We start from the raw sequence: 129,028 nt of genomic DNA on the forward strand, positions 1-129,028 counted from the left end.
GTCTTTATATTTATTTTATGCAACCAAATTAGTATAATCATTTGAATTCATTTACTTATGCCCAAAATCCCCCTTTTTTAGTAACCAAAAGCCTGCTGAATGGTGCCATTGAATTGCCTTTTGAATATTCATGAGGTCATCTAGGTTTGTGACCTTCTACTTAGGATTTCAACAAATGGCCCAGAGCAGAGTTCTGACAAGGTTTGAATGCGACATTGATTGGACTTTGTGGTGTTCATTGTTTATCTTGAGATGACATTGTCTCTTTATAGCCAGAAGGACATTGATATGTATATTTTTATGTAGAATTGATACCATCTGGCTCTTGGCATATAATTTCTTCAATGTCGATGTTGCCAACAAGTTTGCTTTAACTGTAAATGTTATACATGTATTGTGATATAACTTGCAAGGGGCTTTAAGACTATTCCAGTCATTGGGGTGCATCGTTTATGTGACATATTATCATTACTAGTACCGTTAATAAGCAACATTTCTCCTTTAATGTATTGAGTTATTGTATTGTGTTCAGTTGGTGATTGTTTATACACTTATGAAAATTACTTTGCAAAGAATAATTTAAGTACTGCCTCACATTTGTTTTTCTTCTTCACGCTTGAAAAGCAGTTGGGTTGAAGTCATTGATTTATTTATCTAATTTGACTCCTAATATGTAAATTGTCCTTTTCTGTTTCTGATGTTGTTAGTTGTGTAATATAATAAGAGTTGAGTTGTGGTTATTAATTTGATTGTTGTATACATGTACTATTTATTTGCTGACCTTTAACCCTGTGACTTCACCCTCCCTGTGAATCAACGCAAACATTCTTGGAGCTCTTAGTCTTAGTTTTAATCTCATCTAAGGAATGCAACCAAAATATTCTTGTAATTATTCATAAGCAATTTTGTGACCCTGATTTAACTTTAAAAGTGCATTAAAGTATACATATATATATATTTAGATATAATGTGAGGTCCTATTGACCTGTCTATACATAGTTGTATTATACAAAGCATTATTTATAGTCATAACCCTGTCCATATTGGAAACTTTTCCGACTTTGATTCTAACCAAGCCAGCTATAATTTATTGAAATTCTGACTTTGCGAAAGTGAGTACCGTTCTCTGTATCAATATTTAAGATCAGAACAAAAGGCATCTCCTGTGTAACAGTAGTGGACCATATTCTAATCAGGTTTAACCTTGTGTGAGGTTTAACCTGGCGCTGGGTTTAAACTTCATCTCAAGAAGATTTCAACAAAGAAATAGACAGAGGTCTTCGTTTTCCTGTTGATTATGACTTATTCCTCCCGTTTGGTTTAAATTGATAAGGAGAATATGTGGCAGTTTGTTTTGGAGGCATTGGGTGTATCTTGTGTCCATTAAATTATTTGTTAAAGATGTTTATGCCTGGGTATATAGTCGTTTGTGAAGTAGGCAACTTGGCGATCACCACATAACACTGAGCCAACAGGTATTACGCTCCTGTGTGTATGCCCGTGTGCTGCCCTCTATATACTCACGCTTGAGCAACTTTAAGAGCCAGGAGGGCATTAGCCCTATGTTAAAGTATATATGAGTTAATGTTGTTCTGGCTCCAACAGACAATAGACATCTTCCCTCTTGCTAGTGAGATCCTCATGCATTTAACCTACCCTGAAAAGTGAATTGAAGGAGGGATTACCATTCATTATTTTATTTTTTAAACACCCAAAAGGGCATTAAATTAATATACAAGTATGTAAAAGAACGCTCTTCTGTATAGCTTTCAGTAGACAAATTTTCGCTTGTGGCGATCAGGGTTTTTACAGAAAAAGCCAGTTGAATCAGATCTAGGTTACTTTCAAAGATGATATTTTGCTGTCCTTAAATTATGAATGAATGTAATAATCGTCTGTTGCACGCAAGAACACCGTATTGTCAATGGCAGTCGCATCCTTGCAGGCAGCCGATGACATGTATTAACATGGTATGGTTAGAATCTTTGAATAGTTTTACCTGTATGGACAGGGTGGTAGTTTTGTGTATGGTTTGGTAGACGAGTTAACCTTGCATTTCATGTGGTACTTGTCATGTTTGGTCTAAAGCAGTATCAACGCATTAACAAATATATAAATATACATTTTAAAAAATGAATAAGTTTGTTGAGCCTCTTTATTACGTCATGATTTTTCGTTTTCTAAAGTAGTCTTTTCTTTCAATTATTTCCTCCACAATTCCATCAATTCTTTCTTTTGCTTCTACTTTTCCCCACATGTTCCTCATCATTTTCAGACCACCCCTTCCTCCATATTCTCAATTTCTTCCTCCTCCTCATCCTCTTTTCATTCTTCTATGTCAAAAGCAGTAATAATTGCCTTTACAAATATACACAATATATTTGTTAAAATTGGAGCATTCTAATTCTTTACATTCTGAGCCCTTTTCATTCTTCTTTTTGCCTTTTTCATCTTCTTTTTCTTCATCTTCATCTTCACCCCCCCCCCCCCCCCCACAAAGGGAACAGCCACTCTGACCCCCCCCCCCCTCTTCATTAATGTTTCGCTTAAAAATAAAGAAAAGAATTCATGCCAAACTTTTAGTGGCAGTTGTTTGGAGAAGGGAGGAGAGAGAGAGAGAGAGAGGGGGGGGGGGCGAGGAGGGTGCAATCTTCGTACTGTACAACTCTACCGGACTTTCTTTTTTCTGAGCTGAGATGACTGTTAGTGATGACGTAGCTCATAGGGATGTTGTTAATCAGAAACGTTGATAATATTTTTGTTGGTGGTGTTTTTCTTTGTTGTCTAGCGCTTAGGCCGTACTATCTCGCCTGCTGTAAGTGTCCCAATCCCCATCTCTCTCTCTCTCTCTCTCTCTCTCTCTCTCTCTCTCTCTCTCTCTCTCTCTCTCTCTATCTTCATCTCTTGGTGCATCTCTCCATTAATAGCACTTTCAGTCGACTGAAATGAACAAATTCCCTTCTAAAATAATGTTTGGAGAAGAGTAAATTAATATACAATTGCGCCACCTCTTGCCTATAACAGTCATAATTTCATCAGGTTCATGCCTCTCTCCCTGTACCACCTCTCTCCCCACACCCCCCCCCCCTCTCTCTCCCTCTCTCTCTCTCTCTCTCTCTATCTCTCCGTCTTCTATTGTCATCATCTTAGATCTTATGTTAGCAGGGCATACAAATTATGTCTGCACAATAAATTGTCAAGATATAAATGTGTTCTACCTAATTATGTTCCCGAACACAAGAGAAAACGTGACGGTCCATTTTGTAAAAAAATATTTATTTCGTGCACAGCATTAGTATAACCAGCATTAAAACGCCTCGATTCACATGTATTACATTTAGTCGTAAAACATGCACCACACCCGTCAAAAAACATAAATCGTATCCTTAAAAAAGGAGATGGATGTAAAATATTTCTTTCAGGTTCTTGATGACAGTAAATGTGTTTTTCGTCGTGTAGAAGAAGAAGTTTACCAATCAATTTCCACTCCACTAGAACGTACGTGACGTTAAATAAAGCAACACTTTCATATACATAATTAAGAAAATGTGGATAGTCAAGAACGAACATGCAATGCCATTGGCCCGTATTCTGAAGTCAGGTTTAAAGTTAAACCAACATGACTTCAGAATACGGGCCGTTGGGTTTTATCCAATAACTACTATCCGATCGAGCAGTTTCAATGAACTCTAGTCGCTCTTTTGATTTGGAATAACACTGCGCATGGTTTTAAAATGAGCCATGATTTGGAAAATCATGAAAATATAATTCACTAATTTGTCTTAATTACAAAAAAGGAGCACTATCCCCCCCCCCCCCCAATTCGTGATAAAATATTTAGCGGCGAATCAGCCAGTCGGCGAATAAGCGGGGGTGGTGGGTGAACACTCCCCCCCCCCCACTCAACATCCACCTTTCCCCACCCTTGAGCAACAACAAAAAGAAAATGTTATTGGGGGGGGGGGCAGGGGTTGTCTTTAAAATTCATAAACACCCCCCTTTTGCCAAGGGAGGGAGGGGGGTGTTTGAACACCCAATACACCCCTTCTATACGCCAATGATACTGTTCTTTACAATGCTACAAACTAAGCATGCACGTACAATTTAAAAGAGCTACTGGAACACAATCACATAACCTATTTCAGTGTGTCACATTGCGGCGTACCAAATAATTTGAATTCAACATACAGTATAATTTGTTTAAAACTATTACTTGCGAGCTACAACATACTGAATACGTGCTTTTTAGACTTGTGGCATCATGATTTATCATACGCCCCTATTTGCGCATTGATTGATACACGAGTATTCTTGAATTCAACATGGAGTAAAAAGAAAAAAGAAAAACTGAAGATATTTACGAGCTACAATCGGATATGCAGATGTAGAACCGACTGGCTCAGAGACAAAATACTGAATACGTGCTCATAAAACGTATGTCATCATGATTTATCTTACGCAAGTCATATCGAAATGTTTGATTTTAAAGAGAATGTATTCCAGAAGCATCTCAATCAAATTGCTTTTATAGCAATGATTATTCATTTAGAAATAGTGGTTATTCTAAATTTCATAAGTGGGACCTCTCCACGTTTATTCATTTATAACAAAATAATAGTGGGTTCTTGTATAGCGCCCATGTCTGTCATACGTGACAATCCTCGCTCCCATTCATTACCCTGGCTCAAGCAAGGCAGCCATACGGCGCTCTAGCATTTCATTTCAAGGAATTAATTCCTGCCAGGTACCCTTTTACATCCCCTGGGATGAGTGTGGCAAATAAAGATCAATGTCTTGCCAAAGGACATTAGTGCCGCGGCAGGACTCGAACCGCGGACCTTGTGATCGACAGTCAGGTGACATATCCACTTGCACGACACCTCTATGTATGCATGTTCACAATTTCACATTCATTGGAGTTACTTAACATCACATGAAAAAGAATATAATTTAACGAATCATTTTCAATGTTACATTCCATTTGAATTGACTTCACGTGAAAAAGAATATAATAATGTTTTATCAAAGACAAGTTTTGCAACTAATAAACAGTTTGAAGAATGAACACTCAAACGGGGGATGAAACATGAGTAAATAGAGCTTGAATCATTACAACATAAGTTTTGAGCGGGTTTGGGGGGTGGGGGGGGGGGCATCCGGGACATTAGCTCTATTTAAAATGGAACCGATCGATTAGATATAGCCTGCTCCGTTCATCCAGTATTGGTCCATCACACCGTAATTTCGACTATCCCCATCGTTCTCTTCATGGCTCAGTATGGGCGTGGTGTTTCTATAGTAACCGTTCCGCCGTGTTCGCCCTCGTTTCAACCTCTCCTCCAGGCTTTCGACGCGGATCTCGATCTCGGTTGGAAAATGACATCGCGTCGTGCTCGGGCAGAAGTCCCACTTCCACGTGAGGTAGGCGACCATGAAGAGGAGGGTGAGGTAGGCCGCACACGATATTAAGATCACACCTGATGATGTCGGAGGCGACGACGAGGAGGAGGATGATGATGATTGAGAAGGAGAGAAAAGAAAACATGGAACTTATTAAGTACATGTGGTAAAATGCTGCGAAATGTGATTTGTTTATTGTCTTGTTAAGCGCAGCAATGTCCGGTGTGAAATACTCAGATGCTGTCACGAAATCAAGCCAGAGGAACTTCAAGTTAGTTATGAAATGAAAGTATTCATAAAATGTAATTCATTCAATGTTGAGAAACAGGATGATAACATCACAATTACAGAGATGTATTCCAAGGTGTGTCAGCAGTTGACAGCGGGGAAATGAAACTGGAATACGTTCAACCACCCTGGTTCAACATTTCCATATCGAGGAAGTACTGTATACGACACGCCCTTCCCTGGAAGATAACGACCAATACATTTCATTTTAAATCATAAAGTAGGTGTCGTCACCGATTCGTTCTTAACATGGATCCATTTTGCTAATTTATATTCCGCTTGTAACAAAATGGTGTATATTATTCTCTTTATTTCTATTTACGAGCTGTTTTATGCATGTATGCTGTTACTTTCCATCAGGAAACCATCATCAGGTCAGAACAGCAGGAAAACAATCTCATGACGATGGAAGCGAATATACATGTATACAATCATGAATGAATAGACATACATAAAACAGAATCGAGATTTCCTGCCATGCAGATTGCAATGACATTGAAAAAGCTCGGATAGGGTAAAGAACTTTTATTGGACGGCATTCAAGTAAATTGATAGGGTATGCCAGAAATGACGATCTAACACAATTGTCTAGCTAAATGACTCTTATCGAAAACAAGCATGCCAGAGGTTTAGCCCTGACTGTGAGTTTGGAATGACAGGAAAATGTAATTTAATTCTGTAAGTAAATCTTCCCTGTAATCATTGTGCTTTGTGGAACGACGGAATTTAAAGAGAAAAGTCTATTCTATACAGGACAGGTTGACTGGAAATGTACACCCCCTGTATCATTATGACATCACAATCGAGTGTAATTTTTTTTGTCCATTCCATACGAAAATTTGCTTGAAAACCTTATTTTAAAGCTATTAACTAGATCACAACGACTTTTAGAAGAAGGCTTGTGCGTTACCTATTGAATTGTACTGGCATTAAAGGGATCCAGTAACTTTAATTTAGATCCTTTAATAAAATCCTTGATTTAGCTCATGCTGCAATGATAATTATAAATCTTCAGGTCAATCAGGAACCCCATGAATTTTACAAGCCGATCGCCTGTCCAGTGTCCAATTATCAAGATATTTATGATTGAAAATCGAAATCAAATTTTTGCGTTTGCCAAGGTTTTTTCATAACACTGCAGTCTATTGGGAAAAACGAGTATGGTAAAACCGGTCACTCAAAGGTTTTTACTTTTTTGAGGCATCTCTTGATCATTTTTGAAGCGCATTTTTGGGGGCTTCAATAAAGCACCATATCACAGACACTGATAACACGTAGGGCTGTGCATCTCAGATTTAACATTGTTAAACGATCCCTTTAACAATGAGATATTACATAATCTGAACATGGCTTCGATAGGCAATACACAAGAGGGTACTGAAATTACCTTCAAGTTGATTTCTTGAAAATCTTTGTGATCGTGTTATAACATGCTCTTTTCGATGACGATGTTTTTCATTTCCACACTTCGTTATTCCGACGTCTGTATCATGTTCGACCCCCTCTTTGACCTTTGACCCTTTCTCTGCCACTTCATCCAGGTTTAAGAACAATTTTCATTTTATCTTTCAAGAGTCAAGGTTTTCATTTATTCGGGAAGGGGTGGGGTCCTCTGCTCAACGGGAACAACATGTAATTATTCATGATTTAGGAAGAGGATGAGAGCTTGCAACACTACCTAAATTTGTATTCATCACTTATATCTTATTATCAAGATTTTTCTTTTACCATTCCATATCTTACCATATGATACGGCCATACTGGCTGGTTTACTGAGTTGTAGTCTTAGATCCTCATCATCCAACACGAATACACAGATACAAAAGAGAGGTAGTGTGAGGGCTGCGATGGAGACTAGTAAAGCCCAACAGATCTTACGATTGGTCATTCGTACATTTGAAAGCTCCTTCATCAGATAGTGGTAGAAATGATAGAAAGAGAGGTGATTATAGTTTGCTAAATTATGAAAATTAGAACGACATTTACAGTATTAAAACACCAATACACATTTTATAAATGTAATGCTTCCTGGGAGAAATTTCAATAGTTTAAACATATATTTGTGGCTTACACCCTGGTTCAAAGATTTTTTCATCAATCGATCTTATTTACTGGGTGTAAGCCACAAATATGTTTCAACTACAATACGCAGTGTTCGAATTAAAAGTACTGTAATGGAAATTACGACGTGGAGGCCTATACAGCTGAGCTTTCATAGCATAATAACAATATTAATAATATTGGATTCTTATATAGCGCACGTATCGACCTTGCAAGGTCCTCGATGCGCTCCAACATTACCCGGCTATGCTACGCTGCCGAATTCGACGCTCACAGCATTTAAAGGAATTCCTTCGTACCGGTACCCATTTAACACCTGGGTGGAGAGTGGCAAATGTAGATCAATGTCTTGCCAAAGGACATCAGTGCCGCGGCGGGACTCGAATCGCGGACCTTGTGATCGACAGTCCGGCGACGTAGCCTATCCACCCATACCGTTCATAGGATTGAGGTTTTGTGTAATGTCAATCAATCTTCTTGGTTTGGGGGAAGGGTGGGATATAGGGGAAAGGAACTCTTCGAAACCACGTCTCTCTTAATTTTTCAAGAAAGTTCCAGAGGTTTTTTTTCAAGGACCTCAACACGGTCAAGTTCAAGGTGAAATGTATTTCATTTATTAATAAGTTTTTAAAAGACAACATAATTATCGACAAAAGAACAGATCACACAATAATAATACATGAATGAGGAGACAGCTTATGAAGGCAAGCGCCTTAAATCCCGTCTGCACTAGTTTGGCCAGGGGGAATTAAACCTCCCTGCACGGTCACTGACAGGTGGTTATATCATCAAATCAGCTCTCAATTAACAATAAGAAAAAGGGGACCATGGGGAACAACAGACACCGATCAGGCATTGTTTGCTACATAGAGGGCGCAATAGCTATAAGTAGTCACACTGGGGATTTAAGGTTGTCGTTGTCGTTGTTGCTGATATGTTGTTGTTGCTGTTAAGGGGGTGGATGGAGACGAACACAGACGGTTTTTCAGACGACGATGTCAAACATGAAACATTCCCACTTACCTTTAGGGCCTTCCACATCGATGTCGTCTTCCAACCGACATCCAACTCGTACAGACACAGCTCACAAACACTACTTCCTGACGTCATCAACCACTTCTTCAAACACGTGATGTGCACGTGACTAGCGCTACCTGTACATAGACATGGATTAAAAAGCTGTTCTCCAGGAATTTCTCCATCGAGACAAATTCGACAGGATACCGAGCTTATGCTATCGTTCAACGAAATCTTCCGATCCGTATCGACGGATACCGATGTTTTCCGAGATGTAGTGACGAAATGATTATTGCAGTCTCCAAGCGAAATCTTGCGATCAAGGCCGAGTGATAGCGAAGTTTTTCGGGAAGAAGAAGAAGCTTTAATAGGACCAGAGATGTCGTGGAGGGAAAATTTCCGATCACTTGCGAAGGGAACCGAAGTTTTTCGGGGTGGCGAGTCGAATAGTTTGCTCGAACAGTCATTGAGAGAGAGTTTCCGATTTGTTCCGGAAAATGCCGAAGTTTTGACGGCTGTTGAATCAAGGGGACTTAAAGGTAACGATGTAACAGAGTTTGCCTCTAAAATGTTCCGTGTGATATCAGCTGCACATGCCTGCAGGCCGATGCTTATGTAGTTTGAACTCCTTGCAATCTTGAACAAAAAGAAGAAATAGATAATTAATTAGTTTCTCCTTGAATTTCCATTCACGCCACGAACAATCGAAAAAAACATAAGGACAAAATATACAGTCAAACCTGCTTTAGTGACCACCTGTATAGAAAGGCCACCTGTCTACAAAGACCACATTTTTTGTTTCCCTTGAAAATGGTTTCTCACTGAAACATGTACTAAAGGAACCTGTACATAAAGACCATGCACCTGCCTTTAAAGACCACTTTTCTTGTCTCCCTTGGTTGGTCTTTATAGACATGTATTTTCTCAAGATACTAGTATATTATTGACCAGGGTCCTGTTTTACAAAGAGTTGTTATTAATCGAACTATGTACATAAGATATAGCAGACTGCAAACTTGCGATTGATCGGATGACTTGATTTGGATCAATCGCAACTCTTTGTAAGACGGGGCCCTGTGCTTTAAATCAATTATTAATAATGAAAAAATAAAGCTTCAAGCTAAAATGTCACGTTGTGGTAAAGTCAAATAGGTAGGCCTACTCTATAATTTTGGAAATAAGTCAGAATAAAAGAATATTTTTTGATATACATTGTATTTTATAAACTGATGTTAGTCAATGGATAGCAGGTGACGAACGATGATCATAAAAGAGTGTCACTTTGTGCTTATGTGAAGCTAATAGTGGAAAGAAATGGAGAGAGAGAGAGAGAGAGAGAGAGAGGGGGGGGGGGAGAGAGAGAGAGAGTCAGAGGGACAGGCATTATAACTAAAGTGATATCGGAGAGCATGGCATAAAATGAGAGAGTGAAAAAGAAAGACGGAGAGAAGAAACATTTTTCCAATGTTTTAAGCGAGAGGATGAGGAGGGTAAGAGAGTGAGGGAGAGAGGAGGAGAGATTGGGGAATGTTTTCCTTTGTTATTATGCTAGTGCGGAATAACATCAGAGAAAAAATGTTCCCTGAAAAACCTTGGCTCTTAAAATGCCTTCATATTCCAAATATGACATGTATAACAGCTTAAAAATGAGGCCCATATTTTGTTTGCCACATGTTTGTGTAGTCCCATATACATCTTAATGTGTACAGTGCTAATTATTACTTTAACCAAGGCTGGGTCAAATTTCTTATCATTTTGATGATTCCAGAACATTGCAGTACACACGAATACTTATAATTATGCTAGATGATCAACCTTTTCTGATCGACTCCACACCGTTTCTTTCACAATGCAATCGCATGTTCAGAACTCAACTTTATCTTTAAGAGAGATAGAAGAAAGAGAGAGAGGGGGAGGGAGATAGAGAAAGAGAGAGGGGGAGGGGAGGGAGAAAGAGAGAGAGAGAGAGAGAGAGAGAGAGAGAGAGAGAGAAAGAGAGAGAGAGAGAGAGAGAGAGAGAGAGAAAAGGGAAAAAAAGGGGGGGGGGGTCACGTGAGAAAGATTAATAAGTCTATTATAATTATCGACACATTCGCATGATATAGATAGGAGAATTTTAAAAATAAGTGTCAATGAAAATAAACTCTTTTCCGGACTAAGCAGTAAGCAATAACACACGATGTGAAATGTTTAAGACAATACGAGTGTTAGTTCAGGCGTTAATTAATGGCAATGAATACATGCACAATATATTATCCATATCCTTCTAGCTGCAGGGCCTATTCCAGGACGGTCTAATTGTGTTTCAAAAATGAGTCAACCGAGCTCAGACAAAACACAGCTTCGCCCATAACTATTCAGTTGCGTATAATATTGGGCCTATAATTTACTCTCTAACTAATATCAGGTTTAAGACTTACATTAAATGTGTTGAAATATTTATCATGCTCACCCTTGGTAGTTCCTTTTCATGAAAGGACCATAAAAACATCAACTTTTAAGAACATTTAAAATTCTAATGACACATGTCTTTTTTGTTGGGGAGGGGGGGGGGGGGGGGTCATCGGTATATCAAATAATTCTCAAAATTTCGCCTAGCAAATCCTTGGATTAAAGTCAAAGGAACTTTTAAAAGATAAGTCTGTAAATCCCCTGAAGCATAGCCCTGAGACACTCTTGAGTAGATTGTTGATCTTGTTGATAATAATATAGTGCTTTTCAATCTCAGGAAAAAGTGCTTTATGTATCCGAATATTCTTACATTGAACATCACAATTAATAATTGATTATTTTGATTTTTCTTGGTTTTATTACAACTAGTATTATATTGCTATTAGTATTATTGTTATTATTATTATTATTATTATTATTATTATTAATATTATTATTATTATTATTATTATTATTATTATCATTATTATCATCATCATAGTCATTATAATTATTATAATCATTATTATTATTATTATTGTTATTGTTATTAATATTTTTAGAATAAGTATTATCAGTAGGCCTATCCAGGCCAGTATCATCATACCCATGATCATTATTATTATCATTATATGTTGTTGTCGTTATCATCATCATTATCATCATCATCATCATCATCATTATCATCATCAGGATTATCATTTTTATTTTAATATTGAATCATTCTAACATTAACCATGTAATATGTGTACATGTTCGTTGCCATGGACAAATCGAAAGATTTAAGATTTAAGATAAAAAATAAATCATATCAGGGTTAAGGAGGCTTGGTTCCCTTCTGATGTGGATCAAGATTTTTCATATAAGGTGGGGGGGGGGGGGGCTGAAATGCTATAAATCAACAAAATAAACCGTGACAACCCCTACCCCTCCCCCCTCCATTCACACACCACCTCCCCCCCCCCCCCCAAAAAAAAAAAAAAAAAAAAAAAAATGATAAAAAAAAATAATAATAAAAATAAAACAATCACTAACTGATCTGTAGAAAATATAACCACTGATTCCTTTTGTTTAAAAAGAATATTTAGGGGGGCAAACTTTACCCCTGAGTGGAACCGCGTACCCTTCAATTACAATACAGGACATGCATGGCATGTTTAAAAACTCTGTAGTATATTAGCGTGCGAATGCTTGATATCGTGTTGACATGAGTTATCTGTTTTGCCTTCGTTTCGGTTGAATTCCGGCCAAGCCAAATGGAAATATCCAGACTTTGACAAAAGGAGGGCAGCTGTTGAAAATCCACAAGTGTTTCTCCGCAGAAACTTGGCAAAAACATGTAGTTAGCTACTTGGCTCCCTCAATAAAAACCAAAGTCAGCCAGGACGGGGAGGGGGGGGGGGGGTACGTAAAGATTACAATATATTTTACAAATTGAAACAGTCGACGTGGCATGACATTAGATCATTCAATAAAACTATCATTTTTATTTTAGGTTTTATTAGATATACCGTACTTGTTTAGGTTTATTTGTCGGCATCGGGGTAAGGGGGGAGGTGAAAGCTGAGGAAGACATTGACTCCCCTTACCATAATCTTATCTTTTATTTTTTATTTATTTGTTATTGACTATGTAATCTTATTTACTTCGATACTCATAAATGTTGATTTCTTACTATCTTAAGTAACCTTAAACCCTTATTATGTACACACCATGGACTGAATTTGACGGAGGTATACTGTATGGCAAAATGGAAGAATATATCGTTACCCCAGCCCCCGAAAGCAATCCACCATTGCTCCTAAAAGTCATGAAAGTATAAAGCCACTGATATGTTCTACATGCCAAATAACAAATAACATCCTCTACCAGCTGAAAAACTGCACTAAACAGATACCCCCCCCCTCCCCAATAAAACTCTTTTCATGCACTTCAATATTGAATAAACCCACAGGATTAATGTATAGTCCCATGAACCTGAATACAAAATGTGCGAATCAAGACTTTTAGATCATGATTGTTAGGTTCAAAAGATCATAGCCGTATTACCGAACGGATTATAATAGCACATAAGCTTAGTTCGACACATATACTCTAAGCCTGTTCTCATAAGTTTAAATCATCGAGCGCGTGGGACATAGGAATGAACGAAAGTTGAACTCTATTGAAAATGTATTATGAATTGACCGAATGCCCTTTTATATCCTTCCGTGTGTATGTGGATATAATCCTGACCATATAATTGCATCAAAGTAAAGAAAATTAAAATTGTATTTCGTGACAGTTGAATATTGTCTTATGCTTTCATAATTTGTATATGTTTATCCATAATAATTATCAATCTCAAAGATTATTCTTTAAAGATAATTAATTATTTATATATTTTGAAACTTCTGTTGCAGCCAACATTAAATTATGTAGAACTTTGCAGGAATTATGAATATGTCACGTAAGTGTCCTATCTGCGAAATGTAAACGTTAGCAGTGTCCTAATATTCAAATTATCCAAGGAAAACCTTTACTGTCAGACACTATTACGTGACTGACTTATTTTTTGTTGTCGGTAATAACATACAGAAGCTGAAAAGGGCACCTGAGCGTTTGTCTACATCAATAACCCACTTCTTGTAATGGCCAAAATTAAACTGATTGAATCTTTACGCAGTATAAAACGTAGGATCACTCAGTACAAGGGTATGCAAATCAAGACTATTACTTACTGAATTGCAATCACTTAATGGTCGACAACTAATGGTCGTTATTTTCCCACTTATAGACATTTTCAAGCCCCCCCCCCCCATTTTTTAGGGAAGTTCTAAATTAGTATTATCTTTCCAATCTGCCGTTGAAATTTAACCTTTGCATTGTTTTACTTACAGCCCTTTTCCCACTAGAGGAAATGAAACTAAAGGTGCGTCTAATGAGAATCAATGTTTAGCAAAGGGTTAATTTTGACCTGTTTGTTATAAATATTTCAAAGGGAAATCCAACCTTGAGGGCAAACTACGTTAAAAGAAAGCAGAAAAAATATCAAAATATCAGCAGATTGAGGAAAGTTTGAACGAAATCGGACAAAACAAATGAAAAAGTTATGATTTTTTAAAAGTTGTAATCACTCTACGTATGGGCACTTCAAAGTGGCTTGATTGGCAGCGTCACTGTGACAAAGTGCCCGACAATTAACTTTCCCATTTCTTCAAACACACAAAATGACTAAAGTTTTAATTTTTCAAAATATATCACTCAGGAGAGTATGTTCTTTTTAGAGAAACTTTTAACGGTATATCCTATATCCACAGTTTATTTTGAGACGTGCCCCGAGTGTGAATGCGCTTAAGGGGAAAAACATAAATTTGTGAAATTTTGGACACGACAAACGGGAGAGTTGTCCATAATACGTTAAAATCCAGTGACCAAATTGTAAATTTGCGATTCGCATAGATTTAATGATCTCATTATCATATCAAACACTCCTAACTTACTCTTTATTGTTCCGATTTCATTCAAACTTTTGCCATACATAAAAACGAACTTATTACGAAGGATGGAATGCCTAGCCTAGTGCAAAATAAACGAAAATGAAAAGCATTGACCATAGTACGGAGTGGATATAAAGGCCTGAAAATCACTATGGTACATCGGGTGAGAAGAGGAGGCACTTAAATAATGTCACGAGAGAGAGAGAGAGAGGTCCTTCACTATTCGAACACGACAGTTGCAAGTTTTTATCGTGAGATAGAATTTTCTAGTAGAAAGTAATACACCTTTCTAGATTTGAGAAACAGGGCGTAACCGCACCTTGCCTCCCCCTCCCTGCATGTCCCGCCCAAATTACCGACGCCCAGGAAAAAAAAGGTGTTGCTTTTCTCAGCACCATTATCAGATTATGTAGCTTCCATTATTCAAAACAAAAAAGACTACAGGTATCTAGGCCGAAAGAGGGGAATTCCATTAGAAGCAGAAGAGCAAAACAGGAAATTTCAAGAGATTAGTCAATTATTGGCAAGGAGGAAGTGTTCAGAGTTCTGAGATAATTGCGTTTTATGAGACGACTATACGTACTAAACATTGTTAACAATGAATGGTAGTTCTAATTGCACTCTCTAACGCCTTTCAAAAAGAAACAAAAAGTAATATAGTTAATATGCTTGCGTATAAGGAGGGGCATTCTTGATAAAATAATTATATTGACGAAGTCAGAATAAATCGAACTGAGCCATGCATTTCCAATGATCTTCTGCATCACCCTTTAAATGTTCGAACCTTCAGTAAATGTTCGTTGACAAGACACAGAGATGTATATTCCATGACCAATAATCGCCCTAATATATAAAACTGCCAGCTATTAGTAAATTATTAGAGAGAAATGTTCACAATCAACTCTAAGACTATCTAGTTCTTAATGGTGTATTACGAGAGGTATACAGTTCGGATCAAGACCCTGTTACTCGACAGCCCCGGCACTAATTGAGGAATTAACTGAGTTATGGCTACGCGCCATTGGTGAGGGTTTATAATCTGTGCTCTTTTTGTTGATCTATAAGACTTGTATTTGATACAGGGGAATCGTCTATAATATATTGCTAATAATAATTGGATCATTTTATATGGTGCAGCTGCTATAATAATCTCTACTGCGATGTGATGAAAAACAAAACGCCTGACAGTGCTTTACTTTACAAACACACGATAAAAAATAAAATAAAAAACTATTCAAAACTCCTTACAAAACGTGCGTCTCAACAAAACTTTGAAGGCAGCAACAGATGAGGTTTTTCTTATGTCTAGTGGTAGGCTATTCCAAAACTTTGGAGCGGCGCAACTGTATGTTACGTAAACTACAGGAAGGTCACCCCTGACGCTACTTCACTGGAGGGCTTCAAGGGAGCGCTTCCACCCAGCATCTAGACCAAGAACTAGATAGTTTATTCCTCAGCACTACATCCTGACTTATGGATCCTGCTGAGTATCGTCGTAGAAGTAGAAGAAGCGGAAGTACAGTACATTGTGTTGATTAAAAATCATACTTAGCGAACAGGATAAAACATGTGGTAGTCAGAGAAGCCCACTCGAATCCACGTCCAATGTGTATCACAAGGGTCAATACTAGGGCCCCTACTATTCATAATTTACGTTAACGACATCGTTAAGGTATTAACGGAAGGGCGTCTTATCATGTATGCAGGCTCCTCTTATTACAAAATGATTTAAAATGTCTCCACCAATGGATTGTTGATAATAAATTAAATCTAAATACAGACAAAACTAAATTTATTAGCATTGTTAGTAAACAGAAAATCAATTCACATTGCTAAATGGTGATATCTCTATAATCCACGATGGTGTATATTGAAAAATATGTATTGTGTAATGAACATGTTAACTTTCTACGCAAAAAAGGAATTTGCCTGCCTATAGCAATCTTGAAACGAATACGACCCTTCGTAGTAATGAAACACTGTAATCATTGTACAATATTTATTGCTTGATACAATCGCAAATGGACAATTGCTGTGAAATTCGGGACAATAGATTAAATACACAATCTGAACATATCACAATGTTACAAAAGAGGGCGGCAAGAATTATTCTTAATTGTATATACACTCTCGAAAGAAATGTTTTTTTTTACAGTTGAAATGAAGCCCTTTAATGAACGTGTCATATAGTTTCGATGTGTGTTTATCCATAAATGTATTCGTGGTTTATCCGCTGATTATTATTTCAATTTCTTTCCTGAATTAAGTTAAGTTTTTAAAACAAGTTTTTTAAACAAGTTCAAGTTAAACAAGTTCATTTTATTTCCATTTCTCGTAAAAAAAAAATACATTTAACAATACATTATACATAATTTATAAGCAAATATATAAATATAAATAATACAAAGAATATGGAGGAGCTAGCAGAGGCCATTGGCCTTTCAAAGGCTGGGCTCCAATGTCCTCAGATAATAATACAAAGTAAAGAGAAAAGATAACAATGGGTAGTAAATAAATAAACAAATGAGTACAGGCTATTTAAATTAAACATACGATAGGAATTCCTTCATTAAATAGTTCTTGTATTCTTTAAATGAGGCAACAGATGGGCACATTTTTATATCGGTAAGTTCTCATTAAGAATACACAAAAATATGTCAGACGTGATCTTGTAATCCCCAAATGCCGCACTGAGTATCGAAAGCATTCATTCTGCTACGACAGCCCTTTATTATGGAATAATAATTAGCCACCTGAAGTAAAAACAAAAAGCACTCTTGAATCATTCAAAACCTAATTGAAAAAAGTTCTATGTTCATAATGCACAGACAACTGTAACTTTACTTTTTATTTTAATTATGTGAATTGCAATGGAATATTTTTTGTTTTACTTGCTATTTTTATTGTGACCCTTCGAATCGAATGAATGACTGTTTTACTCACAGGGCCCCAAGCACGAGAGTCCAACTGGTTATTGAATGGACTACTACTACTAATAATAATTATAATAATGATAATAATAATAAATAGAAAAAAGAAGAAAACAAAGTTAAACTGTATGACAGTAACATACCGATTCAGTCGACATCGCTTTTCCTTTGTTTTCCACAATCTCGTTGTCCGTGTTGACTTCGCCTGACTCTCCGATCTCGCTGTCTTGTTCATTTGCTAAGGGAGAGTAGCGCAAGGCCACTTCCTTTAACGTCGCCATCGTAGACAAATTTCACAAACCTTTCCGTCAAGGCGTCAATAGTAAACAAATAAATTCCACTGGTCTGAACAATAGCAAAACAACGAATTCTCTAACTTGGAGCAGATTGTCCAAGTCAAGTGTAAACATCGATTCCTCAAATACAACGACAACTTTGTATAATTCACATACAGGATTGAGAATGGTACAGATAAGAGGGGCGCGAAACTGACTGATCTAACTTCAATGAAACAATGTCAACGCGCTGTCCAACTTTCTGTCGTAGCAGACGACGTCCTTGTGTATTATAATCAGTCCGCCGTGACACTCCCGCGATCTTTCCCTGGCAAAGATGGCGACTCCAATAGAATTCCTCGACTCGCGCTGATTTTGCGAAACACCTGTTTCAGTCCGAGATTGTTATGTCTGATAATTATTGTGGAAGCTGGTGGTACAAATGCGACACTTACCACTTCTTTCGCTTTTTAGTATTATATACACCAGCCAGAAAAATTGCGTTTTTTTTTTAACGGCCTTATGTGTTGTTTTAACTTCCATAAAACACGAATACAATCAGCACGCTCTTTTCAGTGTAACTAGGAAATGAAATTTCCCTAATCAGGAAGGTCTCATAATTAGACGACGCGGATGAGGGACATTCGGATGGCGTTGTTAACATATTTGAGACAAGACCTAGTTGTTACTGTTAATTCACAGCTAAATTATAGGCCACTAGAGCAATGGTAACACAACCGTAAACTCTTAAACAATTTTGTACCACAACACGATAAGTCGGCTAGTGAGTAACGTCCGCGTTAGGTTACTAGATTACTTTCAATTTCGTTCTCTCCACAACATTAATGAGGTCAAAAGACAATTTTTATTTTCTTGAAAGACAATATTAGACTGCTCGATTGAGTTGCGATAAGACACGGAGTGTAAGAAATGCGCCCCTACTGCTTGACGTATCAAATGGAAGCTCATTCCAACCATAACATTGGACTTACAAACTGAGGCTATGTATCGCTATGTAATGTATACCGCCGATCGAGCCCCCCCCCCCCCCCCCCCCCCCCACCAAAAAAAAAAAAAAAATCGAACAAGATGGGAGAAAAAAATATGATGTACGCGGAAAATACAGGGTATCCTATATGTAACATGTACCAATTTGATAGCACAATAGCCTTTAATTATTTGCTTGTACCAGCATCTTCAATAACGTACACATGTAAAGCTTAGTTTACTATTATAGTGCTGGTAGCTCTATGCTGTACACTGGATCATATTGGGGAAATATACATGCATAATATCATGTATAATATATGAGAGAGAGAGAGAGAGAGAGAGAGAGAGAGAGAGAGAGAGAGAGAGGGGGGAGGGGTCCGTATGAGATGATGACAGAGAGGGTACGTGCAAGGATCAAGACAGGGCCGTCGCTAGAACATTTGAGTGGGGGTGGGGGTATAATAATGTGACACCCAAATTTGCTGACAGATATGTTACACCCTTATCTGTACACCCCATGCACACAACCTTCCCCTCCTTCCACGGTTACACAATTACTATATGAGTTGAATTTGAATTTATTAACAACATAACACAATGTTACAAATGTATTCAAGTGGGTAACAAAATAACAACAATTAAACAGTTGCTGTCGTATACATAATACATGAGTTACAAAGAAAAAGAAAATATCCATAGTTGAACCATTATGTACAAAATTAATCATATATCGTGTCATATCAAACCACAGGTCCTGTGAGTTAGCCATAACTTCATAATAGATAGAGATTTGATTGGATTCCTTAAAGATACATAAAAGTGTGGCTGGAATTGAAATTCACAGAGTTCCAATTGTTATTCAAATAAAGGATATGTTAAAGATAAACTTTAGTACTGGTAATGCGATTGCATTGTGAAAGAAAAGGTGTAGAAAGGATCAGAAACAGTTGATCATGTAGCATGTAAGTATTGGTGTGCACTGCAAGGTTCTGGAGTCATCAAAATCATAATAAATTTGACCGAGTCTTGGTAAAGTAACAAGCACTCACATAGAAAGCTATATATGGGACAACACACATGGTGTCGGGGCTAGTACTACCTTGATTTCCTTGTCTTTCTATGCTCATTACTCAGCCAGTATACATTTTCTTCCAAAATTGTTTGGCACATGTCATTTATTTGTAATCTTGAACATTCAGTGTAAGTTTCGTTTGATTCTGTGAGAATTTTTTTTTTTTTTTTTTACCAGTACTGGAGTTTATCTTTAAACTTAAACAAAATAAAATGTTGTTAAAGGAGAACCAAAAGTTAGCACGAGTGCTAGTCGGGACCGGTTCTCCGAGTTTCTAAAACTGTATGCAAAGTCATAATATTCACACTCAACAATTAATATAAGCAGGAACATTTATTTACGACCAGGAAGCTGATACGACCACAAAAATAGAATTATTATGTTTCAAATGCGATCCGCCCTTGGTAGATATTGCAATACCAGGCGCGGATCCAGGATTTCTTAGGGGGGGGGGGGGGGGGGCCAAATTTGAAATTATGCGAGCCAAATATTGGTACGTAATGGTGACCAGCAGTGACGTAATGCAGGGGGATGTAGGGAGGGGCGAGTTTCCCCCTCCCTCCTCTGCAAAGCGCGGAAGCTATATGACGTTTCATTAAAGTATTAGAGAAAGAAGACAATTCGTTGTACCGTTCTCGACTCTTAATCCTTGTCTAAATTCAGCCCCCCCCCCTCCGCGCAGCGCGGAAGCTTTGACGTTTCATTAAACTATTAGTGAAAGAAGACGATTCGTTGTAGCGTTGTCGAAAATTATCCTCGTTTGAATGCAATTTTCCGTTCCCGGAAACTTTTACGTTCCATTAAATCATTGACGAAAGAAAACGATTCGTTGTACCGTTCTCGACTCTTAATCCATGTCTTAATTCAGCATTTAGGCATTTGATTACGGTCAGATGAACATATTTATATACCTTATTTGTGACACTGGCAGGACACTAATTGGCGTGAGGTCCAGCGGGCGAAGCCCCTAGAAAACAGGGGTTATAGGCATTATATTTCCGTCAGATTAGCATCCAGGGGAGTCTAGGGCCCTAGGCGGGGTGCAAGGGACGAAACCCCGGAAGCTCAGGGGTTTTTAGGCGTTTAATTTCGGTCAGATGAGCAGCTAGTTAACTATTCTTTCTTTCTTGCTCTCTTTATTTCTATTTCTCTTTACTATACCTTTAAAAAAAAAAGTGGAGGGGGGGGGGGGGGGGCTCGAGGCTTGCGATTCTAGCCGATCCCCGGGCCCTAACTTTTCTCAAAAATCATATTTCTTGCCTGGCTGTAAATTTAGGAATTTTCCAACATTTTCATTTTCCAACAAACGCATACAAAAGTAAAATTTACTAAAAACTGAGGAAAAATCTCGGAAAGAATTCAGCATTATTTGCAAGCCACTGTTATGAAATTAGAAATAAACCACGTTTGAATTTGAATTCCCCAAGCCCCCCCCCCCTATCAGTACGCCAGTGCCCCCTTTTCTTCTTTCCCTTTCTCTCCTCCTTAAGGTTTGCCGAGGGGGTGAGGGTGGGGGCAAGGGCCTTTTCGGCCCCCACCCCAATCCACACGTTGTTGGCGGGATTAACCGGAACTGATCTCCCGTTCTTTTCACCATTTCGTTTCCTCTTCCTCTTTTTTGTTCCCTTTTAGCTCTCCTCTTTCCCTTTTCCTTCTTTCTCTCTTTGTTATAGCGGGGGCGGGGGAGGTAAGGGCCTTTTGCCCCTCCTCGATCCACCGGCGCGAAAATTGCAAATGATATCCCCTTTCTTTTCTTTTCTTCTTCCTCTTTTTCCTTCCCTTTATCTCCTCTTACCCTGTCCCTTTCCTTCCTTCTCTCTTATTTTTTGATTTGGGGGGGGGGGGGGGGTGCAACAGCCTGGGAGGCAAGGCCCTTTCGCCCCCCCCCCCCCCGATCTCCTTCTTCACCCGTTTCTTTTCTTCTTCCTCTTCTTTCTTCTGGCGCTACACCTCTTACGAAAACAAAATGCAAAAATATCCAAAAAGAGAGGACTGCAATGGGGAACTTTGATTTAAGCTATACGCGACCATTATTCTCTCATTTCCTTTCACATTGTATCTCATAACCATGAGAATTGCCAAGCTATTGTATACGTTATTTCGTTACACGCACACACACGCGCACAACGCGCGCACACACACACACACACACGCACACCCACACGCACACACACACACGCACGCACACCCACAAGATCATAACCTGCACGAGTCTACAAGGTGTGAGAAAACTCTGATTCAGGAAAGAATGCAAGGGTGAAAGTAAAAGCGAAAAAAGTGGACACTCTCACATGGCTTCCATGGATGCCGTCTTTGTTCTCTTTTTGCCTTCTTCTTACTCCTTAACCGTTCGCGCATATTTTTTTTTTACAAAACTGTTTAGCCATATATAGTACATGTGCAAGCACGTATACCCAGAGAAGGGAAGGTAATAGAAAAGGGGGAAAAAAAATACATAAGGAGAGTGCAGAGGATATGGAGAAAGAAAGACAAAGAAATACATAAGAAATACATAACGGAAGGGCTTTTATGGAGCTCTCACACTCTGCCGTGTAGGCCTACCGTCCACCTGCCGGGCTATTAAAAAAACAACAGAGTCCAGAACGGTGGGTTTTGAGCGAACTTGTCCCCAGCCGCAAAAAAAAAATCATAAAATTAATCTTTTCACCGTTTCGTTGCCATCTTCTGACCGTTCTCACCGGGCGCATACCGGGTGTTAAACGTGCTTCTACCGTCTTCACCGCCCAGATTGACTTTTGTTGAAAATTTTGGCCGTTTCCATACCGGGCCCATACCGGGTCTCGAACGTGTGCACCGGGTTTGTAGCAGCCACCTACCAGTCACTTAGCGTCCCCTCACCGCTCGGAGCGTCCTGTGAGCAAGTCCCCGGACAGCTGACGTCATGACACGACTGCCATAAATAGGGACTTTTAGATTTGCACGTTGACAGCTTTGACTGCAACGTGTGACGTCATGTTAAGGCTCTGCGCATGCGTCACGTCGTCTCAGTCGGCGATCGAGAGGGCGTCAACCTTGATTTTCCTAAATCTAGTACGGTACTAGTATATGCCGCGTGCGCATAGAATATACAGTTCCTCAGGTAGACAAAGAAACATCCCTTCCCTGCTATTATGTAAAAATGTGTAGAACAGGTGTCATATGCATATTCACCTGTTCTACACATTTTTACATAATAGCAGTGAAGGGATGTTCTACCACAGCAATAGGCCATTTACGTAATGTAACCAAATTTATTTCATAGGTCTTTGTGAAGTGCCTCAATACAAACTATTTCATTCACCTGATAAGAATAATAGTATTTCAATAGACAGAATCCTAACTGCATACATTAAGTTGTTGCCAGGTTGGACAAACATTATGGCTTGACCTACCTAGCAATACTTAATTTTGCAGTTGCATTCTGACTATTGAAATACTATTATTCCTATCAGGTGAATGAAATAATTTGTATTGAGGCACTTCACAAAGACCTATGCATTAAATTTGGTTACATTACGAAAATGGCCTATTGTTGAGGGTAGAATGAGGAACTGTATATTTTGTCCTCTTTCTTTGTCTGTCATGTTCATAGTGTTACTTCCTGCATGCATGTATATCGTCGAGTGCAATCTAAAAGAATTCTAATTGTAGTCAACATGGGCAGTTGAGTACGTTGACACGCATGATCAGTCGGCGTTCGTCGTGTTCTCGTCCACTCAATCTAAAAGTCCCTAGTATCCCGATTTGAACGGCAACGGTCAGTCTGCTCTCCATTTTTCATCACCGTTCTGTAACGGGTTATGAGCGTGTTGTGAACGTGTTCATACAGTGTGACCGTTTTCATAACGTATTCATACCGTCCTCATACCGTTCAACACCGTCCTCTTGCCGCTTCCTTGCGGCCGGTGCCAGCCGGCCAAAGTTTTGAACATGCCCAAAACTTTCGCCGGGTCCCACCGGGTGTAAATCAGCGCCAACGCCCTATTAACGTGTTGCCCGCTTTGATAACGAACCACCGTGTGCCCTCGCCGTTCTCCACCGTCCGCAGACATTTTCGCGCACGGTGGCACACGGTAGGCCTACACGGCAGAGTGTGAGAGTCACTTAAGGCACCAAATTACGCATCTAGGCACCCGCCTTAGGCCCCTTGGTTGAGTCCAGAGGGCAGAGCCCCCGAAAGCTCAAGGACTTTAGGCATTTAATTACGGCCAGATGAGCAAACAGGGGCCCGCCTTAGGGCCCTTGGTGGGTTCCAGGGGGTAGAGCCCCCGGGAGCTCATGGAAAAATACTGCCATTTTAGCAATACTTGTAAATCACTGGTATCAAATTAGAAATAACCCATGTTTAACTTGTATTGGGGGGGGGGGGTTACTGCCCCCCCCCCCATTTAGTACGCCAGTGAAAGAGGCGGAGGTGACGGAAGGTACTAACCCCATAAAGCTGTATGATAAGTCTTATATGTAAACCCCTCACAGGTGTTTGAAGTTTTGTTGTGTTACAAAATTACATTCTTTAGCAAGACTACAGCTTAAAAACAAGCAATATACCTTTTCACGCTTCACTTTTACTTTGCCGATATCTAGTGTGCAGTCCGAAGGGTTGTAAATATTTACTAGGTAAATTTTAGTAAGTACTGAGCAGGAAGGGACTTCTTAAAAGAGCAAGCTGAATATTCATTTTTGGAACACTGATCTATTTCTATAACTTTTAATCTTGTTAACATACAGTGTAAACTGTACATACGTGATACCAACAGAATACATATTTTCTACAATATTTACTTGTATATTTTTAGGATATTATGCGAAGGAGCGTATCGACCGAGCGAGAAGATTTTAGCATTTCTATTAGTCTAAACGCTGTACTCTTGGGCCCACCAGAGCCTTAAAGCGTGTTGCAGTCTTTAGTCAGTATTTGCTATACATTTTGTTGGTGTGCACTTTTTCAAATTATCCATAGGGGACGATCCCCCTCAGAAAATTGAGGGAAGACGTGTACCCCGTCCTTCCCCGGGATCGCCGCCCCTGACTCGCACATTTCGCTTTCAATTGCAGAACGCTATAGCTGTGTCCAAGAGAATAAATTCTCGGAATGTGGGGCATCTCGCAAAAGACATGGGGAAAAAATGTGTCGTGTGAAAAGCCAGGGAAGGACACAGACACAAAGGCCCGAATTCACAAAGGAGATTTGTAGACAAACCTATGTTTATGTGCGTCATAATTATATAACGCGTTTCAGACAAAGGTTTGTCTAAGCCTTGGTCTGAAACGCATCGAAACGCGTCATATGAAGCACATAAACCTAGATTTGTCGACAAACCTCCTTTGTAAATTCGGGCCAAAACCTCCATGGGTGCGATGTGACCTGTGTGGACGTTGGCTCCACCTATTTTGTGTTTTGCTCAAAAAAACTATCCACAAAAAAAAGGACAATGTATGCCCCTTTTGTGAAGCGACCTATCAATATTAATGTTCACATATCAGTCCTTTTTTGGATTGCCCTCCTCCCGTCCCCCCCCCCCCAAGAAAAAATATTATCACATTGTTACATGTGTGCACAATATATATATTGATGTGTCAACTGTCAACCTTACGAAAGTGGTGTTTTCATAATGATCATTGACCTCCCTTAAATTTATATTTATATGGAAGACTTAAGAAGACAACTGTTTACAGTCCAACTAAGGGTGTAGAGCATGCCGTGTAGACTAAAATGTACAATGTTGTTCAATTTCTGAATTCTTTGTTTAAAAAACTTGCTTGCTGTCAATAGTGTATACATTTTTTTTTATACATTTCAAATGTCTAGTCCGGTTAAAAATAGCACGTAATGATTTCATTATTTGACACGTACTTCACATTGATTTATCTTATCGATAAGCGAAACGATTTGCTTTAGTATCATATAACAAATATAACAGTAATGACAAGTATGGTTTTCCTGAAAATTGCATTATACAATGTATATTCATCGTTATGGAAAATGTTGTATAATATACAACAATGGGCATTTACATTTTCCAGACCAATGATTTAATTACGTTTAATATTGAAGCTGTTGCCCTTGGTATATACATGAACTTGAAATAATAAGTAGCCTTGAAAGTGTCGCAATAAATCATGTGTGAGTGAGCTTGAAGTTTAATGGTGTAGGTTTGTTTGATACTGTATAGCCTTTACTCTGTTTTTAATGAGATAAATATATCTCCAATCAAATCAAATCAAACTGAGTGATGTTATCGTACAACTAAACAATATCAATCTTCTGTTCTCCTAAATAAGCCTGGGAAACTTGAAAATTGCATTACAATGTGAATTCATTGTCAGTGAAAATGTAATACAATACACAACAATGCGCAAATAATTGTTTCCAGACCAATGATTTAAGTACACTGTCGCTTATAAAGGTGGAATATTTTTTTTTAATCCCAATTGATGGAATTATTTAAAAAATAATTTAAAAATAATAGATCTAGATAATAGTATACATTCTCAGATTTTATTGAATAATAATTTGCCATTGTGTGTTTTGCGTGACTGCTAAAGTATGTGTATGCTACTATGCTTATCAACTAGGGGACCTATGCCCTTAAGTCATAAATGTTAGTAATGAGGATTAATGCCCCACAAAAGGGCACTAATATACTGCACATCGACACGGTTTTGATCCTGGGGCCTCACAGTTACGAGGCCATTGCTTTGTCATTGAACCATGACTGTACGCAGCGGGGGCTAGGGTAGGGGGCAGTTTCCATGAATAAAAAAACCCCAGAAAATGCAATAAATTTTCAATAATTGTTGGCATTTTACCCCGGTTCCCAACATAATGTTTTTTCCTTTTTTTTTCTGTGTGCCCATGCCTTGAGCCATAATGCATGGCCGTCCAGAGGATTTTGTTATGTTGGGGACCGGGGTAAAATGCAATAAATTATTGAAAATTTATTGCATTTTCTGTTTTTTTTTAAATTTATGAAAATTGCCCCCTACCCTAGCCCCCGCTGCGAACAGTCATGGTTCAGAGACAAAACAATGGCCTCGTTAACTGTGAGGCCCCAGGATCAAAACCGTGTCGATGTGCTATATTAGTGCCCTTTTGTGGGGCATTAATCCCCATTACTGTCATTTATGACTTGAGGGCGTAGGTCCCCTCGTTAATAAGCATAATAGCATACACATGCTTTAGCAGTCCCGCAAAACACACATTGGCTAATTATTATTCAATAAAATCTGAGAATGTATACTATTATCTAGATCTATTATTTAAAATAATTTTTAAAATAATTCCATAAATTGGGGTAAAACTAAAATATTCCACCTTTATGAGCGACAGTGTAATAAGAACTTAGATTTTATATTGAAACTGTTGCCGTTGTATATACATCAGGCGCGGATCCAGGATTTCTTAGGGGGGGGGGGGGGCAAATTTGAAATTATGCGAGCCAAATATTGGTTCGTAATGGTGACCAGCAGTGACGTAATTGAGGGTGGGTGGGTGGGTGCAGGGAGGGGCGAGTTTCCCCCTCCCTCCTCCGCGAAACGCGGAAGCTTTGACATTTCAATAAATTATTAGAGAAAGAAGACGATTTGTTGTACCGTTCCCAAAAAATAATCCTCGTCTGAATTTAATTTTTCCCCTCCCGCGCTAAGCGGAAGCTTACGTTTCATTAAATCATTAGAGAAAGAAGAAAGAAGATTTGTTGTGTCGTTATCCCCTTTTTTTCTTTTCTTCTTCCTCTTTTTCCTTCCCTGTATCTCCTCTTTTCCTTTTTTCTTTCCCTTTCCTTCCTTCTCTTTTTTTTTTGATTGGGGGGGGGGGGGGGCAACAGCCTGGGAGCCAAGTCTTTTTGCCCCCCGATCTACTTCTTCCCTCTTTTCTTTTCTTCTTCCTCTTCTTTTTTCCCTTTCTCTCCTCTTTCCCTTTCCCTTCTTTCCTTCTCTCTCTCTCCTTTTTTTTGCGGGGGGGGGGGGGCAAGGCCCGCTTGGCCCCCCCCTGGATCCGCGCCTGTGCAATACTTATCATAAGAAACGAAAATACTTTTTAATACACATAATTATTATGAATAGTAAAACGAAATTGTCGATTATTGCCTTTCAGAAGGGGAATCGGGAAAAAGCATAATTATTCATTTGTTCCCCCTTTTCACATTCTCACGATGACCTCGGTAATAAATTTGGATTATGAGTTGTTTCATAATTATATTGCGAGGTTGCAAAAACCAAGCTAAAAATAAGATATCGATTTGTAGTTTGGAACTGTGCATTTTAGAGCAGTTTTTATCACAGATCTGAGCTTAATAAACCATTTCTCCTCTTTACATTAAACATTACAGATCATTCAGACATATTTTTTGTGACTCTCCAATATCAGGGGACGACCCCCTTTTCTAGAATTACAGATTCCAGAATGTCTTATTAATAAAAGACCCTCATATTATCTCTTGTATGCACATGCACAATTTAATGTCTGTCTATAATATATGCTAACAAAAATATTGTGTTTGATTTTAAAGTCCACGCATATCATGCGAAGGAGCGTATAGCGACCGAGCTAGAATATCATTTTTTGATACTTATAGTGTACTGCAGAACCGAATAGATCTAGCCCACCCTTTTTGTATGTTTTCATAGCCGAGGTTTCCTTTAAAAAGAAGAAGGAAGAAAACACCTTCGCGTCACTCTAATATCTTATTCATTGTCACTCTGGTAAACTCGCGAAGTGCCACGTACAGTCATGCACGGACACAGTTGTTACTAAAACTAGCGGGCAAAATAAATTACATTTTTAGTATGAAAAAATATTATGTTGTGATTAAAAAACACTATAGATCAGATATGAAAATTCATAAATGCGGGCACTTGGTTTCCGAATACAATCATGAAGGTTAAAATCCTATATTCGATCCCCTCGATGCATGAATAATTGAATATGAAGATAAATTATGCGGGCATTTCCTTGCCTAGAACCATCCTGTTAGAAGATAGGTACCCCTATATAGGAAGTGTTAATTGGCATTTCCGGTTAATTAGTTAATCCTTCCGGTTAATTAGTTAATCCTTCCGGTGACTTCCGGTAAACAATAGGGGAGTGTTAATGAGTTAATTGGGGTGTCCTTCCGGCGGAAGTTACGTAATGAGGGTACATCCCCTGGAGGAAGTTCTTTTGTTTACATCATTCATTCATTCATGGAGAGGTGGAGGATGGACGTGTGTAGGGTACGAGGGACAAGGACCAAATGACCAAACAATGGGCCACCCGGCATGTATGTTGAATGTGTGTGTTACCGACCAATGAGAATGCGAGGATTTTTTTTAGAAAGGAAGTGACCCAAAGTTGGTACTTGTTTGTGATTGGACGAGAGAAAATGGTGAACCTATGGGCAAGTATCATATGACATCTAACTGTCGTTGAGTCAACATCGCTTTGTTTTTGTTGTAATACTGGCCAGATTCTATAATGTACCATGATTTCTACATGTGATTTAATGCACAAGCTTCGGGCATGTACATGCCTGGAAGAAGTATCGAGTTTTCGTGAGGAATATTATGAAGACCTTGAACCAGAACAACATGCTTTGGTATTTGCAAGGTCATCCTACTTTTTGAGTTTGCAGGACTTGGAAGATGGTAAGTGCTAATCATATTTATTTATTTATTTTCATATTCATAATTGAATAATTTTGTAGTGTTACCATATCGGGTTTGCATCTGGAATTCAAGAAGGAGATTAAGCATCGAAAATCCATAATAGGCAACGATGTGACATAATGAGTGTTTTTTTTTGTTCAATGCAAATTAAATAATGATTGATATCTCCATTTGAAACATAAACTCACGTGTAAGCAAAAAAAAAAAAAAGATTTATAAAGTATTATAAAGTATACGTTCAAATTATAAATTTAATTAAATTAGTCAATTATACTTGTAGGGATTACCGATGATGATTTAGTGGATGTGTTCGTTGAGAACCAACAGCCCCCTCTCCCCCTAGCAACGCAGCACCAGCAAGGTCTTCCACATGACGCAGCTACTCCATGGCAACCAAATTTTGATGACGGTTAGTGTATACTTCATTTATATATACATCAATGCAAAGGATCATTGGATGAATGTTCATTTTTTTTTTTTTTCATGTATGAAGACAACACAATACATTGTAGCGGTTGAATGAAACTTTTTATCCGTTCTTATATATCTTTTTTTTTTTTTTTTTTTTTTTTTTTTTTTTTTATCTCATAGGCATTTCCGATGACCATTTAATGGAGATGGACATCAATACAAATAAGCCATGTGACGCAACATCAGTACCTGGCCCCTCTAACCGCCAACCAGCAGCAACAGCAGTGGCTGGACCCTCCCGCCATCCAGCATCAGCAGTGGCCGGACCCTCCCGACAACCACCAGCAGTGGCTGGACCTTCCCGTCAACCAAGAGCAGTGGCCGGACCCTCCCGACAACCACCATCAGTAGCCGGACCCTCCCACAGTCAACCAAGAGCAGCAGCAGTAGCCGGACCCTCGTCTTTTCATGTTGGGGGATCTAAGAAACGTGTTGTAGATGCACCGCCTGCAAGAGAACCCAATCTCCCTACTCATCACGTGACCAAAGTGAGTCAAAAACATGTACGCAAATACAATGCTAATGTAACTGATTACACCGTTTCTTTCCAACCCATAGAAAATAACGGTCCCATGATAGAAATGATGCCACGCGTAAATGAGATGTTTGAAAATATCATTGAAGAGATGGTTGAGGGGGTAAATGATAGAGATTTTGTTAGGATTGTTTTCAATTCCCCACAATTAGATAGACCCGTTAGTATGCCATTTGTAAGGAGGGATCAAATGAATCACGAAGCATTTGCAACCAAACTTGAGAATACTATTCAATCGAATGATAAGGTAAGCTTGGACGAAACAGTCTCTTTCAACATATTACACATGGCTATGCCAAATGGTGGTGGTTCCAATGTGAAGTGCTTAACCATCGAAGAGACATTGTCCAGAAAAAGATGCATCATCAGGATGAAGAATAAAGATAACATGTGTTGTCCAAGGGCTATCGTAACTGGCATTGCCCGGATTGAAAAACACCCTAATTTTGAGTCGATCAAACGTGGTTACAAACAGCAAAGGGAATATGCCATTGAGCTGTATAAACAGGCCAAACTTCCAGAAAATACCAAATGTGGCATCGAAGAGATTAAACTCTTCGAAAAGACGGAATTCATGGCCGGTTTCAGGGTGGTGGTTGTTTCAAAAGAGCACTTAAACTTCATTACGTATGCTGGCCCCGAAGACAGGCAGCATACCATTTATCTGTATGTTCATGACAATCACTTTGATCTCATTACATCAATGGCCGCCTTCTACAACAAGTCATATTTTTGCCACGAGTGTTTGGTAGGATACGACAAGAAACTCAGACACGACTGCATTTTCCGCTGCAAACTTTGCAAGGGAGATGACTGCCCCGCCTCCAATGACCCCGATTCCTACAAATGCATTAGCACCTGACTTGATGTACAAAGAGCATTAGCGCCTTTACACCTTCTTATTTTGTTTTCTTTAAACAAAAAAACTTTTTTATCATTACGTTTTTTCTTTTTTTCTTTTAAAAGTTTCATAATATTATTATTTTTTTTTTTTTTTTTTTTTTTTTTTGGTAGATCATTTTGCACGAACCGATCATTTTTTTGTCCACTTTGAAGACTTGATTCTTTAAAGATGTCATTTCTTTTTCTTTAAAAAAGGTGTATAACATTTTCTTTATTAGATAATTTTGCACGAACCGATCTTTTTTGTTTCCACTTTGAAGACTTGATGCAAACAAAAAAGTGTTTACGCCTGTACGCTTTTTTTCTTAATTTATATTAACATTTTTTTTTGTGTGTGTGTGTGTGTTAACTTTCTGTCAAGATGATATTTCTTTATCTTTAAAAAAGTTTTATAACTTTTTCTTTACTGATAAGTTTGCACGAACCGATCTTTTTTTCCACTTTAAAGACTTGATGCAAAAAAGTCTTAACGCCTGTACGCTTTTTTAATTTGTTTTAACATTTGTTTTTTGTTTTTTGTTTAAATTTCTGTCAAGATGTTATTTCTTTATCTTTAAAAAAGTTTTAAAACTTTTTCTTTAAAAGATAATTTTGCACGAACCGATCTTTTTTTTTTTCACTTTGAAGACTTCATGCAAAAAGATGTTAACGCCTGTACGCTTTTTTAATTTGTTTTAACATTTCATTTTTTTTGTGGTTGGTCATTTTGCACGAACGGATCATTTTTTTTTCCACTTTGATTCTCTCAAGACGTTATTTCTTTTTCTTTTAAATAAGTTTTATACTTTTTTTTTTTTTTAAAGATCATTGTTGCACGAACCAATCTTTTTTTTTCCTTCCACTTTGAAGATTAGATAGAAAAAAAAAGTGTTAACGCCTGTACGCTTTTTTACAAATTTGTTTTAAATTGTTTTGATTTAACTTTCTGTCAAGACGTTATTTCTTTTTCTTTATAAGATTATTTTGCAAAACTCGATCATTCCCCCCCCCCCCACCCCTTTGAAGACTTGATGTACAAAAAAGCATCAACGTCTGTACACTTTCTTTATTCTTATTTTTATTTTTTTAAACTTTCTGTCATTACGTTATTCTTTTCTTTAACATTTTGTATAATTTGTTGGATCATTTTGTACGAATCGATATGTTTAACCCTATTTAAAGACTTGATGCAAAAAAGTATTAATACCTGTACATTTTCTTACTTTATTTAATTTTTTTTTACTTTACGTCAAGGGCGTTATTCCTTGTTTCTATACAGACTCGACATGAATTTTTCTCTCGTAATAATGTACAAGTTCCGACAAGATTGAGAACAACTTTTATATGGTTGCATGTTTAAGAAACGATTTGTATATATATATTTTTTTTTGTCAATTTTTTTTTAATGCACTGGACGGCCCTTTCAATATCGAATAATGATCTTCCAAGGGGGCCCTGTCTTTATAGTTCAAATGCATTTATAATGAAAAAAACATATTATATAAATTATAATACAATAGAAACAAGAATAAAGTACAAAAACATTCAAAACTAAGATTTAGAACAATGACACAGCATAACTCCCCAAAAAAGGTTTACAAAATATGACAATACTGTCATACAATATCAATATAAATATGAATCAAAAGACAGAAATCGTTTCTCAGAGGGCATTCACAATACTTATCTGTTCATATTACATCTTCAATGATAATAAAGATAATTTACTTGTACGTAAATCAGGCGATAGGGTACTCCACATGAGTGAACCTTAGTAGTGAAGGGATCTTGTAAAACAATCAGTTGTAGGTCTTGTGATTAAGAGTAGGGAATGTTCCGCATGTCTCGTATAAATGAACACTGGTACAAAATTCTCGGAATAATAATTGTTTTCAGCTCCAAAGGTATACATTTTGTTGTGTGTGGATTATATGCATATTATAGACAAAATGTGGTACTCCATTCTCCGACAAACCGATTGCCAAGAATTTTCAGATAACATAAAAAAAACATGAGGTGTAGAAATCTGCGTTAAATACAAGTCTTGCATAGTTGGGGTTTGAAATGTTTGAACTCTTGTTATGTTACATATTGCACCCGGCACCTCGCCACAGTATTTTCACAGTAGTTAATGTACGATTTACAAAAGAAAAGAGAAGAATATTATTATAGGTCATTAATAAAACACGTTTGGGACAAGAGATATCGATTGTGTCTGATAAAACCAATAGTTATTGGCAATGCAGTACATGATCTATAAATGCGACATTTCCAAAGTAGGGAAGACTTAATGATCAATACAAGTCCTGATTTATATTCGTGTTTCACTTGTTCGAGAAATGATGATATTACTGCTTCAAAGGCTGTAAAATCAGATCAATGCAGATTGTTACTAATATTCGATATTCTAGCAAGTAGTAACTGTTTGCTTCGGCAGTTTAGATGACAAGGGGGGTGGGGGTATCAATGATGATGATTATTACAAGTGGAATCTCGAAGGATAATAACATTTGAAGTAGATTGTAAAGGTTTTTTTTTCTCCTTTAAATTGGAGTTCTGCTTTAGAATAGAAGTCAGTTGAAGAACTAGGTGTTCGATAAACAATAGCAATTAAACGAAATTGTGGATATTTAAATCTTCCTTCAAACCTTAACATTTCAAGGTTCTCATGTTTTAAATCATGTTTGCAGTTGTAAATCAAATTCTAATTTCTAGTTAATATAACAAGCAACAACACTACCTGATATATTGTTATCTTTTCTTACAAGATTGTAACTACTTAAATCAAGCTCAGAATCAAGGCTTCTTGCAAGTCAAGTTTATCAAAAGGATTGTTAAACAAATGGTTTATGTGGTTAAATTCCCATCTAGTGCTATGTATATGTAAGTGAGCTATTGTAAAAAAAAACCTTTCTATCAAAATCCAGATTTCCCGGCGAAACATTTTATTTTAGTTTGTTTAGTTTATCATTATCATAAAACAACAAGAATATCTACAGCATCATGTGAGTTAAAAGGCATATATTCCTTCACCATTAACCATACACTACTATCATCACGATCCGCGACATGAAGGTAGCCATGATTCATTGATAGTGTTGCGTTGATGAAACAAATGATCTAATTGACTGTTGCTTGTGGAATACCGTATTGTGATAATGTCAAAAACGTTGTGATTGGATAAGTATCTCGAGTCAAGTGATACAAATGTATTTATGTTTTTCTCCGTTTTTTCAAATAATGCGCGAGTTTTGTGCTTGTACGACTTTCAGGGAACGTTATCAGATATATATTTTTTTAAAACAATATCATGTAAAAAACAACAACATGTAGTTCCTTGAGATGGGTCACGAAAGTAAACAAGTTTCGGCGAGTGGACACTTTTCGCGAATCGTAGACTCATCGAACCGCAGTCTACGTGCGAGATGTGACCCATCTCACCGCAGTCTAGATCGGCGCGATGAGTCTACGATTCGCGAAAAGTGTCCACTCGCCGAAACTTGTTTACTTTCGTGACCCATCTCAAGGAACTACATGTTGTTGTTTTTTACATGATATTGTTTAAAAAAAAATATATATCTGATAACGTTCCCTGAAAGTCGTACAAGCACAAAACTCGCGCATTATTTGAAAAAACGGAGAAAAACATAAATACATTTGTATCACTTGACTCGAGATACTTATCCAATCACAACGTTTTTGACATTATCACAATACGGTATTCCACAAGCAACAGTCAATTAGATCATTTGTTTCATCAACGCAACACTATCAATGAATCATGGCTACCTTCATGTCGCGGATCGTGATGATAGTAGTGTATGGTTAATGGTGAAGGAATATATGCCTTTTAACTCACATGATGCTGTAGATATTCTTGTTGTTTTATGATAATGATAAACTAAACAAACTAAAATAAAATGTTTCGCCGGGAAATCTGGATTTTGATAGAAAGGTTTTTTTTTTACAATAGCTCACTTACATATACATAGCACTAGATGGGAATTTAACCACATAAACCATTTGTTTAACAATCCTTTTGATAAACTTGACTTGCAAGAAGCCTTGATTCTGAGCTTGATTTAAGTAGTTACAATCTTGTAAGAAAAGATAACAATATATCAGGTAGTGTTGTTGCTTGTTATATTAACTAGAAATTAGAATTTGATTTACAACTGCAAACATGATTTAAAACATGAGAACCTTGAAATGTTAAGGTTTGAAGGAAGATTTAAATATCCACAATTTCGTTTAATTGCTATTGTTTATCGAACACCTAGTTCTTCAACTGACTTCTATTCTAAAGCAGAACTCCAATTTAAAGGAGAAAAAAAAACCTTTACAATCTACTTCAAATGTTATTATCCTTCGAGATTCCACTTGTAATAATCATCATCATTGATACCCCCACCCCCCTTGTCATCTAAACTGCCGAAGCAAACAGTTACTACTTGCTAGAATATCGAATATTAGTAACAATCTGCATTGATCTGATTTTACAGCCTTTGAAGCAGTAATATCATCATTTCTCGAACAAGTGAAACACGAATATAAATCAGGACTTGTATTGATCATTAAGTCTTCCCTACTTTGGAAATGTCGCATTTATAGATCATGTACTGCATTGCCAATAACTATTGGTTTTATCAGACACAATCGATATCTCTTGTCCCAAACGTGTTTTATTAATGACCTATAATAATATTCTTCTCTTTTCTTTTGTAAATCGTACATTAACTACTGTGAAAATACTGTGGCGAGGTGCCGGGTGCAATATGTAACATAACAAGAGTTCAAACATTTCAAACCCCAACTATGCAAGACTTGTATTTAACGCAGATTTCTACACCTCATGTTTTTTTTATGTTATCTGAAAATTCTTGGCAATCGGTTTGTCGGAGAATGGAGTACCACATTTTGTCTATAATATGCATATAATCCACACACAACAAAATGTATACCTTTGGAGCTGAAAACAATTATTATTCCGAGAATTTTGTACCAGTGTTCATTTATACGAGACATGCGGAACATTCCCTACTCTTAATCACAAGACCTACAACTGATTGTTTTACAAGATCCCTTCACTACTAAGGTTCACTCATGTGGAGTACCCTATCGCCTGATTTACGTACAAGTAAATTATCTTTATTATCATTGAAGATGTAATATGAACAGATAAGTATTGTGAATGCCCTCTGAGAAACGATTTCTGTCTTTTGATTCATATTTATATTGATATTGTATGACAGTATTGTCATATTTTGTAAACCTTTTTTGGGGAGTTATGCTGTGTCATTGTTCTAAATCTTAGTTTTGAATGTTTTTGTACTTTATTCTTGTTTCTATTGTATTATAATTTATATAATATGTTTTTTTCATTATAAATGCATTTGAACTATAAAGACAGGGCCCCCTTGGAAGATCATTATTCGATATTGAAAGGGCCGTCCAGTGCATTAAAAAAAAAATTGACAAAAAAAAATATATATATACAAATCGTTTCTTAAACATGCAACCATATAAAAGTTGTTCTCAATCTTGTCGGAACTTGTACATTATTACGAGAGAAAAATTCATGTCGAGTCTGTATAGAAACAAGGAATAACGCCCTTGACGTAAAGTAAAAAAAAATTAAATAAAGTAAGAAAATGTACAGGTATTAATACTTTTTTGCATCAAGTCTTTAAATAGGGTTAAACATATCGATTCGTACAAAATGATCCAACAAATTATACAAAATGTTAAAGAAAAGAATAACGTAATGACAGAAAGTTTAAAAAAAATAAAAATAAGAATAAAGAAAGTGTACAGACGTTGATGCTTTTTTGTACATCAAGTCTTCAAAGGGGTGGGGGGGGGGGGAATGATCGAGTTTTGCAAAATAATCTTATAAAGAAAAAGAAATAACGTCTTGACAGAAAGTTAAATCAAAACAATTTAAAACAAATTTGTAAAAAAGCGTACAGGCGTTAACACTTTTTTTTTCTATCTAATCTTCAAAGTGGAAGGAAAAAAAAAGATTGGTTCGTGCAACAATGATCTTTAAAAAAAAAAAAAAAGTATAAAACTTATTTAAAAGAAAAAGAAATAACGTCTTGAGAGAATCAAAGTGGAAAAAAAAATGATCCGTTCGTGCAAAATGACCAACCACAAAAAAAATGAAATGTTAAAACAAATTAAAAAAGCGTACAGGCGTTAACATCTTTTTGCATGAAGTCTTCAAAGTGGAAAAAAAAAAAAGATCGGTTCGTGCAAAATTATCTTTTAAAGAAAAAGTTTTAAAACTTTTTTAAAGATAAAGAAATAACATCTTGACAGAAATTTAAACAAAAAACAAAAAACAAATGTTAAAACAAATTAAAAAAGCGTACAGGCGTTAAGACTTTTTTGCATCAAGTCTTTAAAGTGGAAAAAAAGATCGGTTCGTGCAAACTTATCAGTAAAGAAAAAGTTATAAAACTTTTTTAAAGATAAAGAAATATCATCTTGACAGAAAGTTAACACACACACACACAAAAAAAAAAATGTTAATATAAATTAAGAAAAAAAGCGTACAGGCGTAAACACTTTTTTGTTTGCATCAAGTCTTCAAAGTGGAAACAAAAAAGATCGGTTCGTGCAAAATTATCTAATAAAGAAAATGTTATACACCTTTTTTAAAGAAAAAGAAATGACATCTTTAAAGAATCAAGTCTTCAAAGTGGACAAAAAAATGATCGGTTCGTGCAAAATGATCTACCAAAAAAAAAAAATAAAAAAAAAAAAAAAATAATATTATGAAACTTTTAAAAGAAAAAAAGAAAAACGTAATGATAAAAAAGTTTTTTTGTTTAAAGAAAACAAAATAAGAAGGTGTAAAGGCGCTAATGCTCTTTGTACATCAAGTCAGGTGCTAATGCATTTGTAGGAATCGGGGTCATTGGAGGCGGGGCAGTCATCTCCCTTGCAAAGTTTGCAGCGGAAAATGCAGTCGTGTCTGAGTTTCTTGTCGTATCCTACCAAACACTCGTGGCAAAAATATGACTTGTTGTAGAAGGCGGCCATTGATGTAATGAGATCAAAGTGATTGTCATGAACATACAGATAAATGGTATGCTGCCTGTCTTCGGGGCCAGCATACGTAATGAAGTTTAAGTGCTCTTTTGAAACAACCACCACCCTGAAACCGGCCATGAATTCCGTCTTTTCGAAGAGTTTAATCTCTTCGATGCCACATTTGGTATTTTCTGGAAGTTTGGCCTGTTTATACAGCTCAATGGCATATTCCCTTTGCTGTTTGTAACCACGTTTGATCGACTCAAAATTAGGGTGTTTTTCAATCCGGGCAATGCCAGTTACGATAGCCCTTGGACAACACATGTTATCTTTATTCTTCATCCTGATGATGCATCTTTTTCTGGACAATGTCTCTTCGATGGTTAAGCACTTCACATTGGAACCACCACCATTTGGCATAGCCATGTGTAATATGTTGAAAGAGACTGTTTCGTCCAAGCTTACCTTATCATTCGATTGAATAGTATTCTCAAGTTTGGTTGCAAATGCTTCGTGATTCATTTGATCCCTCCTTACAAATGGCATACTAACGGGTCTATCTAATTGTGGGGAATTGAAAACAATCCTAACAAAATCTCTATCATTTACCCCCTCAACCATCTCTTCAATGATATTTTCAAACATCTCATTTACGCGTGGCATCATTTCTATCATGGGACCGTTATTTTCTATGGGTTGGAAAGAAACGGTGTAATCAGTTACATTAGCATTGTATTTGCGTACATGTTTTTGACTCACTTTGGTCACGTGATGAGTAGGGAGATTGGGTTCTCTTGCAGGCGGTGCATCTACAACACGTTTCTTAGATCCCCCAACATGAAAAGACGAGGGTCCGGCTACTGCTGCTGCTCTTGGTTGACTGTGGGAGGGTCCGGCTACTGATGGTGGTTGTCGGGAGGGTCCGGCCACTGCTCTTGGTTGACGGGAAGGTCCAGCCACTGCTGGTGGTTGTCGGGAGGGTCCGGCCACTGCTGATGCTGGATGGCGGGAGGGTCCAGCCACTGCTGTTGCTGCTGGTTGGCGGTTAGAGGGGCCAGGTACTGATGTTGCGTCACATGGCTTATTTGTATTGATGTCCATCTCCATTAAATGGTCATCGGAAATGCCTATGAGATAAAAAAAAAAAAAAAAAAAGATATATAAGAACGGATACAAAGTTTCATTCAACCGCTACAATGTATTGTGTTGTCTTCATACATGAAAAAAAAAAAAAATGAACATTCATCCAATGATCCTTTGCATTGATGTATATATAAATGAAGTATACACTAACCGTCATCAAAATTTGGTTGCCATGGAGTAGCTGCGTCATGTGGAAGACCTTGCTGGTGCTGCGTTGCTAGGGGGAGAGGGGGCTGTTGGTTCTCAACGAACACATCCACTAAATCATCATCGGTAATCCCTACAAGTATAATTGACTAATTTAATTAAATTTATAATTTGAACGTATACTTTATAATACTTTATAAATCTTTTTTTTTTTTTTTGCTTACACGTGAGTTTATGTTTCAAATGGAGATATCAATCATTATTTAATTTGCATTGAACAAAAAAAAACACTCATTATGTCACATCGTTGCCTATTATGGATTTTCGATGCTTAATCTCCTTCTTGAATTCCAGATGCAAACCCGATATGGTAACACTACAAAATTATTCAATTATGAATATGAAAATAAATAAATAAATATGATTAGCACTTACCATCTTCCAAGTCCTGCAAACTCAAAAAGTAGGATGACCTTGCAAATACCAAAGCATGTTGTTCTGGTTCAAGGTCTTCATAATATTCCTCACGAAAACTCGATACTTCTTCCAGGCATGTACATGCCCGAAGCTTGTGCATTAAATCACATGTAGAAATCATGGTACATTATAGAATCTGGCCAGTATTACAACAAAAACAAAGCGATGTTGACTCAACGACAGTTAGATGTCATATGATACTTGCCCATAGGTTCACCATTTTCTCTCGTCCAATCACAAACAAGTACCAACTTTGGGTCACTTCCTTTCTAAAAAAAATCCTCGCATTCTCATTGGTCGGTAACACACACATTCAACATACATGCCGGGTGGCCCATTGTTTGGTCATTTGGTCCTTGTCCCTCGTACCCTACACACGTCCATCCTCCACCTCTCCATGAATGAATGAATGATGTAAACAAAAGAACTTCCTCCAGGGGATGTACCCTCATTACGTAACTTCCGCCGGAAGGACACCCCAATTAACTCATTAACACTCCCCTATTGTTTACCGGAAGTCACCGGAAGGATTAACTAATTAACCGGAAATGCCAATTAACACTTCCTATATAGGGGTACCTATCTTCTCCTGTTTCTAAATGTTCGGAGCGAGTGAGGCGAACAAGCGTTGTAAAAATGTAATTCCAATAGTTAAAAAAAATGTAGGATGCATTCGGGCATCTCGCTGCCCAAATAGATTATTAATGTATCTCGTTGCCCAATATTATTCAGGCACCAGGCACTTCACTGATTGAAGTCATGTTTATAAATGTTACGAGAGAGCGAAGCGAGCTAAAAGTAGGGACACTTATTTTTTATTTAAAATGTTATTTCCTTAGAAAAATACAAAGCGGTTTTTAATATTTTGTTTTCACGAAATTAGAGTTATTTCAAAATGGATAAAAATGGGTCTTTTATTAATTTCTCTCACGGCAGTCCTAAAAATGTTTTGCGGCACCCTGGTTGGAAAACGCTGCTCGTTCAACTTCCAATACCATGTGTAGAACTGTTAATTTCATAGTGTGTGTTTTTTTCTTCAGAATTCTCTGGGATTTCTGCTCCTGCTGGCAGCAAATACCGTATATTATATTTTGTTCATATTATTCATGCACAATCATGCATGCTCATTGAAGTGTTTACTATTTTTTAAGTCATGGCTTCCACAAGGTCAGTGGATATGTGCATATTTGCATGTCACCTGTAGTCGTATCACTACAACTTGTTTAAAGGGATAGTTGAGTTCTGTTGCAGAGGGCGCTACACAAAAATAATTGTTGTGTGAGATAATGAAAAACTGACAATTTAAATGACGAAATCATCTTTGTTTGATCAAAATCGGTTCAGAGACGGCTGAAATATAACGATTTCTAACATGTCTAATATTAGATCATTTGAAAAAGCCGTTGAAAAAAAGAAATAGCGCCTTTTACGTCGTATTTCAGCCAAGGCCGATGTTGGCATTTTCGTGTCGGTTGTATTACGCACAACCAGCCGGCCCATGTATTGTTATTTTTAATTAAATATTTTTCTGAAAGTGGAGCTGGCTAGATTTCACACATGTTGGGGTCTAAAATTAGCTTCATAGCAATTTTAGGTTCTAAAAGGGCACTAGAAATGTCATCGATAAGAATAAGACCAATAACCATGCACTTTGAAGGCATTTGCAATCTGAAAACAGAACTCAACTATCCCTTTAAATTGAGAAATCCCCCAAAATATATTTGTATTATGTCACAGCTTCCGGTACTCTATTCAACAGGTAGCATAAAACTTTGTCGAGAGATGGCGGTATTCACGTAAGAGCCAAATGCAAAATGAACGCAATAAAACTAGGAGCGATCGGATTTATTGACAACCTTCATGAAAAAGTCTTTTCAACAACAAAGCAATTAATTAGAATATACGAAATTTAAACAATTCAAACGTGGCTTTGAATCCAACGAGACAGACTTTAACAAATATTTTGAGAAACAAGATTTTATTTTCATTTTTTGTTATGCGCCCAGTTTTGTCATGTAAAGGGTTAAGGGTTAACATCGACATATTTTACAACTAGCTGGTATGTACTCTCTAAACAGAAAAGAGCTGACTGAAGGGGAACTTCTTACTGCAGCCAATATGTTCTAAACATTTTCACAAGCCAGAGAATCGTCTAATTTCAGACTTTTGGAAGTTTAGTCTCTTGAAATGGAATATTAATCGAACAATTAGTTGTGAGGAATATTTTTTTCTTCCTACGGCATCCTAGGGCCGGCCCGATTTTTAGTTTGCATTTGCCCCAGCTTTGGAGGCGCGATAGCTCAGTTAGTATAGAGCAGTGGTCTCGTAGTCCGGCGACCCGGGTTCGAAACCCAGGCGATCGATGCGCTAGTGCTCTTTGGTAAGGCATTAATCCTCATTACCAGGTCTCTCGGAGAGGACAAGCCGTCGGCCCCCTAACAAGCAATTATGCTTTCTTAGCAGTCAGGTGAAATAACCACCACTAGTTTTACGTCTTCTTCTACTACTTTAACAAGTGTGGATCTGTTAATGCTGAGGTGAATAGTTAGGTCCCGCATGTGCTGGTGTTACTATACCCTATCATTGTGTAAATAATAGCCAAACATTATTATTGATAAGCCTTTATAGAACGGATCGAGTTAGTGAGACTAAACTGAACAGCGCCACCATACCACCATCAGAAGAGATAAAAACATAGGTGTTCTTATGACATCGTATACGTGGCCGACTTCATACAAGTACAAACATGAATTCTCTCAGCTAGATATTACTCAACGTCCGATGATCGTAAGTCTGTTTATTTTGATGACTGATCTTTTCCTTCAAAAGTGCCTGACGAAACAGATCGAGGGCTGTAATATTATTGGAAAGAATAGGAAGAAAAACGAGAAGAAAAAGGAAAAGGAAAAAAAAGAAGAAAAAGAGGTCATTTTTCCCCTCTCCATTAACAACCGAGGACTTTTTAATTATAATAAAAAAAGGAAATAAAAAGAAGAAGACCCTTACTAGTAAGCCTAAATCCCACAAAAATAAGAAATGGCCTCAATGATTAATTCAGGTGCCAATAAACTATGGAAAGAACTGGGAACATGATAATGGCCACCATACCATCCACGGGGGTGCAGGGGCGGATCTAGGGGGGGGGGGGGTGGAGTTCGGCGGTTTAAACCACCCCCCTTGGACGGCCAAGTGAAACAAAAAAAAAAAGGGGGGGGGGGAGAAGAAGAAGAAAAAAGAAGAAAACAAAAGTAAAACAGTAAAATTACGGCGCGATTTTTGGAAAATCCTGGATCCACCACTGGGTCAACCCCCCCCCCCCCCTCCTTGGCAAAAAGCTAGATCCGCCCCTGGGGTGGGGTATCATATCAGAACAATTTTGTCAACAGTGGGGCTCCCAAAAAGAACTTCCTCTAAAAGATAATGACTTGCATTTTTCTCCTGAAGCTAAATCCACAGATGCTCATTTTTTTGTTGCAATTTACAATTAACAAATTCCTCCAACGAAGATGTAGAAAAGAAGAAGGACCCAGAAGAAAAAGATGGCCAAAAAAAAAAAAGAAGAAGAAGAAGAAGAAAAGGAGAAAGAGAAAGAAAAGAATAAGAAGAATAAGAAGGAGAAAAAAATGGGAAGAAGAAGAAGTAGAAGAAGAAGAAGAAGTGGAGGAAGAAGAATTAAAAAAGGAGGAGAAGAACAAAAAGGATCGGTAGAGCGAGAAGAAGAAAAAGGAAAATATTAAAAAAAACTTGAAGAAATATCCATTCGACCAGTAAAAAAAGAAACAGGCTATGTGATTATTTAACTGTTATTCTAAAATCAATAGGTCTTATTGTTATTTTTTAATTAATTTTTTAGGGGGGGGGGGGGTTATATCAGACGGAAGTTTCAGTAATATTTCCCAATTAATAGTAAACTTATAGGAGTAGCGTCCTTAAAATCAAACCATGCCCCCTTTGAACAAGGAGAGTTATTTTCGCATGTCGATCCCTGGTGCCCTGAAAACGGGGGGGGGGGGGGGGGGGGGGCGCAGGTTCAGGGCCTAAAGTCCGCCGAATGTTACGACTTTTTAGGCCTGCTTCCTCTCTGTATCCTGAATTAGGTCTATTTGAGGGTCCTCTCAAGACGAACTTTTAGTTCGTAAACCTGGCATGCCCATGCCATAGATCAGTAGCCTAAACCATGAACCTAATACATTCTCAAATCCGATTTGAAATTTTCGACAAATTGCTCCTGGCCGTTTTAGACTAGTTCACCTAGTTTCCCCCTGAAATTAGTCTAGAGTCGCAGACTATTTATAGAAAACATAGCATTTCAAATATGAAGTGGTCAAGTTGTATTACTTTTTAATAGTAATGAAAGGTACATAAACGATATTTTTCATATTTTCTCTTATTGAAGCCCGTAATGGTCAAAATTCTTTTTGCAAAAGGAATTTTGATACTCGTTTGTGGAGTGTGCGAATTAAACATAGTCTTCGGCGCAGACTAGCGTTTTGAGTTGTCTGCGCTGCATGCATCTAATGTGAATGCAATATATGCAATGGTAAAAATGCACGTTGCAGGTCAACCTTGTGTGGGGAAAGCGTGTTTGAACATGTCCAGCTCTGACTCGACAAGGGGGAAAAGTGCATCGGAAAAGGAGGATAAGGCAGAGGCAAGTGGCTGCATGCCTGTTTGCCTAGGATGCTGTTCAGCTGCAATTCAAGATAAGGTAAAGGTAAATGCTGCTCCATCAAATTTATTTCAATCAGCGAGTGAGAAGCGAATGGGTGCAGATATATTCACATTTTCTCGGGCACCAGCTGGAAAGGGTGTATTAAGAGAGGTCTGCATCGGGGAACTTCCGGGTGGATTGACGGTGGAGGACGGTGTGAAGTTGTTCGTCGGTTCGATCTTTTTGGAAAGAAATACGTGATTAAACATTAATGTCTGAGTTTATCAGTGAATTTTCGAATATCTGATGGGAAGGATGCTGGTCGAACAGATGGTGGTAAATAATGCTTATTTCTTTTTAAAATCATTTTCTCAAGACTGCCCCATCTTCAGAATTTCATTCAATCATTTCATCAATCATCTATTTTAGACTCTAGATCTACTCTAACTAGGCCTAGATCTAGAGCTAAATAAATTAATATTTGTGAGAATTAATTCTGTCATTGTTGTGCTGAAATCTAAATCTACAATGTAGTCTAGATCTAGACCTCTAGAGGTAAACCAGGGAAATCTCCCTGATTTAATAAAGACAAAGTTATTGAAAATGATTGATCTTTGATGTTTTCTTTGCTTTTTTGCCATTTTGACATCCTGATCATGATTAACAGTAGGGGCGCTGGTCCGAGAATGAGGATCGTTCGCTTAAACGAGGATCGTCTTCGTAAACGTGTACGGACGGCCCTAATTAATGAGGATCATCTGCGAAAAAATTTCACGTTGGCAATGCGAAAAATGGATTCCGCAATGATTTTCTTCAACATTTTACATTGACTTTGTACCGAGACTTTCACGTTATGACTCTGAGCGTTAATTCCTTTGGAAGATGGACAACCCATGAAACTAGTCAGTGAAATGGGGTTATTTTCTTACATGGAGCACCGATGAAAAAAACGTCTACAAAAAAAGACAATCCTAATTTTTGAGGATGCAATTTGTCAGCGTTTACGAGGATATCCTCGTTTATTATTACGATCCTCATTCTCGGACCAGCGCCCCTACTGATCAGATTTCTATTGGAGCTGTTGCGAAAGTGCATTAGCGCCATGTTTTGTAGTGTATAATTTCTTTGACTTCTAGAGACAATTAACTGTCTTAATGTTACATGTAATAGACACTGACACTCAGGCCAGGGCAGGGCCATTTTCATGATTTCCCTATTCTGACCGTCAGTCAGCTTTACCTTTAAAATATTTTTTCGTTCCGTACAATTTATGTTAGTAGACCTACTGGTACATGTAGCTCCAAGGCGTATTTCAAAATATTTGAAATAACTTTGAACATTAATTCTGTAAAGAAAATAATATTGCCAGTTTAAAATACACTCTTGTTCAACACAAAAGCGACTTTTGAGTACTGAATATGATAGACTTTTCAACATAATATTTGTACCCTTATACTTGCTCCCATAAAATATGGCTCAAATGGAACCCAAGTCTGCCATGGTTCCTGTGTGAGCAGTATTATTATATGATGCCAATTTTGACTTGAGAGTCAAGAGTCAACAAAGACAACAATCAATAACTTCAGAGTCTAGGTCTTGACTAAAAAACTTTTTTTTAAATCGTAAAAATAAAACCCAAATATATATTCACACACCCCTGGAGGAAAGCATCGACCGCGACCATTGGCATCATAACGGCGTCACAAAGATAATACTTCGTAGAGACGTAGAATCAAGTATTTTTTTCTCTCTGAATATATAGATGCCCAAGTCGCGGAAGCGAAAGCGAAGCAGAGGGCGCCACCATTCGTCCAGTTCGCAGAGCTCTTCTGAAAGGCTTGGTCTGGGCGGCCGAAGGAGGTTCATTGCCATAGCACGCAATGCGCCATCATCGGCACAAGAAATGGCAACTGTCCTCGCTAGTGAGTTGAGGCCGGAGCACAAGCTGCCCAAGAAAGAGATATGGGTAAGTTGATTCTGAAGTTATTCAAGAGTTTTGGATGCTCTGATGTTCGATTAGATTACTGTTAAACTGCCCTTGTGTACTTTTGCTATTGGAATGTAAAATGCAGGGTACATTTGTAAATGAATGGATGGTCCTAAAAAGACTCCCCCAAAACTGGAGAGTAGACTAGAGAGGGGTTTGCCACTGTAAATGATATGTATACTTCCTTTGTTACACAGGGTTTGCTTGTTATGTTATCCCTATCCCATCCACCCACAACAAAGCATCAGTGTCTGGGTCTTGCATTACTCAGAAACGGGGGAATCCCCATCTACATGTAGGTACTGCACATGGTCACATATTTTTGAGGGAAAATAAGCTAACACACAAGACAGACAGATACATGTAGATAGTAATAATAACAAAACGAAATAAAAAAAATCAACTCACTCTTCAGTTCTATCATTGTTAAATGACAAGTCCAAGGTTTTTTGTGACCTTTTATCCCATCGGTTTATCGTGACCTTTTATCCCATCGGTTTATCAAAGATTTCGAGCTCAACCCATGAATGATCACGAAGATTATGTGAAGATGATGCATGTATATGTACATTTTTGCTTGTCGTTTCAGAGCAGTTAATCAAAGATATACTTTTGAAGCTAATTTACATCATGTACATGTACTGTATGTTCACTATTCCATTTTACTTTGGTTTTGTTTTGACATATCTGAGCTTGTATGGGACATAGAATAATGAGGTTAATGACGTACCTGTACTATATTTTGGATGCAAGTACACTTTATTTGTTTACTTATATAGTACAATTACAGTGTACAGTATATGTTCATTTAGTCATTATTTATTTGTATGTATTTGTTTATTATTATTTTTTAGGGGGAGGGGCAGTGCTACATGTCATTTGTAGGTCCCTCTATTTAACAAATTCTGCATAATATGTCTCATTGATTACAAGCTCATCTCATTCTATATCAACCTCTGCTATTCTCTTTTCTGAAAGTGATATTAATATGAGAAACAAGAAGGTTAAGTAATGGAATACCATATTTCAGAGAGAGAGAGAGAGAGAGAGGGAGGGAGAGAGAGGGAGAGATAGAGAGAGAGAGAGGGAGAGAGAGAGAGAGAGAGACAGAGAATGATAGAAAGATGAGAAGCAAGTACAGACTTGTCACTTGTGAATTCCTATGTTTTCGCGGCTTTAAATTTAGGCTGTCTGGCATAATAGTCTCAATCTCCCAAACCCTTGTCCTAATTAAAAATAAAAGAACCCTCTCATCTAACTTATAAATCCTTTATCATGATTTGAAATAATTGTCGATGGGGATTAAAGGTTTAGTGTGAAATCATTACATCCTGGGAGTCGAGATGTTTTAATGTCAGCTATTCGTAAACAAGCGTATGAATGGCTTAGCTTATGAGATGTGCCTCCATACATGTTCATTAAAGGTAATACAAAGTTTTGGGAAATTTTGAAAATTGGGTGGATAGTGAATCTTTACAATTTTGATATATTTGGATGCCCCTGTGGATGTATAATAAGCACTAAAAAAATTAGCCACTAAAACACTTCTGTTTTCGAGAAAAATTGAATATAAACATTTACCGGTGCTCCCGGTAAATTTCAAATAGCGTCTATGGCCGTACAATGGTAGATGCGTCAATGAAAATCTCAGAATATGTATTTGTGATATATAATTTCCAAACGGGACTAGCTAATCGGTCGATTTTAGTCTAGAAACATTGTTTCATAGCTAAATTAATATTTTGACCTTGAGAGGGAGCTATACAACATAAAGAGTTTATTATTTATAATTTCATAACTTTAGACTCGATTTCAACCGCGACAACGATCAATGAATATTGTAGGAAAGCATAGGCTTCCAATATGTTAATTTGAACTAAATTCATAACCCCATACCAAAACTTTGTAATACCTTTAACTCTTATTAAGCTTTTCATGCTAGTCTTCACATTTTAAAATCATTTCAATTATTTTGCACCATGTCAGGGCTTATTTAACCAGAGTAAAACAGTGAGAGAAAATAGTGGAGTAGCCTGTTATTCACCTACATTGTTAAATGGCATTAACAACATTTCCACTGCAATTATATTCTTAACCCAAGTCAAATGGATTCCTAGTTTATTGTCTAGCTTTGTTTAACTTTTAAGAAGAGCAGTTCCATTTTGTGTGATACAGTTTGATATTAGTTCTGTACATACAAATTGTTTGGCAATGGGTCAGATTTTTAGCACAATTCTTGTAATTCACGTTGTTTATAAATAAAAACAAGGTAAAATTGCTAGATCATAGATGACTTTTGTTACCCCATTTTCTAGATCTAGACGTATGTAAAAAATCAAAAGATAGTTACACATATTTATTTTATTTCAAAACAATATCAAATGCGAGCTGAAAAAAAGGAAGAAGGAGATGAAATAAATGGGTCTTAATTTTTGCCTCACTTGAATCAAGTCCAAGTTGTTTTAAAGTACCGGTATAGCTAATTTTTCTAGAACATCAAAACTCAGTTTTGGGTACATGTGTAATGTTTGTGCTATTCTGTTGAGATATCATTTTGCAATTTGCAAATCTTGAAGAACATCCATGTAATTTGGTATATGACTGAGTCATTCAAAGATATCTCAAATGCCCTTTCCAAAAGTGCAATATTATGACTCATCGGCCATTACCAGAGATGCTCATTCTCTACTTTCATTTCCCTCAGCTTCTTATTAAATTTTTTCCCCCTTTCCTTTCAGTTTCAGAAGAAGAGAAATAAAAGTCAGATATATTTGAATGAAATAGGGATGGAAACCTAAATTTAATATGCCTACTGTGATGGGAAAAAATTAGGGGGCTACTTTTCAAGCTTGCTTGCATGAAAATAACACTCTTTAATTTGTTTTGCATTGAACTCTATGCAAATTTTGGGGGGCTCTTGTATGACTTTCGGGGGCTCTTTTGGCATTTGGGGGGCTTTTTTTCACTATTTTGTAAAAACTAACAAAATGAGTCAGAAATGAAAATGATCATTCTCAGTGTTTGCCAGGCAACTGGACCTGGTAATCTGGCGCTATGCACGTCTATAAATTTTAGAATTATTTGGCATACTTTTACATTTTGGTATCCATAATCTTCTGACTATCAATGAAAAGTGAAAACACAGTTACATCTTTAAGTGTACATGTAGGTGTACATGCAGGGAACAATTCTCTATTGCCACTTTTTTTTTGCCAGGTTGCTCTGTGAGAAGTTGAGACGAAAAGAGTTCTGGGGGGCATTTCACAAAGCTTGTCATCAGTGACAAATGACAGTTTTTGTTATAAGCTACTGAATTCCTTGTTTCTGATTGGTTATCAACAGATTTGTCACTGATTTTTGTCATTTGTCATTGGAAAAATGCTTTGTGAAATGCTTCCCTGGTCAAAACAAAGAGTTACAGCTTCATATCTTACTTTTGCAACTAACAAAGAAGAATGAAAACCAAATGTCTGGAAACCAGACTACAATTCATACCATATGTACTGGAAGTGGAAGGAAAAGTCAGGTGACAGTGTCAGGTGATCTAGATTGTAGAGAGCACTCAACAAGCAGAGACTTGCTAGCTAGAGCTCTCATTACCGAGATCATCAGCTTATTAAAATGCTGGGCATGTGTGCATCTAGTCTTTAATTTTGTACATGTATGTACGATGGTGAAACAAAGCTTAAATATGGACAGCTGTTGGCCTACATGTACATGTGCAGTCATTTGTACATGTATTGTCTTGTTTTGTTATCAATTTTAAAGATACACTGTACATGTAGAATAGACTTAGAGGCTGTTCACACCGGCAGAGATCTCTGCGGTTTGGGAGGTACAACGTCGTTTCGGTCCGCCCAACAGCGAACCATGGCGAGCCAAAACGGCGTGCCTCTGGAGCACCTCTTGGGGGTGGTCCATGAGAGATAGCATGGTCTAGCGTGCGCTAGAAAAAAGGGGGTGCTATGATAGACCTATCTCATTACGGTGTGAACAGCCTCTTTGTTTGGCTGATGTTGAGGTCATGAACTAGGGTAAGGCCTTTTAAAATAACTTCTAGATTCCTTTTCCCCATCCACTTATTTAATAAATTTAGTTCTGACAGAATAGTATTAATGTCCATCTCAATAGGGAACTTTGTAATGGTGCAATTGCTTTTAAAACACTGAAAAACTATACATATACAGGTGTAAATGTATGTCAGAAATTTAGGTAAAATATGAGATAGCACGGAATCCAGGTTTCTTGTCATTCTTAACCCCACCCCACCCCCACAAAAAAGAAAACTAGGAATCATAATCCTATCATGTACTTTCATCATTTGAAAAAGGACATTGAAAATTCATATCTATTATATCTATTTATCATATACCTCATATCTATTTATCATATCCGTCATATCTATTTATCATATCCGTCATATCTATTTATCATATCCGTCATATCTATTTATCATTCATATCCGTCATATCTATTTATCATATACGTCATATCTATTTATCATATCTGTCATATCTATTTATCATATCCGTCATATCTATTTATCATATCCGTCATATCTACAATGTATTTATCAGACAATTAATTCTTTAATGCTGAATTCAACAAAAGTGGATTTGTAAGAGGCATTCTGTAGGCCTACATGTACTGTACATTTGAAAGCATCCCAAGTTCCAAGTTATACATGAACATACACATGTACATGTACCTGGAATAAGTAATTTAAACTTCATATGCTATTTTTCTTCTTCAAAACAGCTGTCCCTGAATACTTTGCCTAGAAAATGGAAATGCATGAAAATGTGTTTGTATTGTGCCGTATATATGTTTGATAACAAGGCACATGAACACACACTTAACTTGATAACGATGATATATATTGATATGTAAATATCTCCTTGTCAATATGGAGAGGCCCTATCAACAAGCTCACAAATTCTCAGCAAGTAAAAACTTGTCTAATTTAAAACTGAACAAGCCTACTTTTTGCGTTTATGATGAAATTTAGTGTTACGAAACTAGTGTAATGATCCAGACCCCTTGTTATCAAAAGTGACCACAGGCCTGGACTTGTCAGAGTTATGAAACTGATTCTTGAATGACGTTTTATCCATATTGACCACATTTTTGTGGTCACCATTTTCTAGGTAAAACCACATGATTTGTTCTAAGCTGTCAATTTGAAGCTACTCGTTGATATTCAATAGGTATTGTGGGCTTCACATGACAACAATAGATGTGTGATGTCAACAAGTTTGGCATCTTGTGTTTACTTACAGAGGCCCGTGCAAGATCAGGCAAGTCTTAATTTCTTGCCCAATTGCCTGTCGGGTGACTTTTATTATTTGTATTGTCCATTATTGTTCAGTTCTTTGTATTTGACTTTATATCCCAGTAAACTTTAATATTATGAAATGGTATGAGCAAGATAAATGCTTAGTGCTACATGTCTGATCAGTTTAGGTCCCATTTGATCAATATCAATGAAGTATTCTAAAGTGGTAAAAAATGTTCAGCTAAAATACAGTACATATATATTAGCCCCTCATCCCAATTTCTCATTCTATTTTCCTGAAAATACTCAATAATGAAGTACCAGTACATGTAAGGTGACATGTTACCATGGTAACCACCCTTCCCCATCCCATCCACCTTCCTCTACATGCTCCCCTCCTCAGTCTTCAAGTAGTCCCCAAATTAAATTTTGATGAAATTTGAATAAGTGCCCGCATATGGAGAGAGAGAGAGAGAGAGAGAGAGAGACTTTTAGGGTTGGTTGAAAAGTCAAAGGCAACAAAATGGCCTTCATATACACTGTACAGTATGTAAATGTACATGCATACATCTAGGTCTACAAGTCTTCTGTAATATTTTAGCTCAGTTTCTGACAGTAGAAATGTACATGTAGTAGAAAATGATTACATTATCATGTTTAAACATGGACATTCTTTCACAAACTTTTGATAAAAGAGGGTTTTGTCCTAATCTGTCTTCAAGGTTCGCCAGTCCTGCATGTCTGTGCAAGCATGGACCTACATGTACTAGGTACATGTGGTGCAAGCCACTGATTACAATGCAATCATTCATGCTATTTCATGTTTTTCAGCATTCTCTGACAATGTATTAGACTAGTCTCTGAATACAGACTGTTTGAGGTCTAGCATGAATTGGAGAGTGGTTGAATTGTATCGGCACTCTAAATTTTCAATAAAGTAGAGATACATGTACATGTAGGACTGATTACTTTCAAAAATAAAAAAATATAAAAAATATTTGGACACTGACGGAATAATCACACCATCACACCAAAGTACTTTTGAAAATAGCAAAATGACATCAAATTGAAAAGTGATACATGTACATGTAGGCCCATTTAAAAAAAAAATTCTGTCAGAAAACTGGTGGATATCACCATTAAAAAAAAACAAACTTGTTTTTAGTACTGTACCTTATGTATACCGTAACAGTAAAAGTTTTTAATTATTTTGGTAAAGCTTCTTTGTGCCTTTAGGACCATTCCGAGGAATGAATTGTTATGTTGTAGTTTGTGACCTTTATTTGTACTGTGTGTTGCAGTTTAATTTTGTCTGCTTGTTCTCTGGTTGAAACAATGCAGAGAGGCATGGATAGGAATTAAATGTAACATAATTCATACACACTGTACATGTATGCTCCCAGTCTAGCCAAGTCAGTTAAGAGTTAGTCTGCATTCACAGACTCTATTTTAACACTGAGGCATTTGAACCTGCATTAACTTTATTAGTCTTTAGCTGTGTCATGAAGCCGCTACAGTACATCAGCTATGGGGGCAACCATTCTAGTCTAATACTCTCCAGACCCTCTATTATGTGTAATGACAAAACAAGTTTGTGCCTGCTATACTAGATAAGAGTTGCTTCATGGCATCGATATTAATTTGTTTCCTCAACCACTGGACATGTTTCTGCTTGCCTGGCGCATGGTTCAATTATTGTTCGTCTGCTGTGACGACTTTTTTTAAAGTCTGTGCAGTATGAACAATAGGTTGTCCCGCCCCTCTCATGTGAGTGGGCATTCATCTGTATTGTGTATGTAGTGGTTTTGTAATTTGTATAAATAGAGTACCATGAAAAATATTGCATACACATGTAGACACTCCCCCTTTTTTTAGAAAGAGAGAGAGAGAGAGAGAGAGAGAGAGAGAGAGAGGAAGAGAGAGAGAGAGAGAGAGAGAGAGAGAGAGAAAGAGATATGTTGTTTGAGCAATTATGTACACATAGGCTGTTAATGCAGTAATAAAGAGAGGGAGAAAAGTTACCTAGAGTGTCACCCTCTCAGCATAAATCTTCTCTCCTCTCACTCTTTCTGTACATGAATTTAGACTGCACAAAACCTACAAATTATAGGCATTACGCAGAGCTGAACTCAATAATATCATCCCCCAGTTCCCCCCTCCCTTTTTGAAAATTAGAAAGGGGCTCAGGCCATATTATGAAATCAATTCAGAAGTCAGAACCCTATTGAAAACAGTTAAGCCATTTTGTGGGCCTACATTTTATTATGTAGATGAGAGAGAGAGAGTAAAAAGTAATTACAAATAATGTATTTGAGGAAGTATTTTTACATTATATTGTGGCTAGATTATTGATGATATTAAAACATGTTTTATGAGCCTAATTATGTTCCTGTAGTGAGATTATGGGTAAAGATGTATTATGCATTGATTTCATACAGGTTACCCCCAGGCCACAGTTCCTCAAGTTACTACGATCAGTTGGAGCTAACGGCAACACATTCACAGCCAAAGAAGTAAGTTTGAATTTGAGTTTGAGCTCATCCTCTCCTGCCCCCTCCCTGCCCCTCTTCCTGTTCTCTATCCACCTTCCTTCTACTCCTTTCCCTCTCCTTCTCCTCTCCCTCTCCTTCTTCCCCCTCCCCTCATCTATTTGCCTCCTCCCCTTTACTCTTCCTTCCTTACTGTAAGTACCCCTTTCCCTCTCCCATTCTATATCCATCTTCCCTCTATTCCTTTCCCTCTCCTTCTTCTCTTTCCTCTTACCTAATTCCCTCTTCCCCTTCCTTTCCTACCGACCCCTCCCTTTCCCCAGGCCAACTCTTACATCTCCTTCTTACCCTTCCTCCCCTTTCTTCTCCCATTCCCCCTCACCTCCCCCTCCCTTCACCCCTCCTCCCCCTCTCCCCTCCCCCTCCTCTCCCCCTCTCTGCTCTCCTTCCCCTCTCCCCTATCCCTCTCCTTCCTCTCCCCTTCCTCTCCCCTTCCTATCCCTCTCCCCTATCCCTCTCCTTCCCCTCTCCTTCCCCTCCCCTCCCCTCTCCCCTCTCCCCTATCACTCTCCTTCCCCTCTCCTTCCCCTCCCCTTCCTATCACCCATTTCTGTTCCCCTTCCCCAGCCCCTCTCCCCTTGTAGAATGGCATGAAGGAGGAGGGGTAAAAGATTTATGTGGATGGTACTTGAAAGCGAAGGATTATATTAAAGATGGATACAAATATATAAGATGGATGCAAATTGTCTAGAGGATAGTGATTTGAGACAGAAAAGAAAATCTGCTTCATACTATAAAATATTGAGTTACAACATTGAATAGAAACTACAAGTAGGATCAAATATGAATAATTAGAAAAACATACATCGTGCAATCGTGCATGTTGACAAAAGAACCTTGTCAAACAAGATTATGAAAATGTACAGTACCCTGGATTCAAAGAGCGCATCATATATCTCATTGCATTTACAATTTATCCTTGCCTGAAAAGTGAAAACTTATCTTTGTACCAGTCCATCATGTAAGGGTATGGTCCTACATGTACATGTACATGTATCTTCTCATGTCATGTACATAATGAACAGCTAGCCATTTGAATGTTGGGGGGGGGGGGGTGTGTCTGTTGTTGAAATTTGTCCTCAGAAGTATAACAATGTCATCAAATTTTTCAAAATTTGACAACCATGAAAGAAAATGGGATTTACAGACAGTCTATGAAAAAAAGTCAAATTTAGGGATAGTATATTAAATATTTTTCATTGGGGGGGGGGGGGGGGGGGGGGATGGTGTCTGTTGTTGAAATTTGTCCAAGAAAGTATTTGATCATCAGATTATTAAAATTTAATGATCAGGAAAGAACATGAGATTTGCAGACAGTCTATGAAAAAAAGTCAAATTTAGGGATAGTATATGAAATATTTTTCATGGGGGGGGGGGGGGAGGGAATGTCTATTGTTGAAATTTGTCCTCTGAAGTATAACAAGATCATCAGATTTTTAAAATTTGACAACCAGGAAAAAAAATGGGATTTGCAGACAGGCTATGAAAAATATCACATTGTCAAACTTAGGATTGGTATATTAAATATTTTTCATTGGGGGGGGGGGGGGGGGTGATGTTATACCCCTAACACCCCATCTAGCGACATTCCTGACGAGGAATCCACCTGTCGACGAGGTCTTGTAAAACACTTATCTCTGTGTACATTGCTAATGATGAATATCTTTAAGAAATACATCCTGGTTCCGACATCCGGGTTTGGAGTATTGATTGCTATTATGTCGAGGGTTCGTTGATTAATTATTTCCACCGTATATTTATAGCTGAACAGGTTCATATACACTGCGCTGGGTTTTCCTTGTCATGTAAATATATTGTGATCTCATTTTGTAACATAGAATTATGATAACAACCTCATTCCCATTTGTATAGGGTATACAGTTATGAATTTAATAGCTCATAGCTATAAATAAAGGATGTTAGTTTACACCCTCTCAAATGATATTAAAAAAAAACATAATATTGCTGACAGAATACCAATTACAATATCTAAATTTAAATGAAATTCGAAGTGGTAAATGATGAAATGTTTTTGGTAAATGATAAAGAGGTTACGAGAGTAAGTCATCGCTATATTCTGTTGCTCTCTACTGCAAAAGACTTTATCTCTTGCTTACGTGGAACTTTCACAAATTCAGTAACAATCCAAGGAAAATATGCTGAGAAATTTTCTGGTTTTATTAGGCCCATTTTACACAGCTCCCAAAACATTTTGAAAAACATCACTTTTTACTGCCCTTGAAACGGCTGGAAGCCCATAAGAAAACATTGATTTTTGGTGAGTTGTGCGCATGCACAACTTGTCGCTGCCCTGCATGAGTTAGCAGCAGACCTGCCAACCAGTACGATTTAGTCGTATTTAGTACGATTTTTAGAAGCAAATACGACAGTACGATTTTCCTTAATAAAATATGATTTTCAAAAAAAAAAAAAAAAAATGTCCATTCTGTCCTGTACAGTATCCTACAAGCATCCCACATCAGCAATTTGGGGATGTTTATTGGTTCATCGAACACACCAGTCGTGACGAAATAATGCATATTCAACCAATGATCAATAAAAAAAATTCTTCCTGTAGGTAGTAACTTTAAGAGGCATTGATCCGCGTAACAATCCGTGTTTATTTTCAAGAATACAACTTTTGTCCGTAAAATACAACTTTTGACACTAAAGAATACAGTTTTTGAACTCCAGAGGTTGGCAGGTCTGTAGCAGGGAAGCAAGGAGTCGCGTGATCAAAAACCAGAAAAATTTCAGCGTGATCATTTGCAAGTTGCAAAACCTGGTGTAGTTGTCAATGCTTGTCTCCCTTGCGTCCTCCAATCTTATCCCCAGGTTCTATTTTACCTGCCAACTCTTTGTATGAGTTATAAATGTATCTATTGTCTTTTTACCAGAACTATTTGGAAGCTTCCAAGCTTGAAATTGCTGACTCCTTTTATTTCCTTGTCATTGGTCCAGGTACTCTCTTATCTGATCAAATACATCAGCTCAAGGCAGCTATATGATCCCAACGATCCCAAGAATGTATTCTGCCACTCAGACCCCTTAGGTCAAGTCTTCAATGTCCATTCATTCACAATCAAAGATGCCAAGTAAGTGGATAGTATGCAGGAAGGGTGTTTCACAGAGCCTTTTTTCAATGACAAATGACAAAAATCAGTGACAAATCTGCTGATAACCATTCAGAAGCATGGATTTCACTAGCTTATAACAAAAACTGTCATTTGTCACTGATGACAAGTTTTGTGAAAAACCCTCCAGGTCATGATTAAAGGTAAAGTAGTGTTTGGGTCACAGGTCAAAGGTTAAATATTAAAAGACGTGAAATAGATCTTCCTTTCTATGAAAGTATGTGTAGGTCGAGAGTGAAGTTTTCATATTTATTTCTGGTGGACTTATTTGCTAAAGATATATTTATCTAAATGTTTTATGTATCAAAATATCACTACAATGTTTATTCTGATATTATTAAAAGAAAAGAAAGAATAAGAAGGAGAAGAAGAAGAAGAAGAAGAAAAGAAAAGAAAACAAATCCTTTGTGAAGTGTGGGTGGGAATGATGTGGGGATATATTTTAATTCAAAATATATTTTTTCTCTCACACATTGCATCGAATTATCCATTTAAATTGCTGGTACATGTGTCATGTAAGTGCTTTTAGCCATACCCCAGACATTCTGAAAGTATTGAAGAAAAATAATAATAATAATTTGTGAATTTAACTAAAGATGTTCTGTAGGTCATTCCTGAAAAATCTTGTTATGAGCTTTTCTGTGAAAGCTGTTGAAAACACATACATTTAGCTTTTGTAGATGTACATGTACATACTAACCCTTTGTTTTACTATCTTGTCTTCTCTTCGTAGGAGGTTACTCTTTGAGAACATGAAGGTCCTTGACAAACCTCCAGAGCTACCCACCATTCCAAGAATGCAATCCATGCCTGCAACCATGAAAGATTGTTACATCACCTTCCGCAATAACCAAGAGGTAAGATAGAAGTTAATCGTCTGAGAATTGATGACTAGTCTTGTTTAGGAAGACTGTTATGTAATCTTTTGTGTTATCCATGAGCTAAGATTGACATTCTGTGATCCAAGAAAGGATACCCTGTCTTGTACATGTATTACAATGTAAAGACAGCTGTATTATCTTTCGCAATAATGAAGAGGTAAGGTGGATGTTATGCTATCTAATAATTGATGCCCAGTCTTCTATTATGAAGACTTTTATATCACCTTTGCAATAATCAAGAGGACAAGATAGGCATTTATGATCTGAGAAATGGTAACCAGTAGGGTTACTACTAGTACATTTATCTTTTGCTGCAAACAGAAGGTAATGCAGTTGTTTTCTGAATGTAATGGGAGGAAGAGTGTAACATCATTAACAATAATTGAGAGGTAAGATGAATAATTTAGAAGCAAAGAAATAATGACCAGTGTCATAATATAAAAGCAAAGCAAAAAAAAAAATGGTGTTGAATTAGAGTTGGATCTCACATCGCACCTGACATGTTCTAAGCCTCGGTCACAAATGCCATTACGAACTGCTACGAACGCCGTACGAAGGATTTTCAGACAATGGAAATTCGGGAAGACAACGGAAAAACGGAGATTCGTACAAACCTTTTTGACTGTAGCATCAGCTTATGTATTACAGTCTTTCATTGTTTGTTATCTTTTAATCTACAGCACGACCATGAAATAGCTCCGGCACCTCCCTACCACCCCCTGCCCCACCTCTACACCCAGCCGACACCTAGATCTGCCTTCCAATCAGGGGTCAAGGTCATGTCATCGGGGGTTGACGTCGCAGACGGGATCGGCAAGGGGGTCTTTGACCACCAGGTGATGGAGACGATGCTGGACACAGTATCAGAGGGAAGGGAAGGTACGGCAGTTCATCGCTTTTTGTCTGATTTTGTATACTTTTTGTTGCTAGATTAAGTGACTGGATTTAGCTCATGCTGCAATGATAATTATAAACCTTCAGGATAGTCAGGAATTCCATGACTTTTAAAAGCCGACCGCCTGTCTGATTATCAATATATTTACGATTGGAAATCAAAATTTCATTTTTTGCTTTCCTAACGGTTTTGATAACACTACAGTCTATTGGGGAAAACGAGCATGGTAAAACCGGTTACTCAAAGATTTTTTCTTTTGAGGCACTTCATGATCATTTTAAAGCACATTTTTTTTAGGGCTTCAATATTAAACCATATTCACAAACACTGATAACACGTAGGGCCATGCATCTCAGATTTAACATTGTTTAAACTAGTGCTGTAGTCAAACGTTTAACCGTCCGGTATCCGACCGCCCATGGCGGATTCCGTTTTCAATTGGACGGTTTCGTTTTCCCGTTTTTTTTTTTTTTTTTTTTTTTTTTTTAATATTTTTTTTTTTTAATAATTTTTTTTTTTTAAGTTTCGATTTATGCCCCTCCACCTGGCACTATGCCTGGCAATGTCTCCCAGCTCAGTAATCGGTGTGATGACTTACCACTTGGAAATTAGAACAACACTCCAATTTGTCTGTCATCTTGGTTTGAAAGTAATCTTTGTAATAGATCTCAATATATATTCATCCAAGTTTAACACATGGTGTACCACAAGGTTCTATCCTAGGTCCTCTACTGTTTTTAATTTACTTTAATGATCTTACACATTATTCTAAAACGACATTGTTACTATTATTTGTGACTAGTTCACAAGAGCAAATCGGCGCCTTCAGTTAAATCACCTTCCTGCTTTTTCACACGGCAAAAAAAAAAAAAAAAAAAAAAAAAAAAAAAAACGATTTTTTTTTTTTTTTTTTTTTTTTTTTTTTTTTTTAATAAATCGTTTAACCGAAAACCGTCCGGTTTTGACAGGCGGTTAAACGGAATTGGAGATATCCGTGATGTTACAGCACTAGTTTAAACGATGCCTTTAAATTGATACCCTAGTAGGACTGCAGTCCTAGATAGCAGGAAGTGCACTTTACAGTCAAACCAGAAACTTGTGTGAATTCCATGAGTAGTTTAGATTCATAAAAATGTCATGCCGCAGATTGCTTGTATTACAACTCTGTATTCTCTAAGGGTTTAAGGTCTCAGGATTTAATACTTGTTGCTACTAAGACTAAAAGTGAGTAATAATAAGCTTGTTCTTATATAGCGCTTTTCAGGACCGCATGCCCTCTCAAAGCACTTTACAGATATATAATATTACCCCGGTCATCGGATTCAGGCTTGCCGCTTACCTGCATACAACGTATGCACATTCTCCACTCCCTAGGGAGCATTCCAGCCAGGCGTCATTTTTCCAAGTGCACACTTTCTAATCTAAACACATTTGGTTTTCGCATCGTACGGGGTAGATCAAATGGCAAATGTAGGTCAATGTCTTGCCAAAGGACATTAGTGCCGCGGCGGAACTTGAACCGTGGACCTTGTGATTCACAGTCCGGTTTACAAATCCACTCGACCAGCACACCCCTAGGTACAACAGTTACCAAAGAGCACAGAGACATTGTGAATTTCAATTGTAAATGTTTACTTTGCAAACTGAAATATTGGAACAGTTATATATGTACAATTATTGCACCTACTGGAGAAACAACATGTGATAAGATTATAGTTAATTTGACATTGAACAAATATAGGGGAAGGTATTTAGATAAATAGCTTTTGTGTGGCAGTAATCGACTTTAAAGGTAATACAAAGTTTTGGTATGGGGTCATGAATTTGATTCAAATGAACATATTGGAAGCATATGCGATCCTACACTATTCAGTGATCGTTGTCATTGAAATCAAGTCTTAAGTTATGAAATTGTAAATAATAAACTCTTTTATGTTGTATAGCTCTCTCTCAAGGTCAAGATATTAATTAAGCTATAAAACAATGTTTCTTGACAGGGAGCACCGGTAAATTTTTAGATTCAATTTTTCTCAAGAGCAGAAGTGTTTTAGGGGCTAAATTTTCTAGTGCTTATAATACATCTACAGGGGCATCCAAGTATATCAACATTGTAATGAATCACTATCCACCCAATTTTCAAAATTTCCCAAAACTTTGTATTACCTTTAACCCTTACTGTACTGGGGGGGGGGGGGGGGGGCCTGGGAGGCCCCCCCTCGACATTTTCGGAGATTGCGCCACAACCGCTTGGAATTTTGAATTGTCGTTTCATGACTTTTTTCCCTCAAGTCTTGCGCACATTTTGATACCATTTTCGTCAAAATCGGATATACCTGTAAGGTATTACATAACAATTAGTATGCGCATGTCATCAAAAAAGTGCTATAATTGCATATATTCACGTACAAGCAGAAATGTGAAGATACGAATTGATATCAAATTGCTTTTATATGTTTCTCAGAGTAACTTGATGTATTCCAGAACAAAAGAATACATTAGAAATAAAACAATAGATATAATAAGAAATAAAAAACAATAAAATACATAAGAAAATAAATAGTTGAAAATCGCATCAAATTTGCATAAATTATCGTTATTAATTACATCAAATAACTATTTTGTGTTAGAAAAGAAGTTTCATATGAATAATGAGTTTCAACATTCAAAAAGTGGAGTCTAACAATTCTTGTAATGATTCTAGTTCCCTAAATATAGTTCCAGATTTGATATTCATGAATGCGAAATTTGCATATTCATAATTTATGCAAATTAACCTATGCATTTTCAAATATCATAAAAATAATGAAACCTCATGAATTTGAGATGAAGGAAACATTTATTCAATACATTTTCAAGATTCTTCACAAGTCTACGGACAAATATGTAGAGTTTTCTGTAAAATGCATAAAATTAGCATTTTGCATAATTAATTAGGCTATAACGAGAAAAATTTGCATATTAGGAAAAAACTAATTATACCATCTTGTTCCTTACGTAAATATCTACAAATATGCAAATTTTCGTGTTCATCGGACATTCGACGGCCGAGATCATAGGGAGGGCCTCCCAGGCCCCCCCCCCCCCCAGTCAGAGGGTGCTCAAAATAGCCCAGTACAGTAAGGGTTAATTCATTTTCTCAGAATATGCCTTTTCAAGACTTTCAAAATTCCCCCCTATTGTATTTTTCAGGAGGAACTGATGAGCCAGACGTTGGGATCTCTGTGACACCGCCCCCTAAAACACATCCCCCTTCCAGTGACAACTGCCATGGAGGGTCCCTGTCTGAGAGTAGTCAGAGCCTTGGGCTTCTGGGGAATACCCAATTCCCTAGGAGGAAAAAGCATCCTAAGAGAAGACATCAGAAACTAGTTATGGGTAGGTCTTGATTTTCTATGGTCTGGACCATCAGGGCATTTCACAAAACTTGTCATCAGTGACAAATGACAGTTTTTGTTATAAGCTACTGAAATCCTTGCTTCTGATTGGTTATCAGCAGATTTGTCACTGATTTTTGTCATTTATCATTGAAAAAAGGCTTTGTGAAATGGGCCCCTGGTGTCAGTCTTTTTTTCAGGAGGGGGATAGAATGGGGGCAGGTGGAAGTGTTAGGATTCTAGGGAATACACACTTCTCAAGTGATAGGTAGATCCTATTCAGCGTTGCCTAGCATTTATTTTGATTTTGTTTTGCTTGTTTTTGTTGTTTCTGGGTGTGGTAGGGGGTGGTAGGGGGTGGTTCTGTCATAGAGGTAAAGGGATAGTCATAGGGGTGGGATTATGGTTGCAATAGGGTTCATGGCTAGGTATAGTGTTGGGTCCATGATGTAAAATAATATTATTAGTGGAAGTCAAGATAATGAAAATATTTCCTTCAGAAAAGAAAAAAAAAAAAAGAAAAAAAAAAGAAAAAAGAAGAAAAAAAAAAAAAAATCACATTTAGGTTGATTAAAATCAGAGATCAACATTTGAGTATTTTTTATATCATTCCATACCAAATAGTGCGCATTCATGTTTTAATGCCCATTGTTTGCTAGACTGATATATACATATGTCTATTTTTACACATATGTGCCATGAGCAGGCTTTAAGTTCTCAACGTTGATTAAGTAAACACTAGTCAAGAAACGAGATAAGATATCATATTTTGAAATACTTGGTAAACATTATTTACTGGAGAGGACCCATTCTTTTTATTTGACTAGTGGTTCGATACAGGAAACGGTGTATCCATGCAACAAAAGTTATTATTGAACATATTAACCTGGAGGAGGTAGTGTAGATCATTTTAGGGTCCTTATCAATATTTGTTCGGAAATGCAGGAAATTTGTGTGCATTTCTTATGGGGAAAGAAGACAATGCATTTTCTCTTATCAGAATAAACATCTTTTAGCACCTATCTATCTGTGCTCATGAGATATTTGCCAGGGTTCTGTATTACTCATGTGTTTATGGACACATTTAAATGATATTGATAGGCCTGTCCTCATCAGCTAGAGATTGCCAAATAACCCGCTATTTCTGATTTTGGAAATAATCCTGAAGTTACAAATCGCGTCCTCATCAGCTCGAAACTTGAAGCTGTAGCTTGAGGTATTTTGCTTAGCTTTCGCGCATAGTGCGAGTCTTCAGGCTGGTTAAGATGCACCGGACAAATAAGCAGGATATTTTGCAAACTAGCCCAAGATATCTTGGGATGATTAACTCGACCAAATATCCCGCTAATTGCAACTTCGGGCTGATGAAAACACAAATTAACTTGATAATTTGCGATTGGGATAGTTGAAATAGCGGGATATTTATGGCAATCTCGAGCTGATAAAGACAGGCCTAATGACAAGCAGGGTGTCATGCTGCATGCAACCATCTTGGCAGAACTTTGGTCAACCTTGGTTTGCATTAAGGTCCATGTGGCAGCCTTTGGGGGTGGCCTTCGGAAGTTGAATACCCTGAAAGTAATTTACAAACCAAACAACAACAACAACATGAAAATTGAGCATCAACAAAGAAGATTTATTGTTAGAGGCTTAAAAAAAGAAAAAGAAAAAAAAAAGAAGACAATAAGAACAATATATAGAAGCAACATGGGAAAACATGATGGTCATCCAATATCAGGTGTTTGATTACACCAGGGGCGGGGCGGGGGGGGGGGGGGGGGGGTCACAAAACTTGTCATCAGTGACAAATGACAGTTTTTTTCTTGATAAAACTAGCATACCTGCCAACCCTTCCGAATATTCTGATTTTCTGGATTTTCTTCTGATTGGTTATCAGCGGATTTGTCACTGTTTTTTTTTCATTTGTCATTGAAAACAGACTTTGTGAAACGCCCCCATATGTCTCTACACAGAAACACTCCCAAGGTTGTGTTCACACGAGCCTGTCCTTAGCCTGTTGTCATGCTCGATTAGAAATCATTCAAATTTCTTGAGCGGTTTGAGGTTCAATGAGGTCCATGTAATTTATACCCAATCAGTTCCCTAACCCAAAACCTAAACTGGAACCCAAATGCAATCATGTCCTGAAACCTAACCAAAAACTAAACTGCAACCATAACCCTAAACCTTTTTCAATACCCAATCACAATCTTAGTCCTAAACCCAAATTGAAGCCCAAGTGCAACCATGTCCTAAAATCTAACCAAAAACTAAACTGCAAGCCAAACCCTAAACCTCATCCAATACCCAACCAGAACCCTAGCCCTAAACCTAACCTGTAGCCCAAACTCAAACATGTCCTGAAACCTAACCAAAAACTAAACTGCAACCATAACCCTAAATCTAAACTAAACCCCAATTGCAACCCTACATGGGTGGTGAAAGGAAACCTGAAGTAAATGTTGGAATAGCATGACAGGTATCAAAGTCATAAATCTAGGCCTCGAAAACAGTATCATAAAGTCAAACCCATATTACTTTTATGTAAACAGCATTTATTTCTCTAGATATGATAGATAATCATTTTTAAAGAGGTAGAATTTGAACTAATGTCTTGTTTGCTATCTGCTCCCCACAGGAAGCAATGTAATTTGATAGTCAATAATTGATAGCTTGATCTACTTAGACTTCTCACCCCATTGTACCATGTTTAATGATACTTCAGATGGGTTCTTATCTCCCAGCGCGGGAAAACTTGTTTATTGATCTCCCAGCGCGGGAAAACTTGTTTATTGACTTTGTGCAATCTGCAGGGGAAATTAAATGGAACCCATAACTTTTCGATTATTCTGGATTGTAGGCATATGGACTAGGTGGAACCATCTAAAAGCAAAATACTTTAGAATCCTCAGATTCTTTCAAAGTTTCTTGGTGATGTTTTCAATATTCTCAAGCATAAGAAAATGGACTCGCACCAAGCTCCAGATTAAATTATTTCTCATACATCTTCTCGTAGTCTAAGATCATCACATCACGTTCTTCAGATCCTAAGAACAAGAGTCAAAAGGGCTTTCTCGGCGGCAGCCCCCTTTTGTTTTAAAGGAACAAAGCACCTTTGCAGAGAACTACTATATCATCAGAGATTATAAAACCTGAGTTGAAACCCTACCTTCTTTAGCAAGGCTACACACAAGAATATGGCACTTTTTCTCATCAACTTTTGTGTGTGCCTCAGAATAGATTTTCTAGATACATGGTGCCAGGGGCATACGCAGGATTTTTTGAAGGGGGGGGTTTTAAAATATTTTGCTCCCGAAAATTTGAAAATCGACTCAGCCAGCCGAAAAGTCGCTCAGTGGGGGGGGGGTACGCGGACACTTTTTTTTTTTTTTTTGGTCTCAAAATTTCAAAATTTGACATTTTTCTTCGTTGGGGGGGGGGGGGGGGGGTAAGGTCATCTTATTTAGGTTAGCCGTGGGGATAATTTTTTTTTTTTTTTTTTTTTTTAATAATACAAAAAAAAAAAACAAACAAAGGGGGGGGGGGTTTTAGGTTTTTTTAGGGGGGTTTACATACATTAAAATACCAAAGGGGGGGGGGGTTTGAACCCCCAAAACCCCCCCCCCCCCCCTGCGTACGCCCCTGCATGGTGCAATACAATTGCCTATCATTATTATTATCATCATAACTCAGTGACTGTGAAAGCGTCAAAATCACATCAATTCCAGGGTAAAAAGTGCACAGGGGCTCTGGGCGTATTAGCCCCAGGACCCGGCCCCCCCCACTCCTTTTTATTTAGGGTACGCATATGCATGTACCCTCCTTTTGAAAACACCCCCCCCCCCCCCCCCCCGAAGTCCGATGTGTAAAGTCAATACGGGCCGGATTGTTGTGTACTACCAGCCGGACTTTGGTGCGTGAAAAGTACCTCTTTACCGGACATTTTGGGAACATGCTTGGTATCCCTCCGTTCACGGAGCGGGGGGGGGGGGGGGGCCAGGAATGCCAAAAAGAGCCCTCGAAAATCATAAAACACTGTGTTTAAACCGCTTCAAAGTTTACAGGCAGTCTAGGGCGGTTCAGTGACTAAAGGGTTAAAAAAAAGAACATTACAACTTTAATCAAGTGTAAATTACTCATCAAGTATAAGTTTGAATTGCAACATACATGAATGAATGAATGACACAAAAGATTAACTAGTTTTTGAACAAATGTGTGACTGTGAGCCCCACTTGTCAAATATTTGCTTGAAGCAATGTCAAGTTTAATTGTTTTATAATTTATTACAACCGCACGAATGAAAAACATCCGGACTTGAGTGTTTGTTGTACGTGACTTTGGATACTTTAATCTTGTATGCATGAATTGGGAATTATTGCCCAGGGCAAGGGATCGAAATCATCTAGTGAAATACAAGAGCCATGAGTTTATCAGGCGAAATATTAAGCAGATTTATACAACATACAATGTAGGTGCTCTTGTCAGTTTCTGTGATATGTAAAAACTACATGTGGGTTGTGAATCTGTAAAGCATTATTTTATTGTGATTTTTGTTGTCTTTACCTTATTTTTTGCACACTCTATGTGCTGTCATTTTCTGTAAATAGTCTGAATAAGGGTAGAAGTAGTATTATCTTCTCATCTTTGGTAGGATGCGACCGTCATTGTTGGTCAAACAGTTTTTGAGCGTCAAGTAATGCCAGGCTGGAATGCTCCCCAGGGAGTGGAGATTGTGCACCCAGTGTGTGCGGGCAAGTACTGAATCCGATGACCGGGGTAATAGCATATCTGTAAAGCGTTTAGAGACATTGCAGGCAGGCTTTACTACTTCAGCTAGAAGGGATTAGACCACCCAGTGAGCCAGCGAGGTCACTGTGACAGGTGGCTATCTCATTAACTCAGCTCTCATTTAACATAAGAAAAAGAGGATCATGGGGGACCAACAGGCACCGATTGGGGAAGTTTTCTATATAGAGGGAGTGAGTAGCTACAAGTAGGACAGTGTGCCTTTAAGCGCTATATAAAAGCGGAATATTATTATATTTCAACTTGAATATTTGAATTTGATCAAGCATGATCAAAATTGTAAACGTGCATATTACTCATCAAGTTATATAGGTTGAATTGCAACATTCACATGCTCTGAGCTTGCTACTAAGATGAGTAAACAACTTTTGAACAAGTATACCAGTGGAAGAACAATTGCATGAGTCTTACTTCATTGTCAATATTTGCATTAGATGGGAATTGTAAAGAAATTATATTGCTTTTATCAGCAAGGCAGGAAGAGAATACATCCGGAGAGGAGTCAAGTGTTTGACTCTTGTCATTTGTAATACCCTAATTTTTTTATTTATTATTTTGCGGAAGGGGTGTCATTGTCCACATACATTTGTTAATTGTTGTGAAATGTAGGAGGATTGGGCTCATACATTTACTTAGGGCAAAATATCTGAAAAGTTTTGTAGAGCCAAACTTCCTATACATTTCTATAAAAATAAATTCTCTCGAGCATGATTTTTACATCTTATAAGCTTTGATTGAGCTCCATTGTTAAACAGTTAATTCATTTTATCACAGTAAGACATGTTTCAGCTCCAGCAAATGTTCTTTAGCAGGTCTAGGAACACAATTGTTTTACACAAATAAATGAAGCTATTTCTATTATTATTACTAATCCATCAATATCACTGGGGTTCTAGTACTATAAATACAGTGTATAGCAGATTCAAAAAGAGCTCATGTGAAAAACAATTAATTTTTTCACTGATTAAAGATGAAGTTGAGTTCTGGTCATGTGATTGCATTGTCAAAGAAATGGTGTGGAACCGACCAGAAAAGGTTGATCATCTAGCATATAAGAATTCGTGTGTATTGCAAGGTTCTGGAATCATCAAAATGATAAGAAATTTGGCCAAGTCTTGGTAAAGTTACAAACACTTGCACAGAAAGATGTATATGGGACTACACGAACACGTGGCGTAAAAAGCCGGCCCCCCGATTTTTACGATGTTACATGCATATTTAGAATATGAAGGCATTTGAAGAGCCATGCTTTTCAGGGAACATGTCTTAACTGATGTTCTTCCACACTTGCATAATAAGAATGAGTAATGCTCACAAATTATTTTTCACCTCTTCCCAGAACTCAACCTTCTCTTTAAGTGCCATCAAATGCCAATGACTTGCAGAGTAACAGCTTCAATAGATTGCAACATACATACAGTCTGATACGTAACAAGATACACAATAGTTGACGATCTGTTTTTATGAATTCCAATTGTCAAATATTTACCAAGAGTAGTCCAAATTGCAATGTTATCATATTGTTTTTATCAGTAAGGCAGGAAGGAAAAACATCCGGAGATGAGTCGAGTATTTGACTTGGGTGACCTAGGGACTTTAATCTTATGTTGATGAATTCATTTGGAAATGTCTGTAGGGTAAAATTTGGATGGATTCATATTTTTTCTAAGACCAATGTAGCAACATGTAAAAGCAGTAGGTGCAATAGGCCTATAATTGAAACAAACATGTATAAACTAGAATAATATTTGTCTCAAATTTTTACTTGAGCTCTGTTGAGAGATCACAATCAACAAGGGAATGAAGTGAAAACAAAAACAGAAACAACAACATCAGCAACAAGATGAAAAACAAACAAATAACAAACAAAAACAGATATTAAGTATACCTTCATTGATTTATAATGTCATATATTGACCAACAAAAGCATTAGACATTCTTTCTGTCTTTTGGTATTGATTAAAGTGCTCATTTTTGTCTGGAAACTTGGTTAATGCATATATTTTACAATGATGGTACACTGAATGTGCATGTTTTCTGTAAAAGTTTAATATTATGTACATTTTAATGTATAACACTTTCTGTGATGAAGGTGCTCCGATCATGTATTTTTGAACTGGTATTTTATTCAGTCGATTAATTCTTTTAAATAAATCTCTTACACAGACAGGAAATCTCGCTCTCGATCTGAGTCATCCAGTCTGACCCTAGCCTCGAAGGCAAGTCAAAGGTCATCCTCCAAGAGGTCATCGCAGAAGTCATCACTAAAAAGGTCGTCAGGTCGAGGAGATGTGGCTGATGGACGGAGTCTGGAGGATCGGCCGTGGTACTGCGTGTACTACGATGCCGGAGAAGACGTGAAGTCTCAGAGCAGTGAAATCTACAGCGTGCAGGTCAGTAGGGTCTAGAATACAAACCCTCACGTGATCTATGGTCATTTTCGCAATTAAACCTTGTGTCAACTCCTTCTTATGGTCATCGCTCTTTTTGCAAAGCTTCTGCTGGACTGAACAAACTACCTTTACAAGTCAAAAACTGTCAGACTGTCAACCAATTCAAAACTTGTCTTAAAGGGATCGTTTAACAATGTTAAATCTGTGATGCACGGCCCTACGTGTTATGAGTGTCTGTGATATAAATGGTGTTGTATTGAAGCCCTAAAAAAATTGCGCTTCAAAATGATCAAGAAGTGCCTCAAAAAAGTAAAAACCTTTGAGTGACCGGTTTTACCATAATCGTTCGTCACAATAGACTGTAGTGTTATGAAAACCGTTTGGCAAACACAAAATTTGATTTCAATTTTCAATGATAAATATCTTGATAATCAGACAGACGATCGGCTTGTAAAAGTCATGGGCTTCCTGACTGACCTAAAGGTTTCTTATTATCATTGCAGCATGAGCTAAATCGTCCTTGTTTTCACGAAGTGATGGTAGTGAGGAAAATCGTCACGCAAAGTGAATGCAATTTTTTCCCTACCGTCACTTCGTGAAAACAGCGACGAAATGAAGGATTTTTTTTAAGGATCTAAGACAAAGTTACCGGATCCCTTTGAAGCCCCACTGCACTACTTATAGTTACTTGCTCCCTCTATATAATGAACAATGCCTACTCGGTGCTTGTTGGTCCCCCATGCGCCCCTTTTTCTTATGTTAATTGAGAGCTGATTTGATGAGATAACCACCCATCAGTGACCTTGCAGGGAGGTCTAATCCCCCTGGCCAAACTAGTGCACACAGGCTTTAATACTTGCTTCTTGTTTCTCTCTCTCTCTCTCTCTCTCTGCATGATATGCACACAATCTTCACTCTGGGGGGCAATTTCACACTCTTTCATTCCTACTTGCTCCTTAATAATATACCTTACCTATATAGCGCATATTTACAACATGTCTCTGTGCGCTGTAAGAAAGAGCAAGAAGGAAAGGTGGATAGAGTAACATAAGAAGAGTGAAATATGCTCAACTTCCTCTTGTTAACTCTCTCTTTCTCTCTCTCTGTTTGCAGGGTAAGGAGACGGCCGTTGTGACGGATACCTCTGATGATCTCTGGTTCATGGATGATGAGCGCTTCTCTGTAGAGTACGAGGTGGAGGATTCGGAGTCAGAACTAGAAAGCAATGACGCATTGTCAGACTCCACCACAACAGAGGCTGAGGTACGCATTTAAACTCTCCTGGGGGGCGTTTCACAAAACTTGTTATCAGTGACAAATGACAGTTTTTGTGATAAGCTACTGAATTCCTTGCTTCTGATTGGTTATCAGCAGATTTGTCACTGATTTTTGTCATTTGTCATTGAAAAAAGGCTTAGAGAAATCCCCCCCCCCAGTTTTAAACATTCATGTGCTAGGATATTCACTTAGAAGTGATCTAGATTCATGCAAGTTTTATGATGCAAGAGTAAAGAATTACGACATTGTCATTTTTCAGTGAATATGGTTGTTACTAACGATTTGTGAAAGTTGTGTTTACTAAAGTTTTCTGGATTTTGGCATCCTTAAAGGGTTTTGCCAGCTTTTTTTCTTCTTCCTCTGGCTATCGGCATCACATACACCTACAAGTATCAGGTACACTGCCTTTTATCTTCACAAGTAGGGACACACTTCACACATTAGGGACATAGAGAGTGCCAGTCTCAAAACCAAACAATATCTGTTCATACATGCTGAACATAGGTCATCAAATCAAAATCCTATTGAAAACCAGAAAGGTGTAAAAATAAAATATAAATTGCAGCCTAATCTTGTTATGTAATCATGTGTTGATGGTAGGTGTAGTATTTAAAATGTCTGAATTTGAGTCTGGACTAAGTGCGCCTTGTCTGCCATTTGTATTAATTTACACATGTGTCATATTTTTCTGCTAGATCTTTGTAGAGGTTGATGACCTGGGTAGTTCTAGTGATTCAAGGTTTGCAGATGAGGATACCACAGACTCAGAAATACCTGAAGAGGTAAGTAGAACACCAAGATTTGGTCAATCTCTCTTTTTAAAGCCCCACTGCACTTCTTATAGCTACTTGCGCCCTCTTTATAGCAAACAATGACTAATCAGTGCCTTTTGGCCCCCCCATGATCCTCTTTTTCTTATGTTAATTGAGAGCTGATTTGATGAGATAACCACCTGTCAGTGACCTTACAGGGAGGTCTAATCCGTCCTGGCCAAACTAGTACAGACAGGCTTAAAAGCAGGCATTTGTTGTGCAATTTAGCCTGCAGACAATTTTCGTGCATCTTACTACATGTTAGGACATGCAGTAAAGCTTATACTCATTTACTTCTATTTTGCAAGCTTTACACTATGTGGGATATTACCCTAAATAAGTGGTGGACCCCTGTTGAAATCTGCCATTCCTGTTACAGTGTCCCACCCCATCAAAGGAAAGATAAATGAATAATTGGAGCAATAATGGCTCATTGGCTAAGCTACAAACCAGTCGCTTAATGCGCTCATTTCTAAATTACATGTGCGTAAATCTGTATTGTAAATGTAAATGTAAATGTGTAATGTGTGATGATCCAATGTAAATGTAAATGTGTAATGATCCAATGTTATGCTCTATATGTCATTTGAAAGAAAGACGAATAAAATCTTATCTTATCTTAAAGAGAAGGTTGAGTTCTGGGAAGAGGTGAACAATAATTTGTGAGCGTTATCATTGTTATTATGCAAGCGTGGAAGAACATCAGATAAGACATGTTCCCTGAAAAGCATGGCTCTTCAAATGCCTTCATATTCTAAATATGTCATGTAACATCGTAAAACTCGGGGGTGGGATTTTTACGCCACGTGTTCGTGTAGTCCCATATACATCTTTCTGTGTACAGTGTTTGTAACTTTACCAAGACTTGGCCACATTTCTTATAATTTTGATGATTCCAGAACCTTGCAATACACAGAAATTCTTATATGCTAGATGATCAACCTTTTCTGTTGATTCCACACCGTTTCTTTCACAATGCAATCGCATGACCAGAACTCAACTTCATCTTTAAGGGGCAGTCAACTGTGACCTGACTGTTTGTGTTAGGTGCTATTGGTATTCATCCAATCTGTCCGACCGATTATTAGTAAAATTCTCTGTAGCTGGGAATAATAATTTTCTTGTACGCTGCATTTCACATGATAATATAATGTCTCCATGGGCTTCCTAAGGACTCTGGGTGTTATCATCCTGGCTTCGTCTCAGGGAACGAATGGACTAAAATTCTCCAGAGCTAAGAAAATGATTTAGTTTTCATATTTTATAATGCAATTCTGTGGCCATTGAGTGACATTCTTACAACATTAGCAGACCTGCCAACTAGTACGATTCAATTGTATTTCGTACTATTTTTCTTTAAAAAAAAAAAAATTTCACCAAAAAACAAAAACATTTTCAATGACAAAATGCCCATTCTGTCCTGTAAAGTATCGTACGATCATCTCACATGGGTAATTTGGGGATGTTTATTGGTTCATCGAACACACCAGTCATGACAAAATCATGAATATTCAACCAATGATCCATACAAAAATTTCTTCCTATATGTAGGAACTGTAAGAGGCATTGATCCGTGTCTTTAACAAAAACACTGTTTTTCAGTAAAATACAACTTTTGGGACTAAAAAATGAACTCTAGAGGTTGGCAGGTCTGCATTAGCTGAGGGTTGAAGTTTGAAGTATATACAAGTAGTTTTCTGTCCAGGCTTTGATTTTGAAATGTACCATGTTTACCTCTGATTTCCAAGGATAAATGGAAGTGCGCCGAGTGCAGCCAAGTAAACAACCCAATGCATGGCTACTGTTCTTTCTGCTGGGCTAGGCGGTCTGGCTGGCTTGCGGATGAAGACAGGAAGAATCCTACCGAGAGGTTAGGTGACAAGCATGTACTCAGAAGAGCCTTCTCAGCACCTGGTAAGACCCGGGACCTGTTTCACAAAGCCTTTTTTCAATGATAAATAACAAGAATCAGTGACATATCTGTTGATAACCAATCAGAAGCAAGGATTTCAGTAGCTTATGGGTCTGTTCACGAAACTGGGAAACACTTATGTCTTAATTTGTTCATTTCTTTGTCATATTCATGACGATATTTTAATAAAATAAAGAACTTTTTCAACTATTTGAAGTCTCTGTGTAATTTGTCAGTGTATAAGGTACAGGAAAAGTAATAGCTGAATTCACATGTTCTCTTCCTTTTTTCCCTTTAATATCTTTATTTTGCGGTGTCCGACGTAATATTATGGTGTCCAAGCGTGACAAGAATAAATACATTACTTCAACTTAGTTTTCCCTCCATAGAAATTCTTTGAGAATGAATTCCCCTAATACAAACCGTAGACCTAGGTTCCATCTTCCTACTATATTTTTGTGACTCGAAATATCATCGGCCTTTTGAGTGAAAAAGAGATCGCAAATCTTGCCGTTGTGGACGTAACTTCGGAGCCGTCATATATTTATTAGTTACACCCACAACAAGGACCTGAAATTACACTTTAAGCTGAATTCTAAATTACATAATAACTGTAGGCCATTATTAATTTGAGGCCTAAAAAACTGGAGAATTATCATAGATCAATCCCGTTTCATGTTCAAGAAATATCAAAAGATAGTCCGAAAGGTAACCGTTGTGTCCGGTGCGGCTTCGTTACGCCCACTCATCTATTATCACGGCAGAAAGCACACTTCCGCGATGTAGAAGTCAAGCTACCATGGAGCCTCTGAAGTCATAGTGGGGAACCCGTTCATGACTGAAAAGCTTCCTCGCAAGTACTTCGCGGGGAATTTTTGTATGAAAATCTGCTTGTCGTCCGCGAATTACGCCCGCGATACCTCCCAACATGTCGTCTGCAAGCTGAATGCACGCTCCACTTTGCATCATCAAAAGACCCTTTTTTCGGTACGTACGTTCAATTGTCTACAATTATTATTCAGATGAAAACTCTTAGATTCTTTTATTTGTCATTTTCTTACTTTTTTTTAACCACTGAATGATTTTTGGGGGACGAGATTTAACGAAATTCGCGGTGCTTGAAAAGTTGAAGTTAGCCCAGTCCCACTAGTTACTTTTTGTGTACGGTTTTGCTGCCCTGAGGATGGCAGTTCGGCAAGTGTTACTCTTTCCAAGTTTCAGTATCTTTCAATGCCGGCTCGTTGAATGTGTTTTTATTGACTTTATTGTTATCTACGGAATTTATAATTATTCATTAATGATTTCACAGCAAAGAACAATAAAAGCCCTAACTTTAAGAATTTACCCCACAAAATACCGACCTTCCCGTGGTCGTGGACTGCACTGTGAGGGATGCCCTGAACTAAGCGGTAAGCCTAGGCTATAAGGTCGGCATCGCCACACTCGCTCTTGTTTACAAACAAAACAAAATCATTCCGGTATGTCATGATGTGGCGGATTTAGGGGGAGGGGTACTTCCGGCCCGTGTGCCCCCCCCCCCCCCCCCCTTGGAAGAAAAGTGTACATTGTGCCCCTTTTGGCAATATTTTGGATTTTTTTTTAAGGATTAGAATAGGGTTAAAACTTAGGAAATAAGGGTTTACTTTAGGGTTATGGAGATTTGTGCTCCCCCCCCCCCCCCCCCCCCTTTTACAAAATTCTGGATCTGCCCCTGATGTCATGAACCGCAAAATGCATTGAAATACAGATAAATGTACTAACAATCATTCTTGACCGATCAGCTTTTGTTGGACAATTTCACAGCTTATCTTCAATGATAACCAATTTATTTCATTCTATTTAAATAGTCTAGATCTAGGGGTCTAGATCTAGACTAGTCTAGCGACTAGATCTATTTTTTTTTTTTTTTTTTTTTTTTTTTTTTAATCCCTTCACCCCCAAAGGGGTATGTTAAGAACCAAAAATGCATTAGAATAAAGATAAATGTACATGTACTCACATTTTGGACTTCAATTTCAAAGGCAAGGCTTCACCTTTCATCACAGTTTCACAGATTCCTTTCTTCATTTTCAATGCAAAATTGAAGGGCTTTTTTTTTGTTTATGCCACCGCCCCAGGGGCTATAGGCACATATGACACGGGGGGCTCCCTTTTTTTTTGGTGGGGGGGGGGGGGGGGGGGGGAGGGGCTCGTCATCTCGCCACCGCCAAAAATGCACCAGGGAAGATACGGGCAAGAAATGTTATGCCCTCAAATATGAAATGGTCCCATACGCCTATGTTGAGGCATGTTTTCGGGTTGTCTGTCCATCCGTCTGTTTTGTTTCTCATGAATGGGAGTTAAGGAAAACCCCTTTAAATCTGTCTCATATGATAGGTGGGGGGTGGGGTCATCAAGTATGCTTAGTGTAATTTATTCAAAATAAATAATTATTTTTAAAGCCTTTTTGGGGGGTTATCTGATCTACACAGAATTTTGAAACTCATTTAAAACAAATTATGCTAATTTATGCTTGCATGTATTTACTTTTTTTTTTTTTCAATTTCAGATAACATGCCTCCACCTCTCAAGCTACGGCTCCGAGGATACTTGAACAATACTGGTGTGGATACCTCTTTGGATGCGTGCTCCTCATCAGCTATCCCAAAGAAATCATCTGCCCTGAGATCCGAGAAATTCAGAGAAGAACTAAAGAAGGATCCAGAAAGATACAAAGCTTTCTGTGCCAAAGATGCTGCAAGATCAGGAAATCGTCGGAAACATATGACAAAGGAACAACGAATCCATTACAATCACATGGCTAAGCTTCGAATGAGGAAGAAAAAAGAAAGTGATAGAGAGAAGACAAAGAATGACAAAACTAAAACGACATGTAAAACACGTGCAGGGAAGAAACAGCAGGAAGAGAGACGAGAGAAAGACAGATTACGGAAACAGTTGAGGCGTGAAAGTATGACAGCAGAGGAAAGAGCAGCAGTAAACAAGAAAAGAAGAGAGCAACGTCTGCAGAAACAGCTAGAACTGCAACAAATTAGATTACAAAAAAGAGAACATGCACTTAGAATTGAACAACTAGAACGGGAGAAAAGAGAAGTACAAGAAAAACTGAGAAAAGAGAAGAAAGCTGAAAAAGAGAAGACAAACATTGCCAATGAACAACGTATCACAAAGAGAAGAAGATTTGAAGCAAGGAGAAAAGCCATTCAAAGAGCTCGTGCAGGTCTGCCAAAGTCTCCATCCAAATTCGCTAAGACTGTAGCAGATGTCATAAGTTCAGCAACTCCAAGGAAAAAAGAAGCACTGAAGAACAATAGAATTGGCAGTGTGGATGATGTTGAAAAAGTCTTCACTGAATCAGTTGCTGAAGAAATGCGATCAATGAGGAAACAGAGATCCATCAAGAACTTGGAGTGGAAACGGTCTTTGATGCCCATGATCAAAAAGATGAAACAATACAAACTTCAGAGGAGAGCTAGCAAGTACTTTGGTGTTACATCAAAGAGCATAAACAAAGCAAATGAAATCCAGAGAAGAAAAACCAAGAAAGCTCTTGATCAGGCTGTCATAAACAAAGTTGTCAGTTTTTATGAGAAGTCCTCTGTCACCCTGGCAGATAAGAAGCTAATTTCTAAAAGAACATTGAAAAAAACAGCATTCTTGCAAAGGCCCATTAGAATTCTCTATGAGAACTTTAAAGCTGAAAATCCATCACTTAAGATCGGGCTGACGAAGTTTGCAGCATTGAGGCCACGTAATATCAAACCTGTAGGGTCTATAAAGTTTCAAGGTTGCCTGTGTACCTATTGCTGTAATGTTGATCTGAAGGTGGCAGCACTGAATAAACTTGCAAACTCTTACAGCATGAAGTCTATGTTCGAAGGCGTGTATGGTGTATATAATGCAACAATGTGTCCCAAGGGTACACAGAAATATCACAAGTCTTCATGCATCCAAAGAAGATGTGGCAGCTGTGGAGTTCACTTGTTGATTGATCAGTTGACTCCGCTCATCCAGCAACATGGTGGAAAAGAAATCTCTTGGAGAAAGTGGGAACGAAAAACTGTCAATGCAGGTGGTAAAGATGTTGTTAGGCAAGAACTTGTTACAAAGACAGGTAAACTTGAAGACTGTATCTCCGAACTGCAGGACGAGGTTGAACCACTGAGTACTCATCTATTTCATGCCATGTGGCAACACAGTCAGTATTCTCAGTTGAAGTCTTCACTACCCAAGGGATGGGTGCTAATGGTGGCAGATTTCGCAGAGAATTACACCTGCCGAAATCAGCAGGAGATTCAATCAGCACATTGGTCGCATAACACCGTGACAATACATCCAATTGTTTGCACGTATCACTGTCCCAAATGTGATGAGTTGATGGATGAATCATTGATATTCATCACAGCTGATGTAAAACATGACTACAATGCAGTTAATACTTTCATGTGCACATCAGTGGAATACCTCCAAAACAAACTGACAGATGTTCAACAAATTGTCCGATTCTCAGATGGCGCAGCATGCCAATACAAGAGCAAAGGCCCTTTCACCGATGTTGCCATGGCTGACACTGTTTACAAAGTTCCAACAAGTTTTCACTACTACGGGTCGTGTCATGGAAAAGGACCCAGTGATGGGGAGTCTGCTGTGGTGAAGCGGTCAGCATCACAGGCTGCCTTGGCTCGCAATGTGGTGATGAACACTGCTGAGGACTTATTTCTGCATTGCAAAGAGATTGCCATAAAAGATGATGGAACTGAAAGCTGCCTGCACTTCCAGCGTACAATATTCTTTGTAGAGAAGATTGATCGTGACAGAGGGTATGAAAGTTGTGACATCAGAACACTGAAGGGGACACGCAGTTTGCACGCCATCAGAGGCAATCCACAAGGGGTTGTTTGGTCTCGAAATGTGTCCTGCTTCTGCCAAGCATGCCTGACTGAAGCATATGAAGACTGCTTGAACAAAGAGTATGTAGATGACTGGAAGGAATCTGTCATCTTTACCAGACCTCCCAGGATATCTGTGACTGGTAATTGAAAATTATTTTTGTTAAATTGCAAGTCCAGTTGAAACTCTAGTACAGGCATGCCTTAACATAATAAGCACACTATAAGAAAATTCTGATATGAGCAAAATTTGGGCACACAAAAAGAAACATGAGGAAATTAATGCTTGTAACAAGTTTTTATTATATCAAGCATATTTTTGTGGTCTGATGATCATATTACAACAGGGTTTGCCTCTATACTGTATGTCAGAAAAAAAAAGGAATGGCAGAGTTTCAATATTTTGCAGTCCATGTTTTGGCTTCTTTGGATGAACCATCTTCTGAAAAGAACGATTATCAAGATCATCGAATTGGGTTTTATTACTTTTATGGCTGTTTCTTTAAACATCTCATTTTAAAATTTAATTTAATTTGAGCTGGTTAAGCTTCAATGATTTTAACCATGAAAGATTTTAACCGCTGTGGCCAGCATATACATTCTTTGTTTGTACTGATCATTGGGCTTCCCTGAATTAATGTATGGACGGCCACAAAGGGTAAACTCCTTACTCAATTGGGTATAATCTCTTTATCATTTTCTAGGACATGAGATGCAACATTGTTGAATTCTGGCCAGACTGTTTATGGTTCGAGTACTTCAAAAGAATCATAAATTTTTATCTTTCAAATGTTCCATTTCCCCGTTTTTATTTTTTTTAAATTAAATTTTATTTTTTTACAGCTGGAATTGAAGACAGTGTGCCCCCTCGTGCTGATTCTTCTGATGTGCCACCTTGTGCTGCATCATCTGATGTGCCCCCTCGTGATGTGCCCCCTGCTGCTGCATCATCTGATGTGCCCCCTCGTGATGTGCCCCCTGCTGCTGCATCATCTGATGTGCCCCCTCGTGATGTGCCCCCTGCTGCTGCATCATCTGATGTGCCCCCTCGTGATGTGCCCCCTGCTGCTGCATCATCTGATGTGCCCCCTCGTGATGTGCCCCCTGCTGCTGCATCATCTGATGTGCCCCCTCGTGATGTGCCCCCTGCTGCTGCATCATCTGATGTGCCCCCTCGTGATGTGCCCCCTGCTGCTGCATCATCTGATGTGCCCCCTCGTGATGTGCCCCCTGCTGCTGCATCATCTGATGTGCCCCCTCGTGATGTGCCCCCTGCTGCTGCATCATCTGATGTGCCCCCTCGTGATGTGCCCCCTGCTGCTGCATCATCTGATGTGCCCCCTCGTGATGTGCCCCCTGCTGCTGCATCATCTGATGTGCCCCCTCGTGATGTGCCCCCTGCTGCTGCATCATCTGATGTGCCCCCTCGTGATGTGCCCCCTGCTGCTGCATCATCTGATGTGCCCCCTCGTGATGTGCCCCCTGCTGCTGCATCATCTGATGTGCCCCCTCGTGATGTGCCCCCTGCTGCAAGCTCTTTGACTTTGCCATCAGGTACAGTGAAACCTCATTATAAAGAGGTCGGATGTAACGAAACTCTGTCAATAACAAAGTAATTTTGCTGTTCCCACCTCTTTATATTTTGGGTTTTTTTGTACCCTGATATAACAAGAAACATGATATGTACATGTAGCAAGGTAATTTTCATGGTCCAAAGGCCCTTGTTATAGCGGGGTTCCACTGTACATGATAATGCATGACTTATTACAGAGTTATTAAGGGATGACTCAATTACTTCAAAATTACAATTACAATTATGGATTCAATTACAATTGCAATTCATATCAGATTCTGATCTTAAGTTTGCATGAGCAGTAGTATTGCCAAATTGTTTGATAAATTTAGATTGAATATTTATATTCCTTTGTTTTGTCTTCTTCCATTTCAGGTTCCACATTCAACCCTTCCAGGGTTGTAGTAGGAGACTTTGTCGTCATTGCGGTGCAAGGCAGGAAGAGGAAAATCCCCTACCTTGCAAAGGTAATTTTCCTTCGAGACATAAATTTAAACCTGATCATCACGCCAAAAGTGTGCTTTAAATGTAGTTTTATGTTATATCAGTGAATTTTTCATCATGATGAAGAAGTCATGTGTTGAATTTATAAAAAAAAATTATAGTGGAACTTACAGGTATACGCATTTCAATCATAATTACAACAAAATCATCACATTATTAGATGTGATTATATTAAATCATTACAACGTATCAATCACATTACAACAAAAATAAAATTGCGATCCAATGACTATGTTAACTGTGAACTGAACAAAAGCTAGAATTGAATGTTATGCTGGAATAAGAATCACTTGAAATCTATTAATGAATTATTGGAAATTTATATGAAAAATTATTGGAAAGTTATATCACCAGCCAGTGATCAGATTAATTCATATCCTTCTTTTGTTCATCTTGCAGGTTCTGGGAGCAAATAGTGAGCGTAAGGAGGTGAAAGTTTCCTACTTAGATGAAGTTTCCCCATCGGTCTTCTCCTGGCCATCCATCGCTGATAAAGTATATTGGCATCCCCTTGCCGATATGGTGGCATCGATGGGAATACCCTCTGTCAAAGGAACTGGCTCAAGATTGAAACTTACTTTCAAAGATCTCTCTGCTCTTCAAGTTTATAGTTCTGAGCACTAGGTGATATAGCCTATAATCTAGGCGGAGTGCCGAGCTTTTTTCTTTGCTGCTAGACTAACCCTAAGCAGAACGTCTGATACGGCAAGACTACGAACCGTGAGTCGCGAAGCGGCTCACCGCCTATAATCACTGGTCTATTCATGAGGTTTTTTCGTACGAAAAACTGCCACGGATTCATGGTCGATAATAAAAAAACAACGACTAAAGCTAGACCAGTGATTATAGGCGGTGAGCCGCTTCGCGACTCACGGTTCGTAGTCTCGCCGTATCAGACGTTCTGCTTAAGGTTAGTCTAGCAGCAAAGAAAAAAGCTCGGCACTCCGCCTAGATTATAGGCTATAGGTGATACAGTTACTGCTCTGAAGAGCAGAGAGATCTTTGAAAGTAAGTTTCATGAATTATTAAAGATTGATTAATTAATCCTAATTTGGTCAGCCAAAATACAGTGGAAACTCACTATGACGAGGTCCTTGGGACCATGAAAATTACCTTGTTATATCAGGAATCTCATTATATCAGTTTTAAAAAACAAAAGAACATAAAGACTTGGGACCAGCAAAATTACCTTGTTATATCAGGAATCTTGTTATATCTGAGCTCTTTATACTGAGTTTCAACTGTACCAACTTATGCCTATGTATTGATATTGAATAGCATTTTGTATTTATAATTCAGTGAAAATCCATTTTCTTATTTCAATCTCGCAATTGAATGAAGCAGATAATGAAAGTTTTCTGGTTTTCAGCACACAAACAATATTGATGTTAAAGCTGTTTTTACCCTATGGTCAGTAGGTTATGGAGGTGTTTGTCAGACAGGATGTGTTGTGATGGGTCCGAGTTACATCGAAAACTAATATTGGTCTTTTTGTAATAATATCGACAACAGAAAATATTGTATGCCTTGTATAGAGTTGTCTAGTTTCATGAAGAAAAAAAAAATGATTGCAATTTAATAACGTTTTTGCATTTTTGTCTTCCTTGTAGAAGCTCCTTCCATATTAATGTGGATGTAACTGGACACTGTGCTTTTGTTCTAGTTACATCCACAACCAAGTTGAGTGATTTATTAAAATGTTATTGTTTTAAAAAGTGTTTTCCACCTCTAGTTACTAAAATTAAAGCAGAACCCATTATTGAACCTATAATACTTGAAAATGTGATTAATATTTGAAATTTGTTGAATCCCTCACAGAAGTGATGCATGGATTTGATTACATAACTGAAAACTAATTTGTATAGAAAAGAATAAAAATGTGACTTGCATGTTATTTTTTCAATCAATTGGCATATCTGGTTGTGGATGTAACAGGACACCCTGTCCAGGCTCTATTTGTTACATCCACAACCAATATGTGAGGTATGGCTTAACTGTTTCATGCCAGTTTGTAATTTGACGATAACAAGATTCTAAGTATAATGGACTTTGTTTCTCATACTGCAGAAATAACCTGTTTTGTGTCTAAGGTAATATTTTTGGGCAAACTTAGGTAAATCGTGTTGTGGATGTAACTGGACGTGGCATCCGACTAGTTCCAGTTACATCCACAACACAAATTTTTAAAGTGGCTTGGTTTAGTTGTTTGAAGTTACACTAGAATGTTGTTATATTCAAAAGATATTACAAGGAACAAGACACATGAACTCAAGGTTAGATCAACCATTGTTTGACATTGAGAGTTTAACAAGAACTTCTAACTGTGAAATTTCAATAAATTATGCTTGAAGTCAATGTAAAGGCATTCTTTTTTGTCTTTGAAGAGTGTTTATGACAATTTTAAAACTTTGCTCTCATTTTTTTTATTTAGTAGTGTTAATGCTTTGAGAGAGATGATTGAGATTGATAGTTCATGTTTTTCAGAGGAAATGGGGCCCCTTATTTGATAGTGTGGTGTCCCATGTTACATCCACAACACAAGCTGACATGATTATATAACCAGCATCATTAATGGTCTATCAAGGAAGTTGGCAGTAGAATCCTTGGTGATTCCATAAAGTCCATGGACTAGAGTACTGAGAAATAATAGAATGAAATCATAAAGAGTAACTTGAAATTTTACTTCCTATGTCACAGTTTGTGCCCCAACTTTGTGAACAGACCCATATAACAGAAACTGTCATTTGTCACTGATGACAAGTTCTGTGAAACAGATACTTGTCATATTTCGAATATGAGGTCATTTAAACAGCCATCTTGTTTATATAGGTGTCATTTTTTTTCTATGATACTCTCCCACACTAATATAAAGAGAATGAAAATGTTCATAAATTATGTTTTATATGTTCTTACATTTTGTTCTTGTAACTATTTAAATATACTTGTACATGCTTATTTTTTACTTTGTAAAGCACATAGAGAAACTTCTGTTTATTATGCGCTCAATAAATCTATCTTTATCTTTATTATTATTATTATTATTATTATTATTATTATTATTATTTCCTTTCCCAAAACTCAACCTTCTCTTTATACTAAAAGAATTTCATTTACTTCTCTTTCCAGCTGGATGTCGTCTTGACAACATCAATCAAGCCAGCATCCCAGGTGTGGTTTCATCTCCAGCAGACCATGCACCCTGTGCAAGCGACGAAGCCGGTACAGGACATCAAACGGCAAGACCGCACCGCTTCTACTCCCCACCCCAAGATTTTGCAGACGGGGGGAAGAGTGATGGTGAAGAGGACCAGCACCAGAGCAACGTCCAGGAGGAAAGGCACGTCTTCTGTCAGATATCCTCACCAGGGTTGACATCGTCCTTGAGACCTGTTCAAGGGATCTGGAGCCAGGATGTCAAGGTACCTACGACTTACCTTACCACAGTTCACGAGGCCTCTGAAGAAGCGATTCCTGCAGACCTTCATAGACACACTCCTGCAGCCTGTACTACCCTGATGGGGGGTGCGATCCAGGGGAACGAAGATCAGGGTGTCGGGAGTGATGTGTCCCAAAACACTCCAGGAGTTTCCGACACTGTGTCTCACCACTCTAGCGATAGCTCTGGGGATGTTGCAGGATGTACTCCAAGGAAAAGAAGAGCGTTACTGGTCACTAGGGAAGACTCTGGAGTATGCCTCAAGAGACAATCCTCTGGACACTCTGGAATGGATGAAGCTCGACCAGTTATCAAGGGTATTGTTCCAGTGACCAATTATCTGGTCCAGGCAACACCAACTATCACACCAACAGGTCAGTATGACTACAAGTTAATAACCATTGTCATTTGCATTAAGGACAACCACTCTTTAATTCTTTTCATTTTAATACATGTCTACTAAATCTTATCCTGTTTTGGATACATCTGGAAATAAATAAACTTCTAAATTGTGTGCACTTATATTTCTAGTAGCAGTGTTTCAATGAGAACAGCATTATGTGTACTACTTAAATGGATATAATCTAAATTTTTCAATTATCATTGAATAATGGTAAACGCTTCTTGATAGCTGGATTTCAAATGAATAGGTATCGTAATTTCATTGTTAAAAGGCCATCAGGGCAGATAATTGAATATTGATGTTACACCGTTGAGATTTAACAGTCATCATTTATTAGATCTTCTTTTACTTCCTTTTGTAGGCTGTGGACATGAGAAGATGATTTCACAGGTACCATGTCAAACAAGTTCCAGTGGCAGTTCATCTTTGGCAGGGGCACCAATGGCCACCCACAGTGTGTGTAGGACCCCAGTTATGTCACTGCTTACTGAAAAGACACTAGTTGGTCCTCACCAAAGCACATCTCTGTCATCGGCCCTACACCAAAGCACGACCCTGTCATCACCCCTACACCAAAGCACGTCTCTGTCATTGCCCCTACACCAAAGCACGTCTCTGTCATCACCCCTACACCAAAGCACGTCGCTGTCATCACCCCTACACCAAAGCACGTCTCTGTCATTGCCCCTACACCAAAGCACGTCTCTGTCATCGCCCCTACCCCAAGCTCTTAGAACCAAGTCCAACATCTCTCCTCTGGACGGGATCGGTAGCGGGTCCTCCATGGGCAGTGGGGCAGTTGCCAGCCACGCCCAAGAGCTGTGCCGGTTCTGCTGTGTGCGACCCAAGACGGCTTGCATCATTCATGGACGCACTGGACACCAGGTCTGCTGCTACAAGTGCGCCAAGAAGCTAAGGCGACGAGGTAAACCCTGCCCTGTGTGTCGACGCCCCATTCAGCACATCGTCAAGAATTTTTATGCGTGACAGAGATCATTGTTGTATCCTATGTAAAGGCGTACATGGAAAGTGCACAACTTATTCAATATATCTAGCTTTATTATATGTCTTTTCATGTGTATTAGGATCGACTGCTTCGTAGCAAACCAAAAACGCTTTAAAAAGCAATCCCTTAGTACCGTTGACTGGCGTTTAATCAACTCCCTGTTGATATTGCTGAAGAAGTGACTTTTTTTAGATGTCCACATAACTTATGGGTTGGTCTCTAAAATTGCATGAGAAAAGAATAGTATAGGATTATTTATTCTTATCCTAATGGAGTATTAAAATCTTTATTCTCATTGCTTTGAGAAATATACAGTATACCCATTGATCAATATTCAAATGAAATGTACTGCATGTGGCAATGATTTGGTTTGGGCTCTGAAATGCAGTATACATATGGCAACGTAAGCAAAGCCTGCAGAATGCAGTGGAGATCCCATCAAGTGGTTGGCTAGAACTGTGGTTGATACAGATCTTGGTTTCAACTTGAACAGTGGGTTTAGATGTTGTTTCTTTTTACAAATAATAATAGTTGTGATAATCTGGATATAAATAGTGCTTAATACAGCAACAATTTCTCAAACAAACATCTTACAATCCAACCCACAAGTCCCACATCTTCTCTAAAATTAAAATATTTGCTAATTTTGTGAGTGGTCCAGAGTCATGAATAGTTGAATTGTGGCCCTAATGTTGCGCAGTACACAAAATCCTTCTTTCTGAGACAGTTGTTGGTTGTGCACAAGGTCTAAATATTTGGCTACAGCTATATTTTCGAAGTCAGAATCAGGAACATCAAACACTTATGATTATCACCCTCATCAGTGTAACACACTGTTAGTTTCACAGTTGTAAAGAACCACATTACCCTGTTGCACATGAGGTTAAGCTTTGGAAAAATTCTTTGTAGAATACATTATTTTATCTTTTGGGCCACAATGAATACTCATGTTCTGCATAAGAAAGACATAATGATAATTTCTATGTTGTATTCAGGTGCTAGAAATTGTGTACATGTCTTATTTTGAATTTTTGAAAGTTGTGTCAGGTGTTTCAAGTTGTAAGAAGAGTTAGTCATTTTTGGAATTGTACAATTGAATCAAGAATTCAAGATGACTATATTTCTGTGTGTGATGTAGGAATGTGAACGTGCAAGTCAGTGAGGAAGAATTATCTTTGGAGAAAGTTTTTAGTCAATGTACCGGTATGTTGAAATATATTGAATTGCCAATAATCAAGAACCTTTGTGAAGGTTCTAGATGATGAATTATTTATTTACAAGTGTGATTTACTTTGAAATACTTCACTTTAGTAATAGAAATATTTATTTCAAGTTTGTTATTTCTGATTCGCTTGGTTTCTTTTTGAGTTTTGATATTCATATTAAAACAGCAATGGTCTGTTGACAAAAGACAGAAGAGTGTAACAAATGGTATACTTGAACCAGGTGGGTTCTGTTTCGTGAAAGTAATAATAGGTAGGTCCCCTTATATAGTGCAGCTACTATATGAATATACTCTTCTGCATTTGATAATGACATAGTATTACCCCGGCTGTAGCTTAGTCACCATGCATTCGCAGAATGTCTCCCTACCGGGTACCCATTTGATTTACTTAACCTGGGGGACATTTTACAAAACTTGTCATCAGTGACAAATGACAGTTTTTGTTTTAAGCTGAAATCCTTGCTTCTGATTGGTTATCAGCAGATTTGTCACTGATTTTTGTCATTTGTCATTGAAAAAAGGCTTTGTGAAATGGGCACTGGTTGGAGAGTGCCAAAGGACACTGGTTTCATGGCGTGACTCGAACTGTGAATCTTGTCATGTGATCCACAGTCTAGTGATGTATCCACTAGAGCACGACACCTCTATAAAGTCTTAAGGAATGTGAAAATTCAGTTTTCATTGGATTATGGCTGTGGCCCCCATGATAAATGGGAAATAGGTATTTGTACGTGTTTGGTTTACAACAATTTTATCAGAATGTTCTTGCTTTCTTCTCATGTTTGCATTTTTTTAGCCATTTAGACTCGCTTGTTTCCAATAGACAATTCTTTTTCTTCTTTTTTTCTTCTTCCTTTAAAAAAAAAAAAAAGTTCTTAAATTAAAAAAACCCATTGCTTACTGAAACCAGGTGGCTCCTTTAAGAAAGCATATGGTAATGAATGAACTCTTTAGCCAATGGCTTATCTCAAATTTCTTTTGCTTTGTTTTGTCTCAAGGTTCTTTACAAAACTCACTTGGTTATGGCTTTGGAAATAGAAGGGAGTATGTAGCCCATGAGACCTATCTCTGAAATACATCAAATCTTTTAGTGCAATTTTGTTGTGCTGTAATATATTTTTGATACATCCCCCTTTCACTGACTTACATATAGGTCCCAAAGCATACCTTTCTTGGACAAAACAACATCTACCACAGTGATTCAGGTTTCAGGCAAAGGCGTGAATTCAGGCCCTAGCAATTTATTTTTCGGCCATATTTTAAACTTTTGGTTTACAAAGTAGTCAATTCTTCAAGATTTTTGTGGTTCACTTATGAATTCTAACTTGTGACGCTGTAAGAGAATTTGATATATCTTGTCTGTTAAGGTATATTTGCCAAGGTCGTCCCTAACTTTGTATTAGCCATACACCAATGGGCCTAATTTGTTTTCATATCTCTCTATGGGTGTAATTATAACTCATATTCAAAAGCATAATACCATATATGTAGATACTTTACACACATCAAATAATGTTTTTGTTTGCACATTAAATGGAATGAATAGATCCACTCAGAATAAGTTTTGATTGCCTTTTTGCTCACTTGCGTAAGCTCTTTTGTACATTGTGTCCTATCTATTATGTACACTGTATTATATTTTTTAGTTTGTGGATTATTTTTCTTTGTAACAGTCAGTTTGATAATTGGCCTTGTAATGTTTGTAAGAAATGAGCAAGTTAAGTTTGGTTATAAGTTATAAGGCAAGGACATTTCCGTGTAGTATACAATTTCTGTATTTCGAAGGTGCCAACATTTATTAGTTATACACCAAACTTAGCTTGACATAAGGCATGTTCACATTTGATGCAGTAAACTGAAGCTTTGGGGGGAGGTTGTTTAAAAGGACGTAATGATAAATGTGGTTGACGTTTTTTGTATCTTGAAAGAAACAGATAAGTGAGTATGCATAAGATCTTTGTTGTACACAGCTACTCTTTTTCATCCATTCGAGTACACATTACGAATGAAACTGCAGCAGTTTCCTGTGCCATTTGTGAACAGGTCATCACTGTATGGTAGCCACCATGTACATGTATATACACTATTTGCACATTATGTACAGGAAGATTAATATATTTCAGAGTGTATTATAGAAAGATGATAGAAGATTATATCACAATTAACATTATACTTACCAGTATACACAATTGTACAGGAGAATCACACAATAAAGGGTTTGAAGGTGTAACTTTCCAGTGTAAGGTATATTAACCCTAATAATTTAAAGGTGCATGAAAGCACATTTAATAAAACTTTGAAGAAAAAAAAACATGATTGTTTGTGCAAACTGTGTAAGGGGATGGTGGGCGTTCTGCTTAACTAAAAATATTGCACAAGTTTTTGGCCAAACCATGCCAAACGTGGAATTTACATTTACTCAAAAGTTGAATTTGCATATTAAAGTTGATCCATTTTTTGTGGTCCCAATATATGCAGAGTTAACTGTTTATACAAAAATAGCTGCCTGCTTTCTTGCACATTCCAGCCCAAAAGAAAAAAAACTTCCTAGTACCAGGCTTATTCAAAACATTTTATTTACCTTTATAACATGAGATATAAACCTAAGGGCTGGTAGACTGGAATCTCATAATCCCTGTTCGGATAGATTTGCAAAATGTTTTCGGTAAGTATTGTTTTAAGAGGATTGTGTGCCTCTCGGAGTCTCCCAAAATATGAAATATTTTTGGTAAAGATGGTTTAAAGGGTGCCTGTTTGTGTGATAATGTAACAACTCACTTTGTTATAATTAGAATTATTTATGATTTGTATTGCAAGTTTTCAAATAGTGTTAAATGTATTTTATTACTTGAATATACATGTATAATATTTTTTTTGAAGTGAGTACAAACATGTGTATAAGAAAAATTATATTTAAACCTATGTAAATCTGCAAATTCCAAACACATAACATACTCTAAAAGCTCTCAATATGTGGAGTAATATGAGGCTTGAAAGTCATTACCAGGGGTTATTGTTATTATTTTCCTTTTTTATTAGATGCCAAGGATATCAATATACTTCATGTTTTGTGTGTATGACTATCTTTCATGAAAGACTGGAAAGAAAATTTTTGACAAACTAAGTTCTTTGGGAAAGAAAAGATTTGCTAGACTCTTTGCAAAATTAAAAATGAATATTTTGTTTTCTTCATCCTGCATAGAGAACTCTGCATATGGCTTGTGGTCGCAAATTTCTTCCTCTCAGAGGACACTGAAAGTTTAGCAGATTGTATCCTACAAAGTGCAGTCAAATATTTATTCCAAACTTCTAAAAACCAAAACAATGTTTACAATGAAATGAAGAAAGGAAGTTACCATGTAGCTCATAAAGTTGTCTCGCATAGCGTGGTTCTGATATCATAATGGTTATGAGTATACCTTTAAACTATTTCTGTTTTGAAAATTGCCTCCATTTTCCTTTTTTTTCACTTCTAAGATCAAATTATTAACAAGGATGTAGTGCACAATACCTAGATTGTGTAAAGACATTTCTGATAACGTCTGTTCAGAGCAAGAAGGGCAATAACTTTGTTTTAAATAGAAGAATTATTGACCTTCTGGCTCCAAACAGGGGGCCTTTCACAAAACTTGTCATCAGTGACAAATGACAGTTTTTGTTATAAGCTACTGAAATCCTTGCTTCTGATTGGTTATCAACAGATTTGTCACTGATTTTTGTCATTTGTCATTGAAAATAAGCTTTGTGAAACGGGTCCCAGATGATATATTTAAATGTGATGTTAAGCCTTGTCAATATGATAAGATCTGTTCAAAGCCATGGGCAGCTGTTGTTTAAAAAAAATGCCTTAAAAAAAGTAGCAAATGCTTTGCAGAGCAAATTAATCGCAAAATAATGCAAAGCTTCCAATTATATATGATATTCATAGTTGTCAACATTTAAGTATCTACATGTATTAGATAGATTTGAATTTTGATAGACGGATAGTAGAATCAAGTATAAAACGAGACAGGACACTTACACTAACTAGCTTAACACACAAGGTTAAAATATTCTGAATTAATGTTTTATGTCAGAGAGTAAAATGATGGTATAAACAGGATGTTTTAGAGAGTAATACAATTACTGCCTTGGAATAATTTTATGAATCGCGAGAAAATAACTTTTCAAGATGAAGAGCAAAGTCATGAGTGCTACACCAATATATGAGAAAGCTGACAATATAACTTTCAGATTTGGTATTTCTATCCAATTTTGTAGAAAAGTTTAGTGAACATGCAACACACTTCAAAAGTAATAAGGTAGAGAAAAATGATGTATTATGTACGTTTCAAGCTGTCCAGCTTTTCTGGGTGTCATGAAAGTGGAGGGAAATTGTTGTCTTTCTGTAGTTATTGAAGTCATTTCAGTATGTCTATGTTGTGCATTGCATTCAAAGTGGTAGAATAAGATAGAGGGAAGAAATAAAAGTGAACAGATTTATTTATTTGAAAAGACAGTGCATGGAATGGTTTTCTTTTGATTTGTGAATGGAACAAAGTTTTGATGGGGGAAGGGAGAGAGAGAGAGAGAGAGAGAGAGGAAAGGGGGAGTGTACTTTACGCAGGTCTCATTGAATACAAAAATAAGAAAATAAATGTTTATCTTTAAAATAATAGGATTTGTTTTCCTTTTCGTATTATTAAGGAATGGGAAAAATCATCCTGAGGCGCATTATTGCCCAAGGGCGTATCCAGTAGCGATTTTTCCGACCTGGCCCCCCCCCCCCAGCCCCCCAAAACGATAAAAAAATTGGATAATAACGTAAAGTTAACCTTTATAAAACAAAAAAACAAAAGCGCCCCCCCCCCCCCGCTTATTCGCCAGTCGGCTGAGACGGCACTTAGATTAAGATTTGGCTACCCCCCCTCCCCCCTTGACGCCGGCTGGATCCTCTGCAGGCGTGAATCCACGAGGGGGGGGGGGGGGGGGGGGCTAACGGGTGAACAACAAAAAAAAAGAATTAAAAAAAAAAAAAAACCTCACGAATTAGGTCCAAAAAAAAATAGTGGTCTCACCCCCTCCCCCCCCCCCCCCCCCCCCCGCTTATTCAACGGTTGACTGAGTCAGCGCAAAATATTTCCTGAAAAATTGTACCAAAAAAAAAGTGCCTCCTACCCCCCCCCCCCCCCCCGGCTTATTCACCGACGGCTGAGTTGCAACTAATATTTTCTCACGGATTGGGCCCTCCCCCTCTTCCCGCCGGCTGGATCCGCCACTCCGCGGAAATCTAAATGGTGATTTGTATTAGAAGTGTATTTCAGTGGTAGATTTTAATGGCCTGAATTCACAAAGGAGGATTGCATGTAGACAATCCTACTCCTACTCTCTAGATTAAATTGTAACTTAAATTTTAAATACATTTTGAGACTTAAAATATTTCTAGTCTTCGACTAAAATTTCTACCGGAACCAGCTTCTAGATATCAATCTTTGAAAGACTTATAGGGAACCAAAACCTTATACTAAGTTACTTTTATTGTAAAGTTTAAAAGATTTGAATAAAATCAGTGAAAATTTGAACAAAATCAGGCAAGGAATAAGGAAGTTAGAGCTTTTTGAAATGACTAGTCACTAGAGGGCGGTATTCAATTTGATGACATCATCTGTGGACAACTCTCCATGCCTTTTGTACATAAAATTTCACAATTTTTTTCGTTTTCTTCGTATTTAGGCCTATTTGTGTTCTTGATCCGACTTCATAACATGTGAAGTTGAATATTATTTTGCATTCTATATCTTGCTTTCAGGGGAGTAGAATGTCTCAATCACAAGAAAGAAGGAAAAACATGAAATCTGATGTACAAAAGGCATGGAGAGTTGTCCACAGATGATGTCATCAAATTGAATACCGCCCTCTAACTCTCTAACCCTCTAACTTCCTTATTCCTTGCCTGGTTTTGTTCAAATTTTCACTGATATTTTTCAAATATCTTAAACTTTACAATAAAAGTAACTTAGTATGAAGGTTTTGGTTCCTTTAAAGGTAATATAAAGTTTTGGGAAAATTTGAAAATTGGCTGGACAGTGATTCTTTACACTTTTGATATATTTGGATGCCCCTGTGAATGTTTTATAAGTACTAGAAAATTTAGTCCCTAAAACACTTCTGCTTTGTAGCTGCGACCATGAACATCTCAGAATATGTAGTTGTTATATGCAATTTCCAAACGCCAATCGGTTGATTTTTGTCAAGAAACGTTGTTTTATGGCTTGATTAATATCTTGACCTTGAGAGGGAGCTATATAACATAAAGAGTTTATTTTCATACAATTTCATAACTTTAGACTCAATTTCAACCGCGACAACGATCACTGAATATTGTAGGATCTTCTATGCTTCCAATAAATTCGTTCATTTGAACAAAATTCATGACCCCAATGGGTCGTAGCCAGAGTTTGTTGTGGGGGGGGGGGGGGCACGTGCCCCCCGTGCCCCCCTCCCCCTCTCACCGTGGCTACGGCCCATACCAAAACGTTGTATTACCTTTAAACTTCTCGCCAATCAGATGGGCCGTACCGTAGATAACGCCACGCACGTACGTATGCAGCGCAGTAAAATGTACAATTTCAACGAATCAGATCTCACGGTCGAGCGCGCGCGTTGGTACGGTCGCGCCATCTATATAACATTGCGTGCCTACTTGATCGAAAGAATGAATTAGTGGACGATTTTCTTCGAGAAATAGATCTCGATGGGAAAGTCATCGAGCTCCTAAAGGGTAAGCAACATGACGTATGAATGCTTATGAAGATTTCTGGTAATTTTTTTGTTTTAAAGTTTATTGCCGATGATAAAAATTAGCTGGAGCTTGTCGGAATTTGAAGTTGGCCGTTCGAGTAGACTGGTCTTGAATACACTGAATGTGATCGTGATGACCTGAAGTGAAGGACAGAAGAAGGTCACTGAGGTGATGGGACCTAGATCTAGATCTAGTAGACCTAGAGTCTATAGACTCTAGATCTAGACTAGTCTAGGCCCTACTCAATAAATTTCAAATTCAATATATTTCTAAAGTCTAGAGTCTAGGTCTAACTTATTAGATCTGAAGATCTATAGATCTAGAAATCTAGACTCTAGTCTAGAGTAGACTACTAGACTCTAGACTATTTCCATATTTCCAAAGCCATACTCTAGATCTAGTCTAGATCTAGATTCTTCTAGGTCTAACTGTTAGTGTTAGACCCTAGGCCTAGATCTAGATCTAGATTCTATTTCCAAAGCCAATGGCAATGTTGTTTCCATACCTAGACTAGATCTAACAGTAGACTAACTTGTTAGAGTCTAACATAGACTCTAACTGTTAGATCTAACTTTTTTGTTAGACTCTAACTTGGAGATTTCCCACTTTTGAGAATCGACCCCCAAGGGATAGTTAGATCTAGACCTAACTTAGAATCTAGATCAGTTCGGGAAATGTACGATTTCTGCAACGTTGAAGAAATCCGCAACGTTACACCGCGAATGCGCATAGAGGGCGCGTTTGATTGTTTACGTTGCAGATTTCTGCAACGATGCAATGATGCCGCGTGCGCCGTAGCTCATGTAGGGGGAGGGAGCTCGGGTGGGGGAGGGGGGGGGGGGTGTGCTTGTATAGGGGAGGGGGGCAGAGTCAAGGGATGGAGAGATAAATGAAAATAAATAAACTATAGATCTATGTGGGATAGTGTAATAACAGTTTGAATAATGGTTTAAAGTTGAACTTGTTCAAAAATGATTTTTCTTTAGTGCTAACATATATATATATTCTTCACTCCCCTCGATCCCTGCTCTCTTTCTAGACTCTACTAGTTCCTTTCTTTCAAAATACATGCAACTGTCTTCTTTACCCTCTTCAGGTGGCGAAAGGGCTGAGGGATGCTATAAAGACATCAAATTTTGTTTCTGGCGTTTATCAGCTAAGCCCTGATAATTTTTATGTTAAACATACATTTTCCATTTTGTATGTTGTTTGTGTTATGTTTATCTCTTGTGAACATGTTATATTTATGCAATGTATGCCGACAGGCTGTCATCTGTTTTTTGGGGGGCGGGGTATTTTTTAGATTATGATGTTATTATTAATAATAATTATTGTCTTTTATAGAAATGTTTTTAAAAAAGAAGTATAGAAGTAGCAATCATGTTTTGATATGTTTTATTGATTTAACAAAAAGAATGATATTTATGTTTTACTCTACTTACTATTACTATTATTAATTTAGTTTATTCAAACATTGCTATTTGTATTTGAAGATGCCCCTAATATGTACATCATGAAAAACATGAACATTCAGAATTAAAGAATGATGGAAGTTGAACAAGTAAACAATTTTTTTTTCATTCATTTTGTGTGTTACTTTGAAAATGTAAATTGTTTAATATTCGATAATGAGCTTGTTGATCATGTAAAATTGTCATATGATTCATGAATAAACTTGACTTCCAATTTAATTTGTTTACGTGTTTTCTTTTTAGTCAATTGATCAATTCATCCTTTTTTACCAGTTCAACACACATCTTCTTTACCCTCAACCCCTTTCACTCTCTTTATATCTCATGCTCAACGAAATATGCCACTTTTTAAAAATAAGAACAAAGTGCTATTTAACAATCACAATCTGTTAAAAAATGAAGAAATTGGTGAAGAGACATGCATGTAGACAATAAAAACATTAAAAACATAATAATATGGTTTCATTTCTTTAATTTTGATATTCAATGTCATCTTGACTACACACGGATCATGACTATAACACATTTATGTCTCTTCCTCCGTTCCTCCTGATCTGACGTACTATCTCGTCTGCCATCCTCCTTTCCCCCACCATCACATAACACTCGTTCAACTTGGGCCCCCCTCCTCTCACGGGCCCGTCATGGGTCATCGTCCCAAGATACCAGCAGTAGGCCCCCCAACCATTGTTGATAGCGAAACGGACCACTGCCGATAGCCCCTTCGGTACCCTACCGACTGGATGGCCACATATCTCTCGTACTGTCTGCTGGCGATCGCGACCCGACGTAGATGCTGCCCTTGTCTCTTTGTCGTGCAACTCTGGAGCGACGACGTCTAGCTTTGGAGCCACCACCAAAGTTGCCGCTTTGTCGTATTTATTCCCCATCTCAGGCCTGCATTGCATCAAGAATTGTGATCCTTGGAATGGCCTCTTCTTGAAGTGGTGATATCTGTAAAAACAAATATAAATAAAGGAGAAAAGAACTTGGTGAGCTCAACCTTGGAATATAAAACTGAAAGAGAAAAAAATACGTTGTCATTGTGTGTGATAAGCGAATGAGTGATGCATTTCATGAGATGATTTAAGACAAGGAAAACCGGAAATAGAAAATGAGTGAATAAGAACATGTATTTCTCATTACTTACCCATTGACTGTTGAAGTGAAACTAATCACTGCCTTCCCTGGGCCACCCCAGCCCCTCTCCTTAACAAGTTTCTTGGTCTCTAGGATGCTCATGATGTAATAAACTTAAATAAAGACCTCAATTGAATTGCTAAATGAACTTTAAAAGACAAGTTCAGATTTCGCGGTGAAGTTCTAGTGACGCGGGGATCGCCTTAGAAAAGCAATAGTACTATATAAGCGCGCATTCATGACCAAGGTCAAGGGATCAAGCCTTGAGAATTAAGGGATCAAGAAAAGAAAAGATTTAAAGAGCTGTAAGCAAGAATAAGAGAGAGATGGGAAATATATTGGAAGGATATATATAAATATAAATACAAGTAGTCAACATGTGAGAGGTTAATAAAGATCAGAGGCAACAGTTCTATATCTAACTTAGATAAGGCCGGATCAACACCCATGCACAAGAGCTATATTCCAGCCGGCAGTAGCGTACGCAGGATTTTTCCAGGAGGAGAAGGGGGGGGGGGGGGGGGGGGGGTAAGAGCACATATTTATTTGTTTATCCCGGAAATTTTTAAATTATGCCGACTGAAATTTCGTTCAGTGGGAGGGGGGGGGGGGGGGGGGGTAAGGTCGTTTTTTCACTCTTTAGCACCCCCCCCCCCCCAAAAAAAGTTGTTTTTTCTTTCTTTATTTGACAAAATGTGAGAGCGGGGGGGGGGGTTATCTTCCCATACCCACATATTAAATAAATTCAAGGGGGGTTAACGCCTCTCCCCCCGTCTGCGTACGCACCTGTCAGCCGTAAACAATTATATCTGGATTTAACAAAACACACACAACAACAAAATGTTTAAGGTAGACCGACAGGTGGTCATGCTATGTTTTATGTTTCCAATTTTAGGTGAGGATGGGGAAAAGTCAACCACCAAAAAGGAAGACGCGCCAGACTCCGCGGACGCCTGGGTTCTCGAAGAGATGCAGGTGTGAACTCCATGATGCAACACAGTCGCCTGCACCATCTCTTTTCAAGAAATCAAGCCGACTTTATGTGAAAGATCACTGGCAATGGCTAATATCCAGCAAACTTTTATCTTCAACTTCAAACTACGTATGCGTGAATTGTATTAACTATGCCAAGCGTAATTGTGAAACTCAAGCTTCCACGTCGGTGCCAAGCCATGAAGATGACGAAGGCAATCATGAAATTGAACCACCAATACTCGATCCTGCAGTGGAGGATATTTTGTAACGAGTACAAGAATTAACAGAAGATCAAAGAGAGCATCTTCACTTCAACTTGGGTGATTCCATAAACAAGAAGATACTTGACGATACGAAAAACCTGGCAGGAGATTATGTCAATCTAGATAATCTTGCAAACTTTGATATTCAACAATTTCTGAAAGGAAGACCAAAGGAACTGGTGAATTTCTTATCTGGTGCAACCAATATCTGCACAGAAAATGCATCTCTCTCCAAGAAAACAGCATTTGCCATTTTAGTTGAACAATTGTACTATGTTCGGAATAAAAACTATACTGGCAATGTTTCATTCAGTCAGTCACTGGTTAAGTGGGCCCTTGCTGGTAGTAAAACAATAACAACCATTGATGGGGCCACAACGCCATCGGGAAGTGTGACCACACTAAAAAAGGTACTTGACAACTCTTCAAAGCAGCCCAATAAATGCTTCTCACCTGGGGACGTCGAGGTATATGCCGACAACTCGCAAAGGGTTGGGAAAACGGGACGTGTGAGGGAAAGTGGAACAACACCGGTACATACAGTGACTAACGTTGTCTTCATACAAAGAAATCAACCATCAGATACGCAGACAAATGAAAATCTAAAACCTTCCAACTGGTCAGGGAAAATGAACATGGCAGAAATAAACAAGAAGGTAACAGAACTGGAGGAATCTCTGAATGCGTCTGTCTTCCGGCCTTATAGATGTCGACAGCAAAGTGAGGCCCTGGAAAAAGTCAAACAAGAAATCGAAGTTGACAACATCACAGGAGAAGTTAAAGATCATGTCCAATATTGTGTCGCAAATGAAGGAGTCAACGTGTGTGTCAATTGTTCCAAAGTGTATGGAAAAAACTACAATCTGTGTACTCACTGTAATCACAATCCAAACAATATTAGTGATCGGTCAAAATTGTATAAGTTTGTTGACGTCAACCACCCCCCGCAACCGGCAAAAGTTGCCATGGGCGAAATTATTGGGGTTAATCCAAACTCACGACAAACCATCAAACATGTGCTAAAAGAGTTACTAAGGCAGGGAAATGTACCGAATGAAAGGAAATGGATCAGGATAGGTTTTGATGGGGTGCCGTACAGAATAGCAGACTCTTTGATAAACGATATTGTGATTTGTGGTGTTTGTGGGGAGGAGGTGGACTTGCAAAAAAAAATCGTTCGATTTTCACATCTCTTCTGTCCATCCCGGAATGACTAACCTAGCACACCGACAACTTTTTGACTCCGTACTTCTAGCTTTAGGAGCAGGCCATGTCGAAATTAATTCCATCCGGACATTATTTCGGCTTTGTAAGCCGATATTTCTAGACTATGTGTCAGGTGTTCTGGGTTTTAAGTCCCAACGAGCCAAAGATTTCGTCAGTGGAGCCACAAATCACCACGTGTCATGGCAGGTCTTCAGAATAACATACGACGCATTTGCGAGGGAACTGATGTATGTATATGTTTCTAAATGCATCGAGGAAGGCACAACTCCGTCATTAACAGGCATGCTATCATGGAAGGAAAGGGTAATTAACCCTCATTATAATTTAATGTTTGTCATCGCAGTGGAGTAAGGTGCAACAATTCAGAAGCCATTGTTGCTGGGAGGCAGACGGTTGCACCACTCTTCTACTGTAACAATCATTATATTTATCAGAAGATTTTGTTAAGCGACATGACGAAACGTGTAGAAGCTCCAGAAGAGCTGAAGAGATACATCACAGATAACGAGTCGTTCTCTCGCAGTGGAGATCCGTTCCGTGGAGAGGGCGGTGATTTCATCACGGAGGCAGAAAACAGAACACTAAAGTCAAATCTTTCTCCAGGGATCCCAACTTTAAAGAGTTGGGTAGCTTCCAGCCGCTGCTCTAAACCCCTTGCAGTTAACAGAAAAGCTGTCTTCCAAAGAGCAGGGGTTGAAGATCCTGGCAGCGATGGAAGCTCAATCTTCAACCATGAGTTGGAAGTCCAGGCCATTAGAAGACATATTAGAGAGTCTGGTATGCTACACAACCCGTATGACTCACTCCCTTTGAGGTCCCTGGAGAACCGCCCCCTTCAAAAAGACCTCGTGAATGTCTTGTCAACATCACAAGAAAAATATAAACAGTACAAGGAAGATGTCAAGAAGCAAGCAAACACGAATGACGAAGTAGATGTATTGGAAGAATTTTAAGGTATTTTTATTTTATTTTCTTAAATCAACTTTCGTTGCCAGTTATTATATATTTGATATATTTATTTCCATTTCAATGTACAAAGTAAAAACAAAGTAAGTTTGCATAAACGATAACAAATACAGTGAAAAAGGTACAGGGATAAAATATACATAACACCAGAGACAAAGAAATGGAGTTAGAATTATTCAAACGTTTCAAAATAATGTTCAAATGTCTTTGATGTGATGAGGGCAGTAGAATGGGACGGCCTCCAGCTCCTCTTCAGATATGTACGCCAGGCCAATGCATTTCTGGTGGACCCAGTACTGGCAAGCAGATTTGGATCGCTTTGTGAAGCTGCACCCGATCCAGAGGTCAATGTCCTCTGGGCGGTTACAGACACGACAAGCATCCTTGTTGAGCTTGCCAGTACTAGGCCCATCAACGTTATCTACAATGGCATGACGTTTTCTGGGCGTTGCCATTACCGATGCCGCAGCAATGTCTCTCTCCGTCTCACGGTTATTCCGATCTCTTGATCTTGGGGTAGCTGCATCTGGTGTGGAGAAGCACCAGCTTTTTCCCTTCATCCATGTTGGACGAATTGACAAGTTCACGGAGCATCTTGTTTCTACTGCTATCTCTTTTGCCTGCATTAATGCAAAAAGAGGGAGAGAGAGATATAAAAAGGGGATCGGGGGGGGGGGGGGGGGGGGGAGGGCAGGTATTGCGTCTTTCTTGTTTAAAAAAAATAGAGATATATAATGCAATAATATGTTTAATGACACTCACATTGGTCCTATAGGTTATTTGCATTTTTTTTTAGATCAGAGGTTGAAGATATATTCTTTGTCAGGGATATAGTTACTATACTGCACTCACGTTTTTCAATAATGTTCGTGCCCGCCTGCTATAGCAGCTCCTCCTGGCCCCCGCTCCTTCTTGTGACTTACTACAGTTTTCTGTCCACCTTTCTCCCTTTTCCTTCTTTCCTCATTTACTTCCCTCTCTAGAGCTAGGAAATACTCCTCGTCCATTTTAGTAGGCTGGAAGAAAAAGGGGGAGGGGCGGTCGTGAGGTGGTTATTATTATCATAATTTTTTCGGTTTTGTTGTATCAATATTTTTATTATTATTACTATTATCATTATTATTAATATTATTATTATCATTATTATTATTATTATTATTATTATTGCTATTATTAGACATACACATGCACACCGCATTACACTACCAAAGAAAACAATTGCTATAATTTCAATCTCTTTTAATAAAATTACGCAAAGTAGGCGAAAAAGTGATCCATCCTCATAATCATATTCTTCAGATAGAACTGGAGATAGTACTTTTTGTCCAAGACTTTGTTTGCAAAAAAGATATTAAAAATAGAAATTTGTTATGAAATGGGTTGATAAAAGGACATGATTAACTTGTTATTATTATTATTATTATCATCATCATTATGCTATTATTAGGCATACACATGCACGCTGCATTACCAGGCACGTAGCCACTGGGGGGGGGGGGGGGGGGGCACATGCCCCCTAACATTTCCAAGATCCGTTGAACTTGCGCATTACACTACCAAAGAAAACAATTGCCATAATTTCAATCTCTTTCAGTAAAATTACACAAATTAGGCGAAAAAGTGATCCATCCTCATAATCAGATTCTTTACGACTTCAGATAGTATTTTTTGTCCAAGACTTTCAATTTGCAAAATAACTATTCAAAAATGGAAATACGTTATGAAATATACTCGTATTCATCCACAAATATAAGAGCGAAGCATTTCTGAGACTATCCCTAACTGATTTGCATATTTTGTTGAACTATGGGTAATAACTTTCAGTTCTGCGGTGATTTTGAACTCAAGTTGGGAGGAGGCCCGTCACAGCTCAAAAAGCTACATTTTCTCGCCTCAGAGGGTACAATTTGCCGAGTTGGTGTGTCAAGATGAATTCATAATCGTATATTTTCAAAACTACAGGTAGGATTTTTAAAATACAGGGTGAAAAACGTTAAAAGTACTTTCTTTCAGATGATTGTACCCAAAGGTTGCGTTGATTAATGTACGTTTGCGTTGACAGCAATGCAGTTGTACGTTGAAGATTTCTGACACTCTATGGTGTCGGGAATCTTCAACGTTGTAGAAATCGGGCATGCGCGCATTGCAGATTTCTTCAACGTTGCAGAAATCGTATGAAGGGGTGACCAAAGTTCGCGGATATTTTTCTTTTCTTGCACATTACAAAAAATCCAGATCAACATATATCATGTTCCATACGTCATAAGATTCGTAATTTATCATATAATCAGATTATATAACATTCCAAGGCTTTATGTACTTCAAATCAATGATTAGACGAGAATATCGGAAGCCTTACCACTACCGACGTCCGTCAAAAAGTGTGACCTAAGTTCGCGCATGATATTTACTGCCCTCTTGTGATGGGCTTTATATATGTAAACATTCCAAAAAGTTACGTAGTTTCAATCAGAAGCCGAACTTTATATTGAAACTTTGAAAAAGATAATAATTTCTCTCTATCATTCAAATATTGCCCGATAAAAATACCCTTGTTAAACTTTGCAAATAAAAGACAATATTTTTCAATGTTTATGTGTTAATGACAATGTAGTCCCTATCTGCATGTCATTTGTTTGTTTGAAAAAAGTTAGAAGTCTATCATGTGTGTCTCTTTTTTATATGTCAGCCATACACGAGTTCTTGCTCTTTTCTCTCTTTGTCTTACCACTTTCCCCTTTTAAATTTGTATTCTTACGAAACCCATAGATTCATTGAAATTCACAAACACAGATAAGGTGGAAGCAGGCGCGCATGTTCCGTTTTTTGCGTAAGAAATTGGAATTTTATCATTATTTTTCGGGGTCAATCCATCTAATAAACTGATTTTCATGTAAAAAAAACACAATTTGTTATGATAAAAAGCGTGAAAAGGCTAGCTTATTCACATTTTTATGTCGCATTTTGACCTTTGGAGTTGTCGACGGTCCTCAAAGATTTCGTTGTCTCAGTCCTACCCAGGCATCGCGTATCGTTCTCCTGTTATAAGCGCTTTTAGTGTTAGTACGCGAACTTTGGTCACGCGCGAACTTTGGTCACACCACCATACATTTCCCGCACTGAGATCTAGACCTAGTCTAGGTCTAGTTCAAGTCGTAAGGAATAGATCTAGAAATCTATGTTGATGTGCTTATTTTGTTGCTAGCCCCAAGGCCAAGGGATCACATAGCCATAGGGTCTAGATCTAGGTCCTACGATTTAGACCTAGGTCTAAGTTTGAAATTGAAAATAGTCTAGATCTAGGTCTAGTCTAACGTTAGATCTACCCTTCTCCCCCTTTTTGCATATCACCTAAATAAAATAGACTAGGCCTAGGTCTAGACTCTAGTCTAGATCTAGATCTAGATCCATGGCTTAGATCTCATATTAAATGGAGCTGTAGATCTAGAACCTAGTCTAGACTAGGCCCTAGATCTACTACTTTTTTGTTCATTCTGGACCAAAATTGGATGAATATTGCCTAGAGTCTAGATCTAGGTCTAGTCTAGATCTAGAAAAAATCTAGAAATTCTAGACTAGATTTCGGGGGACCGTATCTTTTGATAGAGACATCGGTAGATCTAAGTCTTGAAATTTAAAAATTTGTTCTTCTGAGTAGATCTAAAGTTAGGCCTAGATCTAGACTAGACCTCTAGACCCTAGATCTATTTGATTTTTTCAATTAGACTATCCAATCATAATGGTTAAAAACAATCCCAAAGGAAAAATTGAAAAATCGTTTAGACACCCTACTAGTAGGGTGTCTGATCGCGCACCCAATGTTGTGTGCTAAAACCCTTCCCATAGAGATTGTACGCTTCCCTATGTGGTCTACGTGCATTGCGCGACCATCCAAAATTGGTCAATGATTTTATGAAAAAATTTGAAATTCAAACCTTTATAACAAATGATCCTGAAGGTGAAACTCAATAAATGAGGTGTCATATGAAAGAGCAGGTTTTTCTCCATATTCCCCATCGGGGGCCACCCCCAGAATTCTAAAAATATCTTGGTCAAAATAGCGATTGAAATGTTGTTTGCATCCTAGCTCCAAAATTTGCCACTTTCCTGAGCTGCCGCCCCGCGGCTTAAGCAGGGCTAGACGTAAGGATAATATCCAGATGCTTTTTTTTTTGCTAGCCCCAAGGGATCATTTGTTATAACAGTTTGAAAATACCCTTCCCACATTTTTGGAATCAGCTAATTAGGGAGGCGTGAGCTCCGCTCAGTCCAAACCATGGTTACATCGCGTAACATGTGCGCTTATAGTGAATGAAAGTATGGATGGCCGTTCCCACTATAAACCCCGGAAGTGAATACACGTTGTAGTCAATGGCAATATCGCGGAGACATCTCCGCGATATTGCCATTGACTATAACGTGCATTCACTTCCGGGTTTTTTGTGCGACGAACGCTAACCATACTAGTCAATGGCACGTGTCGCGGAGACAGCGTAGCTCAAGCTTGCAAGTCGCGCATTGGCTGAGCAACTTGCGTACGATATGCATACGCTTGCATATCGCGCGATACAGCTGTTTGGCTAAATTTAGCAAAACAACATAACTCTGCGTGTACGTCTTTTTCGTCGATTCTGAGCAAAATGCTATGAATATTTCAGCGTTTTGAAGGGGCTGTATCTTTTGATAGAAACATCGGCGAGACTTGAAATTTGAAATGTATTATTCTGATTACATTTTTAATTCAAATATCAAACAAAAATGGTGAAAAACGATCCCAAATTGAAAATTGAAAAATCGTTCAGACACCCTACTACTAGTAGACCTAGACCTAGATCTACACAAGTCCTAGAAGATTTGTGAAATATTGCTAGTAGTACTGGGCCTATTAGTAATAGTAATCTTTGAAGTTTGAATTGTTGTTTTAATTCAACTGTCCGGTCGCGTCTACCCCCGGGTGTCGACCTGTCTCGGGAGCACATAACGTCTGGATAGCCAGTTTTAGCTTGGGCTTTGCATCGGCTAGAAATTATCTAACGGCAAGTAACGTTGTTGTTAGATATATTACAGTGCGTCCCAGAAAAAATGAAACCGAGAATTATCGATGTTTTATCATAACTTAGTCACATTTATAATGACTAAATGACACATATTTGGAAAGCTTAGATTCTCCTCTTTCATTTGATGCAACTCATATGATGCATATTTCGTGCATGAGTGATTAAAAGGAATTTGAAGAGAGGAACCAAAGAGTCATTTGGCGGACGGTATCAGAATTTCAAAGAGAAATCACATTTCTAGAAAGTTGAGGTTCTGCCCTTTCATATAACAGTACACCTCAATCAGGAAAAATGAGCAAGGAATGACAAAGTTCTGTTTGTTTAAAGTAGTGCTTGCATTTCCATAATTTTATCAAACTAATTTGTTTTCACTGGGTGCCTGCCATAACAACATGCAGAATTGACAACAGACTTAACTCCGTTTCGTTGACAAACAGCCAAGCACAGGGTAGTCGGGATAGTCTAGAGGAAAAAAAAAAACCAACATGACACTGATATTATTATTAATCAATATTTATAATATAACAATACCATTATTATTACCTGTAGGCTGTAGCACGAACGTCTTGGAGGAGTCGAAAGACTGGTTGATGACATGGACATAGATGTACTAGGAATCAACAGATCAAAGGTCTACTAGTACCTACAATGTAGGTATAAATGTAGATGAAGTGGACGTGGGCATGGATGTTGGACGACACATCTTAAAGATAAAGGTGAGTTCTGGTCAATGCGATTGCATTGTGAAAGAAAAGGTGTGGAATGGATCAGAAACAGTTGATTATGTAGCATGTAAGTATTGGTGTGCACTGCAATTAGGTTCTGGAGTCATCAAAATCATAATAAATTTGGCTGAGTCTTGGTAAAGTAACAAGCACTGTACACAGAAAGCTATATATGGGACAACACACATGGTGTCGGGGGCTAGTACTACCTTGATTTCCTTGTCTTTCTATGCTCATTACTCAGCCAGTATACATTTTCTTCCAAAATTGTTTGGCACATGTCATTTATTTGTAATCTTGAACATTCAGTGTAAGTTTCGTTTGATTCTGTGAGAATTAATTTTCTTTTTTTTTACAAGAACTGGAGTTTATCTTTAATTGGAGGAGTCGAAATACTAGTTGCTGACACAGACGTCATCTTTCGTACTCATAGTAAATTCAGTGGTACATCACTTGCAACTCTAGCTAGGAGCATCATTCTGTGAGTACATACAAACATGGAAGGAAAGGGAATCTCTGCATCATGTAAAGAGGAAAATGAAGACCAAACCATTTTTGGTGAGATATCTTTAGACCTTATCCTATCACTACGACACTAGTAATATCAATTAATAATGTGATTTATACATATTAAAGATACAAGATATCTGGACCTACATAATCACATTATGTATTTTGACTGGTAAACATGCTAAATGCTTAACCAGGCTATATACGGTTTAATTTCTAAGCAAAGCGAGAGAGAGATGTTTTGAGAGGTTGATTTTATGTAATTGGGGGGGGGGGGGGGGGGGGGGGGGGTTGCTGGGAAATTGCAATAGAGATAGAATGTCAAAGAAATATTTTACTTCAAGAACCTGTATACAGATAGCTGAGGATAACGGTGGGTTCTTTGGTTTCAGATGAATCAGTTAAATGCCATCTAGTTTCACCACTAATGTTTTTTTCACTCACAAGTTAAAAATGTTAGGTACAAGATTGAATTAAATACATGAATATGAATTACAAATAAATGATGCCAAATGGATTAAAAATTAAATTATGAAGATAGATATTTCAAATCCTCTCATTGTTTTAAAGTCATACAGTACATGTATCAGGGGCAAAAATACAATGTAGGAACTAGGAAGATATTCCTCATACTAGATTATTTGTATGTTACTCGCTTTAAATCAAATACCTTTAATAGGCACGTCTTATATTTCATTCGTAGGCCTACATAGAAGTTCTGGTTATTCTAGTCGACATCTGCAGGATAAAATACTTGAAGACACGACATGGAACTCTCCCCAGCTACATGTACATGTATGCACAAGTGTCGGGAAAGGACATAAAGAAGACTGCAAAAGAAAAGCGATGGACACAGCTAGGTGAGATTTCAGTAGGTTTTCCTTTTCTAATGTACAACATTTACCTTTATATTTAACGCCTGGCTGGAATGCTACCCAGAGAGTGGAGATTGCACGCACATTGTGTGCGGGCAAGTATTGAATCCAATGACTGTGGTTACAGTATCTGTAAAGCGCTTAGAGACGTTTGTATTAAGGGCTATATAAAAACAGAATATTATTTTATCATTATTATTATTATTATATAAATTATTTAGAGTTGTACGTTTAAGGTTAGTATTTTTTTCAGCATTTGTTAGGTCTTATCAGTGCGATTCAAAATAAAGGAATCATTATAGAGATGTAGACCTCTTTAATCTGGCTACACTAGCAAGAAAGATAATGAGAGAAAAGAGAAATTCAGAGGGGTTACAAGAAGATGGGCATAATGGCATGATTAGCCAGAAGTGGCTTTAATTGGTTGTTTCATAACTTACTATTCGTTTTCCCCCACCCTCGTTCTGACAGTTGTGACCTGTATTAAGCATCAATATCATCTCAAAGAAATATCGCCCTCTCTACAGTCGTCGAGGCGTGAAATGGAGCCCATCCTTTGTTCTTCTTCTTAAACTACACCTTGGCATACGGATCAACACTTTTTCAAAGTCAAGAATGAGTATAAACGTAAGTTTCATAAGGAGATGGGGTATTATGTGTCCTTTTGCAGCGCACTATTAGGTTATCATTGGCACCCAAACACCTTGGTAGAAGTTAAGGTGATAAAACACAGTACATGGACCTGTTTCACAAAGCCTTTTTTCAATGACAAATGACAAAAATCAGTGACAAATCTGCTGATAACCGATCAAAAGCAAGGATTTCAGTAGCTTATAACAAAAACTGTAACTTGTCACAGATGACAAGTTTTGTGAAACACCCCCCAGGTGATGTCATAGGTTGGGTGGCGTTATAATTGGAAATATGTAAAAAGTGATAACGACTAATGTTTTAAGAAAAAGAACGCGTTTGGCATTGAAAATCAACAGAAGTCTATCATTTGCAAGATTAATCAGGGGAAAAAATAGTATTCGATACAAAAGGTTACCTCATCAATTTTCATTTCAGGTCAGCATTCGACACATACAAGAAGGAGTCAAGCTACTACTTTCTTTAGGATTCTTCGGTCGATGGCCAGCCTCACCGGAAGTACAAGTCTGCCTGGAAAAAGCCTTCAATAATGCGGGATCATGCATGGTCGCAGGCTGGATAGATTATCACTATTGTTGAAGGATCTGATGTTGAAAATTGTTGCTTCAAGTTGTGGTAGGACGTGGTTTAATTCAGTACTAATGAACGCCAAGAATGTCTCAATTGTATGTACATGCACTTTCCTTTTTGATAAAACTGCTGCATTTGTGTCGTGCGTTTTTTTTTATAAACCCAAAGTGTCAATATTTATTAATATTCCTGATATTTTTTATTCTTGATGGTGCAAATACATAAGTGATCACTTATATATTACTTGTGTTTTTGACAGAATACAGAAAATTAGGGATGCAAAATATTTTTGTTTTTGTTGTTTCTTTTCAGCAAGTTAATGTTCATGACCTCTCTTTTTGTTTTTACGATGACCGCCGTCAAACTGGTCAGTCCTCTTATTTGGGTATTCTAGAAATTCATTCCAAGTACTTTTGGATTGGAAACTGATGAATGGAACAAAGTTTTATGTGAAACAGAAGTTGATAAGCCTTTTGATAAATTCATGGATATAATAGTGTTAATTTATGACAGATGCTTTCCCCTGGTGCAAAGAAGTAAGCAAGAATATAAAAGAGTACCTCGAATGCCATGGGTCACTAAGTCTTTACTTAGGTCAATAAATAAAAAGAATCGTTTGTTTTGTAGATACAAAGCAAAGCAGACTGATGAATCTAAGTCAAGTATACTAAATATAGAAATATACTGACTTCTGCTCTGCGCCAAGCAAAGAAAGACTATTATCTTTTTTCCAATTAGCATTTGTGTGTGTGGCCAAGTGATGTTTGAACTGCTCTGTCCTTCCTGAAAATGTTCTCTGACATCCATCCTGCATACACGGAATTCTTTCAATAAAAACACGACCCTTGATCAAGTTGTGAATATGCTGAATATGCCACATACATGTAAGTACTTTAGCATCGCCTGGTACGAGCTCTCTCCATTTTAGGCAGATGTAAGCCATATCTGTATTACTATGTTCATATTTATCTTTTTGTTCCATATGCTATCTTAAGTAGATATCAACATAGGCTAGGCAAGCAGGGGCCATGTTACTACCAAACTTGTGCAGCCTCTTACATAGCTGCTCATATATTTTGTGACTCCATGTGATCCTCTCTAATGCCATAGCGCATTTATGTTTCTTGTAACTAAGCTTAAGTGATCTACCATGTCTGCCGTAGAGTATGCTATCTTTAGTAGATAGCTGGGCAGCTACCATTTCAAAAAGAGACCATTCAAAAATATAATATTTATACACCCCTGGTGCCCTTGGCGATCCTCTGTAATGCCATAGCGCATAAATGTTTCTTGTAACTAAGCTTAAGTGATCTACCATGTCTGTCGTAGAGTATGCTATCTTTAGTAGATAGCTGGGCAGCTACCATTTCAAAAAGAGACCATTCAAAAATATAATATTTATACGCCTCTGGTGCCCCTGGCGATCCTCTGTAATGCCATAGCGCATAAATGTTTCTTGTAACTAAGCTGAAGTGAACTGCCATGTCTGCCGTAGAGTATGCTCTCTTAAGTAGATAGCCAGGCAGCTACTTTGACATTACCATCCACTACAGAGATCATTCAAACAAATTATATTGATATGCCTCTGGTGCTCCTGGCGATCCTCTCTAATGCCATAGCACATTTATGTTACTTGTAACTGAGCTTAAGTGAACTGCCATGTCTGTCATACAGTATGCTCTCTTCAGTAGATCGCTGGACATTACTATCCACTAAAGAGACCATTCAAACAAATTATATTTATACGCCTCTGGTGCCCTGGCGATCCTCTCTAATGCCATAGCGCATTTATGTTTCTTGTAACTAAGCTTAAGTGATCTACCATGTCTGCCGTAGAGTATGCTATCTTTAGTAGATAGCTGGGCAGCTACCATTTCAAAAAGAGACTATTCAAAAATATAATATTTATACACCCCTGGTGCCCTTGGCGATCCTCTGTAATGCCATAGCGCATAAATGTTTCTTGTAACTAAGCTGAAGTGAACTGCCATGTCTGCCGTAGAGTATGCTCTCTTAAGTAGATAGCCAGGCAGCTACTTTGACATTACCATCCACTACAGAGATCATTCAAACAAATTATATTGATATGCCTCTGGTGCTCCTGGCGATCCTCTCTAATGCCATAGCACATTTATGTTACTTGTAACTGAGCTTAAGTGAACTGCCATGTCTGTCATACAGTATGCTCTCTTCAGTAGATCGCTGGACATTACTATCCACTAAAGAGACCATTCAAACAAATTATATTTATACGCCTCTGGTGCCCCTGGCGATCCTCTCTAATGCCATAGCGCATTTATGATACTTGTAACTGAGCTTAAGTGAACTGCCATGTCTGTCGTACAGTATGCTATCATTAGTAGATCGCTGGACATTACTATCCACTAAAGAGACCATTCAAACAAATTATATTTATACGCCTCTGGTGCCCCTGGCGATCCTCTCTAATGCCATAGCTCATTAGTGTTACTTGTAACTAAGCTTAAATTAAGTTATCTGCCATGTCTGTCGTACAGTATGCTATCTTTAGTAGATAGCTGGGCAGCTACTTTGACATTACCATCCACGAAAGAGATCATTCAAAAATATAATATTTTTACCCCTCTGGTGCCCTTGGCGATCCTCTCTAATGCCATAGTGCATTGACTCATATCGTGCCAAGAACACTGCATGCATGCGCTGGTGTGCCACGCTCACATAATCGGGTTTCTGGTGGCTTGCCATGCACACATAAACTCTCATTCACTCGCGTGCCACGTACACATTTTCGTGCATAAGTACACACGCTAATTGAACCTACCCTAAATTGACTTGGCAAACAGGGTATTAGTGGCTGACACAATAGGGATTAGCACTGTGGCACTGGGTGAATTGCATGGGGGCAGCTTAAGAGTTAATGTTACTTGTTAGTTGTAACTAAGCTTAACCCTTACTGTACTGGGCTATTTTGAGCACCCACTGACTGGGGGGGGGGGGGGGGGGCCTGGGAGCCCCCCCCCCTATGATCTCGGCCGTCGATTGTCCGATGAACACGAAAATTTGCATGTTTGTAGATATTTACGTAAGGAACAAGATGGTATAATTAGTTTTTTCTGAATATGCAAATTTTTGTCGTTAGCCTAATTAATTATGCAAAATGCGCTAATTTTATGCATTTTACCGAAAACGTGTTAAACTCCACTTTTTGAATGTTGAAACTCATTATTCATATGAAACTTCTTTTCTAACACAAAAAAGTTATTTTAATGTAATTAATAATGATAATTTATGCAAATTTTGATGCGATTTTCATTTTTTTTTGTTTTTTTTGATGACATGCGCATACTAATTGTTATGTAACGCCTCTCAGGTATATCCGATTTCGACGAAAATGGTATAAAAATGTGCGTAAGACTTGAGGGAAAAAATTCATGAAACAACAATTAAAAATTCCAAGCGGTTGCGGCGCAAGCTCCGAAAATGTCGAGGGGGGGTAAGGGTTAAGTGACCTACCAAGTCTGCCGTACAGTATGCTATCTTCATTAGATAGATAGGCAGCTGCTTTAACATTACTATCCACGAAAGAGACCATTCAAACAAATTATATTTATACGCCTCTGGTGCCCCTGTCGATCCTCTCTAATGTCATAGCGCATTTATGGTACTTGTAACTAAGCTTAAGTTATCTACCATGTCTGCCATACAGTATGCTATCTTTAATAGATAGCCGGGCAGCTGCTTCAACATTAGTATCCACGAAAGAGACCATTCAAACAAATTATATTTTTACCCCTCTGGTGCCCCTGCAGTGACGTTGATAAATCACTCATGTATCCCCATCTGTCGTTGAAACGAGCACGCTTAATTCATGTTCACCTTTCCACCCTGGGCTTCATCCATGCCAGAAATCAGTATGCTACCATGTTTGTATTCCTCGTTCGTATAACAGGCCTTCCTGATTTTCAAAGGACTTACTCGCAGTCAAACTTGACTTTTCTGGTAGTCACTGATCAGTTAACATACCTGATAGAATAAGGTTTTCCTATTGTCTTCTCGATGTGCTTCTTATAGGATAAGGTGCGATCGAGTTTTACACCTACATGTTTTGGTCAACTCCATGTCTTAATGGGCATTTCCATTCTTCAACAGCTGCACTACTTGGTCTGCCGTAACATTATGATGCTGTTTAGCTTGGGTGTTGTCAATTCCAAGTTTGCGGAAGGTAGCCCATGCTTTCCTGCTGCTGTGTCTTACATTTTTGGGGGGCTGTCGTTTCAATCATGTGCTGTCACATCTTATTTGCTTACGTTCTTGATGGGATTCCCCCTAATATAAACGATGCCACATTTGCAAGGATGAACCTAGAGTTAGAGTTCAAAATCATTGACCTAGCGTTTCTTTTCATCTATTTCCATCTGTATTTTCAACTTGATTAATTGCTTTTCTAGTTGGAATTTTCCTGTTTTCGAGCACAAATTTCTCGCGCTCTTCCTTGATATTTTCTCTTCCCTCGGCCAAGTATTCATCGTATGCACAATCTTTCTTTGCAGACGCTAACGAAGCAGGGCCACAGCGAAACCTCTTAGAAGAAGATGACTTGAATGGAACACTTTCTGAGCGTTGTTTCCTGCATGTACAAATTTCCTCGAATACAAATTTCTCGCGCTCTTCCTTGATTTTCTCTCTTTCCTCTGCCAAGTACTCATCGTATTCATCTTTCCTACTAGCAGTCGCCGACGAAGCAGGGCCACAGCGAAACCTCTTAGAAGAAGATGACTTGAGTGGAACACTTTCTGAGCATTGTTGTCTCCTGCATGGGTACTCGAGGGCAGACACTGCCTCATCGTTGTGTTGCGTCACTGTCGCATCGTCGTCATATGGGTTGTGAATTTGTTTAAATTCATTCGGGATGATGTCCCGCAGGATCCAGGTCAACTGTGAGATTTTTTTCTCCAATTGACCTCCAGCTTTCATTATAGCCTGTCTGTGATGGCTCAATTCCGTCTTGGCAGTTTGTTTCAATCGCTTTCATTGCTCCAAACAGGATTTAGCCCCCCTTGCCGTCCGTATCGGGCATGAAACTTCTGAGAAATTTCTTCCATACACTTCATTTTCGGGAAACCATTTCGTAATCGTTTCTCTTAGATTCCACAACATTTACTCTCTTTGAAAAAAGTTGGACGAGATAATTCCTTTGGCTGTAGGTCTTCCAATCCATAACTTCAGCAGTCTTCACTGTAATGGCTGTGTAAGGTTTGGGATGAGTTTTTGCCATGCTACACATGCAGGCAAGCCGGGCTGGTAACATCATCTCTCCCACCCGCTGGATAGATCTTTCTATGACACTATGCATAGAGTCTCCTCCGACTGCCCCTGTCCAACTCCAAAGAAGTATTTTTTGATGCTCTTGATACACTTTGCTCTTTCTATGACACTATGCATAGAGTCTCCCTCCGACTGCCCGTGTCCAACTTCAAAGAAAGCTTGTTTAATGCTCTTGATACACTTTGCCCTTTCTATGAAGGCCAACTTCGACTCTGCAGAATAGAATTCTTATGCTGTCCACGGCAACCATCGGCAAAGAAATCTTACGTATTCACTGCCATCGTTATCGAGACCAAACAGACATGAATGTATGTATGAAGCAATTTCACACGATCCGCGTTTTGTTTACCCTTCATGCGATAGGTAGCAAGTTCCTTCCCTGTTACCAAGACTGAAAATGGTGAAATAGTAATTGGCTAATCTACATTTGTAAAAAAGCTCAGAGCAGGCAGACTTTGGGATGTAGATGACTTGCTGTAGGTCAAAAACAGCAGCGTTGAAGGTTGGATCTGTGCAAGCTCTTTCCTTAGCTCTTTCCTCAACTCTTTCCTTCGCTCTTTCCTTAGCTCTTTCCTTAGCTCTTTCCTTAGCTCTTTCCTTAGCTCTTTCCTTACCTTTTTTCTTCATTTCCCTCACTGTGTTTTTCTCCTTGATACGATTTGCGTAGTCGGTTGCAAGATCTTCCTTCTGATTCTGTATACCCCTATGATATTCACATGTCCCATACTCGGAAAGCTTCCTTCTAGTATGGGGATCTTTGTTTGGCGCTGGAGACACACGTCTTTTCCTGGAACCACTTCTTTTTTGATGCACTCTCCAAGACCATTCCATATTGCCTCTGTTTTCTGGCTTGTCCATTCGTATCTGTCATTGTCGCGTTGAAATGTCTTGCTATCCATTCTCTTTGCTTGTGAAGATTGTTGAGATCGAAGGAGGAGGAACAAATTTTGACCCTTTCTTCTCTATTGTAAGATGCACAGGAAAACTCTCTGGAGTCGCATCTTCTTCAACACTGTACATGTAGGTGTCATATATTTTCCCACGCGAAGGCATCAGCTTTCTGGTCTTCTCACTGACTCCATTCCGTCTTCGCTATTTGTTTCATTCGTTTCCATTGCACCAAACAGGATTTAGCCCCCCCCCCTTTCCGTCCGTATCGAGCATTAACCTCCTGAGAAATTTCTTCCCAAACACTTGATTTTTGGGAAACCGTTTCGTATTCGTTTCTCTTAGATTCCACTACACTTATTTTCTCTGAAACAAGTTGGACAAGATAATTCTTCTCGTCTGCTGTCCAATTTGCGGACCTCGGACCTCGGCATTAGTTTTCTCGTCTTCTCACTGATGTATGCTTTACCAGTATTTCTTTTCGTTTAATGATAGCACTCTTGCTCTTGATCTCCTTGGGAACCTTGATCTTTTTGAGCTGGTTCCCCTTCAACCAAGGAGTCCTCAGGCAATGGCTCCAATCGTTAGTGGGTACCACTTCGTGGAATTTAAGCACTTTGGATCCATATTTGCCTCATCAGGTACCATCAGCTCCAGAAGATTTACCCTCTTTCAAGTGGGGGACCAACTTACAACATTATATACGCCGCAAATCTGTCACGACAATGGATGGAGGAAAAATAAACTTCTCCCCCCCAAGTCGATTTGAATGTTCCAATCGCTGGCTCCATCAAGGCAAGTCCTCTGCATTCCTGTAGAATATCTGCCTGATCCATTTCCAGTCTCTTCTTCCCTGACGAAATTTATATAGGATGCTTGTGTTCGGGTCGGCTTTTGGTTATGTTCTATTATCCTCGTCTTCAAAACATCCCCAGTGATACCCAGTACATGGTTGTGACGCCAAGTGTACCGGCCTTGTTGGAGACCTGTCAGGCAGCCAGCAAGAATATGTGTAGTCGTTGCTCTCTGTTGACGAAGCTAGCAAGCATTGTCTTCACTTAATCCCCAAGGCTTCAGTTTTGATGTTGATGCTACAGTGTCATATGCCGAACCAATCATGAATCGCAGCAATAAAGGGCTGGTATCAAACAGATTCCTCCAGGACAACTTCTTTTGCTGCACTCCTTCCTATGACGACCAAGCTCCTTGAACTGGCATCTGTACAGCTTTCACATAATTCAAATTATCATGCTCCTTGATGACTAGTTCGCTAATATCTGTTCTGGCCTTACGTTGAGTGAGCTTCCTCACAAGTTAACAAATTTGACCGACCCCCAATCCTCGTCATCCGAACTGTCCTCTCACAATGTCCTCCATTCCGCTCTAGATATTGCCTTCTCAGCATCCCACTTGCAGCCATGTCGAGACCGTGGCTTGATACTAGTGACAACATTGTCTTTTTCTAACCAGGTACATCTGGCCGAGCAGGTGGTGCAGGTTGTACATCTGGTGTAGCTGGCGCTTGCCCCTCGTCAGCTCTCCCAGGCTCTTCATCTGCTGCTGCATGAGTCCTTACGAAGACTGTTGCCAGCAGAAGCTTGTCTGCCATGCAGGTCTTCGTGAATGGATAAAGGCCAGTTGCCTGTTATCCACTCCGAGCAATCATGGGGTCGGATGTCGTCTCCTCCCATGCCTTTGAGAACACTCGTACAAACGTTAGTTTGGTTACCGATGCACCCTCATGGTCCATCCTGTGGGACCTCTCGGTGGCCGCCAACTTCGCCTTCAGGGACTTGAATAAGCTTAAGTCACACGGTTGGATGAAATGATGACATCATTTTGTCTAAAATTATTTCTTTTGTATAAAGTGTTTTGAACACATCCATTCTTTTATTAAGAATTGAGGCAAATAACAATATCCGTTAGGGAAAATCCCACCACATGGTCTTCAATGCTGCAAGGGGTGTGCTGTCATCACTGTCATCGTTTGTGTCACGTTTTGGTCCCATCCTATAGAAACAAATATTGAGAAGAACATAGAAAATTAGTTATCAAACATTTTTTTTTCAACTATTTGGTACAATTGTAGAACGACAACTAGCTATTATGTTATATTGTTATTCTGTATATGTTACAATTAGCAGCTAAATAAGGAAACTACCTTTCTTATCTTACTTGCCTGATGGTTGTTACATGTAATTCAAGACTTTTATAACTAAGTAAAAATGAAACATAAACATATACAAATTAAAAGTTACAGTTCTGTTCTTGTTACGAAGGCACTTCAGAAGTAGTAGTACATGTATCTGTTCTTTCAGTCATTTTCCATTATAAAATCAAGAACCAGCAATATAATCAGTTTCAATAGAACTATAACATCTATTGATACAATACACTGTGCTGAACTTATGCCATCCATGAAAATAAATTTCAATTATTGTGTCCTAATGCTGAATTGAACAAAAATTATTCCTTTAAAGTGACTGTCATAGTCATGGACAAAATATTAAGCTTGAAGGCTTTCTTTTTTCCACTTTATCTTATTCTGTGGTCAGTTAAATTGGTGTCTGGGATGTGAACTTGACTATACATAAATTTACAAAATGAAAACAAAACAAAAACAAAATTATGTTGCATTCAATTATGCTTTGGCGTGCAGCCCCCACTCCACCTTCAGATATATGTCATGGAACTCATCATGCTCTGGTAGCTGATTTCTGGCTTTTGACGTATTGGACTTAGTTCCAGGGACCGTGGTAGAGTCTCTTAAAATAAATAGAAAAGAAAACAAATAGATGATTAACACATTCAAATTCAGATGAGTGAACTTCCATGTTGGATTTATTTCAAACAATACTCTATCCTATGTCATTTTTCATCTTCACTTTGTAATTCTTCTTAGCCAAAATGCAAGAAACTTGCATATCAACAATGATCTGTTTTCTACCATTTAAGGTGGATAAATGGGGGAGGGGTTCAGGGCTCTGAGGATTTTTCATAGGATTTGTGATGAAGTATGCATCTGAATCGAGTAATAAATCCCATAAAAATACATATGTAGCAATGGTAACAAACTAACCTCACATGTCAGCAATGAATGTTTTACTGTTCTACCTGTTAATCTAATCGTGTATGTGTATTAATCAGCAAATCACATGATTTATAGGAATTGTACACAATATGCTGGTGAGCTGTAGTCTACTTTTTGTTTTTTTCAATGCTGCAAGGGGTGTGGCTTAAGTGAAGTTTAGCCTCATATTCATCAGATTTTCCAGGAAAAAAAGTGAAATCGCGTTTTAAGATTAAGCCGACCATATTCTTACTTTTGCAAACGAAATAACTTGTTACAACAACCAGGTCTTTTAATATTCTTAGCATGCTCAGCTCAGCACACTAACATGTTTATGTATATGTGGGACAGTGTAGTATTAATTGCACGGCGTAAGAAAACTGGCTCCATTTAATAAGGGCTACCTGCTAATATTAATCTTTAAAATGAGATAATCACATATTCATTCCAACAAAAGTCAGAAATAAACTTTTAATTGTCCTAATAAAGGACTGTTTCAACATCTACCTGAGATTTCTGCAGGCATAGCTGGTCTTGCACGTCACTTCGTAAAGTATGCGGGAAGCGCTGTTCTGGTTTTACAAAGTGGTGTTTGCGAGTGCGTTGCTTCGTAAAACTACCATTTCAGGATTGCAAGGATATGTCGCTTGGTTAGCAACCGTAACTAGGTTACCTCAGCAAAACAGGTTCCAAAATTTTGGGGGAAAAAAGTTCACAGTAAATGGAGTAATAAATCATAAATCAAAATCCTTCAATTTCGGCCTCTACACCGGTTCGTAAAACCAGCATATATCATACAAATATTCAAATCAACAATAGTTATCATTTTCAGATTATCTTTTTCATTTCTTTGTTACACAACAGCATAAGCAATTTCACTTCCGGGTCTCATACATCGTGCATAAATGTCGCGGCCGAAAACTACCTCCCGGAAAGCTTTTGCAATTATCGTTGTTGCCATGGAAATGTGTCATGTCGTAGTAAGTTGAATATAATATTTATTAAGGAATGATATATATCAACACTTTAATATGTCATAAACATATCAATTCCTTTCATAGCAAAAGCGCTCCTCACAATTTCTGTAAATTTGGCAGTTTAACACTACGCGTACCGCCTTGACCGGACTGTGCGGTATCTGTGCAGTTCTGTGTGTAGAGAGGTCGGGCCGCATTCATTATTTCTTGGGGGTGCATAAATTGCTCTAATTATACGTACGCGTGTAATGCGTAAGTTTATTGTGAGGTAACAATAGAAATCACTGAGTTTTTAAAAAATTAATTGTCGTGTCACAGAAGAAATACCGGAGCAGCTTCCTTAATGAATATGTTTATGTATTTACATGTATATTTCCTTTATTCTCTGTTCTCTCTCTCTCTTTCTCTCTCTCTCTCTATCTCTCTTTCTCTCCATTTCTCTCTCTCTCTCTCCCCCTTTCCCTTTCTATCGCTCAGATTTTTTTTCCATTCTCATCCTCTCTCTTTGCCCCTTTCTTTATATCACTCTCCCTTATATGTGCCATATACATTTCCTGTAAAACTCAAGACAACTTTCATTTTGTGTTTTGAACACTGAAATCTGGAATTCATATATTTACATACAATATCTCAATGAAAAAAACTTTCATTTTGTGTTTTGAACACTGAAATCTGAAATTCATATATTTACATACAATATCTCAATGAAAACAACTTTCATTTTGTGTTTTGAACACTGAAATCTGAAATTCATATATTAACATACAATATATCTCAATGAAAACAACTTTCATTTTGTGTTTTGAACACTGAAATCTGAAATTCACATATTTACATACAATATTTTACTACAGAATCACAGTTCTGAGAGCAAATATTCTTTTTTTTTACGAATAACAAAAGGAAGAAATAATTAGAAATGGTCATTACACCTATTTCTAAAACGACTTTACAAGGAAGATATGAAGGATGTAAAAATTTATTTCCCATACAGTTGTATAGTATGAAATAATTCTGCTAGGTAAAATAATCACTTTTCAAATAATTCGTTTTAAAAACGAGCAAAACTATGCCATATGTATTCCCAGCAGAGATACCATTATTATCTTTTTTCCTTTATTCATATATTAATCTCTTCGAATCAGTATTCGATGATATAAACCTTGACTTGCATGTGCACAAAGCGTTGTTGGCAACAGCAACTAGGGCAGTTTGCTGGACAAATCCATGTATCGTTTACTACTCAGTGGGATAAAAGAAGAAAATGAAGTAAAATGGTAACAACCTGAAACTTCCCGAAGCTCCAGACAAATGGCCATCTAAGTTACCAATTAAACTCAATTGTCAAACAATTTTTATTTCCAGTTTGATATGGCCAATTTCATAAATTATGGAGTCAATGTTTGACTTGTTAGTGTCCTTGTTACATGTGAAACTTTTAACAGTTTTCAGTTGGCCATCCAAACTACTATGAAACTTCCTCTGCTGCATGCTTTTGCTATCAAATTATATGGCATCCAATTCATAGAATTACACATACAGTATGTATTTATTGCCATTATTAGATAGGGCCTATGCTGTTGAGTTAAAGGGGAAGTCCACCCTTAAGTTGGTTTTAATTTAAAAAAAATGATAATAATAATATAATGAGCCGGGAAATATATAAATGAAGGTTCAACAAAGAATAACAGCTATTAATTAATTTTGAAAGTTTTATTTTTGTGATGTTTATTCAAATCATAATACACAACATACATGTACATACTTTAGAGTAGCTCTCAAGTGATGTCACAAAACTAAAACTCTAAAGATCATAATTGTTTTATTTTGATGGTTTTTCGTCGAACTTTCATTGATATGTTTTTTTTCATTTTTTTCTGCTTTATTAAAAACAACTTAACATCAGGGTGGACTTCATCTTAAGTAACAAATTTGTCATGCACAGAACTTTAATGCTGTAATTGTCCAGAAAAGTCTCGATTGGGACGGAACTTCAAATAGCAAGTACGTTTATTATGTCCGCATTCTCCACAAAGACTGCAATGCACCTGAAAAGCAGGATTTTCTTTGTATATATCATGCAAATATGAAATTCTGTTCTGTTTCTTGATCACTTGCACAAATGCCTCAGTGTTGCAGTGATTTGAAGAACGAAAATATAGCACAGTAATTGTGTCATTGAGTTTTTCCATTGCTTGCTGGTTAAACTTGTTAACATTACCATGCATTTCAAGAGATTCTGACAGATGGTTCATAAACACATGCATGTAAGCCATATCTGTATTACTATGTACATATTTATCTTTTTGTTCCATATGCTATCTTAAGTAGATATCAACATAGGCTAGGCAAGCACGGGACATGTTACTACCAAACTTGTACAGCCATAGCTGCTCATATATTTTTAGTGACTCATGTGTTCTTCTCTAATGCCATAGCGCATTAATGTTACTTGTGACTATTAAAGCTTAAGTGATCTACCATGTCTGGCGTACAGTATGCTATCTTCATTAGATGGATAGGCAGCTACTTTGACATTACCATCCACTAAAGAGACAATTCAAAAATATAATATTTTTACCCCTCTGGTGCCCCTGGCAATCCTCTCTAATGCCATAGCACATTAATGTTACTTGTAACCGCTATCTACAATGTCTGCCGTACAATATGCTATCTTTAGTAGATAGCCAGGCAGCTACTTCGATATTACCATCCACTAAAGGGACCATTCAAACAAATTATATTTATACGCCTCTGGTGCCCCTGCAGTGACGTTGATAAATCACTCATGTATTCCCATCTGTCGTTGAAACGAGCACGCTTAATTCATGTTCACCTTTCCACCCTGGGCTTTATCCATGCCAGAAATCAGTATGCTACCATGTTTGTATTCCTTGTTCGTATAACTTAAAATCAGGCCTTCCTGATTTTCAAAGGACTTAATCGCAGTCAAACTTGACTTTTCTGGTAGTCACTGATCAGTTAACATGTACCTGATAGAAAGAGTTTTCCTATTGTTGTCTTCTCGATGTGCTTCTTATAGGATAAGGTGCGATCGAGTTTTACACCTTCATGTTTTGGTCATTTCCAGGTTTTGAGGGCATTTCCATTCTTCAACAGTTACTTTCCTGCTGCTGTGTCTCACATGTTTTTCGGGGGCTGTCGTTTCAATCATGTGCTGTCACATCTTATTTGCTTACTTTCTTGATGGGATTTCCCTCAAATATAAATGATGCCACATTTGCAAGGATTAACCTAGAGTTAGAGTTCAAAATCATCTACCTAGCGTTTCTTTTCATCCATTTCCATCTGTATTTTCAACTTGATTAATTGCTTTTCTAGTTGGAATTTTCCTGTTTTCGAGCACAAATTTCTCGCGCTCTTCCTTGATATTTTCTCTTCCCTCGGCCAAGTATTCATCGTATGCACAATCTTTCTTTGCAGACGCTAACGGAGCAGGGCCACAGCGAAACCTCTTAGAAGAAGATGACTTGAGTGGAACACTTTCTGAGCGTTGTTGTTTCCTGCATGGGTATTCGAAAGCAGACACTGCCTCATAGTTGTGTTGCGTCACCGTCGCACCATCGTCATATGGGTTGTGAATTTGTTTATATTCATTCGGGATGATATCCCGCAAGATCGAGGTCAACTGTGAGGTTTTTTTCTCCACTTGACCTCCTCCTGTTTTCATTACAGCCTGTCTGTGATGGCTCAATTCCGTCTTGGCAGTTTGTTTCAATCGCTTCCATTGCTCCAAACAGGATTTAGCCCCCCTTGCCGTCCGTATCGGGCATGAAACTTCTGAGAAATTTCTTCCAGACACTTTATTTTCGGGAAACCATTTCGTAATCGTTTCTCTTAGATTCCACAACATTTACTCTCTTTGAAAAAAGTTGGACGAGATAATTCCTTTGGCTGTAGGTCTTCCAATCCATAACTTCAGCAGTCTTCACTGTAATGGCCGTGTAAGGTTAGCGATGAGTTCTTGCCATGCTACACATGCAGGCAAGCCGGGCTGGTAACATCATCTCGCCCCCGCTGGATAGTTCTTTCTATGGCACTATGCATAGAGTCTCCCTCAGACTGCCCCTGTCCAACTCCAAAGAAGTATTGTTTGATGCTCTTGATACACTTTGCCCTTTCTATGAAGGTCAACATCGTACTGTGCAGAATAGAATTCTTATTCTGTCCAGGGCAACCATCGGCAAATATATCTTACTTCTTCAATGCCATTGTTATCGAGACCAAACAGATTTGAAAGTATGTATAAAGCAACTTCACAAGATCCGCGTATGGTTTGCCCTTCATGCGATAAGTAGCAAGTTCCTTCCTTGGTACCAAGACTGAAAACGGTGAAATCATAATTGGCTAATATACATTTGTAAAAAAGCTCAGAGCGGGCAGACTTTGGGATGTAGATGACTTGCTGTAGGTCAAAAGCAGCAGCGTTGAAGGTTGGATCTGTGCAAGCTCTTTCCTCAACTCTTTCCTTAGCTCTTTCCTTAGCTCTTTCCTTAGCTCTTTCCTTAGCTCTTTCCTTAGTTTTTTCCTTACCTTTTTTTTTCATCTCCCTCACTGTGTTTTTCTCCTTGATGCGATTTGCGTAGTCGGTTGCAAGATCTTCCTTCTGATTCTGTGTACCCCTATGATATTCACATGTCCCATACTCGAAAAGCTTCCTTCTAGTATGGGGATTTTTGTTTTGCACTGGAGACACATGTCTTTTCCTGGAACCACTTCTTTTTTGATGCACTCTCCAAGACCATTCCATATTGCCTCTGGTTTCTGGCTTGTCCATTTTTATCCATCATTGTCGCATTGAAATGTCTCACCATCCATTCTTTTTGCTTGTGAAAATTGTTGAGATCGAAGATGGAGGAGCGGATTTTGGCCCTTTCTTCTCTATCGTAAGATAAACAGGAAGATTTTCTGGAGTCACATCTTCTGCGACACTGCAGGTATCATATGTTTTCCCACACGCAAGCATCAGCTTTCTGGTCTTCTCACCGACTCCATTCGGTCTTCGCTATTTGATTCAATCGCTTCCATTGGTCCAAACAGGATTTAGTCCCTCCCCCTTTCCGCCCGTATCGGGCATGAAATTCCTGAGAAATTTCTTCCCAGACACTTGATTTTCGGGAAAACCGTTTCGTAATCGTTTCTCTTGGATTCCACTACACTTATTTTCTATGATAATTATTCTCGTCTGCTGTTCAATTTTCGGACCTGGAACCTCGGCATCAGTTTTCTGGTCTTCTCACTGATGTATGCTTTACCTGTATTTCTTTTCGTTTAATGATAGCATTCTTGCTCTTGATCTCCTTGGAAACCTTAGGATCTTGATCTTTTTGAGCTGGTTCCTCTTCAACCAAGGAGTCCACAGGCAAGGGCTCCAATCGTTAGTGGGTACCACTTCATGGAATTTAAGCGCTTTGCATCCATATTTGCCTCATCAGGTACCATCAGCTTCAGAAGATTTACCCTCTTTAAATTCGGGGACCAACTTACGACATTATATACGCCGCAAATCTGTCGCGACAATGGATGGAGGAAAAATTAACTTCTCCCCCCAAGTCGATTCAAATGTTCCAATCGCTGGCTCCATCAAGGCAAGTCCTCTGCATTCCTGTAGAATAATTGCCTGATCCATTTCCAGCCTCTTCTTTCCTGACAAAACTTATATAGGATGCTTGTGTTCGGGTCGGCTTTTGGTTGTGTTCTATTATCCTCATCATCAAAACATCCCCAGTGATACCCAGTACATGGTTGTGACGCCAAGTGTACCGGCCTTGTTGGAGACCTGTCAGGCAGCCAGCAAGAATATGTGTACCGTAGTCGTTGCTCTTTGTTGACAAAGCTTGCAAGCATCATCTTCACTTAATCCCCAAGGCTTCAGTTTTGCTGGTGATGCTACAGTGTCATATGGCCAACCAATCATGAATTACAGCAATAAAGGGCTGGTATCAAACAGATTCCTCCAGGACAACTTCTTTTGCTGCACTCCTTCCTATGACGACCAAGCTCCTTGAACTGGCATCTGTACAGCTTTCACATAATTCAAATTATCATGCTCCTCATTGACTAGTTTGCTAATATCTGTTCTGACTTCCCATTGAGTGAGATTCCTTATCTTTATGGATTTGACCAGCCCCCAATCCTTGTCGTCCCTCCTGTCCTCTCACAATGTCCTCCATTCCGCTCTAGATATTGCCTTTTCAGCCTCTCACTCCGAGCAATCATGAGGTCGGATGTTGTCTCCTCCCATGCCTTTGAGAAGACTCGTGCAAACATAAGTTTGGTACCGTTGCACCCTCATGGTCCATCCTGTGGGACCTCTCGGTGGCCTCCCACTTCGCCTTCAGTGACCTGAAGAGTCTCGAGTCACAAGGTTGGATGACGTGCGAAGCATGCGCTGTAAAACAATAGAGAATAATCTGGTTTTCCAAGCACAGCTCGGCCACCTCTAGAGAAAGATGGCTCCTGTGGCCGTCTACAAGAAGCAGGATTGGGAAAGTAACCCCCTTCTGATTGAGGAAGGGAATTAAACAGTTGGCAATATAAAAAAAAAAAACTCGCTGTTCATCCAGCCGGAGGGGGAGCGTCCTATGTAAGCGCCTTCAGGAGCTTCACACGTAATCCAACCGTGTGACTTGAAGAGGCTCAAGTCACACGGTTGGATTACGTGCAAAGCATGCGCTGGAAAACAGTAGAGTATTATGTTGTTTTCCAAGCACAACTCGGCCACCTCAAGAGATAGATGGCTCCTGTGGCCGTCTACAAGAAGTAGGACACAACAGCATAAGTAATGCCACTTCCGGGTCTCATACATCGCGCATTAATTAAACGACCCCCACCGGCCGAAAACTACCTCCTGACAAGTTTTTTTTCAATTATTCCTGTCGTCATGAGAATGACTTATACTTTAGGAATGTGCATATATTATATATCATAAAAATATTCACATCAACAATAGATATCATTTTCAGATTACCCTTTTAATTTGTTTGTTACACAACAGCATGTCACTTCCGGGTCTCATACATCGCGCCTGGCCTTGTTGGACGATTGGTGTAAATCCAGACCCTCAGTCTATACACTTCTAGAAACCTTACGCCCTTCACTGCACATCATTCTGCGTTGTGGTCCCTTCTGCTCCGTGAAGACTTCAGAAACTGATAAACCCCGTCTTTCCAGTATCCGCATCGGCATAGGACCTTTGACGTTGAGTTGGAGCTCTATTCTGACCTGTTGTTGACTGGAGACTGTGAATATGACAAGAGAGGTTGGCAGCCAGGATACGTATACTGGATCTATTAAGATGAACTCCATCCTGCCCGAGATGTTGCCCATTGATGCCTGAGTTGTTAATGAAGCCCCAGTCGTTCTGGTTAGCAGCTGTCTCCATCAATCGGTTGATTTCGTCTACTCGCCTACTCTCGTCGGCGCTCTCCCATCTGCGATGTATGATGCCGGAGATGGTGACTAAGAACCCTTCAGCAAACACGGACTCGCAAAGGACAGCCATCTCATATGCAACATTGCTAGCACTTTCAACTATGTTGTTGGTCCCTGCATGAATAATTAGTTCACCGCCAGGCTTTAGCATCTCACAAGGCGACGAAGTAGCGATATCTTTCACCATGGCACCAGGTTTAAATATACAGATCACTCTCTTATTCCTCCGTTAAAGATGCTCGCCGTTGATGTGTCTCACCATGGAGTCCCCGCCACTATAACATCACATCTGGAGCTCTCCTTCAATTCCTGATGGCGTCGACGATGTCCTTCCATCTGTTTGCAATTCCGCTGTCTATATTCCTTTAGCTGATCTTCAGTTGACAAAGATCAGCCTGAAGAAAGGAAATCTCTTCTTGCTCCTTGATCTGGTTTTTTAGGCACTTCTGGATTACCCTTTCCGGAATCTGAAGAATGGGGATCTGTTCTTGCTCCTTGATCTTGTTCTTTAGGCACAACTGGATTCTCAGTACTCAAAACTGAGGAAGGGTGATCTGCCGTTTATTTTGCGTCAGGCTCATTAGGAATCATCAACATATCTTTTTTGCCAGGAAGGGACATCTCCTATGGCAGCCTTGTCGGATAAGTGTGTGCTAACCTATGGGTATCAGCTGAGGGAAAAGTGTCAACATGCATATCAAATACACTTACATCTACATTAAACAAACAAAAAGCCATGAATATGATTCATGCAATCTTCCCCTTGTTAGAAATGCATGTAACACAGGAGACGATTACAGCGATGACAAAGCAGCCCATACTTCATCCTCGCAAAGGAAGCTATTACACACTTGTGAGTTTGCTGCGGGAGTTTCCTGTATTTGATGCTGTTGGAAACTGAAACAGACTAATGCCTGTACCATGGAAAGAACCAGTTGCAGTGGTGCTGGATGGGTTGTGATCAAGATTGTCGAGAGCACCAACTGTGAACAGTCTGTCATGATAGCATGAGGCATAGCTTCTCTCTGCTCCTTTGGAGGGAGGGCTTCTTTTCTCTGTCTTCTTTTTCCTGCCTCTTTGATTTCAGGTGTGCATCAAGCCCAATGAAATGTCTCTCTGCCTCCTTTGTAGATTCCAACCTACAGATTTCATATACCCGAGACGATACCCAGCAGTGTATAGGCAAGTGACAAATGCAAACTTAGTAATCGCTGCTAGTAGTCCCACAGCATCTGTAGCAGTTTTCCTGGTTTAAAATCTTCCGATGTCGTCATGTCTGTGAGTGTTTCAACAATCTATATAAGATTTAATAGTAATTGGACTGTCAATGAGAAGTTTTTGTTATCAAACTGCCCTAAAATGTTGATTTGATCACAAATTCAATAGAAAACTAAGTTTTAAACATACTTGAAAACATACTTGAAGAGAAAAAATATTCTCAAAAAGAATGAAATGCTGATAATACTCCTAAAACAATAACTAGGGGTTACTTGTAAATAAACTACAGGTCCTAATATGGAAAAAATAGCATGAGGAATAGACGTTTCTGCATTGGAAGTGTGTCGTGCGTGGTTGTGAGTTTCCTTTTTAATGAATTCCTTTTTTTGCTTGAAATTCCTTTTTTTTGCCATCATGTTTCCCTTTTTTGGTCGCACAAGGTTGGCAGCTCTGTCTCATCTTCTACCTCATCCTGCTCCATCCTTATCTTCCACATCTCATCAATACGATCCTCTCTTCCATGATGGCCGGTCAGCATCATCCCTGTCAATGATCTCACGACATCGCTTGTTCCTTTTGGAGGAAATGTTGAAAAAGGAAACCACCTGAATTGTCTTTCAACCTGATTAGTTGCAAGTAGACTTCTGGAGCCTCATCTGTCCTGTCTACTAGTGCCTCCTTGCATTTATCACAGAACTGATTGTGAAAAAGAAAGAAATATGTATATATAATTGCGATCAGCTCCAGTGATTTACGTTCCCGGTTCTCCTTCATCATTATATTGTGATCAAGAAGCTTGATCTTGTAGTTATTCTTGCAACGGCCCTCCTGATATCCCTTTTGATCACAAATATATATTCACAAGCATATCGTATGGCAAGCAAGCAAGCATAAATCACAAGAAAATTTCCGCTCCGTGCCAGATTTTTAAGTTTTTCAGTCAGAGGTAAGGCCTAAAAAAAAAAATGATGACTTGGCGTAACAGGTCACTGAAAATTAGGGTAGGTAGGGCGATTTTTTTTTTTTTTTTTTTTTTTTTTTGTTGCTTATATTTGCATACATGAAATTAGCCATTCATACACATACATACATACAGTGGCGTAGATAGGTCCTCAGACCTTGGGAATGATCTGATGAGAGGGGTAGACCACAATATGTTCAAATAACTCCACGCACACACACACACATATATGGACACACACATATATGGACACACACACTGTGTGAGCAAAGTGAGCAAGAAATTGTTGAAATCTTGATCACCTTGGGACCTGGGGGATGCATACATACACCTGGCCCCCCCCTGCATACATACATGTACATGTACATACACCCTCATGCACATAAAATGCAAACATACGAACGCATTAATAGGTTTCCAACAGACCCCAGCCTGAGATATCTCAGACACTGTCTTCAACAGGATAAACAAGTGAATATGTAGGTTTAGAAGGGGCTGTTCACAAATATTAGTATTTTCACAATGTATTGACTAACATTTTTATAACTTGTCTAGAGGTTTATAGTGACACTGTTTCAGACAACAGCAAATCAGAAAACGGACCACAGTTTTCCTTAGATGCCTTGATGTTCTTAACCACAAAATTATCAGCGGCCAGATCTTGAACGATTTTTCCGATT

At 38.2% G+C, this 129,028-nt stretch overlaps 6 protein-coding genes across 11 annotated transcripts; 3 read left to right on the forward strand and 3 right to left on the reverse strand.

Annotated features, from left to right (window-relative positions):
- Window positions 1-5,138: 5,138 nt before the first annotated feature.
- Window positions 5,139-18,905, reverse strand: LOC100892453. Its single transcript, XM_003724203.3, has 4 exons — window positions 17,749-18,905; window positions 8,773-9,402; window positions 7,432-7,594; window positions 5,139-5,477 (listed from the first exon to the last, which is right to left on the reverse strand). The coding sequence occupies exons 1-4, from the start codon at window positions 17,884-17,886 to the stop codon at window positions 5,194-5,196; spliced, it is 1,215 nt and encodes a 404-aa protein (XP_003724251.2). The 5' UTR covers window positions 17,887-18,905; the 3' UTR covers window positions 5,139-5,193.
- Window positions 18,906-28,914: 10,009 nt separating this feature from the next.
- LOC105443357 lies at window positions 28,915-31,537 on the forward strand. 2 transcript variants are annotated; one of them, XM_011676413.2, is made up of 3 exons: window positions 28,915-29,566; window positions 29,868-29,996; window positions 30,179-31,537. In XM_011676413.2, exons 1-3 carry the CDS (start codon window positions 29,404-29,406, stop codon window positions 31,453-31,455), a joined length of 1,569 nt encoding a protein of 522 aa, XP_011674715.2. In that variant the 5' UTR covers window positions 28,915-29,403; the 3' UTR covers window positions 31,456-31,537. The 2 variants fall into 2 exon arrangements, with proteins under 2 accessions (XP_011674715.2, XP_030843722.1); XM_030987862.1 differs by lacking the exon at window positions 29,868-29,996.
- A 6,752-nt stretch (window positions 31,538-38,289) lies between these two features.
- LOC115924936 lies at window positions 38,290-40,868 on the reverse strand. Of its 2 annotated transcripts, XM_030987860.1 has the most exons (3): window positions 40,239-40,868; window positions 39,808-39,936; window positions 38,290-39,640 (listed from the first exon to the last, which is right to left on the reverse strand). In XM_030987860.1, exons 1-3 carry the CDS (start codon window positions 40,399-40,401, stop codon window positions 38,364-38,366), a joined length of 1,569 nt encoding a protein of 522 aa, XP_030843720.1. In that variant the 5' UTR covers window positions 40,402-40,868; the 3' UTR covers window positions 38,290-38,363. The 2 variants fall into 2 exon arrangements, with proteins under 2 accessions (XP_030843720.1, XP_030843721.1); XM_030987861.1 differs by lacking the exon at window positions 39,808-39,936.
- A 3,969-nt stretch (window positions 40,869-44,837) lies between these two features.
- Window positions 44,838-90,692, forward strand: LOC100893740 (serine-rich adhesin for platelets). Of its 4 annotated transcripts, XM_030987865.1 has the most exons (14): window positions 44,838-44,994; window positions 46,694-46,897; window positions 54,632-54,706; window positions 57,704-57,837; window positions 58,610-58,733; window positions 59,438-59,636; window positions 62,842-63,027; window positions 69,999-70,225; window positions 71,339-71,488; window positions 72,199-72,285; window positions 74,064-74,229; window positions 84,320-85,003; window positions 85,394-85,635; window positions 85,726-90,692. In XM_030987865.1, the coding sequence occupies exons 1-14, from the start codon at window positions 44,872-44,874 to the stop codon at window positions 86,017-86,019; spliced, it is 2,895 nt and encodes a 964-aa protein (XP_030843725.1). In that variant the 5' UTR covers window positions 44,838-44,871; the 3' UTR covers window positions 86,020-90,692. The 4 variants fall into 4 exon arrangements, with proteins under 4 accessions (XP_030843725.1, XP_030843723.1, XP_030843724.1 ...); XM_030987863.1 differs by having other exon boundaries at window positions 85,394-90,692; XM_030987864.1 differs by having other exon boundaries at window positions 44,838-44,988; window positions 85,394-90,692.
- LOC100887903 lies at window positions 74,432-81,882 on the forward strand. Its single transcript, XM_003724554.3, has 5 exons — window positions 74,432-75,214; window positions 76,776-79,259; window positions 79,960-80,670; window positions 81,065-81,156; window positions 81,593-81,882. Exons 2-5 carry the CDS (start codon window positions 76,781-76,783, stop codon window positions 81,815-81,817), a joined length of 3,507 nt encoding a protein of 1,168 aa, XP_003724602.2. The 5' UTR covers window positions 74,432-75,214; window positions 76,776-76,780; the 3' UTR covers window positions 81,818-81,882.
- A 5,273-nt stretch (window positions 90,693-95,965) lies between the features above and the next one.
- LOC105446672 lies at window positions 95,966-97,141 on the reverse strand. Its single transcript, XM_011683753.2, has 2 exons — window positions 96,667-97,141; window positions 95,966-96,470 (listed from the first exon to the last, which is right to left on the reverse strand). Exons 1-2 carry the CDS (start codon window positions 96,756-96,758, stop codon window positions 96,032-96,034), a joined length of 531 nt encoding a protein of 176 aa, XP_011682055.2. The 5' UTR covers window positions 96,759-97,141; the 3' UTR covers window positions 95,966-96,031.
- Between the last annotated feature and the right edge of the window lie 31,887 nt (window positions 97,142-129,028).

Source organism: Strongylocentrotus purpuratus, unplaced genomic scaffold (genome assembly GCF_000002235.5).
Source record: "Strongylocentrotus purpuratus isolate Spur 01 unplaced genomic scaffold, Spur_5.0 spur5_scaffold_17, whole genome shotgun sequence".
NCBI lineage: Eukaryota > Metazoa > Echinodermata > Echinoidea > Camarodonta > Strongylocentrotidae > Strongylocentrotus > Strongylocentrotus purpuratus.

Excerpts from the sequence above, each read along its gene's own strand:
- LOC100892453 (XM_003724203.3), bottom strand. The coding sequence starts at position 17,886 with ATGGCGACGTTAAAGGAAGTGGCCTTGCGCTACTCTCCCTTAGCAAAT. Across the intron at positions 9,403-17,748 it reads AAGCGATGTCGACTGAATCG|ATTGCAAGGAGTTCAAACTA; the intron begins GTATGTTACTGT and ends TTTTTGTTCAAG. Across the intron at positions 7,595-8,772 it reads CGATGTGGAAGGCCCTAAAG|GAGCTTTCAAATGTACGAAT; the intron begins GTAAGTGGGAAT and ends TATCTGATGAAG.
- LOC105443357 (XM_011676413.2), top strand. The coding sequence starts at position 29,404 with ATGATTTCTACATGTGATTTAATGCACAAGCTTCGGGCATGTACATGC. Across the intron at positions 29,567-29,867 it reads TTTGCAGGACTTGGAAGATG|GGATTACCGATGATGATTTA; the intron begins GTAAGTGCTAAT and ends TTATACTTGTAG. Across the intron at positions 29,997-30,178 it reads GCAACCAAATTTTGATGACG|GCATTTCCGATGACCATTTA; the intron begins GTTAGTGTATAC and ends TTTATCTCATAG.
- LOC115924936 (XM_030987860.1), bottom strand. The coding sequence starts at position 40,401 with ATGATTTCTACATGTGATTTAATGCACAAGCTTCGGGCATGTACATGC. Across the intron at positions 39,937-40,238 it reads TTTGCAGGACTTGGAAGATG|GGATTACCGATGATGATTTA; the intron begins GTAAGTGCTAAT and ends TTATACTTGTAG. Across the intron at positions 39,641-39,807 it reads GCAACCAAATTTTGATGACG|GCATTTCCGATGACCATTTA; the intron begins GTTAGTGTATAC and ends TTTATCTCATAG.
- LOC100893740 (XM_030987863.1), top strand. The coding sequence starts at position 44,872 with ATGTCCAGCTCTGACTCGACAAGGGGGAAAAGTGCATCGGAAAAGGAG. Across the intron at positions 57,838-58,609 it reads TTCACAATCAAAGATGCCAA|GAGGTTACTCTTTGAGAACA; the intron begins GTAAGTGGATAG and ends TTCTCTTCGTAG. Across the intron at positions 70,226-71,338 it reads GTGAAATCTACAGCGTGCAG|GGTAAGGAGACGGCCGTTGT; the intron begins GTCAGTAGGGTC and ends CTCTGTTTGCAG.
- LOC100887903 (XM_003724554.3), top strand. The coding sequence starts at position 76,781 with ATGCCTCCACCTCTCAAGCTACGGCTCCGAGGATACTTGAACAATACT. Across the intron at positions 80,671-81,064 it reads CTCTTTGACTTTGCCATCAG|GTTCCACATTCAACCCTTCC; the intron begins GTACAGTGAAAC and ends CTTCCATTTCAG. Across the intron at positions 81,157-81,592 it reads AAATCCCCTACCTTGCAAAG|GTTCTGGGAGCAAATAGTGA; the intron begins GTAATTTTCCTT and ends TTCATCTTGCAG.
- LOC105446672 (XM_011683753.2), bottom strand. The coding sequence starts at position 96,758 with ATGAGCATCCTAGAGACCAAGAAACTTGTTAAGGAGAGGGGCTGGGGT. Across the intron at positions 96,471-96,666 it reads TTCACTTCAACAGTCAATGG|ATATCACCACTTCAAGAAGA; the intron begins GTAAGTAATGAG and ends TTGTTTTTACAG.